This window comes from Rhinopithecus roxellana, chromosome 13 (genome assembly GCF_007565055.1).
Source record: "Rhinopithecus roxellana isolate Shanxi Qingling chromosome 13, ASM756505v1, whole genome shotgun sequence".
NCBI classification, from domain to species: domain Eukaryota; kingdom Metazoa; phylum Chordata; class Mammalia; order Primates; family Cercopithecidae; genus Rhinopithecus; species Rhinopithecus roxellana.
Genome location: NC_044561.1, coordinates 31,371,075 through 31,487,107, shown reverse-complemented (window position 1 = coordinate 31,487,107; position 116,033 = coordinate 31,371,075). Strand labels below are relative to the sequence as shown.

At 40.4% G+C, this 116,033-nt stretch overlaps 1 protein-coding gene and 2 pseudogenes across 4 annotated transcripts; 2 read left to right on the top strand and 1 right to left on the bottom strand.

Annotated features, from left to right (window-relative positions):
- The first annotated feature begins 6,546 nt into the window (after positions 1–6,546).
- LOC104663649 (MAP3K7 C-terminal-like protein) lies at positions 6,547–79,143 on the top strand. Of its 3 annotated transcripts, none has more exons than XM_010364927.2 (6): positions 6,547–6,666; positions 34,060–34,188; positions 36,567–36,675; positions 52,668–52,729; positions 63,465–63,580; positions 77,972–79,143. In XM_010364927.2, exons 3-6 carry the CDS (start codon positions 36,606–36,608, stop codon positions 78,150–78,152), a joined length of 429 nt encoding a protein of 142 aa, XP_010363229.1. In that variant the 5' UTR covers positions 6,547–6,666; positions 34,060–34,188; positions 36,567–36,605; the 3' UTR covers positions 78,153–79,143. The 3 variants fall into 3 exon arrangements, with proteins under 3 accessions (XP_010363229.1, XP_030771736.1, XP_030771737.1); XM_030915876.1 differs by lacking the exon at positions 6,547–6,666 and adding an exon at positions 33,908–33,932; XM_030915877.1 differs by lacking the exons at positions 6,547–6,666; positions 34,060–34,188; positions 36,567–36,675 and adding an exon at positions 49,133–49,276.
- A 4,460-nt stretch (positions 79,144–83,603) lies between these two features.
- Positions 83,604–83,796, bottom strand: LOC115893118 (annotated as a pseudogene).
- Positions 83,797–98,031: 14,235 nt separating this feature from the next.
- LOC104663647 lies at positions 98,032–98,533 on the top strand (annotated as a pseudogene). Its single transcript, XR_748161.2, has one exon. The product of XR_748161.2 is annotated as a 40S ribosomal protein S17 pseudogene (transcript).
- The last annotated feature ends 17,500 nt before the right edge of the window (positions 98,534–116,033 follow it).

The window sequence follows — 116,033 nt, the reverse complement described above, 5'->3', positions numbered from 1 at the left end:
CTATTTCTAAATCATAGCTCACATAGTAACTTGTGTAAATATCTATAGATAGGCTTCCCTGATTTTGGATGCACAATCCATTTTTCATATTGAATAATCTGTTAGAGTATCCCTACAACTATTATTTATCAGCTAATACTGAATTTTTTCCAAGAGCAATAATATTGTGAAAGACTAGAAATAACCCCTCCATAACTCATTTAATAAGGTAATTCTCTTTATGAAAAAGAAAGACCTAGGTTTAAGTTCCCTCTCTGCCACTTAGCAGGCAATAACCTTGGTCATATCAAGTAACTTGTATGAATCTCAGTTTCCTTACCACTAAGATGAGAATGATGATAATCACCCTCCTTCTAGGATTACTGTGGGGAACAAATGACCTATATGTGAAAGTGCTTTGTAAACTGTAAACTATTTAGAGGTTAGTTTATGTCACATTGTCATGTATCTGTGAATACTTAAGTGCATGTATGTTATCATTTTTGTATGTTTATATGTTATGCTTTAGGCTTGGGCCAATCTAGGTCATAGTTATTACTCTAGGGCAGTGGTTCTCAACTGGGAGCAATTTTGTCCCCCAGGGGATATTTGGCAATGGCTGGAGATATTTTGGGGTGTCACAACCAGGAATATGGTACAAGAATCTAGTAGCTAGAGGCCAGAGGCTTGTCTAAACATCCCACAATCCGCAGAACAGCTTCCAGCAACAACAATTATCTGGCCTCAAATGTCCATAGTGCTGAATTTGAGAAACCCTGCTACAGAGCAGTGGGTTCTCAAATGTTAGAATCTGTCAGAGTCACCCGGGGGGGAAGTATTGAAACACAGATGGCTGGCCCCATCCCGACATTTTCTGATTCAGAAAGTCTAGGGTGGGGCCCAAGAATTTGAAGTTTTAGGAAGTTCCCAGGTGATGTTAATGTTGCTGGTCGAGACATTGCCCTTTGAGAACCATTTCTGGAGACAAATCCTTCAATACGCATGGGTCGCTTTGATAGACTACTTTGCTTAGCCTACTGAGCAAAGTAGTATCTTATTAAATGGTGCAAAATTTATATCAACTTGTTGAGAAGTTTGACTCTAGGCCAAAATCCTTTGTGTGATCGATGGGTGATTTGAGATAATGACAAGGCTTTGACTGGCAAGCTCCATGGAAGGAAGAAGCTGCCCTTCCCATACCAGACTCGGTGCACAGCCAGTGCCTTACAGTTTCCTCTAGGGAGTTGCATTCAAGGATTCAAACGGGTATCTTTCTTTTCACACCTGTAATCCCAGCACTTTGGGAGGCTAAGGCGGGAGCATTGCTTGAGCCCAGGAGTTCAAGACCAGCCTGGGCAACGTGGCAAAACCCCATCTCTACCAAAAATACAAATACATGTACCTGCAGTCCCAGCTACTTGGGAGGCTGATGTGGGAGGATGGTTTGAGCTTGGGAGGCGGAAGTTGCAGTGAGCTGAGATTTCGCCACTGTACTCCAGCCTGGGTGATAGAGCCAGACCCTATCTCAAAAATGAAAGGAAAGGGAAGGGGAGGGGAAGGGAGCAGAGGAGAGGGGAGGAGAGGGGAAAGGAAGGTTAGGCTCATACATTAAATTAAAAAAAAAAATATTCAGTTCCACCACCCCTCCCTCACACTCCTGCACTGCATGTGTGCATGTCTGTATGCCTAGCCCAGGTGTCTCTATTCAGAGGCTGTCTGTTGGGGACCTTGGCTGAGGCACTTTCCTCCACTTTGACTCCGCACCTTTCTACTCCTAGCCCTTTCCCCTTTCCCGGCCTGTGGGCTATAAAGAGGCAGGAGCCTTTCATGTGGGGCCATGTGGGGCCGGGGCTCATTTTTCTTGTCTGTTTTCCATGTCATCTGATCCTCACCTAGAGCTGTTCCGTGGGGATAAGTGGAACGTGGGGGAGCTGGAGCCGTCCTCTTTTGCCTCTTGCCCACACTGTTGTAGTAGAGAATAAAGGTCTGATGGTTACTCTCAGTTTGGCTCATTGAATTAACTGACCACCTCAAAAGCTGGTATTAAGTATTTTCCTTCACCTGCAGTCTCCCAACCTATGTGCCGTGAATACAAATGGTATGGCACAAAAACATCTTGTTAAAATGTTTCTAATTCTATAGGTTCTGGGATGGGGCTTGAGATTCTGCATATCCAAAAAGCTCCTGGAGGGATATTGATTTTACTGGTCCAGGAACCACACTTTGAGTAGCAAGACTAAAGTGTCAAGGAATTAACGATTTCATTAAAAGAATTAGAATTAATATACAGAGAAACACAAAGCAATTAGGGCAATGCCACTTGATAGTATCAGCAGTTTCAAAGAGGAAAAATAAGGTGATTTTGAAACAGTGGTACTTAACCCTGGCTGCAACTGAGAAGTGTATTATTTATTTTTTGTATGAAAAATATTTTTAGAAGTAGGTGTTTATAGTGAGAAGTAGGCTGGATGAAGAGTTGAAAGTCACATTTTCAGCCTGGTAATTGGCCTTCTGAGCTGTGGGATCTTAGGAAATTTAGTGTCTACCAGCTTAGTTCTGCTAGGAAGTAGGGTTGAAAATGTATACTAGGCCGGGCGTGGTGGCTCACACCTGTAATCCCAGCACTTTGGGAGGCCGAGGCTGGCGGATCACAAGGTCAGGAGTTCAAGACCACCCTGGCCAATATGGTGAAACCCTGTCTCTACTAAAAATACAAAAATTAGCCTGGTATGGTGGCAGGCGCCTGTAGTCCTAGCTACCGGGAGGCTAAGGCAGGAGAATTGCTTGAACCAGGAAGTGGAGGTTGCAGTGAGCCAAGATCACACCACTGCACTCCAGCCTGGGCGACAGAGCAAGACTCTGTCTCAACAAAAAAAAAAAAAAAAAAAAGAAAAGAAAAAAAAAGAAAATGTATACTAAGTTTTGAAAATATATTAATGATATGCACAGAAAACACCATTCATGTATTCCTTAGGTGTGTCCTTTGGGCCAAGCACTATTCTAGGTGCTGGGGAATATATCAGTGAATAAGACAGATGCAGTTCCCTGATCTCACAAAGCTCAGAGTCTAGTGGTAAAGAGAAACATCAAAGAGGCATTAATAATAACTACAGTGAGGTTGATGATAGGAAAAGCACAAAGTGCACAAAGAGTTTATAGCAGGTGAATGACCTACATCTAAAAGTCAGGTAAGCCCTCCTTAAGACAGTGATGTTTCAGCTGAGATCTGAAGCCTGTGGCTCCAGGCAGAGGGATGATATATTCCAAGACCCAGGCATGAAAGAGCACAGTGACCAGAGAGTATTCAAGTACGGCTGAGCATGGAGACTGAAGGGGAGCATGGCTATGAGTTTGGAGAGGCACTATATTCAACAGGACACATTTGATTACAGATGCCAGAAGCCGACTCATAGAAGCTTATGTATAAAAGGGAAATTGTTGGTTTACTGAACTGGGAAGTCCATTGGGTGGAGCTGGCCTCAGGCAGAGAAATGAAATCATCTGATCGTCTCTTTGCTCTCTTCCTCTCTTCTACTTCCCTCCACGTGCGGCTCTTATTCTTCCCCATTTCAGGAGTGCTTCCTTCATATGGTTGGGAAATGACAGAGTGTGATTACAGATAGCTCAAGGTTTACAGCAACCCAGTTTAGCAACTGAAAAGAAAAAGGTCACCTTTCTTTCAGAATAGGTATAAAATCTCGGCTAAGAACTCTGATAGGAACTTGGAAGAACACCATGTTTAATTCCAGGCTAACGATTGTGGCTGGGGGATGAGAGGAATATTGTGATTGGCTGTCCCACCGAGGTCACAAGTAGGGATAAAGGATACTACCTTCGGGAGAAAGGAGTTGCAGTTATCAGGAAAAGAGGGACACATAATACTGGGCAGACAGAGCCCAAAAATATTCACTCAGAGTATCTAGTAGGAATTTGGAGGGAGTATGCATACTATGGTAAGCATGGTTTTTCCTAACTGCAGCATAGATGGTAAGTTTAGTTTTGAAGACACTGATGAAATATCTATAAACTATAGGGTAGCAGACAGATACTTAGAACTTATTCTCCAAAGGAAAATAAGAAGAGAGAGGAAGAAAAGAGAAAAGAGCTTTTATAAATTAAAAATATTACTATTGTTCATAAAACATAGGAGGTAGAACAAAATGAAAATTTATTTTAAATATTATTATTGTCACTGCAATTCCCCTTACATCAACCTTGATATGCCTTTTAAATATCTAAGGTGTAATGACTACTTCAGTTCCTAGGCTAACAGATAGTCAGATTTGCTACACAGTCTTCCTTATAAGATTTTTTTTTTTTTAATTCGTCATTTCTCCTATAGACATTATGGTCAAATAACACAATATGTAGTTATCATAGCAATTGATTTCACATAAACTAGGCCAAGGAATGAAAACATTCAAAGATATAATTTATATGATGTTTTTCATTGGTCAAAAATGGCTTACTGATTAATGTTATAATATTGGGATTAATAGAAGTAGAAAGAATGTTGATTTCTCCCCCCCACCCAGATTTTGGCTCAATTAACACAAACTGGTTGAACAGTTAAGGTTGGACAACATCATAAAAAATGTATGTGGGAGCAAACTGTACATTCTATAAACTGTTGTGTCTGTATCATTTGAAGGAATTATAGGGAAAAAAATCTAGGTTGTATATTACCTAGATTTGCACTGTCTAATATGATAGCTGTATGACTTTGAATTAATTATAATGAAATAAAATAAAAAATTTAGTTTCTTGGTCATACTAGCCATACTTCAAATGCCAAGAGGCACAGGAGGCTCATGTCTACCATATTAGACAACAACCATCTAGGACATTTCCATTATCACAAAAAGTTCTGTTGGAGAGCAGCAATCTACACAGCACCAATGAGTCAGTCCTCTTTCTTTGGAATGAAATAAAATTTTTAAGAGGGATTTTTCTCTCCGTGTGCTCCACAGTGAGCACAGTCAACTCTATCTTTAAGATACATCCCAAATCTCCTCACTTCTCTTTTTTTCTACTGTTACTCTCTGAGCCTGAGCCATTTTTATCTCCCATCTGGACTTCAGTAGTCTCCTGACTCACCTCTCTATTTCCATTCTTTCAATTTATATATGATCTCCATGGAGCAGCTAGAATGACTTTTTAAAAAACATATACTGGTTTTAAATTTCTTGAGAAAAAAAGGAATGTGAAAGAAGGACACAATATTTTTTGAATTTCTATTATTTGCGCCACTGTGCACCATTCTTTCAAAGAAGTGATCTTCTTTAATCCTTACAATAATAAAGGAAAAGGAAGGTATTATCATTCCTTTTTGCAAAGGTGGAAATTAAGACTCAGAGAGGGCAAATAACTAGCCTGTGTTCACCTAGCTAGTAAGTGGCAAGCCCTTTGAAAAAATGAATGGATGATTAAACAGCCAAGTCGTAAGCTTTCAACTAGTCTACCTCGCCAAACATTAAGCACTGAAGGAGATTTGTTACTGGGCTTCTTTCTTTTGAGGAAGAGAGAAATTCATTGTATCTTTCTCTACCTTATCTGCTCATTTATCTGGACTTTGCCTCCTCAGTTATGAGTATAGCAGTCCCCTCAGGGTGAAGCTGAAGGTCTCTATTCTTTTAATTCTGAAAAGTGCCAAAGTGGCAAGTAGAGTTTTGACCCCATATGGAAAGGGTGTCCTCCCAGCCAAGTTGGGCTTGCTATTCCACGATTTAGGGCAGTGGTTCACTCATTTTTAGATCTGAGGCACAGTTTAAAATACTAGCTTTCTTTCTTTCTTTCTTTCTTTCTTTCTTTCTTTCTTTCTTTCTTTCTTTCTTTCTTTTTTTTTTTTTTTTTTTTTTTTTGACAGGGCCTGCTCTTTCGCCCAGGCTGGAGTCAAGTGGTGTAATCACGGCTCATGGCAGCTTTGACTTTCTGGGCTCAGGCAATCCTCCTACCCCAGCTTCCCAAGTAGCTAGGACTACATGTGTGCACCACTGTACCCAGTTACCAGCTAATGTTTTTTTTTTTTTTTTTTTTGTAGAGATGGGATCTTGCCATGTTGCCCAAGCTGGTCTTGAACTTCTGGGTTCAAGCCATTTTCCCACCTTAGTTTCCCCAAGTGCTGAGATTACAGGCATGAGCCACTGCACCCAGCTAAAATACTAGTTTTTGAAAGCATTTAAAGGAGTTGAAAGATTCGAAAGAGCTCACACACAAAAAGCCAGTATAATAATAACAAATTATAATAAAATAAAACATCTCAATATATATGAGTACAGCCACGGTTATCATGGTTGTTATTACACCCTTTCCCTGCTTTGCTCCACATGTTGCATCTGCCTGGCCTCACTGTATTTAAGTCTCTGTACTGAGTTGTAGCTAAAGTATGTTGTATTCCTTTTACTATGTTTATTGCAGCTGGAAGGATCTCTGTGAAGATATTGCAACATAACAGTTGGTCAGAGTAGATTAGAAACCTCTTCTTCCTTTCCTCTTAAGAAACAGATCTCCATCTTCTGTGACAGACTAATTAAAAAAAAAAAAAAAAAGAAATGGATCTCCTTCTCCCACCTTTATCCTCTGAGTGGCACCCCCAGGATTAATAGGAAGCTGTCAGCATCAGCCACATATGCCCTGGAGAGTCACAAGCCTCACTGGTTTTCTGCGTGGCCGCATTTCTTCATCTCAGTTGAGTAAACTTCAAATCCTTGTTTCCCCACTCCACATTTTTTAGTATAAATATCATTTCAATTCGCTTCTTGGGCTGTGGATAAAGCAGAGGAGGGGTATGAAATTTTAGAAAAATAGAGATGAATACTTTGTTTCAGTCCCTAATTTTACTGATGAGGAAACTGACTACCAAGAGGTTGCAGTAACTTGCCCAAAGTCATACAGCTAGTTAAGAGTGTGGATTTCAGAGCTACACTGGATTTAAATTCCAGTGCTGTCATTTACTAGCTGTTTTGAATTTGGGAAAGTCATGTAAATATTCCGAGTCTCCGTTTTCTCTGTAAAATGAAGTTGATAATAGTTAGATCACAGAGTTGTTGGTTATTGCAATCGATTACGCCTTACCTGGAAGAATGTAGTAGTTATCTGTTACGGTGTTACAGACAGCCCCAACAGTAGGAGCTTACAACAGCAAAATTTTTTTTTTTTTTTTTTTTTTTTTTGAGACGGAGTCTCTTGCTCTTGTCCCCCATGGGGGAGTGCAGTGGCGCGATCTCGGCTCACTGCCAAGTTCCGCCTCCCGGGTTCACACCATTCCCGAGTAGCTGGGACTACACGCACCTGTTACCACGCCCGGCTACTTTTTTGTATTTTTAGTAGAGACAGGGTTTCACCGCGTAGCCAGGATAGTCTCGATCTCCTGACCTCGTGATCTGCCCGCCTCGGCCTCCCAAAGTGCTGGGATTACAGGTGTGAGCCACCGCACCCGGCCGCGAACATTTTTTATCTCACGATTTCTGTGGGTCAGGAATCTGGGTGTGGCTTAGCTGGATACCTCAGGCTCAGGATCTACTACAAAGCTGCATGATAGGTCATGCAAAATGACATTTACGTGGGTGTGAAAAGTAGGAGGTGGAATCATTGGGTACCATTTTCCAGGCTGCCTAGCACAGAGTATCTGCTCCATAATGATTGATTTGGGATTAGATGCTGGGTCGAGAAGTAATGTCACCAAAACAGATTATTGGATCAGTGTTCACCTCAAAGCTCTGTTCTCAGCCTGGTCTCATTTAACATTTTTGTTGTTTTTTGAGATGGAGTCTCGCGCTGTCCCCCAGGCTGGAGTGCAGTGGCGCGATCTCGGCTCACTGCAAGCTCCGCCTCCCGGGTTCCCGCCATTTTCCTGCCTCAGCCTCCCGAGTAGCTGGGACTACAGGCGCCGCCACCACGCCTGGCTAATTTTGTTTTTGTGTTTTTGGTAGAGACGGGGTTTCACCGTGTTAGCCAGGATGGTCTCAATATCCTGACCTCGTGATCCGCCCGCCTCGACCTCCCAAAGTGCTGGGATTACAGGCTTGAGCCACCGCGCCCGGCCACATTTAACATTTTTATCAGTGACTTAGATGATGATATAAAACGATAGTCTCTAATATTTCTTGATTATGTGTCAGTAAAAACTTCTAAGTGTTCACTTCAAATATATATATTTATTTACAAGTTAACACATATGCCAGTGTTAATCTATTAACTAATAGTGAGGATTACTTTCATTCCTGCTTTAGATCTAAAAAGTTACAAATGGAAGTTCCATTATTTTTTCATCTGAACCCCAAAGGATTCTTATATACTCTCTGGATGTGCAAAACCCACCAACAGAGAAAGTGACTGAGAGATGGAGAATGTGATGGATGTCACAGTCAGGATCTAAAGAAAGTACCAAGATTGGGGCTAAATCATGTAAACAATCAACATCCCAGGGGCATTGCTGGCATGTGAATCACATTGTGGGGATCCTTGCAGAGGTGCCCTCTCTGGGCAGAAGAAAGACAAACATTAGCTGGGCACAGTGGCTCAGGCCTGTAATCCCAGCACTTTGGGAGGCCGAGGCGGGTGGATCATGAGGTCAGGGGTTTGAGACCAGCCTGGCCAACATGGTGAAACCCCATCTCTACTAAAAATACAAAAATTAGCCAGGCATGGTGGCAAGCGCCAGTAATCCCAGCTACTCAGGAGGCTGAGGCAGGAGAATTGCTTGAACCTGGGAGGCAGAGGTTGCAGTGAGCCAAGATGGCACCACTGCATTCCAGCCTAGGCGACAGAGCGAGACTCCATCTCAAAAAAAAAAAAAAAAAAAAAAAAAAAAGAGAAAGATGAAGATTATCTCCTTCTTTTGGGAACAAAGTGTGGTGAGCTGAGTGCAGGTTGGATTTTTGTCACTTCTCATCTGTCCCTCTTCTTGTGCAGTGCACAAAAGGTACAACAATCCGTGGCAGATCTGTGGCTTCCCATTAACAAAGAGGCCGTTTTTTGGAATTTCAAGTCAGTTGACTTAACCAAGGCTCAGGAAACAGAAAAATTAAGTATATGGTGGAAACAAGCCTCAGAAATAAGGCTAAATCTCAGCTTTTTAAGACATAGATCACACATTTGGTCAAGACATCAAGATTGACTTGGTTCTCTCTCTCTCTCTTTTTTTTTTTTTAAGAGACAGGGTCTTGCTATGCTGCCCAGGCTGGTCTGGAACTCCTGAGCTCAAGAGATACTCCCTACTCGGCCTCTCAAAGTACTGGGATTACAGCTGTGAGCCACTGTGCCTGGCTGAAATTGAATTAATTCTATGACCTTCTTGTTTTCATCTTTTTAGCCCCAAAAGCAGGGAGACTAAGTTCCCTTTTTTAGAGTGTGGACTGGATAAATGACTCACTTCTAAAGAATAAGATATGACGGAATATGTATGAGTCAGTCATAAAATGCCTCATGGCTTGTTTCTTATTCTGTCTTGGATTATGTACTCTGGGGGAATCTGCCATGTGGTGAGGGCATTCAGGCAGCCCTATAGAGGGGTCCATGTAATGAGGAACTGAGGTCTCCTGCTAACAGCCATATAAGTGAGTCATCTTGGAAGCAGATCCTCCAGCCTTGGTCAAGCCTTCAGAGGACTGCTGCCCCCAGCTAACAGATCGATTGCAACTGCAGGACAGATGCTGAGCCAGAACCACCTAGCTAAGCTGCTCCCAGATTCTTGACCCATAGAAACTGTGAGAGGTAATAGGTATTTGTTATTTTAAGCCAGGGGTTGGCAAAGTACTGCTCCAAGGCCAAATCCAGTCTGCAGCCTGTTTTTGTAAATAATGTTTTATTGGAACAAAGCCATGTCTGTTGGTTTATATAGTGTCTATGGCTACTTTCCCATTACAACAGCACAGTTGAGTAATTGTGATAGCAGCTACGTGACCGACAAAGCTGACAATGTTTACCATTTGGCCGTATGTTACAGAAGGAAAGTTTGTGGCTGGGCATGGTGGCTCACGTCTATAATCCCAGCACTTTGGGAGGCTGAGGCAGGTGGATCACGGGAGCCCAGAAGTTCCAGACCAGCCTGGGCAACATGATAAGACCCATCTCTACAGAAAAAATTAAAAATTACGGTCAGATGCAGTGGCTCATGCCTGTAATCCCAGCACTTTGGGAGGCCGAAGCGGGCAGATCACTTGAGGTCAGGAGTTTGAGACCAGCCTGGCCAACGTGATGAAACCCGTAATCTCTACTAAAAGTACAAAAGAATTAGCCGGGCGTGGTGGCATGCTCCTGTAGTCCAAGCTACTTGGGAGGCTGGCAGGAGAGTTGCTTGAACCTGGGAGGCGGAGGTTACAGTGAGCCGGGATCATGCCACTGCACTGCAGCCTGGGTGACAGAGTGAGACTTTGTCTCAAAAAAAAAAAAAAAAAAAAAAAATTAGCCAGGCATGGTGGTATGCACCTGTAGTCCCAGCTACTCAGTGACGCTAAAGTGGGAGGATCACTTGAGCCCAGAAGGTTGAGGCTGCAGTGAGCCAAGCTGTGATTGTTCCACTGCACTCCAGCCGGGGTGACAGAGTGAGACCCTGTCTCAAAACTAAACTAAACTAAAATAAAAAGTTGGGCAATTCCTGTTTTAAGCTTTTGGAGCAATTTTTTTTTTTCTTGCACAGCAGTAGATATCTAATGTGGAGGAAGCTGACAATGGTTTAATTTGTGTTGAGAGCACCAAGTAACACAAACTCTTGCCATGATGTTGTTCACTTTTTTCCCCTTCTTAATACATATTTGTTTTGTTGTAGTTTGTGTGTTTTTTGTTTGGTTGGGTTTTTGCAAATCAGTATCAGCCCTTGTGTCCTATGAGGCTCCGCTGCTCAAAGGGTGGTCCTTGGTCCCAGCAGCATCAGCACCAGCACAGACAACCCTCTAAAAACAACAGACATTTTTTTTTTCTTGGGGTTTTTTCTGTTCTCATTTCAAAACTATTCTCTATTTCTCCTCTCAGCAAGAGCTGTGGTTTACATGTAAACTACTACTGTCTCTGCAGAAAAAAATCACTTTCCCAACCTTGAAATGAGTCGACTTCTCATCCCATAGTTCGTGGCCTGGGTTGGTGATGCCTGCAGTAGTCGTTTCATTTCCAGTTGCATGGTGGACAGAACAATAAGCAAATCCTCCACGTGGAGGCAAGCTTTGCTGTTTTCAATTCTGCGCTAACCAGCCTTACGCACATGCTGTGAATTTGAGAACCTCTTTTGCCGAAGCCGGGAAAGCTTGTCTGGATTAGAAAAGTCCTCCATAGAAACCTGACACTGTCCTGAGCTGGAGTATTTGGAATCACACACAGGAAAGGCTGGGTGTTTGTTGACCTGCCTGAACGGCAGAATGTGTGTGCGGTTGTCTCCAGTTACAGCATTCCAGGAAGCATCACCCCAAAAGTGCGCTTGCTATGAACCGCAGCATGTCCTTCGGCTAATCCTCATTAGCTGAGGTGGATTCTCTTTCTACATGTACCCTCTTTTCGAAATGGTATCCTTCCTGCAGTCTTTTCATGCCTTGGCCTAAGACTCTGGACACACAGGCCAGCCTTGTCCCCACCAGATCCATTCGATAGTTTTTCATGAATCACCAGCTCTCCTGGAGAAACTCAGGGTTCTAATTATTGAAGAACCATGTATAGGGAACTGGAGATAAGCCACGGGTAAGACTTTCCTAAGAAGGGAAAAAGGTGTCATTGGAAGCCCCCTAACATTCAAATGACAGGAACTATCTGATTTCCACCCAAGAATCCAGTTCTGAGTTAGTGGTGGGACCGAATCACTGATCACTGATCATTTTCTGGGCAATTCCTCCTTTTTTGCTTTCCGTCTACAATGACCCCATCACTGGAAGTGGAGCTTGCCCCGGGGGAATGCTATGTTGAAGGAAGACCTTGCTCTCTGATCTTTCTCAGTCTTCCTACAGGTGATTGTTCATTCTTTTCCTCCCCTTTCACATGCCATGCTGATGATTAACCTTCAACAGATCTGATTCTGCCCTGCCTTCATCCTGTTGGTCATTTCCCTGAGCCTCTCGAGCTCTGAACTGAAAACCGAGATGATAAGGATGAGGTCTTTGGCCTCGGGGAGGAGCTTTCTGCTTAGTTATCCAGTTATACCTATAAAGGAATAATCCTAGTACTGTGTGATTAATGATCTAAAGGACATTCAAGAGCTATGGCATCCTTGAGGAAGGAGTGTGTAATTATTTATCTAGAGAAGTGGGATGGGGGCAAGAGATTCTAGGCAGTAGGAAAAAACATACCAGATAGAGGCACAGGACCATGAAACCATATGGAGAAGAGCTTATAAGCAGTTCCTTCAGAGAAACGGTCTTTTCATAAATCTCATCCTAGAAGCTCTGTGTGGAAGGGCCAGTGGAGGAGGAGGGACAGTGACATTCAAGAGCATTTTAAATCTCCTCCCCACATTGCATGAGACTAAGGTGAGTCCTGTCTGGAGTTGCTGCTTGGATAGAAAAAAATGCATGTGGTCCTGTACTCTGACTGTTGGAAGAGGGCTACATAGAGGGAGACAGAAAAAAGTTCTACTCCTTACGAATTCTTTTTCTTAAAATATTGCTGAAGGTAGCTCTACAAAATTAAGCCCTGGCCAGGTCTTGCGTGATTCCTGGCCTTTTCTTCGCAAAATTGAGACCCCATGAACCTCCCTGTCTTCTCATCTGTAGGCTCACACTAATCCCCAGGCTCACACTAATCCCCAGGCTCTAAGATCAAGCCAGACTGGGGTATAAGTAACCTATAAGGAATTTCCACACAAATCAGGAAAAGACATCTTCTATGTGGTCCAGGGCATGGTAAGGATAAGGCTCCTTTGAGAGTACTAAGAAAACAGCATTTTTTTTTTTTTTTTTCTGAGACGGAGTGTTGCTCTATTGCCCAGGCTGGAGTGTAGCAGCATGATCTCAGCTCACCACAACCTCTGCCTCCCAGGTTCAAGCTATTCTGCCTCAGCCTCCGGAGTAGCTGGGACTACAGGGGTGCACCACTACACCCGGCTAATTTTGTATTTTTAGTAGAGACAGAATTTCACATGTTGGCCAGGCTGGTCTCGAACCCCTGACCTCAGGTGATCCGCCCAAAAAAGGCAGCACTTCTGAAGAAAGAGACACCTACTTCTTTAGGAAGATAGAATCCACTAATGGGGTTATGGCTTGGAGAGCATTGCTGAGCTGGGTTTTATCCCCATCCACTTCTCTCAGCCTGGGGCCCTTGCACTGATCACAATCTGTACAACCACGTGTGGCAGCTCGGGAACATGACCTCTGCGCAGAGAGTTTTAAGGATCAAACATGAGTTCAGTATTGCAAGGTTTAGAATTGAGTCACTGTTGCCACTAATCCCTCTCTGGCCTGATGTCCCAGCTCTGAGGAGTGGGCTTTATCTCTGCTTCCCAGACTAGCTTCTGCCTTGTTGTGGTTCTGAGCACAGAGCATCATGTGGCCAAGCTGTTGGAGCAGACCTCTGCCCTACTCTCCACCCCTGAGCTCCATCATGAAAACTTGTCTATTCTGCCAGTCCTTTAAGCACAGGATCTTGCCCTTTCTGATAGCTTTGTCCAATTCTGTCCAAGCTGCAATTCTGTCCAGTTCTTTTGTTGGGGAAGAAAGAAGGCAGGCCTATGTAGAGCTTTGGGACTGACTGCTAAGAGAAGAAAGATGGCTGGCATTCCAAGCCTGGGGTGTATTCAAGTCTGACTTAGGCCAGGCGCTGTGGCTCACGCCTGTAATCTCAGAACTTTGGGAGGCCGAGGCGGGTGGATCACGAGGTCTGGAGTTCATAGACCAACCTGGCCAAGATGGTGAATCCCCGTCTCTACTAAAAATACAAAAATTAGCCAGGCATGGTGGCGGACGCCTGTAATCCCAGCTACTCGGGAGGCTGAGGCAGAGAATTGCCTGAACCCAGGAGGCGAAGGTTGCAGTGAGCCAAGATTTTGCCACTGCATTCTAACCTGGGTGACAAAGCGAGACTCCATAAGAAAGAAAGAAAGAGAGAAAAAGAGAGAGAGAGAGACAGAGAGAGAGAGAGGGAGGGAGGGAGGGAGGGAAGGAAGGAAGGAAGAAGTCTGACTTATAAAGAAAATTGGTCTAAGATGGAGGATGAACTCTCAGGAACAGAAAGTAACAGTATAGAGACTGCTGGCAGCCCACCCAAGAGTGATTTCCCTTTTGTGTTCCTGTTTTGTTTCGGTAGGAAAAGTGGTGTAAGTGAATCATGATAATCCTATTTCTTTCTGCAGTGATTTAGGGTAGGCCTGTGCCCTAGTTATGGAGAAGTCTAATGAGAGCTTCTGGGAAAGATTTTCTTCCCTCACCACCCCCACCTGCCTTTGGAAGTTGTCATGTGGGGATGTGATATCTGGAGCTGCAGCAGCCATGTTGAGACCATGAGCAAATAAAGTTATTAAAAAAATAGGGACACTAAAACAAAATGTTGACTTTATTGAACTGCTACATTAATCAGTCCTGTCTCTGGACTTCTTGTTATGTGAGAGGATAAATGTCTATTGGTTAAACTATTGTTGTTGAGTATTCTATTAATGGTTAGTGAAAATAACTGATGTGGAAATTATTGTTTACTAGGCATTGTGCTGCAACTTCATGATATTCATGACAACTCTATGCAATATATATTCCTGTTATCTTTCTTTTTGTATATGAGTAAACTGAAGTTCAGAAATGTAAAGTATTTTGCCCAAAAACATTGCAAGGAACATACTTGTTTACATATATTTTGATAAATGGGATTAATTATTTTCTTGAGTTAATTTCTTAGGAGAGAAACTACGAGCTTAAAGAGTATGCATGTTGGGCCGGGCGCAGTGGCTCAAGCCTGTAATCCCAGCACTCTGGGAGGCCGAGACGGGTGGATCACGAGGTCAGGAGATCGAGACCATCCTGGCTAACACGGTGAAACCCCGTCTCTACTAAAAAATACAAAAAACTAGCTGGGCGAGGTGGGAGGTGCCTGTAGTCCCAGCTACTCAGGAGGCTGAGGCAGGAGAATGGCCTGAACCCAGGAGGCAGAGCTTGCAGTGAGCTGAGATCCGGCCACTGCACTCCAGCCTGGGCGACAGAGTGAGACTCCATCTCAAAAAAAAAAAAAAAAAAAAAAAAAGTATGCATGTTGTTATTGATTAAATGTCTGTCTCCCCCCAGAATTCATATGTTGAAGTTCTTACCCTAATTGTAATTGTATTTTGAGACAAGGTCTTTAGGACCTAATTAAATAAAGTTGTAAGGGTGGGGTCCTGATCAGATAGGATTAGTGTCCTTGTAAGAAGAGATACCAGATAGCCCCGTCTCCATGCGCACACAAAAAAGAGGTCATGTGAGGACATAGCAAGAAGGTGGCTGTCTGCAAGCTATGAAGAGAGCCCTCACCACGAATGGAATCAGCTAGCACCGTGATCTTGGACTTCCCAGCCTAGAACTGTGAGAAATAAATTCCTGTTTGTTTAAGCCCTCTAATCTATAGTATTTTCTTGTGGCAGCCTAAGCTGACTAAAAGGCTTTTGATACCTACTGCCAAATTGTCCTCCAGAAACATTATACCAGTGGCACTCCCACCAGTAGCATATAAAAAATACATATTTCCCTGTGCTTATACCAGTACTGAATGTAACCTTAGAGGAACTGAATTTAAATTGCAGTATACCTTACAGCATTGGATATGCTTGGACAAACCACTGCCCTCTCTGAGTCCCAGTATCCTCATTTGTCAAATTAGCATCATGATAATCCCTGTCTTGTTGGTGCCATCTCACAGCACTGTTGGGAGTTCCAATGAGATGAAGTATGAGAAGATGTTTTACAAACTGTAAAGGAAAACATAAGTATTGGTGGTGGTGTTATTCATCTCACTGCCTCAGTAGAATAAACTGGAGAATGTTTAGGAGGTCAAATGAAACAGTCAAAAATAATTTTGCAGTGTTCAGTCAACTCCAACGGTGTGAAAATTAGTCAAACTGAGAAATGCATGAATGCTTTGGTTACAGTCTCGAAGGTCAAGTTGAATCTGAATTCAATGTCAGCTGGACCCAAGTAATGTTCTGATTCTAGAAAAGTAGTGTTGCTTACATGGTTCTGGTCTGCACTGGGCAAGGGCATTTGGCAATGAGGAAGGAGTGTGCTTGGTTTAGAATAGCAGCTTCTGTGGTTCTTTTTAGAGGCATCATTTCTGCCCAAATCTGGGGTGCCTTTTCATTGATCTATATTTGGGAGTTAACTCAAATAAAAGGAGAGTTTTATTCTAATTAATTTAATTAAATTAATTTATTTATTTTTGAGAGAGTCTCATTCTGTCGCCCAGGCTGGAGTGCAGTGGTACAATCTCAGCTCTTTGCCACCTCTGCCTCCTGGGTTCAAGAGATTCTCATGTCTCAGCCTCCCAAGTAGCTGGGACTACAGGCGTGCGCCACCATGCCTAGCTAAATTTTGTATTATTAGTAGACAGGGTTTCACCATGTTGACTAGGCTGGTCTCAAACTCTTGGTCAAAACTGATCTTCCTGCCTTGGCCTCCCAAAGTGCTGGGATTACAGGTGTGTGCCACTGCACCAGACCTTATTTTGTTTTTACATTTGTTTGTTTATTTATTTATTTATTTATTTATTTTTGAGACAGGGTCTTGCTCTGCCATGCAGGCTGGAGGGCAGTGGTGCAGTCATGGCTCACTGCAACGTCGGCCTCCTGAACTCAATTGATCCTCCCACCTCAGCCTCTCAAGTAGCTGCGGCTACTATAGCAGCTGAGTCTACAGGTGTGAGCCACCACACCTTGCTAAGCTGTGTATTTTTTGTAGAGACAGGTTCTTGCTATGTTGCCCAGGCTGGTCTCAAACTTCTGGGATCAAAAGATCCACCTGCCTTGGCTTCCCAAAGTGTTGGGATTACAGGCATGAGCCACTGCACCCGGCTATGATTTTTAAAATTCAAAAGCAGAGTGTAGATGGGACCCTAAATGACAGCAAATACTACAAATAATAAACTCTCAGAGACTGTATGGTGTAGACCAGGCCCTGGATTAATGGGAATGTCTACATTCCATGCCCTTGAGCTCAAATATTCTAGTCAAAGTGAGTCACCCAAGGTTACTTTCGATAGGAGGTGGGTGTGGAAAGACTTGGACAAGAAAATCTAGGAGCCACAGGAGGCCAGATGCTTCTCTCTACAGGAGACTGGACCTGTGACACAGAGCCCTGAGGAAATCTTGACTGTTTTCTTTAGTATTTGATCCTCAGCTGATGCAAGCCATTTATTTATGTTTGCCCATTGGACAGCAGGGGGATTGGGCTGTTTTCACATCTATAAAAGGCAGTGCAGAGTGCTTCCTTTGATGGTCCCGCCTGTGCTGTGGCCTCACCATGCCGGGCTAACTTGGTCTTCCCCATGTAGGGCTCTGGATCCCACTCCTAAAAACTCTAATTTGAGGATCAGAATCTGAAATAGCCTGAAAGGTATCCTGTTTAACTTGTCATTTAAATAGCTAAGCCCCTGCCATGACCATTTAAAACCATCTCACCTTTCATTTAGCTAAGCAATTCTTTTTTCAAATTTGGCTTGTTTGTGTTTTTCTCTATTCACTGCAATTCTGCATCTATAAAAAGCACTGATGGAAGTAGGAAAGAGTGAAATCAACATGCTTTTTAGTAGAGGGGCTTCGTTGGAATTGCAGAAATATCAGGGAACTTAGCAATAAAGGCCTCCAGAGTTATCCCTGAGTGCAGGGGGCCAGAGTGGTCACAGCCATGGCCTGGATGTGAAACTTGACTTCCAAAATGACTAGCCTTTTGACCTTAGGCAGGTTATTTGACCTCCCTTTACCTCCGTTTCCCCATCTGTAAAACTGGGGTGGTAATAGTTCTTGCCTCATAGGTGGGACTGGTTACATAGCTTCCAGAGACTCTTGTTCGAATTTCAATGAAATGAAAATGCTAGGCCCCTTGTTCAGCTTTCAAGATGGCAGCAGCATAACATCATACCAAGTGTGGGACCCCTCTGAGTGTGGGCCCTGTGACACTTGCCAGGACGCTGGCCCTGCTCACAGGATCATTGTGAGAACTAAATTAATTATTGTATTTAAAGCCCTTAATGTACTGCCTGGCACCTATGCAATCTATGTAAACATTAATTAAATCTAAAAAATGACAGAGGAGTAATCTGGGAAGCAGAGAAATTGTTACTAGCTCAGAGTATAACACAGTGAATTGGTAGTAAAGGAAGCCTTGGATTCCATCTGTTCTGTGGCTTTCTGCGTAGTTTATTTACGTATACTCTAGTGGTTTCTTCAGTAAAGCTCTTTCATTCAATCGGCATTTTTGAATGCTTTTCTATATCCCATGTGCAACAGTAAACAGTGGCAATGGGTAGTTCATGAGTTTTGTTTTTATTTGTTATTTCTTTGTATTTCCAGTGCTGTAGCAGGCTAGAATAAATCTTAAGCTATACTAACTTTGTCACTGAACAAGCCATGAGATTCTTACCTTATTAAGTCACATGAATTTAGAAGAGTCAAGGAAATGACATCCGGGATCTTGGTATCAACACATGAAGAAAACTTGTAAGTACAAATATTTAAAAAATATAAATGTGAATACAAATGATGGATGAGCTTTTTTCGTGTAAAATCAGAGGATGATTTAGATGGTCTGAAAGAAGTCTTCTAGCTCTAACAGTAACAGAATCACATGAGCCTCAATTCTTTCCTACTGCCCATGTAGCCACAAATGGAAATATCTCGTTAAAATGACTACTTTTTTTGTTCCTAATGAGTCCTTAAAGAAAATTATTAAAAATATCTCAGGTCAATGGCAGATAAAATTTTCCTAAAGTCTTCCTTTAAGAAACCCAAAGAGAGTACAAACTTCTGTCTGTATTCTGATTCATCTTCATTTACTTTTTCTTGATAAACAGGGAATGTCATTCTTGTTCATTCTGTATTTCAGAATCTAAATTTGGAAAAAGAATACTAAAAGCATGCTAATTAGGCTCTTCAAAGAGTTCTTTAAAAATTTGAATATATAAATAATTTTATCATTCAGGGTGTGAATCAGCTATAGTTAGTCCAAAAAGCTTTTTAAAGCAATGTACTTTTTCATGTTCAGGAATGATTTCCTGATATATAAATAACTTCCATTTTCATGGTACTCAGGCCATAAAGGGCCCTGCAGAACACACTTGTCTAATTTGAATTGTTCAGATTAATTTGGCAACCTGTAAAATATCACTTTGATTCTAATTATTGTCATGCTTACCTTGAGTAAGGCTTTTTGTGGTTTAATAATGCATACTCTTATTTCAGACACAAAAGCATCTGTGAAATCTGTCTTAACTATCAATATATTTCTTCTATTTGACATAATTTAATTTAATTAATGTAAATTATAAGATCCTAAAATCTCAAAAGAAGATAATCTCCTGTCCTTCACTAGAATTTTCCTGTTCCAGGAAAATGTCATATTCTATTTGTGGACTCTTCTAGGAAATCTTCATTCCCATTTAGCTGGAGCGGTGATGGAAAGCTATTCCTTCTCTGATGGACTTAACAACGCTATTTCTGTGTCTCATTTGTGAGGCTGGGCAGCCATTCATTCGTGGTTAATACTGTAATTCTTAAAATGTATTTTTAAGAAGTGGATAGAAATATCTGATGCTCCATTTTAGTTTGAAAGCTATCACCACTGAAGAACACACAAAACTGTCAGCAAAATGCTGTTTGTACTGGACAACTCCTATGAATTGAAAGTAGCTAAGCTAAAAAAAGGAAAATTGACAGGTGTCTTATTAGGCCCCAGCGATTAGTCATTTTTGTGTCTGCACAAGTAATTGACACTCACTTCTAAACAAGGATTGTGCATTTGCATGCTTTCAGGAAGAAGTCCTGCTGGGTGATTTTAATCTACTATTTTAGGATGTGATGGCTTAATTTGAAAAATGTTTTTATGAACAAAACATGATCTCTTTCTTGTCACTTTTCTGAATGTCCTCAGGGTTCACAGTGTGATCAGGGACTGAATGGATTTTACTCGGGTACCAAATATCTGATGACTAAATGGGTTTGGCAGTAAAATTGAGGGTTGTGTTGGTAACTGCCTTCCACAGGGAGAGGAAGAGATTATCTTTATTCTGTTCTTTTCTTGACTACTGCTGTAAAATGTATTTTTGGTTGGTTACAAACCAGTTGAATCTTTATAGAATCAAAACCAGAGAAGAAATTCTGTGGATAATTATTTTTTTATTCAGGAGCTGGCTTCACCTACTAAAATTAAGGAATTTAGAATTATAGGAAACTTTAGAGAGTATTAATTTAATTTGATTTTTTAAATTAAAAAAACTTTTTTTGAGACGGAGTCTTGCACTGTCGCCCAGGCTGGAGTGCAGTGGCATGATCTCAGATCACTGCAACCTCCGCCTCCCGGGTTCACGCCATTCTCCTGCCTCAGCCTCCCAAGTAGCTGGGATTACAGGCCCCGCCACGACACCTGGCTAATTTTTTGTATTTTTAGTAGAGATGGGGTTTCACCGTGTTAGCCTGGATGGTCTCGATCTCCTAACCTTGGGATCTGCCCGCCTCTGCCTCCCAAAGTGCTTGGATTACAGGAGTGAGCCACCGCACCTGGCCACCTCACACAGCTTTTAAAATCCCCTTTATTATCTGTAGCCACTCAGCTGTGGCCTGAAGAATATATGTTTCCCCACCTCCCCCCAGCAAAACAATAGCCTGTGGTAAACTATGAGCATGTGTGTTCTTATTACATGCCTTTTGGGGGCAAGGATGCCTCAATTCACTTGGCCATACCTGTGGGTTTGGGATATTGATTCTTCACAAAAACAGATCTAAAGTTAAAAGGTTAACTTGGACCTGGTCTGGCAGTAGACAAAACTACAGATATTGCCAAAGTAAACCAGGATCTCTAAACTTTTCTTTTCTTTTTTTTTGAAATAGAGTCTCTCTGTGTTGCTCAGGCTGGAGTGCAGTGGTACGATCTTGGCTCACTGCAACATCTGCCTCTCGGGTTCAAGCGATTCTCCTGCCTCAACCCCCTGAGTAGCTGGGATTACAGGTGTGCACCCCCACACTTGGCTAATTTTTGTATTTTTAGTAGAGACAGCGTTTCACCAAGTGGACCAGGCTGGTCTTGAACTCCTCACCTCAGGTGATCTGCCTGCCTTGGCCTCCCAAAGTGTCTTAATTTTTCTTCATGTGTATTAACTTTTCTCTATGTTTCCCTGATTTTATGGGTTCCTTCTGTATTAGGCATTTGCATCCCAGGTTCAATTTAGTTCCAGAACTATTTATTGAGGCCCTGCTAAGGGCAAGGCACTGACCATGTGTCTTTGGTTGAATTGGGGGTGACAGTGGGGTGGGTAAACGGAAGCAACACAATGTGGTACTCAGTGCATTAGCAGGAGAATGATCAAAGGGTTTTGGGAGGACAGGGGTTGAAATGACTACACAGAGGAGGTGACAGGAGTGAGGGCCTTGATCTGTGAAGGCACAAAGTTGACAACAAGGCCATAGTATCTGAAAACACTGAGAGAAGTTCAGTGTGACCCCATTGTAGGGAGGGTGGGAGCATGAGATGGGTATGGAGGAAAGGAGGACAAATTATGAAGGGCTTTGGATGCCAAACTAAAGACGTGATTCTTTAGGCAAGAGTGAGCCAACAAATGGATCTTTAAACATTTTAATTTTTGTTTAAGTTTTGCATGCACATATGTTAAAGAGTCAAATAGTTCTGCAAGATTTATTACAAAAAACCCAAGAGGGCTCAGCCCTCCTTCTTCCCGTTTTCTCCATTCCAGAGGTAAACACTGTCTAGATGGTGCTGGTCTTTACCTCCCACTTCTATGATATGTGTTTGCATGACTATTTCTTGCTTTTTCTAGTCTCGGCCATTATCTACTGGCTTCTCCCCATGCAGGATGAGGATCTGGCTCTCTCCCTGCATCCCCACACCACCGCACACACAAACACCCTTTCTCTGCCACCTCCTTTCCACAGTGTAATTTTTGTTAGACCAACATTCAATATTGACAATATTAGGCTGCTGTAAATGTATTCACAGCTGAGGCAAATAGTCAACAGTGGTTATTTTCACTTTACAGTACAGTTTCAGCCCTGCCCCTGGAGAGCAGGCTAAATTTTTTGTTTGGTTGTTTGCTTGCCTTTTTATTCCACGTACTCATCACTAATTCAACCCTAAAGGTCTTTGGGCTTCTGCCAGTTGCCTAAATGTCTTCTCAATATGGCATCAATCAAGTAGTCTAACCATTTCCTATTCCTAATGGAGCCATTCCTGTAGCTTTCAGACCTGCTTCTGTGAGGTCTGGCATACAGGGTCACTGCGATTCCCTTTTATTGCCGTCCCGAAGGGCCATTTTACCCAGTGTGGTGTTGGGCCTTTGTGTTTCCTGTGTTCCAGGCTTTCTCTTTCCTTGTTTACACCAGTAGCTTTTTGAAAAACGTGCATGGGATATAAAAATTTTGTTGAAGACCTTAATCCTAAAACTTTTTTTTTTTTTTTTTTTTGAGATGGAAGTTTCACTCTTGTTGCCCAGGCTGGAGTGCAGTGACGTGATCTCGGCTCACTGCAACCTCCGCCTTCTGGGTTCAAGGGATTCTCCTGCCTCCGCCTTTTAAGTAGCTGGGATCACAGGCACCTGCCATCCCTGGCTAACTTTTTTTGTATTTTTAATAGAGATGGGGTTTCACCATGCTGGCCAGGCTGGTCTTGAACTTCTGACCTTAGGTCATCCACTGCCTCGGCCTCCCAGAGTGCTGGGATTACAGGCATAAGCCACCATGCCTGGACTTTACTCTTAAAACTTGATTGATAGTTTGGTCAGATATGGAACTTTAGGTTGGAAATACTTTTTCCTTTAGCATATTGAAGATTAGTTCCATTTCCTACTGGTTTCCAGCATTGTTATGGAGAAATATGAAAACATTTCTGGTAACTGATTTTTTTATGAGATCTTATGTTTTTCCTCCTTGGAAGCTTGATCTTTTGTTTCCAGTTTGGGGAATTTTCTCTTTTTTTTTTTGAGATGGAGTCTCCCAATCTATTGGTATCTTTGTGTCTTTGTTCATTTGTGTATTTGTATCTTTGTGTATTTGTATCTTTGGCACCAGTGAAAAGGTATCTCCTACAAAGGCAATTTGAGCCACATACCATAAACAGGATTTTGGTGTGTCAGTGAAGAGATTTAATTTTGGCAAACAAATTGGCTCTTATACCTTATGAGCTCTGGAACTTTGGGCAAATCATTGAAACTTTATAAGTCTCAGTTCCTGTATAAAGCAGGAATTACAGTAGCTATCTTAAAGGGGTGTTTTGTGCATTAAATTACAACATGGGTATGAAAAGGGATTAGCTGAGTATCTGGCACATAGTATTTGCCCCACATAATTCATTTCTCATCACCTTAAAATGAGAGTATTTCATGGGACTTTGACATATTCTACTCATGAATGTATTAGCATAGAATGTTTGAATCTTCTTTCTTTCTCTCTCTCTTTCTTTCTTTCTTTTTTTCTTCCTTCCTTCCTTTTCTTTTCTCTTCCTTCCTTTCTTCCCTCCCTCCTTCCCTTCTTTCCTTCTCTCTCTCTCTCTTTCTTTCTTTCTCTCTCTCTCTCTCTCCCTTCCCTCTCTCTCTCTTTCTCTCTTTTCCTTCCTTCCTTCCTTCCTTTTCTTTCTTTAATCAATTTGAGAAATAGGCTGGGCATGATGGCTCATGCCTGTAATCCCAGCACTTTGGGAGGCCAAGGTGAGTGGATTGCTTTAGCCCAGGAGCTCGAGACCAGCCTGGGCAACATGGTGAAACCCCATTTCTACAAAAAATACAAAAATTAGCTGGGCATGTTGACATACACCTGTAGTTCCGGCTACTTGGGAGTCTGAGGTGGGAGAATCACCTGAGCCTGGGAGGTTGAGGCATTAGTGAGCTGTGATTGTGCCACTGCACTTCAGCCTGGGCAACAGAGTCAGACCTTGTATCAAAAAATATATATATTTTATATTTTTATATTTATATATATGTATTTTTATATATATAATTTTTTGGGGGCAAATCATTGAAACTTTATAAGTCTCAGTTAGTTCCTGTGTAAAGTCAGTAGCTATCATATATATATGAGGAATAATGCCTTCCCTACCCAACTTCATTCATGAGCCCCTATTGCAGGCTTCACCTGTTCAAGTACTACCCATTATCTATGGTAAGGGAAATGGCACTCACGTTTGGGCAATGACTGTCCTACCTGGGAATTCTGAGGGAAAAGGTCTTCTCTTCATGGGTTTGTAAAGCTGGTAGGACATAAATGTAGGCAGCTGGTGGCCAACTCATGGAAAAACTCCATCTGAGAATGAAGCTAATGTAAAGAAAGCTGACCATGAAGTGGAGTAAGTTAGTTCCCTATCGCTATCAGTTGTGCCTTTGGGTAAATCAATGTCTAAAGAAAATAGGCCCCTGGATTTCCTAGTTTTGTGAACCAATAATTACCTGTTGGCATTCAAGCTAATGTTAAGTTGGTTCTTGACTCCTGCAAATAAAAGAATATAGGTTCATTCAGAGTTAAACTTCTTTTTTCTTTTCTCACATTCACATGGGAGGTTTGTTGGCATTTGGTCCTTTCTTGCAGTAGGAGGATTTCCAAGTAAAGACATAAACCGAAAAGGTAGTGAACCAGATCTTTAATGAGCCATGCAGTTCAGTATTTGGGATTTTTAGAAATACTTCAATGAGTTTCCTTTATAATTTCAGTAAATATATGACCTTAACACTGAAGCTTATTTAAGAAATGTCTGAAGCGTACTTAGGCTACATCTTGTAGGCCTTCTGATTTTAAGAGGCTTGTGTTCATGGGTAAATGTAGCTGTGGTTGGGGAAAAAAAGAGAGACCAACATTTACGAACACCAGGCACTCAGCACTTTCCTCACAATGTGTTCTTGCTGCATGAAGACCAAGGATGTCACAGACACCAGTCAAATTTGAGTTGCAAAGCAGGCCACAGAGGGAAAGTCCTACAAGGACTCAGTCATCAGCATGGGGAGGAGGAACTCAAACCAAATGTACACTACAGAATGTGTCCCATGTTCACGTTTGTGCACCTGTTTTGTTTCTGGAAAGTGCTCCCTCATGTTAAATTTATGTAGTTGAGTTGTAAAACAGGAAATTTTCCTTGACCCCTTAGCGGGACTTGTGAAAGGGGTGGCTTGTTTACTTAGCCCACAGCACTGAACCCCTCATGGGACAGGGAGCATGCAGGTAAGTGGGTACAGGGGCCAGGATGAGTGCTTCTGGGTGTCAGCAGGAGCAGAATTTTGTGCGGCCCTGTGGCAGCATCTGGGGGGGGTACCCATGACCCCTGGAGCCCTAGAGGGCATGTCTTACACTGCAGTCTTAGCTTTGCTGTGCACGGATGACTTAAGTGTTTAACAGCTCAATGTGACAGCCCTCTGTATCCTGAGCTCTCATTCAGTGTTCAGGAAGAATCAGGTTGTATGAACGAATTGAAGATGATAAATGTGGGTGATTTCCTTGCCATTGAAACTGGCTCTTAGTGGAATAGAGAGCTGGAAAGGGGATGGAGTGGGAAGGTGGTCTTCCCCCGGAGTTTGGCCATCCACTGCTGAACTCTTCTTCGAGGTCCCACCATCAAGCCGTCCCTCTTAAGTTAAGCTGCTTTTCACTGACATCCAGCTGCTTCTTCTTTTCTCTACCTCTCTGCCACTCTGCTGCCAGCGGAAGCTGGGGTTTTTCTGGGTACAGGATGGGGTACAGGGCAGGCCAGGGTGATTTTGGAAAAGGCAACATTCGAGTGGGAAAAGAGGAATGCATGTTCTTACTTTGGGCCATGGGTCCAGGCTTGAGGGTGGGACCCTCACTAGGGACTGCCCTCTTCTACCCAGTATTTTCCTGCCTCCTGTCCTTATCAATTGTATTTTAAATTGGTCACTTCATTTGAATTTAAATTATAAAATTGGTTTATAAGAGCTTTGTAGATTTGATTTTATAAGAGTTTTATAAAAAGATTATATATAGTTTTATGCTTATACTTAAGTAATGTTATTTTCAAAATGAAGTCAATACTGGAGAATATTTTATCTTTTTTTTTTTGTTCTTTTTTTTGAAATAGAGTTTTGCTCTTGTCGCCCAGGCTGGAGTCAATGGCGTGATCTTGACTCACTGCAACCTCTGCCTCCCAGGTACAAGCGATTCCCCTGCCTCAGCCTCTGGAGCAGCTGGGATTACAGGTGCCCACCACCATGCCTGGCTAGTTTTGTATATTTTTAATAGAGACGAGGTTTCACCATGTTGGCCAGGCTGGTCTCAAATTCCTGACCTCAGGTGATCCACCTGCCTTGGCCTCTCAAAGTCCTGGGATTACAGGTGTGAGCCACTGCACCCGACCAATCTTTTAAATAAATGTTATTCACTGTCTTTGAAGTAGTCATGCAAAAATAAAAATACAAAAAATTAGTCACATCTGAATCTGACCAAGTTTCTAGATACAATGGCTAATTTATGATGGACAAAGATAACAGAGAAGCATATTAAAAAACGATATGGAGGTGCAACTTTGGGAACTCTATAGTTTCTTTAACAAATAAATTTGCAAAAAAAGAGGGAGGAAGAGTAATTATAGATTTATAAATATAAAAACTTAGCAGTCCATCATGTGTCAAGACTTTGGATCTTGATTAAACATTTAACAATTAATGGAGAAAACAATTGAAAATGTTTGTGATAAAACTGGAGGTTTGAATGCTGTCTGATGATGGGTAACGTTGGGGAATTATTGTGGTGGTGGTGGTTGGTGTGATGGTGCTATTTGGTTGTGTTAAAGCAGAGAGTGCCCTTCCTTTTTGGGGTGCACACTGGGATATTTACAGATGATGAGAAATTTATGTTTTCCTTAGGATGACATTAAGAAGGTAAAGTAAATCTATCTATACTATAATAACAAGCTTTAAAATTTGGTACTGTTAGTCTTTCTAAGTTATATTCTTGGAAAAGATATAAATACTAAAATATAAGATAAATGTTATTTTCTCATACAGTCAAAAATATTAAAGGAAATTTATTCGTTCTCCAAGAGTCTGCTGTCTAGGTATTTATAGAAAAAGGAACACAAGCCAGGAGCAGTGGCTCACACCTATAATCCCAGCACTTTGGGAGGCTGAGGTGGGTGGATCATGAGGTCAGGAGTTCAAGACCCACCTGGCAAAGGTGGTGAAACCCCATCTCTACTAAAAAATACAAAACTTAGCCGGGTGTGGTGGCGGGCACCTGTAATCCCAGCTACTTAGGAGGCTGAGGCAGGAGAATCACTTGAACCTGGGAGGCGGAAGTTGCGGTGAGCCAATATTGCACCACTGCACTCTAGCCCGGGCAATAGAGCGAGACTCCGTCTCAAACAAACAAACAAACAAACAAACACATATGTCACATTTAATTAACTTTAAATGGTAAACTCAAATAGTATAAAACCATTTAAGTTTTTATGAATAAAATATTTAGATAAAAGATTAACCCATTAGATAAATAGATAGCTAAGTCAAGTTAAAAAGGCAAAACAGTGGCTACACACACATCACGTTATCCCCATCTGGGGAAACCCTGAGTTAGTCCATGCTTGCTTGCTGGCTATACAAATCAAGGGTCCAAAAACTCTGGGCATCAGGTAAAATCTGTCTCACAGCCTGTTGTGGTATGGCCCAGGAGCTAAGAATGGTTTTAATATTTTAAAATATTTGACAAATTTCGAAAGGAGAATAATCTTCGGCGACATTTGGAAATCATATGAAATTCTAATATCAGTGTCTGTAGTTTTACTGGAATACAGCTATGCACATTTATTTACTGTTTTTGTAAATAAAGTTTTATTGGAGTCATCCATCATTTGCATATTGTCTATGGCTAGTTTCAACTTAGAACAGCAGAGATGAGTAATTGTAACAGAAAGTGTATGACCTGAAAAACCTAAAATATTTATCTCCTGGCCCTCTCCAAAAACGTTTGTTAACCTTGATGAAAAAACTGAGTCCTGGAGGTATGAAGTGTCTGATCTAAACTTCCACAGCTTTTGAAGGCAGCATCACCATGCAAACCTAGGTCTTCTAAATCTAGGTACCCTTTGGGTGTGGTTTTTTCCCTATGTTTTTGCCCCTTGAAAAAATGATTTCTATTTACATAGTGCCTGTTTTATTTCTGGCATTGTTGCACATACTTGTATTACTCTTTTAATTGTCATAACAACCGGTAAGACAGGTACTATAATTATCCCCCATTTTATATGTGGGGAAGTTGTGGCATATAATTTATTAAGGAATTTAACCAAAGTCCTATATGAGTAAGAGACAGAGCTGGGTTGGAGACCCAGGTGGCCTGACTTAAATGTTGCACACTGCTCTGTCTCCTTCAGTAAGGGAACCACAAAGCTAGTGAAAGAGAAACCATTGAGTGGTTCAGTGGTTCTAACCCCTGTCATTCCTCTCTTGAGCTTTGGGGGCACAATGATACAGAGTTGATCATTCTGCTATCTTAAGCCTAAAGTGAACTTGGATTAGGAAAAGTGGCTCCCAGTTACCCTTAAAATCAAAGACTGTGACAGTATATGATCAGAAATCCTTACACTAGAAACATACAATTTTTATTTGTCAATTAAAATAAAAAGAAGTTCCCAGGGGAGGTGCTGTCTTGTTTTTGTCATTGAGCCTTGATCCTTGCTTTGTGGTTTTTCATTGCATTGCCCTACAAGAAGGTTTGAGAAGGAGTAACAACATTACTGCAAGTTAGCACTGCAAGAAGGCTTCTTTGGGAACCTGGGAAACCTCACCTGACATTTCGCTGGGGTCAGGAGCAGAGGAAGAGGTCCTCCAAAGAACAACGGCACAAGACTAGCTCACAATATGCAATAGGTCCCTGTGGCACTTTCTCACCGTGGCCTGCACATGCAGTCTCATGAACCAGTTGGAAGAGGTGTTTATTCACTGGTTTTTTTCCAAACAGATTTATCAGTGCTTTGTAGAAAAGCAGGGTTAATACATAATTTTGGGACTTTTGCTTTACTAACCGAGAAATCTGACAAAATTTTTCTATGGGGATGGAGTTGGGAAGAATGAATTAAAGAAAGTGGCAGCAAAAGAAGAGTTACTTTTCTCCCAGAAGAGTCTGCCCGTGCCATACGGCACTGTGCAGGGAGCTGCGCCTTGGCTGTCTGATGGACGTTCAATCAGGATAAGGCTGTCCACTGGATGGTTCAATCAGGATAAGGCTGTCCACTGGATGTTCAATCAGGATAAGGCTGTCCACTGGATGTTCAATCAGGATAAGGCTGTCCACTGGATGGTTCAATCAGGATAAGGCTGTCCACTGGATGTTCAATCAGGATAAGGCTGTCCACTGGATGTTCAATCAGGATAAGGCTGTCCACTGGATGTTCAATCAGGATAAGGCTGTCCACTGGATGTTCAATCAGAAGGGGTCGGCAAATTATAGTCTGCAGGCCAAATGCAGGCTGCTCTCTCTTTGTAAATAAAGTGTTTTTGGAACACAGCCATGTACATTTGTTTCCTATTTTTGTCAATAAAGTCAGAGCCCATCCGTTCCTATACATGTTGTCTATGGCTGCCTTTATGCTACAGAGGCAGAGATGAGTAGTTGTGACAGAGATCCTTAAGACCTCACAAGTGTAAAATATTTCTTTCTTTTTTTCTTTTTCTTTTTTTTTTGAGATGGAGTTTTGCTCTTGTTGCCCTGGCTGGAGTACAATGGTGCGGTCTCGGCTCACTCCAACCTCCACCTCCCGGGTTCAAGTGATTCTCCTGCCTCAGCCTCCGGAGTAGCTGGGATTACAGGTGCCTGCTACCATGCCTGGATAATTTTTGTATTTTTAGTAGAGATGGGGTCTTACCATGTTGGCCAGGCTGGTCTCAAATTCCTGACCTTAGGTGATCCCGCCTTGGCCTCCCAAAATGCTGGGGTTACAGATGTGAGCCACCACACCTGGCTCACAAGTGTAAAATATTTCTAATATGGCCCTTTAGAGAAAAATTTTGCTGACTTCTGGATATAATGGAAGACTGATTTGCCATCATGGAATATTTCTTTGTTGGAGACTACCGGATGCATATGTCACATAGCAATACAGAGCTGACTTTAAAATGTTGGGGAAAATGTCTTCTCAACTATTCTCTAAATGCTGTGAATAACCATTAAAGTTTCTTTTTTAAATTTCCAGAATGAGAGTCTACCCAGACTACTGAGTCACTATGGCAAAGCCTGGGAATGGGTATTTTTTAAAGGCACCTAGTAATCAGGTACTTTGGAGAAACACTAGCCTGGAACGTACCAAGCCTTCACAACATACATATTGAGTTGTACTGAGAAATCGGTATTATATAATTGTGACAATGGTCTATGGTAGGAGTGTATTATTGATCATAATTCAGAAGCAAGGCTAGAGCTCAGTATGTGAAAAACTCCTTGAATATTATTGAAAATAACTTTCCAAATAACTGTAAAAACACATTTGTTGCTGAAAAGAATAAAATAAAAATTATACATTATTGCCACCCCCAATAAACATACTGTTAATCTGTTTATCTATTGATGCAGAAACACATCCTTTCTGGATTGAATTTATATAATTCTATTAAATTCTTAAAATACCATGTAGTTATTTTGGGTTTCAGTTATGGGAAGGGATTTCACTTGGATTTCAGATTTGTTACTCTCTTGAAAGTGTTTGGATAAAGAGCCAAGAAACACATCGTTGCTCATATGGGAACAGAGGAGCTGGTAAATATTAATTGTGACTGTGAAAACCTTGAATTTATGTTATCAGATTCAGAAAGAGAACATTTAGACAATTTAGACATATTCTTTTTGTTCCTTTCTCATTGTTGTCAAATTATCTTTTAATGAAATCTTTGTCTTTGTAGCCCTTTACCAACTGGACATCTACCACACCTCTCTTAATGTCATTTTTAATGTCATGAGGATGTAGCTGTCAATGCTGCAGCTCACACAGTGGGCAATCCCAAGGTTCACTGTAATGATTCCAGAGAGTTCTGTGGATAAAGATCTGTGCTGTGTTGGTCAGGAGCTGTTGACAGTATCATAGAAGGCAATATTTCCATTGTGTTTAACATGTAACTGTCTCTTTCTATCTCTGTATGGTTCCTTGAGAGCCTGATGGTCAGTGCAGAAAAGGAAGGTGCTATTTCATCCTAGGTCTGTCCTTTCTGAACTGTCAGTTTCACTAGAATTCAGCCACTTCCAGTCACCGATTGCTTTGGCAATGTCAGTATCACCACAAGCTTTTCTGAAGGCAGACCCAGGGGGCCAATTTGAGAGACAGCACAGATGTGGTATCTGCTTTCCCATCAGCACACATAAGATGCAGAACTTTGATTTTCTTGGGGTGGAACTTGGGTGTCGTGATAAAGATGGCTAGTGTCAGATGAACCTGGATGCTGGACCACTGAAGAAAGTGATACTTTTGTCTCTTCCAAACAAAAGCTGAGAGTCGAACTTACTCTTAACCAAAAATTTCAATTAAAAATTTTTTTTTTTTTGAGACGGAGTCTCATTCTGTCGCCCAGGCTGGAGTGCAGTGGCGCAATCTCGGCTCACTGCAAGCTCCGCCTCCCCGGTTCATGCCGTTCTCTTGTCTCAGCCTCCCAAGTAACTGGGACTACAGGCACCCGCCACCATGCCCAACTAATTTTTTGTATTTTTAGTAGAGACTGGGTTTCACCATGTTAGCTAGGATGGTCTCGATCTCCTGACCTTGTGATCTGCCCGCCTCGGCCTCCCAAAGTGCTGGGATTACAGGCGTGAGCCACCACGCCCGGCCAATTAAATCTTTGATATAGAGTGCATCCTGGTGTAGTGGAAGCAGCTTGAACTAATAATTAGAAAATCTGGATCGTATCTGGGTTCTTAATTCTATTATGGTCATTCATCCTCAACCCTGTTATTTGAATTGTCTGCGCCTCAGTTTGCTCATCTGTCAAATTGGGATGGCAATACTGACCATGACTATTGTGTAGGATCTTCTGGAAGATTAAAATGAGATCGTGAATAAGAAATTCACTTTGATAAATTATAATGCATTAGTAAGTTTTATTATAACCATAAAATAATATTAAAGCAGTAATATTAATTCCTGAAAAGAATAGTCTTATATGTGAATGTTTTAATTGTCTGAGTCTATACAGCTGTATTGTTTATATATCATAACAAATTAGCCTTCCATTCATTAGATTAAGAAAACCTGCTGAGTCCTTTTACTTGTGTATTTAATACCTTTTGAGCAGTTTTAGATTTACAGAAAAAAACAGAGTGAAATGTATGGAATTCCCATGTATTTCCTCATCCCTCTAACCCCTAATTAACATCTTTGCTGCAATTAATGAACCAATATTGATACATTATTATTCACTATTAGTCCATAGTTTGCATTAGGGTTCACTCTGTGTTGTACATTCTATGGGTTTTGACAATTGTGTAATGATGTGTATCTACCATTACAGTCTCATACAGAATAGTTTCACTGCCCTAAAAATCCCCAAGCTCCACCTATTTATCCTTCCTTTTTCTCTTCCTGAATCCCTGGCAAACAATGATCTTTTTACAGTGTCCACAGTTTTGCCTTTTCTAGAATGTCATGTTGTTGGAATTATACAGCATGTAGCCTTTTAAGATTAGCTTCTTTCACTTAGTAATATGCACTTAAGATACTTCCATGTCTTTTTGTGGCTTGATAGTTTTTCTTTTTATCCCTGAATGATATTCCATTGTCAGGATATTCCAGGATTTATTTACCTGTTGAAGCAACTTGGTTGCTTCTAAGTTTTGGCAATTATGGATAAACCTGCTATAAACATCTGTATGCGGGTTTTGGGGAAATAACAAGAAGTGTGATTTGTGAGTCACGTGGTAAAAGTATGTTTGCTTTTGTAAGAAGCTGCCCAACTGTTCACTAAAGTGGGATGTAATCTTATGTTTTCATTCCCACCAGCATGGAATGAAAGTTCCTATTGCTCCACAGCCTCACCAACATTTGATGTTGTCAATATTTTGAATTTGGGTTATTCTAATAGGTGTATAGTGGTATTTCATTGTTGTCTTAGTTTGCAATTCCCTAATGACATATGATGTTGATCATCTTTTCATATGCTTACTTGCCATCTGTATATTTTCTGTAGTGAGATATCTTTCAGATCTTTTGCCCATTTTTTGATTGAGTTGTTTGTTTTTGTTGTTGAATTTTAAGAGTTCATTGTATATTTTGGATGCCAGTCCTTCGTCTGATATGTGTTTTGCAGATTTTCTTCCAGTCTGTGGCTGTCTTTGCCTTCTCCTAATATTTATTTTACTTATTTAACCTCAAAATCGCAATCCAATTATTTTTAAGTACCAATGACATCCAGGTTTACAGTTTTTAAAAAGGTTGACAAATCCTAATGCTCCATTCTTATTTACCATTGACTCCTTTTGTGGTTGGTTGCATTTGAAGAATGAATCAAGTCATCAAGCCCAACACGGGCTCAACCTCAAACCTCACATTCTTAACCAGGATCATCGCTGCTATCATCTGAGAGTCAGCTTGTGGCTTGTCCAAGTTGGCTGGGTCTGGCTGAGCTGATTGGAGCGGCCGACATTTTTGCTGACTGGAGTCATGCTATCTTTGCCAGTTTGCTGGAATAGACACAGACACTGATTGGGTCACGCTGAAGACATTCCTGTCTTGTGAAGCAAGTCTGTTTGTATTTTAAGTTTGCCAGGACTAATGAATTAAAACATTTGGACTCTCCACAACTTGCTGTTTATCAATGCCTCTGACAGGAGGAGGGTTTTCTTTTGCTCTTGCTTTTTCTAGAAACATGACAACATCCTGGCTGTTAGAGAGGCAAGGAAAGGAGAGAGGGGTTGTGGAGGGAAGCAGAAGGGAAGGGAAGGGAGGTCCCGTGGGACGCTGGGGTCTGGGGCAGAGCAGGTAGCAGCGTGCTGCCCTGACAGCTGTCTCCACTCCTCAGATTGTCAGTGGCTGCTATGCAGCAGGTGCAGCCCGGTCTCTCACTGAGTCTCTACTCCACAAAGGCAACGACTGGCCAAGGCAGTGGCTGGCTCTGGGTTACACAAGTGCAGACACTCAACTAAGTGAGGTAAGCCAACAGGTGTGAAAACTGAACTAAATGCTCGGATCACCAGCAACTTAACCAAAGCTCTGTTACAGCTTGTAGCCGAGAGAAGGAACCTGTGGTTCGTTTCCCTAGACGGTGTGATGAAAAGGCAAGTTGGTGTAGGGGCTCTTGTGGTCAATGTTGTGTGGAACTCAAAGTCTACTCAGTCTTGCCACCATCCTTTCACAGGTAGACAGGTGTTCTCCATTGAGCAGAGGGGAGGGACTCTAATTAGCTGTGTTTATTAATTCCATTTCCTGTAGCTGGAAACCATACCAGAGGACTATTTACAAAATCCTTGAGGTAAATTTCTACCTCTTGTGCTTGATTTCTTGGTGCGGGAAAGTGTTGGGAGATTTAGCCTAAAGAGGAGTGCAACTTTCCATCCTTAGATGTTATGCTAAAGTGATTCGGTGATTGTACGATGCATAACAGTAAAACTTTTCTTTTTAGCTAAAATGTTAAGGGAATTTTAATGGTTTCTTCTGCTGAATTTGAGATAATCCATGCCATTCCCTAAGTGGCTCACAAAATGCTTGATTCTAAGCAGATAAGACTGGACAGAAGAGTGGCAGAGTTAAGATAAAACAAATCCTGAATCAAATAACAGAAATTTTATATTACCCTTTTTTAAAATTAAATGTTTCATGGTACTATTTCTTTCTAACTTAGAATTACATGACATGGACAGTGGAGAGCTTTTAGGTGCATTGCTACTTGTAGTGCTAAATAAATGGGTCAAATTATGATTCTAACTAGATGATAAACAGTTGCTGGTTTTTCTCCAAAGCTATACTAGGGTTTTAATATAAGCCTGATCTTTTTTCATGTGCTGGGTAAGATGATTCCATATGTATGTATGTCTAAATATACATGTATATATATGTGCATTGGCTTTGGCTCTATAAATACTTTTAAAAACAAAATTCAGTGTTCTGGACACTATTTTTAGATAGAGGAAAGTTATGGGAAAAAGTTAGAAACCGTGCTGTGAGAAAATGTCCTGCTAAGCATTTCCCAGAATCTCTTTAAGGATGGCTAAAGAGATTATTTATACTTTGCCATTTTTAGAGATATTTCCCTTAAAATATCATTCAGGTTTTTTGGTTTACTGTCTACATGAGAAGGAAAGTAGAGGGTTTAGGGGAGGCAGGACTAAAAATAGAAAAGTTAAATATATGTTTTTAAATAACAGAGATATCATGTATTTATAACTATCTTTTCCTAGTTCCCTGTAGACATCAAATTATCAAATATCTTGGTTAAAATATATTTGGGCTAAATTCTCTGATTATAATCAGAAATATTCATGTGTTTTTGCCTATTCCATTTCATCTGCAGGATGTTTTTCTCCCTTCATTCTACCTTAGTTAATTAAATGATGATTTGATAGATGGAGTAGAATATCTATAGGATATTTTTGAGTCTTGTCTTTTGCTTTTATAGATTAAGATGTGCAACCTTAGAAATGTTTGATAGACTTACAGGTAATCAGATATTTAAAGCACATGATATTCATAATATAACAGATATTTTAAAGTGGCTTTTGGTATTCTTTATTTACTTATTTTTTTTTTAGACAAGTCTCACTCTGTTGCCCAGGCAGGAGTGCAGTGGTGTGATCTCGGTTAACTGCAACCTCTGCCTGCTGGGTTCAACCGATTTTCTTGCCTCAACCTCCCAAGTAGCTGGGATTACAGGTGTCTGCCACCACGCCCCACTAATTTTTATATTTTTAGTAGAGACGGGGTTTCCTCATGTTGGCCAAGTGGGTCTTGAACTCCTGACCTCAAGTGATCCTCCCGCCTCGGCCTCCCAAAGTGTTGGGATTACAGGCGTGAGACACCACACCCAGCGACTTTTGGTATTCTTTAAATGATTCCATGAAACTCATTCTTTACCACTCTCAGATTAATAATTCAGATTTAATTTGGGCTTTTGAACATGAAAAGCTAGTCTAATTTGAAGCCATCTGATACCTTATTAAGACTATATCTCTTTTTATCGTCCTCAGTTGAAAGTAAAATACTTTATATGACCTTAATGGGGCAGGATTGAACTGGTCAGTGTGAAAGGATTCTGAGAGAGTAAGTCAGGTAGAGATATTTCCAATATTTCATTCATTCTAGATGTATATTGCAAAAGCAATTTTTTCTTGAACCAAGAAAAAAAAAAGATTTAAATGGGGCAGGCAAATACTTGTGACGTAGAAAAAGGAAGCTCAAAACTAGGAATATCTTTAGAATAAGCAGATAATGCTTACTAAGCTTAATAACTTCACCTGTAATTTCCAAGGGCCTCTGAGTATTTAGGGGGATGATGCTGGATAAAGTGACAATGGCTCTCTCTTGCTGTCACAGCTGGAAGACCCAGGAGAAGGCGGAGGCTCAGGTGCCCACATGATCAGCACAGCCAGGGTACCTGCCGACAAGCCTGTACGCATCGCCTTTAGCCTCAATGACGCCTCAGGTATACTCTGCTCTGGAAGAAGCGTTATCTCCCTCATACCCCACCTTTCCAGCATCTTTTCCAATGCCACGCCTCTGTGGGAAATTTAAAGTTGCATGCTCATATGACCTGATGATGGGGAGTGTGATATTTCATCATGTGTTGTTAGATCGTGGCTTCCAGAAATGCCTCTAGGGATACATCTTGAATCCTTGGGTCATTTAAACTCATTTTTTTTTTTTCTCCTCCTTCCTCATTCTAGCTTTCTTTTAGAATAAAATTCATTGAGCTCTAACAATTTCTAACAATAGCAAAGTGTGTTATTGTTAAAACTGCATGAGGAAACATTTATTAGGAGCTGGCAGCTGGTTAGGTAATATGAAAATATCACTGTTCCGTTTCCAGCAACATTTGCTGAAGCCTAAGTTTGAAATGCTGGTTTCTCACTGGTGCTCCCACACTTCTGGCTAAATCAACAGACTTCAGCAGGAATGATGAATGGGACAGGTGAGGAGGAGCCTCTCTAAATAGTAAGGTCTGAGGTGAAACTGCCATACTTAGAGCCCTTCGTCATGGCTTCCCTCAGTGACCTCTTAACACACATATTGAATTGCACCACTTTTGAACAAAGGACCTCATGTGGCGGGAGGTCACAGTGCTGAGGAAAGGAAGGCTTGGTTCTCTTCCACTGGCGCCCACCATTGCTCTTAGCTTAATGTCATCTGTTAAAATCACATGCTTAAACAACATTACCATTTAAACTTTGGGTCTTTTGAGGACTCTCTCTCTCTCTGTGTTCCTATAACGCCCATGTAGGGATGATGCTTTAAAAAGTAATGATTGGCCAATCACGGTGGCTATCGACTGTAATCCCAACACTTTGGAAGGCCAAGGCAGGAGGATCCCTTGAGCCCAGGAATTTTGAGACCAGCCTGGGCAACACAGGGAGACCTCATCTCTATTTTAAAAAAGTAATAATTGAAAAGGGACATGATCACTCCAAAGTAATGCAAAGTAAGGAGCTCTGTGAAATCTGATGTCACACAACCATTGCAGGCTTGGGGTTACTATGCCAGGCGACACATTTAACCTGGAGTTTCCTAGACTGTTAGCCTCCAATGGAGATGTATTCCATAGTAGGAAGAGGTGAAGGCTTGACTCTTCATAATCTATTTTTCTAAACCTCTTCCCATGATCTGCCGTTATACTGTGTCCTCACTCAGGGTCACTCTGAAAGACAGTGGTAAGAAGAAATCCTCCCAACAGGCAAATCAATCCACCCCAACATAGAAATGACAACTGCCATTAACTATACTTCTCTGTCATAATAAGCATTCACCTATATTATCTCTGATCCTTAAAACAACCATGCGGCCTGGCACGGTGGCTCATGCCTATAATCCCAGCACTTTGGGAGGTCGAGGCGGGTGGATCACGAGGTCAGGAGATCGAGACCATCCTGGCTAACACGGTGAAACCCTGTCTCTACTAAAACTACAAAAAAAATTAGCTGGGCATGGTGGCTGGCACCTGTAGTCCCAGCTACTTGGGAAGCTGAGGCAGGAGAATGGTGTGAACCTGGGAGGTGGAGCTTGCAGTGAGCAGAGATTGTGCCACTGCACTCCAGCTTGGGTGACAGAGCAGGACTTCGTCTCAAAAAAAAAAAAAAAAAACTTGCAACATAGGCATTGGTATTAGTATTCCTTATGTACAGAGACAGAGATTGCCACCCAGAGACCACACTGTAAGTAATGGAGTTATGTTCTGAACTCAGGGCCCTAGGCTTGCAGTCTGAACTTTCTCTGTTTTTCCAAGCTGCTTCTCTAAAAGGAAAAATGAAAGTCCTTTCTGTTTTTATGTATTTCATAAATGCAAGATTTCAAGGAATAGTCAGCGCTTTTCGTGACATCTTGAGTGGCTAGTTCTCAAGACACACACATGCAAACCCAAAATCCAGAGGGAAAGAAAATGTATAATTTCCTTTCTTTTTCGGTCATGCTGCATGTGAGCAGAACGAGCCCTGTTACAATCAAAAGCCTCACAAAGAAAATTTCAGTATATAAAGCTTATTTATCTCAAGCAGTATTATTACATTATAATTTTGGACCAAATGTACTGTTCCCTTGTCAACATCGTAACAAAATTTAATTTATTTACAGAAAAGAGCCGTGGAGAGGTGAAATCTCCATCTTTGGTTTGCCTGAATAACCTCTATCTTGAAGTACAAGATGTACAACTTGCAATTAATTTGTCACCATTGTTTGAACTCTCTTGGTCTCTGACTAGGAGCTCGCAGATGTTTCTCATCCATCAATTTATATTGGTTTGTTCCAGTCTCTTTCTCTTTTCTTTCAAATGACTCCAGAATGCCCACTTTCAAAATTCATGGTTTTTAATAGGTAGCCTCCAAAAGGGATTATAATTTATTTTAAATAATTCCTACCCTCAAGCCCCACCAAAAGATGCTTATGAAAACTCCCCAAATTAAGTATTTTAATCTTATGGTCAGTGTGTCCCCATATCTCTAGAAAGGGCAACTACCTGGAGAACCTAGGGCAGGAGCTGAGGTTCAGTGTTTCTCAACCTTGCCTGATTAAAAGCACTCATTGAAAACACATGTTCTAAGGCCCCCACTCCTATATATTCTGATTCAGGAGACCCATTATTGTTGTAAGAAGGAAAAGAAACCACCCTCCTATGTTTTATGCATATCACAAATGCAAGATTTCAAAGAATAGTCAGGGCCCAGGACTCTGTATTTTTGCACATACATGCGGCTCTGAGTGCCCAAAAAGATGCTTTGCAGATATTTGGGACACTCCCTTTGAATTCTTGAATAAGGAACATGTGGAGTGTCACACAGGAAAACACTTGCCATCAAGCGAGCTGTGCATGCCTTTTGAATTCCAGTGCATGTGGCCTGCAGACCACACATTTAGGGGGAAACAAAGGAAAATCCCCTAGACTTTCATAGTAAATGAGGGCACTAGGTGGACTTTTTGGGAGTAATTCTATATTGTTGGATTTATTGTTGATGAATAAGCAGAGTCCATGAGAAAAGGAGACATCTTTGCTTGTGAATATTGACATGTTCATTTCTTTCTTTTCTTTCTTTCTTTTTTTTTTTTTTTTGTTTTTGAGAGAGAGTCTCTTTCTGTCGCCCAGGCTGGCGTGCAGTGGTGTGATATTGGCTCACTGTGACCTCCGCCTCCCTGAGATGATTCTCCTGCCTCAGCCTCCCAAGTAGCTGGGATTACACGCACCCGCCACCACACCTGCCTAATTTTTGTATTTTTAGTAGAGACGGGGTTTCACCACATTGGCCAGGCTGGTCTCGAACTCCTGACCTCAGTCGATCTGCCCACCTCAGCCTCCCAAAGTGCTGGGATTATAGGCATGAACCACTGCGCCCGGCCCGACATGTTGATTTCTGATCAGCCTAGTCTAGTGCTCATTTCATCTGGTCATTTCAGGACTATATATTCCTGAGATGATTTAGTGTAGAGGTTAAGGACATAGGCTTTACAGCCAGAGAGGCGTGATTTCTAGACCTACCTCCAACACTATTTGTATGATCATTCCACCTTGCTGAAATTCAGTTTCCTATAAGATGCGAATAGTAGTATTAATTCACAGGGTTGTAATAAGAAGCCAATGACACCTTATAGGTAAGGTATTTAGCAGAGTGCTTGATACAAATTAAGCATTCAACTTATCCCTGAAATTATAACTGACTGTGGAGTATCAAGGGAAATGTAAACCACTGAGCAGTTGTGTCTCACCTACATCTCACACTTCTACTTGACGTCAAAGTAGATTTTATAGCATTATTGACTGGCAGTTATTTGGGGACTAGTTATGCAGTTAGTAGATTGTTCATATCCTATTTTTCCTCTGGTCAACTAGCTGAATTTATTTGGTTTCAGTGTTTCCAGCACTCTGCCAAAGGTGAGTGGGATGTGCAAAAGAGAACAGCATGACCTCCCATGGGCTTTGTAAGGCAAAGATGTTTGGAGAAAAGTCTGTGTCACCCAGAGCAGTTAGTAACAGCTTCTTGGAAGAGGTGATAGTCAAACTGGGCTTGAGGGCAGGTGGAGTATAGAGGAGCAGTACAGGACAGATGCCATTCCTGGGTACTAGATACAAAAAAGGGGGCTACATATCTTGTAACCAGTTTTCTTTCTTTTCCCTCTAAACAGAAAGCAGGAGCAAAACTTAAGAGTCAGGAAGAACATGGTGTGTTCAAAAAAGACTAAAACTAGTCGTTTGGAGCAGAGGTCTGAACTGTGGAAGAGTAACATGTCTACCTGCCCTGCTTGAGCCGGGCATTGTTTTAGATACTTACATAGGGTACCTGTTTAGATAGCAATAGACTAGGGTTGCCAAGTCAATCTTCAAAGTTCAGCAAAAGGGTTTGGACTTGATCAAAAGCGATGAAATGTCAAAAGTCCTTAGAAAAGGGAATAATATGATGAAAATGGTAAAAGTTTGGTGGAATAGTCCGGAATGTGGAGAGATGGGAGAATAGAAGAGGCTTTTTATAATGGTACCAAGTGATGAGAGCCTGCATTAGATAAGGTAATGGGATGACTGAATTCAGAGTCCATTTTGAAAGAAGGGTTGAAAGGACTTGGTGACAGACTGGCCCTGGTAGATGAGGAGTTGGTCATTGTTCAGTGATAGCAGAATGAGCCATAAGACTTTGAATAGAACATGGACCTCCAGGGGTCCTTAAATAAAGGAAGCAAGGTTTTGGAGCACGAATATATATATATATGGCTAGTCAAGTATATATATATATATATATTATATATATATATATTATATATATATTATATATATATATATTATATATATATATTATATATATATATATTATATATATATATATTATATATATATATATATATTACTTTTTAAAGTAATACTTAGCTAATGGTAATTTCCAGAGGCAGTGATGCCTGGCTTTAATGAACTAATGATGTTAATGATAATCAATATTATTTCTAAACTGGGAAAACTTCAAAGGGTTAAAACTTCCTAAACTGGAAACTTCATGGAATTAATTTTCTTAATAGAAAAAAGTGCAGAAGAAAAATATGAATCCTACCTCTTGGGTTATTCAAGAGTCACTGGCCCTTCTCCAGGTAGAGGAAATTTAGAGTTGGACAGACATTAGGATTTCATGTTAATTATTTGAGACTTTTCTTCATCTTCAGCTAAGCTAAAATCTGTCATGCTCCTTGTAAATTTAGACCTTGACTTTGGAATTCTCTGTCTTTTGCACTTTTTAGAGCAGTTTTTTGTTTTATTTAGAAAGAGTCAAGAATACTACTATCAGCTCAAGCTGGTAGCTTTTAATATTTTGTTTTTAAAATTCTTTCTGGCCAGGCACGGTGGCTCATGCCTATAATCCCAACACTTTGGGAAGCTGAGCCAGGAGGATCACTTGAGGCCAGGCAAGACCTGCCTGGGCAACATAATGAGACCTATCTCTGTAAAAAAATAAAAAAATAAGCCGGGCGTGGTGGTGCATGTCTGCAGTCCCAACTACCGGGGCACTTGCTTGAGTCTGGGGGATTGAGGCTGCAATGAGCCATGATTACACCACTGCACTCCAGCCTGGGTGACAGAGCAAGACCCTATCTCAAAAACAATTCTTTCAAGCTATTAGAAATTTTTTATATCTGGATATGAATTAATTGTATGACATTTAGTGTTTTTTTTTTTTTTTTTTTTTTGAGACGGAGTCTCGCTCTGTCACCCAGGCTGGAGTGCAGCGGCCGGATCTCGGCTCACTGCAAGCTCCGCCTCCCGGGTTCACACCATTCTCCTGCCTCAGCCTCCTGAGTTGCTGGGACTACAGGCGCCTGCCACCACGCCTGGCTATTTTTTTTTTTTTTTTTTTTTTTTGGTACTTTTTAGTAGAGACAGGATTTCACCGTGTTAGCCAGGATGGTCTCGATCTCCTGACCTCGTGATCCACCTGTCTTGGCCTCCCAAAGTGCTGGGGTTACAGGCTTGAGCCACCACGCCTGGCCTTTTTTTTTTTTTTTTTTAAATCCAGAACCTATACCATTGGTATCTCTTTTAAATAATATAATTTTCTCCTCAAATATCAGGATGTTTTGTATGGTAGGGAGAATTACATGGAGTAGTTGCAATAGCTACCTTTGAATCTAATGCAACAAGTTGGGTGTTATGTGAAATCTTTTTGTGTACACTTCTGAAACTGGCTCTCAGCAAAATTGCGGTGCAGGTGAAGTGTCTTTTTATTTATCATTATTTTTTAAGGCTAGTCAAGTAAAGCACTGGGAGAAAAGAAGGAACAAAGACATCGGTAGCTGGTTGTGATTAATTAGTTGTAAACACCATTGTACTCGGACCAGCCACAAAGTGTCTTTTGTCGCTGTCCTCTTCCTTCAACCTTTTCCACCTTCAGTATTATTCTCCTTGTCCTCCTCAGGATCCGAAGGGTTTCTAGTAATCTCTTCTCTCCATACTTTTAATCATTGTTCTCTGGAATGACTCTAGAAAACCTCATCCACACTAAGCTATAAATGAATATTGAGTTTATCATTTTCTCCTCTCTCCTTTTTTTTTTGAGATGGAGTCTCACTCTGTCACCCAGGCTGGAGTGCAGTGGTGTGATCTTGGCTCACGGCAACCTTCACCTCCTGGGTTCAAGCCACTCTCCTGCCTCAGCCTCCTGAGTAGCTGGGATTACAGGCGCCTGCTACCACGCCCAGCTAATTTTTGTGTTTTTAATAGAGATGGGGTTTCCCCATGTTGACCAGTCTGGTCTCAAACTCCTGACCTCAGGTGACCGCCCGCCTTGGCCTTCCAAAGTGCTGGGCTTACAGGCGTGAGCCACCACGCCCAGGCCCCCTCTCTGGCCTTTTTTTTTTTTCATATTCACAGGGAACTCTGTAGGAGTCAAGGGGTAAAGTTCCCACTAGGATTTTGGACACCAGGAACCAGGAATTTGCAGGAAACGGCGGCTCAGACAGTCATTATGAGCTCTCTCGAATCACCTTGTGTCCCAACATGAGCTTACATTTAAAGCTGTCTCAGCATGCAGTGACAACATTCAGTCAAAAGTGCCTTAAGGGCAGGGTGGAAGGTGGGTGTCTCCTATATTTACATTTCCGATGGCGCGCAGAGTTGAGAACTATAGTAGAAACGTAATTATCAAACACTTATGAAATCAGTAATGCACTAGCTGTAACCATTTGGGGTTCATTATCCTGGTGTCTGATGAAAAGTCTGAGATACTATGGGATTTATTGGTTGGAATGTATTACTTAAAGTTGTGAAGAAAGGCCAGAAAGGAGGTGAGTGTTTATTGAATACTTAGGAGTAGTGCTTTCACTGGCATCTTCTCATCAATTTAATATTGGCTGCAACCCCACAGGAAGGTGCTATTCCACTCATTTTCACAGAAGTGGAAATAAATGTTTGCTAAGTGAGATGAAGTGACTTACTTCAAATCATGCAATTAATAAATAGAAGGAGGGTTCAAAGCCAGGTCCTCAGGACTGTTACTTCACTGCCCATTTAGGGGCAGAGTTCATGTTATGAGAGAAAGCTCAAAGCTTCCTGACAACAAATAGCCTCCCAAAGGCCATGGGGTTGATGGAGGAAGGTTACTTCTGGTATGTTGTGGTAGGAGAGAAGAAAAAAAGGAGTAAATTTTATTTGGTGGTGTGCTGAAGGATAAATATACTTCCAGTAGGCTCTTGTTTGTTTGCTTATTTATTTCTTTATTTAGGCACGGTCTTAATCTGTTGCCCAGGCTGGAGTGCAGTGGTGCAGTCTTGGCTCACTGCAGCCTCAACCTCCTGGTCTCAAACTATCCTCCCACTTCAGCCTCCCAAGTAGCTAGGACTACGGGCATGCACCACGATACCCAGTTTCTTGTTTATTTTTTGTCGAGACAGTATCTCCCTATGTTGCTCAGGCTAGGCTTGGACTCCTGAGTTCAAGCAATCCACTCATGTCCGCCTCCCAAAGTGCTGAGATTACAGGCATAAGCCACTGAACCTGGCCCCGATAAGCTCTTCTTGAGGCAGGTGCTTTTCAGACAGTGAGTATGTTATAACCTAAGCCAGTCAAAATATTCTAACAACAGGATAAATCAATGACATTCACAAAATGATAGCTACAATAATTGTGAATAGGTGTTTCCAAGAAACATAAAATTAGTCCTTGGCTGGGCGCGGTGGCTCACACTTGTAATCCCAGCACTTTGGGAGGCGGAGGTGGGGGGATCACGAGGTCAGGAGATGGAGACCATCCTGGCTAACATGGTGAAACCCCATCTCTACTAAAAATACAAAAAATTAGCTGGGCATGGTGGCAGGTGCCTGTAGTCCCAGCTACTTGGGAGGCTGAGGCAGGAGGATCGCTTGAACCCGGGAGGCAGAGGTTGCAGTGAGCCGAGATTGCATCACTGCACTCCAGCCTGGGTGACAGAGTGAGACTCTGTCTCAAAAAAAAAAAAAAAAAGAAATTGTCCTTAACTAAATCAAGTCTCTTTTTGCTAAGCAAAACCAGTTTACTGACGCATGGTCTTATTAGTCTGACAATTTTAGGTAGTGGTTAAGATACCATCATGTTTATTAACTTATAAAGAACTGAAAATCTGCTTTGCCATACCAAATCTCTACCTTTATCCATATCTGCGTTAATATTCACATTCATCTCTGTAGCTATACTTGTAATTTTATGGGTCCTGAAAATCCGATGTATATTAAAGAATTCACATCTCTAGCGTTTAATAAGCAGGAAGCAAAGTTTTAAAAAGCTTTTGATGTGTCTTAAAACTATGTGATACTCTAACAAGGACTTAGGTATCTAGAAATTAAATTTTTTGGATATATTAGGAATGTGCATTGGTTACCTTTTGTCACATAATTTATTCCTAAAAATAAAATACTAATTTATATTTAGATTTAAAATGACAGTACTCAAAGACCTTTCATGCATAAATTTTTTTTTTACAGTCTTTCATATGAAAAGTGTTTGTAAGTAAATTCTTTTTTTTTTGAGACAAGGTCTTACTCTGTCACTCAGGCTCCAGTGTAATAGCATGACCTCTGCTCACTGCATCCTTCACCTCCCATTCTCAAGCAATCGTCCTGCCTCAGCCTCTCAAGTAGCTGGGACTTCAGGTGTGTGCCACCATGCCTGGCTAATTGTTTTGTATTTTTTACAGAGATGGCGTTTTGCCGTGTTATCTAGGCTGGTCTCAAACTCCTGAACTGAAGCGATCCTCTCACCTCAGCCTCCTAAAGTGCTGGAATTACAGGCATGAGCCACTGTGCCTGGACAGGAGATCCTTAAATTCAGATTTAAATGAAGAGAGTAAATCCGCAAGACCTGAGGTTATAGCTGCATCAGGGAAATCTCCCTTAAGTGGCAGAGGGAGAACTCAGTAATTAGAGTCAGTGACCTTAACCCTGTGTGTTGCCTTTGTATTATTCAGATAATGAATAATAATTTATCATCTCCTGCCACTACTCACATATCTACACACACAGCTGCCCCGTCTCCACATTACCCCTTTGGTCAGGTTGATGGTGAAAAAGAATGAAAAGTGAACTTAGTTATATTAAGCATTCATTATTATTACTGGTTATTTTCTGGGTGCTGGGCTTTAGGATAGTGATTGACACACTCATTCCTTTATCAATAGCAAGTTTCAGAGACAGGTAATTGCCATTTTGCAGAGGAGGAAACTGAGTCTCAAGAAGATTATGCCAATTGTTTACAGTCACCAATTAAAAAGTGGCCAACCTGAGATTCAAGTTCAAGTCTGTGTCGTACTGAACATTGTACTGACCTGCTGTGTTCTTAGTCGTTAGGAACCTTCATAGGCAAACAGTTCCCAGGAAAGTTTCTGTATGAGCCTCAGCACTTAAGCCACTACCCAGATTCATCTGCCTTGTAAATGTCAGTTTGTCCCTGGTGACCTGCAGGACAATTTACTGGACACCAGCACTCAGAGGTCATACTGTAGGTAGAATTAACTTCATAATTTACAGGGCATGGTGCAAAATGAAAATGCAGGGTTCCTCATTCAAAAATTATTAAGAAATTCAAGACACTCTAGCAGAGTATTACATTAAGCGTGGGGCCCATCTGGAGGGAGGGCTCTGTGTGATCACATAGGTCCAATGCCCATGAAGCCAGCTGTAACTGCAGGAAATGTCAACAAATTCAGTGGATCCTGGGCAAGGCTGCCTCTTGTGTTCTGCTTGGGGAGTGCAGTGAGCTTGGGAATGTCCTTTGGGCATGGCTTTCCCTCTCCTGAGGTCTTCTCCATGTGGCAACCTAAACCTAAACACTTTTTTTTTTTTTTTTTTTTTTTTTGAGACGGAGTCTCGCTCTGTCGCCCAGGCTGGAGTGCGGTGGCCGGATCTCAGCTTACTGCAAGCTCCGCCTCCCGGGTTTACGCCATTCTCCTGCCTCAGCCTCCCAAGTAGCTGGGACTACAGGCGCCCGCCACCTCGCCCGGCTAGTTTTTTGTATTTTTTAGTAGAGACGGGGTTTCACTGTGTTAGCCAGGATGGTCTGGATCTCCTGACCTCGTGATCCGCCCGTCTCGGCCTCCCAAAGTGCTGGGATTACAGGCTTGAGCCATCGCGCCTGGCCCCTAAACACTTTTTAACAAGGATTTAGGGCTTCTCAACTTACACCCCAGTTATGTCTACGATGGTGAGCACAGTGGGAGGGAGAGATGATTGACTGCAAAACCCAGTGAAGATGTTGTTTAGAACAGTGTTCTCAAAACCCAGTCTGGCTTTGATGAAGTTTTCATCCCTCTGATATAAAGAAAGAAAGAAGGGTACGACAGTGAGGTGTTTGGGGTATGTGTTTATTTTCATCTGTAAAGCTAAATATAATGGCCACTCCTTTACTCTATGATTGCCGTTTGATTTTGGTGTTGAAATGTTCTCTCTGTCATAAAGGGATACTAATGATATTCAGTGGTCATTTTTGAATCATCTTCACTAGCCAAAGAAATAGTTGGATGCTCTTAAGACGTAATTCCCAATATTTTAGGGATTTTTTTTTTCGACATGGAGTCTAGCTCTGTTGCCCAGGCTGGAGTGCAGGGGCTTGATCTTGGCTCACTGCAACCTCCGGTTCTCACTGCAGCCTCCTGGGTTCAAGCGATTCTCCTGTCTCAGCCTCCCGAGTAGCTGGGACTACAGGCGTGCACCACCATGCCAGGCTGATTTTTGTATTTTTAGTGGAGATGGGCTTTTACCATGTTGGCCAGGCTGGTCTCGAACTCCTGACCTGAAGTGATCCTCCTGCCTGGGCCTCCCAAAGTGCTAGGATTGCAAGTATGAGTCACTGTGCCTGGCCAGAATATTTTAGGGAAAATTTTACTGGTTCATGAAATACAAGCTGAGAACCTACGGACTAGTAAGTGCAGAAGAGCGGAGTGGGATGGTGGAAAGAGCCCAGGGCTGGGGGACACCCCTTAATCTTAGATGGCCACGAATCATGGAGTCTTGAGTAACTTCTTTCCCTTTTTGGGGTCCTTGTCTTTAGCTCTACTCTGAGGGGGCTGGACCAGATGGTTGCCTAGTCCTTTCCAGTTTCAATATTCTCTGCTAACTGATTGCTAGCTCTCATTGCTAAATAACAGGGAGGATTTGGATTACAGACCCAATGTGTCCTATTTGTTCAAGTTATGGAGAAACACAGAGAAGACAATTGAAGGGAATCTACAAACAAAAGAATCCTGAAACCAACGCAACAGCTGCTCAATAGATGTTGAAAAGAGCCCATCGTCAAATGTACCATGGTACATCACAACGGTTGGGCGGTCAATAGGAAAGTTCTGTCTTAAGGACATTGGCTTCATCACATTGTATTTGCCAAACAGGCAGTGAACATCTGTTTACATAAAAAATTTTCCTCTTCTCTCCTTTATATTTCATCCTTTAAAAACTTTCTTAGGATACATTTTGCTTGGTCTAGTAAGTCTACAGTGCCATTTTGAAGAGGAAGCCTTCAAATTACTTCCTTAATGCATTAAAAATATGATAAAGTGATTTGCCCATTTTGCATAAGTCTCAGCCCCAGTCTTGCACAATAAATATTTGGTAAATAGATTTTAATAAAAATGTACTTGTGCTGTGATTTTGTCCCATTATAAACATATCTAGCAACTATTTTCTTTTGAAAAAAGCTAAATTTGCTAGAGGGTCTCTTGTACAGCTACTGTACAGTCTACTTTATGCTTCTGGAATTGTCAAAACAAACTTAACTGCTGTCAGGAACTCCGATCCAGTATCACTGTCAAAATGTTTTACAACGATTCGGCCAAATGTTTTTGGAACAGCTGTGCTACTAGTCAGCCTGAGTCATTTTCCTTCTTTCCTTTTGGCCCAATCCAGTGATTCATCATCCTGCTTTTAGAATATTTGCCTATTTTTAAAACCAGTCAAAGAAGGCAGCCACTGTTTAAAAGTAAACACACCACACATCAACTTGGGGCAGCTTTGTAAGCAGCTTCGTAAGCCCTGAAATTTCTGGCTGCTAGAGATGCCAGCTAAACCAGATGGCATCAAACAGTGAAATACAGGCCTGGCTTTCAGACTTGGTAGGCTTCGTACATCTGTCTTTGGTTTTCTTGTTTCCGCTGCTATTTCCTGCTTGGGTTAAGCCAGCTTGATCCATTCTTGAATAAAAGTCTTACTTTTTATTTTGCTCGACTCTCTAAAACATCCATTGTATGTTGATTTCTATGTTAATCAATTAGACTTTTATTTCAACTCAAGGAGTCCAATTTGAAGCTACTTTATTTATCTGTAAAATTATCAGTATGGTCGCTTATGTTTGACTCGACATGGTGTGACTATAAATAAGGATGTAGATTTCCACAGTGGGCCTCATTAATTCTGTTGATACCAGGTGTTTGCTATTTACATTACTGTAGTAAAGTAAATGGATACCTTTTTTTTTTTTTTTTTTTTTTTTTTTAATAATTAAGCAGGAAGGAGTGTGACTTTACAGGGGGCAAGGCGGATTAAGTCTCAGGAAGCCTTGAGGTTCATTCCTGGCTGTCTTCTAGAATTCTAGAATGTCTTAGCCGCTCTCATACTTTACAGAAGTGGTTTCTCCTTCCAACAAGTGCCTGCTTGTTTATGATTATTAGGGTTGGGAGGCACATTCCCATTTACCATTTGTTCCCATTTACCTTTCCCATTTACTTTTGCCATTTACCTTTGCCAAATCATTCTGGCCTTGTTCCCATTTACCTTTGCCAGATCATTCTGGCCTTGGACCCAGTGAGCTAAAATGATTGTGATGTCTAGGTTATTAAACTTGTACTGCAGTGAATGTAAATGCAGTTAAGACCAAAATCAGTTTCACAAAGCATAGGTTTTATAATGAAGCCTACCTCTAACGGGTCAGTGGTGGCAAGTGCATTATTTCTGTCTTTTGTCCAATTCTTTGCAAATGTTGGGGTGGATTTAACAAGGCACAGTAATGGGCAGAATTTGTCACTTCTAGTCTAAGTAGAGCATTCAAAGGGCCTGGGGACTGAATCTCAATTCCTCTGAAGACTGTCTTCTAACCTGCAGCAAGGGGCTTGGGAAATTTCTCAGTTTCTACTTGTTCTGTGAGCTAAAGTTAAGTGATATCACTGAATCTGAGGACAGCCATCGTCTAGCATAGGTGCAGATACAAAACAGATTCAAATGTGGTGATGCATTGTCATTATTTTAAACTACTTTTAAATGGAAGTATTGTTATACTACTCTTGACTAAAATATACCAGAGACTATTAAGTGATATGACCCTTGAGGGCTTTGGTCAAAGTGAATACTGTGCTTGTTTAAATTATCTTTCTGGTGATTATCTTCGATGCTTTCAATGCCTTAGATGCCAGAAATGCCTTGTGTACTACATTTTATTCTGGACTGTACTATCAGCGCATTGGGAGAGGATACTTGTTTCTATGTTGTGTGTGGCCCAGACCACTCCCTCTAGTTCAAAAAGAACATCAACCAGTTTTTAATCAAGAAATTTGGTGATGACTATGAAAACATAAAAACGATTATCTTTTCTTGCTTTATTATAATTTAAAATAGCTTTGGTTTTTAAATTATTTTTTCACCTTATATTTTGCATACATACCGTATATGTACTGTATATGTAGATGTATGTGTACTGTATATGTGTATGTATACTGTATATGTATATATGCATATGTACTATATATATGTCTATGTACTGTATATGTATGTGTACTATATGTATAAGTGTACTGTATATGTAGTATATACAATGTATCTGTACTGTATATGTATATGCACTGTATATGTATCTGCACTGTATATGTGTACTGTGTGTATGTACTGTATATGTATATGTACTGTACTGCACATATGTATGTGTACTGTATATGTACTGCATATATATATGTACTGTATCTGTATGTGTACTGTGTATATCTTACTGTATCTGTGCTGTATACATATGTGTACTGTATATGTATCTACTGTATCTCTATTATATATGTATGTGTATGTGTACTGCATGTGTATCTGTATTGTATATATATGTGTAGTGTATATGTATCTGTACTATACCTGTACTGTACATATATGTGTACTGTATATGTATCTGTACTGTATTATATATGTATGTAAACTGTATGTGTATATGTATGTGTACTGTGTATGTATGTATCTGTACTGTATCTGTATGTGTACTGTACATATCTAACTGTATGTGTACTGTATATATGTGTACTGTATATGTACCTGTACTCTATCTCTATTATATATGTGTGTGTATGTGTACTGTATCTGTATTGTATATGTATGTATACTGTATATGTATCTGTACTGTATCTCTATTATATATGTTTATGTGTACTGTATGTGTATCTGTATTGTATATGTGTACTGTATATGTATCTGTATTGTACCTGTACTGTATGTGTATGTGTACTCTGTATGTATCTGTACTATATCTCTATTATATATGCATGTGTATGTGTATCTGTATTGTATGTGTATGTGTACTGTATATGTATCTACTGTACCTGTACTGTATGTATATGTGTACTGTGTATATACTGGGGTAGGGATTGGAAATGAGTGGCCAATGAACCCTTAGAGCCAGAGAGTACCTGGAGATACCGGAAGTTCTGCTTTCTAGCACCAAGGCTGGGTCAGCACTATGTTCTTGAAGAGATTTGGGGGTGACTTGGATATTCTGACCTATATTTTGTTCAGGTTTCCTCAAATGCTTCTTAGAACTTCATCTTCCGATCCAGCAACAGCTGCCTATTGCCAACCAGTCAACGTAAGCACAAGTTAGGAGGTCTTTTGGGACTCTCTGGGCTCTGGCGCTCTCTAACAAAGCTGTGAATTCTGCCACAGGGTAGGAGTGCTGCCTGGTGTATTGGAAAGAAACGCCCCATTTGGGTTGCTGCCTGTTTCTCACTGTAACCCAGAACGAGTTCCTGGTTAACTGCCTGTTAGTGTGGTTTGTGGTAGGAGCAGACAGCAATACTGTCACAGCTTGCGGCACTTGGAGTCATTCAGAGCAGAACGATCCCCTCTACTTTTCACTAACATGTTCTCCTGTCCCATTAAAGTCCTTCTGGCCACCTCATTAGCACCTTATTAAAGCATTTTGTTTCATATCATATTTTTTGGTTTTGGCCAATGTAAGAGTATTGAAAGACAAGCAGTCCTTCTTAACTGGAGAGCTACCAGCCTGGACATTTGAGGATTCTGATATTTGCTTGCAAAATTTTGTTCGGGCCAACTAAGCTCTCCACACATCTGTGTGTACAGAAAACGAGCAAAATTGTCCTTTACATTCTGTCTGTCCCCAACTGAAGTGATGAAAATGACTGAAACAGTGTACACTGATGGTCTAACTATGGGGGAGTCCAAGGACAGTCCCAACAGGGCACCTCTCCTACAAGAAAGAGCTCCATAGTAAGGAATCATTTCATTTTCTTGTTTTAGATGATACACCCCCTGAAGACTCCATTCCTTTGGAATTTCCAGAATTAGACCAGCAGCTACAGGTAAGGATTTTCTAAAGTCTCTTTTCTTTCCTCCTTAGTGTCATAAAGTATAGCGAGCTGGGCAGAGAGTGGCCTGACTAGGGGAGACTGACTTGGACACAAAATGTGGGGCTTTGAAGTCATCAAGGATTGCATTTCTAGAGCTCCAAAGTCAGAATGAAGCCCTCATGGAATGCCCCGGTCTGGTTATCTGGCTATGGCACCAGGACATCAAGTGCTTATAGTGTACATTGCCTCCTATTTTTAAGGAGTTCTGGAGCCTAGGGAAAGGACGGGTCCCTGCTCTACTTTGGTATGGCTGTCTCTATGCCATTGCAGTTTTGGCTGTGTTTGGGGTTAGTGGTTTAGTGATAAACTCCGCAGAGAAAACTTACCATGTTTGCCAAGACTTTGGAATAACATTCCTTTCTCTGTTCCCTGCCCCTTCCCCAGTTCTCTGACAACTTTTAATGGAATATAATTATTTTAAGTTAAACCTTCTGAAAATTGACTTGTTGGACCCATGAAAAATTATTTTGTATATGTAGTTTCTGAGTGATCTGTCGAAAGATATTTTAATACACCAGAATTATTTGAAAGGAGCTCATTTATCATATTTTAATTTTCTTTAGATTATCCATGGTGATTCCAGGCAAAAATGGCTTTCAGAAGAGGTTCTGTCTAAAATACCTGGATACTGGCCTTGGGCCAGCCATTGACTTGAATACTTAACTTTGTAGTCACATTTAGACAAGCCCAGTAGGGGTCTTGAATCCTGTACACAGTCATTTCTTGGTCACCACTTTTTTCTCCTAAACATTGATTTTGAAAGCCTTTAGAAGGGATTTGTAACCTCCGGTTTCCAACAGGCCCTGACATACCCTATTATCTTATACACAGCAGCTTTTCCCATTTGTGGGTGTGCCTTGTGTCCTAAGGTCATTTGAGTTTGGGATTCTTATTCCTGGACAGCCCTCAACAGAGGTAGAAGAAGAACCAAGAATGAACCCTTCCACAAGCCAAGACAGTGTTCCCTTTTGTTTGCTTCTGTTCTTACCTCAGTACACAGGCACTGTGTTAAAAACCTGGGTCAGGTTTGAAAAGCTGGTGTTCTACTGCCAGGGTGGTCTCTAAAAATCAACTGAGGGCAACTCAGGTGTGACCTGGCCGCTTGGAGGAGTCCTCATTCTCACCTTTGTAGCAGTCCTGGGTATTGTCTCAGCTTTCCAACAGAAAGCTGCTCAACAGAGCAGTATAGGTATGTAGGTATTACTGAAAATAGTATAGGAGGTCGGAGGGTTACGCTGATCACCACACAGCTGTCAAAAGAGCTCTGTCATCCCTAAAATCGCCTCTCTAGCTATCGGCCATCATGTCTCCTTTTTTTCTGTTCTCCATGCGGGGTTCTCAACCCAGCTCTCCTGGCTTCTAATATCTAACTATAGTCTCTCCCTCCTCTGCCCCCACCAATATCTCTTCTTTTCAGCATGAGGAAGAACAATTCAGACCTCCCTCTGCCTTTCGTTTGAAACAGAGTCTCCCTCTGTCACCTAGGCTGGAGTACAGTGGGGTGATCTCGGCTCACTGCAAACTCCATCTCCTGGGTTCAAGCGATTCTCCCATCTCAGCCTCCCTAGTAGCTGGAATTACAGGCGTGTGCCACCACACCTGGCTAATTTTTGTATTTTTAGTAGAGACGGGATTTTGCCATGTTGACCAGACTGGTCTCAAACTCCTGACCTCAAGCAATCCACCTGCCTCAGCCTCCCAAAGTGCTGGGATTGCAGGCGTGCGCCACCACGCCTGGCCTGCATTTTCTTCTGATGTGCTCACATTGCAAATGATGGTTCTTGCTTAGGTTCTGTTCTCACACAGGGGCTGTCTATGTGCTGCTGGTGGTGTAATTGGGATTGCCATTGAAAGTAATGCCATTGGCCAGGTGCCGTGCGTCACGCCTGTAATCCCAGCACTTTGGGAGGCTGAGGCAGGCGGAAAAGACCAACCTGGTCAATATGGTGAAACCTCATCTCTACTAAAAATACAAAAATTAGGCAGGTGTGGTGGCACGTGCCTATAGTCACAGCTACTAGGGAGGCTGAGGCAGGAGAATCACTTGAAACTGGGAGGCAGAGGTTGCAGTGAGCTGAAGGTTGCTGTGAGCCAAGATTGTACCACTGCACTCCAGCCTGGGCAACAGAGCAAGACTCTGTCTCAAAAAAATAAAAAAGAAAGTAATGGCAAAAACTACAACTTCTTTTGCACCAACCTAATAGCTATTTTTTCCCCTAGTCACGTTTTTTCCTTTTTATTCTATGGTCACATCAAAGCTATTTTATTATCATGGAAATTAGGTGAAAATAAGGAATAAACATGTTTTGAAAATAAAACACTAAAAGCATATTCAGGTTCTTGTTCTCTCCTCAAATTATGGATCATTAATTCTACTTTTTTGTGTTGGAACAAAATTTTTTCCTTTGGGAACTTTAATGGTCTTCTCTGGCTCATGGATCATTCTCCACAAGACTCACAGTAGCCCTGGCAATTATCCAGATAATTTTTTCTGTTAAAGCATTGCCAGGTCCACTTGAATTTTATAGCTTTAATTCCACTTGACATATATTAGAAATTAAGTCTATTTAATTATTTTGCTCCAATGAAACTATTTCATCTTCATTGATCTTTAATGAATTAGGCAGTTGAGAGGGTAGTTTCTGGCTCAGGGTTTTGATTTTTTTCCCCTTAAAGTATGATAGTGCTTTATCTCTTTGTGAATGGAGAGAGCGTTACCAGCAATACAACTAAACACATTTCAGTAAGTGCTTGTTTGTTGAGTGAAGGATAGGAGTGAGTGTTACAAACATTTGCCAGTTGTCAAGGCATTTGGGTAGGGTTGCCTCTGTCTAGAGCTGTTGCCTGTTATCTTTATTCTGTATTCCAGGGCGTGAGTGACTAAGGAGCAAGACAGTGATGGTTGGGAGGAGAAATCTAACAGAAATTGACATCTGAAAGCAAATTTTTATTTCTATGCTTAGCATAAGCATATACATTTAAGCCTTCTGTAGCAGGAAGTCTCTGTATTGAAAGCAATGCAAATGCTTTATGTACAAAAGGAACAATCTATTACACGGAGCAGGCCACCTTTACAGTCAGTCTGGTGTGCTTTCATCACACAGTAATGGCTCTTGGAATTTTATCGACTATCATCATCCACTATGGAAGAGTAAAAGTTGGGTTACAAAGGCATATGAAGTGCTTTGTGGTTGCAGCTATTTGCTTAAGAATGAACTGAGTCTTCATTACCTCTATCAGAGATTTAACCATTTTCTTGGTGGAAAATAAATGATGCCAGGTATTGCCAGCCCCATTCTCTGCAGAACCTCGGATTTAAATCCCACCAGAGCACACTGAGTACCTACTAGGCAAGGGATGTTTCCCGACATACGATCTCATTTGATCCTTACAATAATTAGTAAGCTAACTGTTATGTCTCCGCTTTACAGATGAGAAACTTGAGGCCAAATTTTGGTCTAAATAAATTTACTATTCCCTTCTTTCCCTTACGCTTTTTAAGGAACATACAGGCTGCTTAAATTACTTTGATAGGTGGAAACTTTTTTGTTTGTTTGTTTGTATTTTGCAAGGTTGCCATAATGTTGTTATAGAATAACCTTGTAAAATCCGTTCTGACTTTCTGATATCCATTACACATGCTTTGGTAGTTTATAAAATGCTGCTATAAAATAGCTATTTGGTAGATACTCGATCACTAATTTGACCCCCAGGATTTTTCTGTTGTTTTGCCAAGAATGTGGACATGTTTGAGCATGTCATTCACAGTGCTTCTATTTTCACAGAAGCCAAAAAAAGCCTTGTGCAAGAATAGCAGTGACAAACATTTCTCTTGATGTCTCTATTAATGCAAAATATTGAGCAAGAGACCGCAGGAGAAGGTAGGTGTTAAAATGAACATCTCTTTATAATGTTCATTTGTGGGCCTTGGGCCTCCATCCAGGGGTAGGTTGAAGGTCAATTCTATTTGTGCAGATTCCTTTCTTGGGACTAGATTTCTAAATTTCCCATGGCCATCGGGGCAGTATTTGAGTAGAGCTAGTGTAGATGATATAGTCAGAAGAAAGGAGGCCCAATTCTATGTCCTTTTCTAAGAATGAATGAAAAATCGCTATTCTCTTTCGTTTTTATTTTTTGAGACAAAGTCTTGCTCTGTCACCCAGGCTGGAGTGCGTGCAGTGGCATGATCATGGCTCATTGCAGCCTTGACCTCCCTGAGCTCAGGTGATCCTCCCACCCCAGCCTCCTGAGTAGCTGGGACCACAGGTGCATGCCACCACACCTGGCTAATTTTTGTATTTTTTATAGAGATAGGGTTTTGCCATGTTGCCCAGATTGGTCTCAGACTCCTGGGCTCAAGGGATCTACCCACCTCAGGCTCCCAAAGTGCTGAGATTGCACATGTGAACCAACACACCTGGCCATTACTTTTCTTCAGGTCTCTCTCGGCTTCTTTCTGTTTGACCTGTCTCTCTCTGTTCTAAAAGACGGTGGAATCCTTTCATGGTCCCAGGGTTTGGGTCAAGACCAAGCCTGTCTTACTGCTTAAGCGTGTTATGTTTTTGGAACCATGATTTAACTTACACATGATCCAAAACTATGCTACAACGTGGTCTTAACTGCATTGGAATGAGAAATATGTTCTATTGTCAGGTAGAGGACATGATGACTAGTAGATTGTAATTAAAAACATCCTAATGAGAATGACAATGACCAAAGCATGGGCATTAGGATTGGGTTGGCCTGGATTTGGATCTCAGCTAAATTTGTGATTTCCGGCTTGTTATTTACTCTCTTGAAAACTCACTTCTCAACTGCAAAGTGGAGATAAAGATATCAATCTCACATTGTTGTGGGAATTAAATATGGTAATGAGTAGATCTAGCACAGACCTTGACAAAATAATTGCTCAATTAATGTCAATTTCATTCTCTGGTGAAATTATTTATTGAATGAAATACTTAAGAATAAGTAATTTATTTTTATTCATGTAAAATGAATTAAAAGCATCTCCTTGGGATTTTAAGTTAGGGATAGAAGTTCTGATACCCTCTTCTTTTCATTAAGCCAAGGTGCTTTGAAAACAATATGACTTTTTTTTAACCAAATTGAGCAATAGCTACAATCCCTCCTTAAAGTCCTCCTATCTAATCTGACAGTGACAGGTGTCTCTGTGGTACACACTGAACTGACAGAGTCTGATAAGTCCAGAAACTGATGTCACCTCCACAAATAAACAATTTCGTAGCTTCAGTTGTGTGCCATAATATCCTGTTATCCGAGCAGCCTCTCCGGAAACTTCTTTTAGGTTTTGCATCAATATATCGCTTGACTTCTGGGAAATGAAAATGATAGAAAATGAAGAAGTCTAGCCTTCCAGGATTCTGCTACACTGGTCTTTAACATCCATCTGGAAATGTGGTTAGGATGTATTCTCATAGAAAGCACCAGACATAGCTGACATTTTCTGTCATACACACATTGAAAAGTATCTTATACTGCAATTTTTCTTTGACTGCTGTGTCCACACAGAAAACATATATAGATACTTTGGAGCTTTTCAATAATGCTTTTAATTTTTGGTTTGTTTGTTTGTTTTGAGAAGCTCAGTTGTCATTTGGGTACGGCTTGTTCAAAAAGTTTGCTACTCTTGTGTTCTTTCTCCTTTTGATATTGTTTATGTCAACAGAAATGAGGTAAATATACTTTACTCCAATGTAACATGATATATAAGTTCTGTAGTATAATTGATAGTGCTTAACTTGTACTGTAATGTAGATACTATATAAATGTCAGTTCTTAAAATATTTAAAGTTCTAAGATAATAGAGTTCTTAAATATCGAAATCAGCATGGACTGTGTTTTTCCTCTCAGTTTTAACAAACGATGCTTGTTAATTGTAAGACATTACAATGTAATGTAAATTTAAATCAGACACCCCCATCTTTCCCCAAAGTAGGTAACCCTGAGAATCAAGGAATAAATACAAAGACTGTTCAGCGAGTGTAGAATGTTTAGCTTCCTAAATATATCTCCTGTGTGGGAAGCTGGGCTAGGAAAATTAAATTCTTACATTTTTGAAGAGGATGGGGCCAGTAGTATTCGCAGAAGCCAAGTAGAAAACGGAAACGCCTGAGCCGGCTTTGCTCCTAGCCGAGGGTGGCTTGGCTGCGTCCTTCCCCATGGGGCCTGTTCCAGGGAGTGGAATCCACTTCGGGAGAAGCTTGCTATGAACCGGCGGCTCAGGCAGAGAGCAGAATAGCACCTTGTGGCGCAAGCCGGCATTCTTGGAACGGGACCCTGCGGTTTCTCTCTTACTTCATCTTGTGAAATCGGTCCTGATAATTGGGGCGGATACCAGAGATAGTAGCAGCTCCTTCACACTGCACTGCCATGAAATAAGACCTTGCGAGTTCCATCCTCAGGCGGCAGCGGGAGGAGGCGGAGATGGAGGAAAAGGGGGTGAGGAGGAAGTATCTACTCCTGGGCTGTGACCTCACCCTAGCCCCAATCTGTGTCTTGGAAACATGTGTTTCAAAGTTGGCTTGAGGCACTGTTAGGAGAATGTCTTAATTTCACCTCCTTAGAACTGGCTGTGTTGTTTAGTAAACCAGATACGATGGCAGTGAGTGCATCTGAAAAGCCGCTGCTGTGACCACACAGAATTTGTGCTCTAGTACATCAGTAGTATCTTTTTCTTCAACTTGTCAACTGAACTATTTTTGGATTCCTTTTCTTTGAAGTGCAATATTTCATTCTTTAAGCAGGAAGGTGGGCTAAGTGTATCCAAAATGGGAGGATGTAGCATCATTATGAAGAAAATAACAAGGGAATTTTTTTCCTCCGGATCTGAAAAAAAATTAATTAACAACATTAAGAGTTTATTTATCGTACATCAGTTCCCAGCATGGGCTTATAGCTATGAAAATCTGACAAGAACAGTCAAAATCAAGCAATGAGAACTGAAATAGTGTCACTTTTATTCCAAGAAGTTAATAGATGTTTTTTCATCTAGTTACCCACAGGTATTCTTTTAAGTTATTTTTCAGTTTTTAATTTGAGCATGTGTTACATAAACCCATGTACAGTCAATTAATTCATGAGTGCCAGTGTTTTACATGTGATGTTACTTAAGCGTACTTGGTCCTCCATTTTTAAACTGAAAACCTGATTCTTGAATTCTAGGAATTGATTTCCTCAGGCAGAAGTTTATGTTTGATTAATACTGTTGGCCATATATTGTCTCTTATTTTGAGGGATTACCTCTCAAAAGGTAAGTTAAGAGGGGATTGCCCTCAGTCAGGACCTGATGATACAACACACATACACACATTATATCACAAAGCAATGAGAGTTACTCTGTCCCCCACAGAACAACACATCACATTATATTCTACAGTGCCACTTTTTATATTAGGTATAAAACCTGACTATCTTAATACGTGTATTCACTAGCCTGGTGGGACAAGAACCATATATATTTAAGCAAATTCTTTGGTCAGTTTCCTGGGCTGGAGTAAATGGCTAATGATATCAACTGCCTTCTAAGAATGGTGGATTCTGTTGACCCAAGAGCACTTTGATTTGCCAAACAATGGCAATAATATCCATTATTATTTGGCTGCTGGAATATCCAATATCCCAGCAGCAAAAAACATGTTTGGGGTTACCAGTGAATGGCTTGAGATTATAAAGGGGTGAGAAATTTGAAGTTCTCTAGGGAGAAATTTGGGAAAGTGAGAAGGATTGAGTACAAGTGGAGTCAGATTCTCCTAGGTAACCCTGGCAGCACTGCTTAGAAGATGATGGGCTAGAGACAGCAGAAAATTTTAATGAAATAGGTTTTTGCATTTTTTTTTTCTTAGTATGGGTAAAAATGCGTATGATAAAGTTTACCATCTTAACCATTTCTAAGTGTACAGTTTGGTAGTGTTGAGTATATTCACATTGTTGTGCAACCAATCTCCAGAACTTTTTCATCTTGCAAAATACAAAGTCTGCTCCCATTAAACAACAATCCCTTATTTCCCTCTTCCTCTAGCAACTAATGAAAGAATTTTACAATGTTTTGGTGGGTTATGCAATATAACCTTCCTCTTTGCTTAAAAAAGAGAAATCGATATTACTCTTTAATGTTTTCATACAAACTGGGAGCATTTGAAGTGTTGCTGAGTTATATGTCAAGTTGAAGGCTTAGTTTTCAGGATCCAGAGGCTGAAATGACCCCTGGAATCTTTGTACTCTCTGAAAACTGGATACAAAGTATTTTAGGCTTATTCTTTTTTGATGGTCCCTTCTTCATGATGGGAAGTCTTGAAAATATTATTATGTATAGATAGCATGATCGTGCTGCTGAAAGCACATGTGGGTATCTTGAAATATGTATCATTACATACCCTTAGTGGCATGATCACGCTGCCTGCAGATAATACCATCTTTGAATTTCCTACAATTAAGAGGTGCCAATAATAAAAAAAGAACAAATGACAACATTTCCCACTTAGTGAAAAGCATTACAGGTGGCAAGCTGGGGGTGAGGAAGGGAAGGCCTCTGTCTTCTTAAGAAAGTTGTTAAAGTACTTTTCAGTTTTCCTTTTAAATTATAGCAGCAAAAGACATACCTCCCTTTACATGGCTACTCTCTATGTTCTCTTAAAGCTGTGAATCCTTCATGCAGAGTTCTAGAACTTTTTGGCTGTCACATAGTTAACTGTACTGAATTCATGGTTCAGGTACCTACATGTACTGAGCTCTTGTTTCAACTGAGTATAGCCCCGTGTGGTGTTTGTAAGGACAGGATCTGATGTGTAGTCTTAGGACCTTCCAGGAGACAAATCCTTTAACAGGGCACAGATGATTTAACAGCTTGGCTATGGTGCCCAGAATAAATTGCTTTCATTCCCGTTACTGTTATACCTGGTAAGTTGCCAGTGTAACAGGTGAAAATTGATGAGTGGGTAGCGATTTCTGGGGCACAGACTGGAGGAGCCAGGAGTTCTGAATTCCTTTGGCAACAGCTTTATCTCATGGGGAGAGTTATACTGTAGTACTGCTGTGCATTATTTTTCAATTTAATCCCGTATAGAAAGGGATAATGGTTCCAACAGGCTGAGTTTATCCTGTGAATGTGTTCATGGGCAGTAGAGAAAGATGCTACCTAATATGATTACTATTAGATTTTCCATGAACTGGGATGTAACAGATGTTCCACGTGAAGGTAAATTTGATCAAAATCTATTTAGAATTTTATTTCCTTTAAACATCTCTACTCAGAATCCTCATGATAATAGGGAAGGTCATCTTATCTATCAATCAGACAGTAAAGTTTATTGAATTTCTATTATGTCATGGGAAGGATCACTAAATATGACACCCACAGAAATCTGTGTCCTTGAAGAATATAATGAGAGGAACAAATAGTAAAAACTTCATTAGTTCTCAATTTCCTTATATAAAATTAGTGACAATATGACCTTGTCAGATACTACATATACACACACACACACACACACACACACACACACACACACACACACACATACACACACCATTTTGAAGAAAGGATAAGATTGAAGACCCTATTTCACAATAAACTGATATTTCTCAGATTTTATATACATTTTTTTCTACATATAATTGAAAAGGGTTATTTAAAAAAACTCTTAACTAGTATTCCTAAAAGTAGTACTTTTTTTTTTCCTTTTGGGATGGAGTCTTACTCTGTCACCCAGGCTGGATGCAGTGGCATGATCTCGGCTTACTGCAACCTCCACCTCCTGGGTTCAAGCAATTCTCCTGCCTCAGTCTCCCAAGTAGCTGGGACTACAAGTGCATGCTGCCATGCCTGGCTAATTTTTGTATTTTTAGTAGAGATCAGTTTTCATCATGTTGGCCAGGCTGGTCTTGAACACTTGACCTCAAGCGATCCACCTGGCCTAAAAGTAGTACTTTTAATCACGCATTGCTAAACAAGAAATTAGAATAATAAACTTGGGGGAAACTCGTTCTTTAAAAATAATTCCTAGAAGTAGGGTTTTCACCATGTTGCAGTCAGAAAGGTTTGCCACGCTGGCCTTTGTTTCTTTCATGGATGGGAGAAAAAGAGAGACATGAATCTTACACGGATGGTTTTTTTTTTAGGGGGAGGGAGATCTGGCCTTTCTTACAGGTTTGTTAATCCTTGCAAGCATTATTTCTGGCTCAGCATCTTTCTTTAGGTCAGATGCATTTCTCAGAAGAGAGCTTTTCTTCTCTACTCTGCAAAATGAGATTATACCTCCTGACTACGGGAACAGAAAGCAAGGGGTAATTGAAAAGACAACTGAACTGTTTCCCCACCACTGCTCTTCTCTAAAGCAGAGTCTACGATTTCCAGGGAGACTTATTTTTACTCCATCACATGGCAGGTAACTGACATGTAATGGATTTCAGGGTTTTGGCTCAGGCCAGAGATGACCATGAATGACACTGGGAGACGAATGTGGGGACTATCTGTCCACCTCTCTAGTTTCTGTCGAATAGAAACAGCTGAACTCTGTTGAATGGTGACTAACAGTGCTGTTCTTATGTTAAAAAAAAAAAGAAAGAAAGAAAAAACCTTCCGTTAAAGAACATCAGCAGAGCAAAATGGTTGGTAATTTATCCTGATGCAAAGAAATGGACTAATTTCTTCTTCTTGTTTGTGAAGCCCCTGCCACCTTGTCATGACTCCGCGGAATCCATGGAGGTGTTCAAACAGCACTGCCAAATAGCAGAAGAATACCATGAGGTCAAAAAGGAAATCGCCCTGCTTGAGCAAAGAAAGTAAGTACCTACCCCCCACCCCCAACACTCTACATCTGAGTAGGTCCTGCCTACTGGGCAAGGACCAAGGGCAGTGGGCAGGGGACAGGCTGAGTGTGAGGATGAGAGGGAGGCAAGGGGGTTATAGCAATGATTCAAGTGGTGCTATTGGAGATTAAGTGCTTTACTTTATGGAGTAGCAAAAGGAATACCAGGAATGCTTCCTACTCAAAACTTAAATTTTTAAATAAGAAATTTTAGTTCAGGAAATTAAAAATGCCAAAATACCACCCCAAACCACACTATGTTTTCCATAAATGTGCCCAGAGGCCGCAGAACACTGTGGCTTGGTATAAATTTTAATTTCTGCTTAAATGATGGTGTTCCCACATCACGCGAAGAAGCCACTGGGACAGTTCTTCGAAATTACATAAATGTATTAGTTGACTGACTACATTTTATAGTCGGGTAAGTTTTTATCTTGATAGCTTTTATTACTCTTACAGTTCTGCTGTAGGGAATTATACAGTTCTATTAATTAAAGCACTCTGATTTTACTCACTCATAACTGTTTTTGAATCCTTCTTTTTAACTGCATTTGATTCCGCCAATGCCTACCCCAGTGAATCCCATTCTTTTATACTTGCAAAGCATCAGAGTAGACACCTTTCCTTCACAGTACTGGCTGGTTGGGATTTCCCATTTATTAATGAGATATTTTGATTACTAGGATCTTTTGATTAGATCTCCTTTTGATTACATCTCCTACTAGGTGGTAAGTGCCATAAAACACAGATAGTCAGGTGTTGTCACCATCAGATTCCTGGAGCCTGGTATGATATGTGGCACCTAGAGGATGAGTAAATTATTGTTGAATGTGTGAAACAGAACACAAACATATTGTGATTGTTTATTTCTTGTATATCATGTGTCACCCCAATAAAAGGAGGGGGAGAAGAAATAAATATGCTACCATGCTCAGCTAATTAAAAAATATTTTGTGGGGGCCGGGCACAGAGGTCCACGCCTGTAATCCCAGCACTTTGGGAGGCTGAGGCAGGTAGATCACTTGAGGTCAGGAATTCGAGACCAGCCTGGCCAACGTGGTGAAACACTGTCTCTACTAAAAATACAAAAATCAGCCAGGCATGGTGGTGGGCACCTGTAATCCCAGCTACTCGGGAAACTGAGGCAAGAGAATCACTTGAACCTGGGAGGCAGAGATTGCAGTGAGCTGAGATCACGTGCCAGTATACTTCAGCCTGGGCAACAGAGTGAGACTCTATCTCAAAAAAAAAAATTTTTTTTTAATAGATGGGATCTTGTTATCTTGCCCAGGCTTGTCTCAAACTTCTGGCCTCAAGCAATCCTCCCACCTTGGCCTCCCAAAGTGCTGGGATTACAGAGTCAATATCAGCAATAAAGTGCTGCTAAGTTGAATTGTTAAATTAGGAAATATGGTTATATTTTATATTTATAAATACATGAGCTTGGTTTTCCAAGGTTATTAATGATTATTATTTTCGTTAATGTAGATATGAAATTTCATAAAGGAATTGAAGATTATTAATAATGTGACCAGTATTGAAGTCAAAGGAAGAGTTATAAGATCAATAGCCTGTAAATAAATGTATCTTCTGGTGTGTGTATGTGAAGTGTGGTGGTATAATAAAAATACACACACACACACACACACACACACACACAAAATTTAATTTTTACAAGAAAGCAAATGAAATATACTCTGTGTTGAGAAGTTTGTGAAATCCTTAGAATTTTTGAGACTCCCAGAATGGTGATCAGACAGTATAGCATGATGGTGGACAGTATGGGTTTTGGATCCAGACTTCTGTAAGACCTCAGTTAGTACCTTACAAACCCTTCCTTCCTTCCTTGCTTTGCCATGCTTCAAACATAAAATCATATCTAAACTTTCGGCTACAGGGGATTAAAAGATGTTTATTAGGAGGTCACAAATAAAACTTTTCTCTCCTATGTCTGACTGTTTTCTTTTTGTTCTAAGAGTTTTGATAAAGTTGCTTGGAATACTCAGATTGCATGGTAACACATGGTTGGAGTCCTACAAAAAATTTCATGAAGGAATTGAAGATTATTAATCACATGACCTGTATTGAAGTCAAAGAAGACTATTTGTATGACAAATAGCCTGTAAACGTATCTTCTGGTGTGTGTGTGTGTGTATGTGTGTGTGAAGTGTGGTGGTATGATAGAAAAATCTCCAGTAACTATGTCTCTATTTGTAAACCCTTCAGACTGAAGGTACTGGAGGACTTTGTTATTTAAATTAAATTTATGTGTAGCTTTTTCTCTTTTTTTGGAAATGCAATACTCATCCCCTAAATTACATGTTCTGTAAGTTTTTTTATGTTTCATTAAAAAAAATATGGTAGGGACCAGACGTGGTGACTCACACCTGTAATCCCAGCACTTTGGGAGGCTGAGGCAGGTAGATCACCTGACGTCAGGAGTTCGAGACCAGCCTGGCCAACATGGCAAAACCCTGTCTCTACTAAAAATACAAAAATTAGCCCAGTGTGGTGGCAGGTGCATGTAATCCGAGCTACTCGGGAGGCTGAGGCAGGAGAATCACTTGAACCCAGGAGGTGGAGGTTACAGTGAGCTGAGATTGCGACATTGCATTCCAGCCTGGGCAATAAGAGCAAAACTCCATCTCAAAAAAAAAAAAAAAAAAAAAAAAAAAAAGATATGGTAGGATAATGACACGAGAGTGACTCCTATCTAATGTTTGAAACATATCCTTGCTGTTTGCATTGAAAGCAATGATAACTCTGGGTACCACTACAACAATATTAAAATGAAAACAGGGGCCAGGAACAGAGGCTCACACCCGTAATCCCAGCACTTTGGGAGGCAAGGCAGGCAGATCACCTGAGGTCAGGAGTTCGAGACCTGCCTGGCCAACATGGCAAAACCCCGTCTCTACTAAAAATACAAAAAAATTAGTTGAGAGTGGTAGATAGCACACGCCTGTAATCCCAGCCACTCAGGAAGCTGAGTCACGAGAATTGCTTGAACCCAGTCGGTGGAGGTTGCAGTGAGCCAAGATCATGCCACTGCATTCCAGCCTGGGTGACAGAGTGAGACTCTGTCTCAAAAAAATAAAAGTAAAAAATAAAAAAATGAAAAGTCAACTTCTAGAAATAACATGGCTAGCAGGCTAGTGGAGGTATTTTATACAACCTTCCAGACCACACACAAGTGGGCCAGACCCCCTCCTTAATTACTTATATGCCTGTGTGTGTTTCTGTAGAACTCATCTTGTTCCCTTCCCCAAATTATTTAGTTTCTCCCTAAATAATTGGCTAGATATAGGGCCAAGGCCAAATTCTTTCATTATATATATTTTTTCTTTTTCATAAAGTCTCTAGTTCCTTTTTTTTCATTCTCACTTCTACCGTTTGGGCTTGGGACTTATTACTTGAGATCTTGGTTGATGCAATATTGTAACTAGTTTCCCTGCCTAGGGTTTCTTGTTGCTAGAAAATGACAGGCAGTTCTGGGCATAGATTTCAAGACCTACCTCGGGATGCCTTGGAACCTCTGTAGAACTTCTAATCTCATCCCTCAACTTCAGCTACATTGGCCTCCTCACTTCTCCCGGGGCAGGAGGTGGGTGGGTCCTCCGGTCACTGAGCCCCTGTTCACACCAAGCTCTTGACCTAACCTAACAAGGCCCTTTCTTCCTTTTTTTTTTTTTTTTTTTTTGAGACAAAGGCTTGCCCTGTCACCCAGGCTGGAGTGCAGTGCTGCAATCATAGCTCACTGCAGCCTCAACCTCCTGAGCTCAAGCAACTCTCCTACCTCAGCCTCCTGAATAGCTGGGACCACAAGCGCATGCAAGCATGCCTAGTTAATTAAAAAAAATTTTTTAAAGAGATGGCGTCTTGCTATGTTGCCCAGGCTGGTCTCAAACTCCTGACCTACAGCAATCCTTCCACCTCAGCCACCCAAAGTGCTGGTATTACAGAGTCAATATCAACAATGAAGGACTGCTAGGAGGAAAGTTGCTCGAACCCGGGAGGTGAAGGTTGCAGTGAGCCTAGATCACACCATTGCACTCCAGCCCGGGCGACAGTGTGAGACTCCATCTCAAAAAAAAAAAAAAAAAGAAAAAGAAAAAGAACAGCTAGGATAAATTGTTAAATTGGGAAATATGGTAATATCTTATATTTATAAATACAAGAGCTTGGTTTTCCAAGGATTATTAATGATCGTTATTTTTGTTAAGACTTTACTGAAGTGGAAATTCATTTTCAAACAGATCTTTTCCTGAACAGTCTTTATTTTCAAGCAAGATATATTGGACCAAATGAATTTGACCCAAGTAATTAGGTCTCCATTTTTTGATGATTCTGTTGAGAATTTCTTTCCCATCATTTCATAAAGTATAGCTGATTGTGTTGCCTCTACCTTGGCTGGCATAAGCTAGATGCAAAGAGACGCTAACTAATGTATTTTAAGAGAGAGTTTTTCTTTATTGGAGTCATTCAGACACTGCTTAAGGTTTGAACTCCAAACTGAACTTCTCTCTCATCTCCAGAGGAGGTCTCCCTGGATCAAGTTTGAGAGAATTTGAAGAGGCGTGATGAGAAGAGTTGCTGAAACTGTTATTTTAAATCATATCTGTTGGATGGAGAAAGAGAGTCAAACATTTTCTGGGATTATAAACTCAGCATTGGCTGAATCCAATTTAAAGAATCACTTCTGGCTTATGACCAATGATGTACGAGAGGCTTGTTATATTTTTACTGATTTTTTTTCTTCTCAGTGTAAAAAAAGGTGGGAAAGACTTTCTTGAAAGCTTTGAAAAATTACCAAGAATTCTGATATCTTTAAAGAACTCCATCATTTTAATCTAATTATTTCGAGGCCTTTTGCATGTGAAGAGACATTTTAATATAATTGCATATACAGTAACATGGAATGTATAAAATGATTTTTTTCCGTAAATATTATAAGCATTTTTCTACAACATACATAGCTTTTTGTGTATGTAATATGAAACTCATTGAAGTGAGATATAGACATTTTATGGCTTTTGAAATCTATCACCAAATTTAGAAAAAAAAATTACAAATGAAATCTATTACCAAATTGTTTGACAGAAAATTTTTAAAGTATATTATTAAACCACAATCAACTGCAAAGTTTGCTTTGTTCCAGATAAAGCATTTTATCTTGTCCAGTAGAGAAACCACTTCTTTATTTATTTTTGGTATGAAATATTGTATTGGGTACTTTGGTGTTTAGAAGATTAACTTAAATGTCAGAAAAAGAGACAGACTCTCAGAAAAGTCAGATTGAAGAATGTTTTATTTATTCATTTTGTTTTTTTATTTCAATATGTTTTTGGGGCACAGGTGGTGATTGGTTACATGAGTAAGTTCTTTAGTGATGATTTCTGAGATTTTGGGGCACCTGTCACCTAATGTGTAGTCTTTTATTCCCTACCCCTCTCCCACCCTTTCTCGAGTCCCCAAAGTGTCTTGGCATCCTCATGTTATATATTTTTTATAAACTATTTTATTTTATTTTATTTTTCTGAGACAGAGTCTTGCTCAGTTGCCCAGGCTGGAGTGCAGTGGTGCCATCTTGGCTCACTGCAACCTCTGCCTCCCAGGTTCAAGCGATCCTCCCACCTCAACCCCCTGAATAGCTGGGATTACAGGTGTGTGTCCCAACTCTGGGCTAATTTTTATATTTTTAGTAGAGTCGGGGTTTCACCATGTTGGCCAGGCTGCTCTCAAACTCCTGGCCTAAAGTGATCAGCCTCCTAAAGTGCTGGGATTAGAGGCGTAGTAATTGTACTTAGTTATGGGGTCTAGTGTAATGTTTTCATACATTGTGTAATGATCAAACCAGTGTGATTAGCATATTCATCACCTCGAATATTTGTCATTTCTTTGTGATGAGAACATTCAAAATCCTCTCTTTTAGCTGTTTTGAAGTGTACATCATTGTTAACTACAGTCACCCTACTGTACAGGAGAACACCAGAAGTTATTCCTCCTGTTTAACTGTAACTATGTACCCATTGAATAACCCCATCCCATGCCCCTCTCCCTACCACCCTTCCCAGCCTCTGGTAATCACTATTCTACTCTCTACATCAATGAGATCAACTTTTTTAGATTCCACATAGAAGTGAGATCATGTGGTCTTTGTGCTTCTGTGCCTGGCTTATTTCATTTAACATAATGTCCTCCAGGTTCATCCATGTTGTTGCAAATGACAAGATTTCATTTTTTAAAATGGCTGAGTAGTATTCCATTGTATAGATGTATCACATTAAAAAATCTATTCTTCTACTGATGGACACTTGGACACTTAGGTTGATCCTATATCCTGGCTATTATAATTCGGTGGTTTTCAGTATATTCACAGAGTTATGCAACCATCACCAACTTTACAACATTTCCTTCACTGCAGAAATAAATCTGGCACCCTTTGGCAGTTACTCCCCATTGACCCTTGATTTCTGGACTTTGGCAACCAATAATCTACTTTCTGTCTCTATGGATTTGCTTATTCTGGACATTTCATACAAATGGAATAATATAATATGCAATCTTTTGTGATTGGCTTTTTTCACTTAGCATAATGTTTTTAAGGTTCACTCACATTGTATCATGCATCAGTACTTTATTCTTTTATTGCTGAATAATATTCCATTGTATGAATATACAATATTTTACTCTTTTATAGGCTAATGGACATTTAATGGATTGGTTTGCACTTCTTAGCTATTGTGAATAATGCTGCTATGAACATTTGTGTGCAATTTTTGAGGTAGACATATGTTTTCAATTCTCTTGAGTAGGTTCCTAGCAGTAGAATTGTTGGCTTATATGATAACTCAATGTGTAACCTTTTGAGAAACTGCCAGACTGTTTTCAAAGGGGTTGACATTTTATATTCTTGCCAGCAGTGTATCAAGGTTCCAATTTTTCCACATCTTTGCCAACACTTCCTGTGCCTTTTAGATTCTGGCCATCTCTAGTGGGTGTGAAACAATGTGTCACTGTGGTTTTGATTTACAGTTGTCTGATGGCTAATGATGTTGCCCAGGTTCTCCTGTGCTTCATTGGCCGTTTCTATGTCTCCTTGGAGAAATAACTCTAAAGATCTTTTGCCTGTTTTTTAATTTGGTTGTCTTTTTGTTTCTGAGGTGAAAAATGTTACGTAATTTTAGCGTGTTCAGGCAAAATATTAGAAAGGGGTTTTCATATGAGGCGATCAAAATCAATGTGTGACTTATATTCTCATGTCTTTTTAAAATGTATAAAATGATGATTAGGGGAGTAACATCTCCTCGAGGGGAACATATCAGGATGGGGCAAAAGGGTGCATATGTAATTTCCAAAGGCATAAACTAGAATTAGTGCAATTTTGATTTGTTTTTAGTCATGATATTTATCTGAGATTTCTAATAACAGGAGATTTTAACTTTTTTTTAATGTTTAACCAGAAGCATTTATTTCTTAAGGATATTCCCAAAGGCAGAAGCTTTTAAAGTGTGTTCTGAGGAGTCTCTCACAGATTCAGGACGGAGAGGGTGTCAGACAGGGGACTGTACCCAGATCAACCAGAGAAGGACCAATTTTATCTGTTTTATTTGCATCCCTTCAGGGTATGACTTTCTTTGAAAAAGGATTCCACAGGAAGGTAACACTGAAAACCAAACCTCACTTTTATATACCTAAGATATTTTTCTTAAATATTTACTCAGCCTCCAGAAATTACATTTTCGTTATCATAAATATAAGGTACATGGAGATATTTCTCCACGAGTGTTTGCAGGATATATAGTAATGTGGAGAAAAGTTCTATCTTCTCTTTCCTACGATGTCTGATATGAGTAAGATGCCTTCTGGGTAAGATATGAGATTTGAGTTCATTTTCCAGCTGTGGAGATGCGCTTCCCAAGACTGACTTGGCCAGCAAGAATAGAAGACGGTGGCTGGCTTGTAACAGACTTTCAATAAATACTTGCTGAGCCAATGAGTAGAAGAGCAAAGGACTGCCTCAGTTCTTTACTTTGTTTATGGAGACAGAGATGTAGCCAAAGGTATTCTTTCATTTTAGTATTTAGTTTTTTGTGAAATTTCAATATCCCAGATGCCATCAGGCTGTGAGATTACGCTTTCTGTTAATGCCCCAATCATAATGATTTGGTTATTTTACACCACATAATTACGTGCAGCCCAGTCATTTAATGGGTATTTCATTCCCAAGTATTTCTACACCTAATTGTCTGCCCGAAACTACATTAAACTTGTGCCTAGTGTTCCATTATTGGAACACTAAATGTGGGAGTCATTTATATCCTACTGCTCAAGGTCATTGCCAAGGTCTGATTTTTCAAATTCAAAAAATTGCAACCTCAGGCATTAAGTGGGATAAAAGGGACAGCATATTTACTCTTCTCAGTGAGAGCTCCTTTCAGTAGGTTTCCCTTGCTGAGGAAAGAGGCTCCAATCCAATCTCTGGGGAAGCAGAGTGAAGAAACCTTTTGCCATCCACTTTCTTCCTGTCCCAGGATGAATTCTTTTTAGGGTGATTGATAGTGGGAATCTCCATTTCCTTTAGAGCGGTGGTTCTTAACCGGGAAATTCTCCACACCTGCCCCATCCTACATTGGCAATACTTAGAGACATTTTTGGCTGGAATGACTGGGGGTGAGGGTGGGTTTGCTATTGACATCTAGTGAGTAGAGGCCAAGGTTACTGCTAGACTTCCTATAATGCCAATGTATACACAGTGCCCAACAACAAAGAATTGCCTGGCCCACAATGTCAGTTGTACCAAGGATGAGAAATCCTGCTTTGAAGCAAGTCTGACTTCCTCCTGCAAGGGTGCCGTATTGCCCTTTGCTTCCCAATAGATATTAGTACATTTGTTCATGCATTAAGCATTTGTATGGCTTCAACAACATAGTCTAGACTGAGCTTTGGAAATCTCAGTTCAATATCATTTATTATTCCTCCACCTGGATAAAATGAAGGTAGACTTTGGCATCCTTTCTGTCATCTAGAGGCATTGACTCCTTCTCTCCTGTGTATGAAGGCTTTTACTTGGACATAAATCTCTCAAGATCTACCAACAGTACAGTCTAAATCCCTATTTAAAAATAAAATTCTCCCTATGATAAAGATATTTTATTATATTATTGCCCCAAATTCTTTAGCTCACTGGGGCCAAACTGTCTAGAATTTTGCCTTTCCCAAATAAAAGTCCTTAGTTAACTTTGACAGTGCCAAGATCCCTAATAGTGGTCTCCTCAGCACAGAGAAATATTTCTCCCAGTGATGAATCCACATCTCAAACTCCTGCAACGTAAAGAATCTCCTTAATTTTGGAATTAATTTCCACAAAGTTTGAAAGTTTTCTTAACCAATTCACTTGGACTTTCTCTTCCCCTCTTTGTTTTAGTAACTAAAAACCTTTCCAGGCATGTGGCTTAGGATGGGGACAACAGATGAGCTATGGTGGACTCCAAAGTTATGACCTTTTAGGCTATTGAATGGCATCATGTGGAAAGCTATGTTACAGATTCGTGGCTGCAGAAATAAGGTCTCTCTAACTATTGTCTTCTACCACCATATTACATTACATTGAAGGAAACGATACAAATAGAACCAATAAATCAGAGGCAGAACCACATTCTAGCCTATAATAAATATTGATTTGTTCTTCAGATCATCTATTTATAAGATTGTTTTTGTAGCTTGATGTGCCAAGGTTTAATTATGAATTGCTAATGGATGAGCATAAATATGTCTATATAAATAGGTCCTGGACAGGAAGCAACAGACGTTTTGACAGTTTTCATTGGATGGCTGTATAATGGCTTATCAAATACATGAAACTAATTTAGAAACATATCCACTGAGTCTTCTGGGTTCCAATAAAGAAGAAATTATTATTGACTTTCTCCAATGCAAGAAGATCAGACTAGACAATTTAGACTATTCTTTCAAATTGTAAAAATCTATGATTTTGTGATTTATTGCCTCTGTCAGTCAAAATTAATGACAGGTAGCTTCAGGAGTTTTACATGAGGTTAGATATGGAGCCAGGGAAATAGCCATTGTTATCCCCATTAACACCACCTCCCAGACCGTGATTTGAAAGCAAAACTCTATTTCCACCTAATCGTTTATATGACACAAGCAGTTTGAAGGGAAAAATAGAACAGGAATAGATGATCTGTTTGATGGATAGGGGATTTAAAGCATGTCTCTCTCTCTCTCTTTTTTTTTTTCTTTCTTTTTTGAGATGAAGTCTCACTCTGTTGCCCAGGCAGGAGATGCAGTGAGTGATTGGCTCACTGCATCTCCACCTCCCAGGTTCCAGCGATTCTCCTGCCTCAGCCTCCCGAATAGCTGGAATTACAGGCACACACCACCATGCCTGGCTAATTTTTGTATTTCCAGTTGACACAGGGTTTCACCATGTTGGCCAGGCTGGTCTCGAACTCCTGACCTCAAGTGATCCGCCTGCCTCAGCCTCTCAAAGTGCTGGGATTACAGGTGTGAGCCTCTGAGGCTGGCCTCTTTTTTTCTTTTTTTTTTTTTTAATAGGTTTTACTCATTAATGTTTTAAAAATAATTACATGAGGAATTTTACTAATCAATATTTACTGACATTTACTACCGAAGCTATGCTTAGGAACACAAAACTAAACATTTAATCAGAAGATAGGCTTGATTTCTGGCTCTTTCTTATTAGCTGTGTGACTTTTTCCATTAAATGGAGCACTTTCAGTTTCTATTTCCTCATTTTTAACACATAAATTACTGTATCTCTGAGCTACCTTTTTCTTCAATTATTTATTCAGTAAGTATTTATTGCGAGCCTATTCTATTCTAAACAGTGTGGAAGATTCAAAAATCAGTAACAGCCCAAAGGAACTTTGTTTATATGCATATCAGTGATGTACATTATCTTCCAGTTTTCCCTGATTGGACACTTTCTACTGTCTGGTTTTGCTCAGTGGACACCGAAGTGGGTATCCAAGGCAGGCCACTGGGCGCAGGAAGAAAATACTAGAACTTTTATCCTTATTTACTCCTTGTCTTTTTTTCAGGATAACTGCATTTTGATAGTTTCAAACCTAGAGAAAAATTGCAAAAGTAGTATAAAGAACTCCCGGCTGGGCACAGTGGCTCACGCCTATAAACCCAGTACTTTGGGAGGCTGAGGCAGGCAGATCACCTGAGGTCAGGACCAGCCTAGCCAACATGGTGAAATCCCTATACTAAAAATACAAAAATGAACCAAGTGTAGTGGCACACACCTGCAGTCCCAGCTACTCGGGAGGCTGAGGCAGGAGAATCACTTGATCCCAGAAGGCAGAGGTTGCAGTGAGCCGAGATCACACCACTGCACTCCGGCCTGGGTGACAGAGCGAGACTCCATCTCAAAAAAAACAAAACAAAACAAAACAAAAAAGCACACTCCCATATATTCTTTACTGGATTCAACAGTTACTAAAACTTTCCCCAGTTGTGCCTTATTCTTCCTCACGACAGTACTGGGGTTTTCTTTCTTTCTCTCTCTCTGTCTCTCATATACACACACATACATATATACATATGTGTATGTATACATGTGTGCAAATACGTGTATGTATGCGTATGCATATATGTGTGTATATACATATGCATACATATGCACACCATCATGTTCCACATTGCCCTAAACACTTCAGTAAGTATATTCTAAAACAATAACATTCTCTCTTTTAACCATGGTATAATAATTAAAATCGAGAAATTTAGCACTGATACAGTATTATTATGTAATTCACAGTTCATATTCAAATTACATCAGTTTCCCAATAATGTTCTTCAAAACTATTTTTTTTTTTTCAGTTCAGAATAGCACATTGCCTGTGTTGTCATTTCTTTTTGGTTTCTTTAAATATGGAGGAGTTCTTAACATTTTTTAAGATACAGGTTAGCAATTTTGTAGAATTTCCCTGAATTTAATTTTGTCTGTATGATTAGATATAGATTGTACATTTTTGGCAGGAATACCACAGAAATGATGTGTGTTTCACAGTGCATGTGATGTCTATTATCTCATGACTAGCAGTGTCAACTTTGGTCATTTGGTGAAAGTGGCCTTCCATTTTTTGCCACTGATTTCACTTTTCAATTAAGTAATTTGTGGGATACGCTGAGGTTATGTAAATATTTTGTTCCTCATCAGACTTCTACCCCCTAGGTTTAGCATCCGGTCTTATCCTGTTATATATCCATATTTGGGTATGCTTTATAATGTATGTAATATATTGGCAGGTATATAATTTATGAATGAATATGCAGACATATGTAGAAGTAGTCTGGGTTTGTGTTCAATTTTTTTTAAAACTAATAGTATTGTATAATAAAACATGTTTGGAAACTGAATTGAATGAGATGGTCAGGCTGTTTTCTAGCTCTGGATTATTGAAACATTACAGGTTGTGTTTTGATGAGCAACCCCCACTGCCCCTTGTTCCCAGTGGCCACAGGCTTATTTCCAATATAAACTTGAATATTATTGCTTTTCAGGAATGTATGTATTTTCCTTTCTTCTTTTCATATTATGTTGTGTCATATCAGTATCTGATCAGTGAAGAAGGAAGAGGAGAGGCTTTTAGAAATGTGGCCAACTGTAGTGATGAAAGAATGTAAGGAAGATAGTATTTGCATGTATTTTATGCTAAGGCAATGTTATTACTACTTTAAAACAAGGGTTCAAAACCATTTCCTAGGAACACAACCGTAAAACCTCAGGAGCTTTGCAGGGTAGGGGAAGCCTAGGAGGAGAAGGCTTGGGGCTGAGACTGGTGGCAGTGTGTCCCAAGCTTTGGTCATTTGGGTACAACTTCTGTGAATGATCATGAAGTAACTTCCAGATACTTCCACATCTACATTATTATTGACTCCAACTTTTTTTGTGAGTCATCTTTACGTAGATCTTCTAATTAGCCTCCTTTTAGGGCACAAGATCTTTGAAATCATGGGTTAGATGTGTTGGTTTGTATTTAAAAATACACATTTATTTAATTTAATTCAAAAATCTAATAAAGCTTTCAGTACAACCTACAGTCATCTAACGTTAACACCAGCAGTGCAAAGCCTTCCCTTTGGAAAACCCATCTAGAAAACTCTGAATCTGAAGGACATTTACCAACTGTTTTTTGCCCTACAGAGGAGGAAGAAATATGAGGCAAAGGAGAATTCAGTTAGATTTTGTCTAGGTTAGGATTACCTGACCTCCATAAGGGAGACAGACCTGGTATCCTTTGGGTTGTCATGTTTATTAAATCTACACACGGACTGAAGATCTTTAACTCATTACTTTGCTTATTTATTTACTTTTTTGAGACAGGATCTCACTCTTTTGCCCAGGCTGGAGTATAGTGGCACAATTATAGCTCACTGCAGCCTCAACCTCCCAGGCTCAAGTGATCCTTCTGCTACAGCCTCCCAAGTAGCTGGAACTACAGTTGTCAGCCATCATACCCAGCTGATTTCCTAATTTTTTGTAGAGACGGTGTCTCGCTATGTTGCCAAGGATGGTCTCAAACTCTGTGACTCAAGCGATCCATTTGCCTAGGTCTCCCAAAGTGCTGGGATTACAGACATGAACCGCTGTGCCCAGCCTTTAGTTCCTTATTGTGTATATTTACATCAATGAATTATTTACAAATATTAACTAAGAACTGAGTTTCTTTAAAGTGTTATCATTACAGTTTTCCTACAGTACCTTCAGCCTGCTTCCTCAATTCTAGAGTCAGGCCAGCATCAAATGTGGACACATCGTTTTGTTAATTTGGGCTGCAATATATATGTAAGGATTAGGGAAAGACATAGGAGGTAATATCTACAAGGACAGAGTTGGGATTCTGTAGTTCAAAGAAGTCTATTGGAGATTTGTTCAACTCCGATATAGGAAACAAAGGAAGATAACAACGAATTTGGGGGACAAAGACTCAGCCAAGAGAAAACTATAGTTGTCCTCCCTACAAGACAATAGGCAGCATCTTAAATTATGAAAAATTATACACAGATTTTTTCTAAATTATTATTTTTACAATTTTTTTGCATTCTTAAAATGATCATGTTTTTGACTATTAACCTATAGGACTTTTGGTGTATAGTTAGTATTTTGGAAGTGTCTAGTAGAGATGCTAGAATAAATGGACATAAAACTTGCAAAGCTGGACAAATAAAAGTCACTGGAGGCAAGTAGAGATGGGAAACAATTCAGAAGAAAAGAATGAATCATTCTACTTCCGTCATGCTATTACTGAATAATTTAATTTGTTTGCGTTGAATTCTGTGCTTTTTCCTGCCCTGTACCCTGAATCTTCAGGAAGGAGCTCATTGCCAAGTTGGATCAGGCAGAAAAGGAGAAGGTGGATGCTGCTGAGCTGGTTCGGGAATTCGAGGCTCTGACGGAGGAGAATCGGACGTTGAGGTTGGCCCAGTCTCAATGTGTGGAACAACTGGAGAAACTTCGAATACAGTATCAGAAGAGGCAGGGCTCATCCTAACTTTAAATTTTTCAGTGTGAGCACATGAGGTGGATGACTGCCCTGTGCTGGCCAAAAGATTTTTATTTTAAACGAATAACGAGTCAGATCTATTGCTTCTCTGTATTACCCACATGGCAACTGTCTATGATGAATTTACTGCTTGCCAGCTTCTAGCTTGAGAGAAGGGATATTTTAAATGAGATCATTAATGTGAAACTATTACTAGTATATGTTTTTGGAGATCAGAATTATTTTCCAAAGATATATATATTTTTCTTTTTTAGGAAGATATGATCATGCCGTACAACAGGGTAGAAAAAGATAAAAATAGAATATTGACTGACCCACCTAAGAATCATGGGCTGAGCAGAGTTAAGCCATGCAACAAACCTGTAACACGTTCACTGTAGTTTCACATGTGTATTTTTTAAATTTCATGCCTTTAATATTTCAAATATGCTCAAATTTAAACTCTCAGAAACTTCTCTGCATGTATTTATATTCACCAGAGTATAAGCTTTTATACTCTGATTTTTATTCTTCAATGATTGATTGTACTAAGAATAAATGGTCACATATCCTAAAAGCTTGTTCATGAAATTATTAGCAGAAACTGTGTTTGTAACCAAAGCACATTTGCCAATGCTAACTAGCTGTTGTAATAATAAACAGATAAGGCTGCATTTGCTTCATGCCATGTGACCTTACAGTAAACATCTCTGCCTTTGCCTGTGTGTGTTCTGGGGGGAGGGGGGACATGGAAAAAGATTGTTTGGACATTATTTGGGTGAGTGCCCATGAAAACATCAGTGAACTTGTAACTATTGTTTTGGATTTAAGGAGATGTTTTAGATCAGTAACAGCTAATAGGAATATGCGAGTAAATTCAGAATTAAAACGATTTCTCCTTGTTCTACCTATCACCACATTTTCTCAAATTGAATTCTTTGTTTTATGTCCATTTCTATTCATGTAACTTCTTTTTCATTAAACATGGATCAAAACTGAACTGACAGTTTCTAGTTTGCTCCTTTCTTAACCTCCTTTGTGCTAGACGTTGGGATGACCTAGCCCTGGTCCAAAACTGGTTCTTAGCTGTATTTGCATATGCCAAAAAAAAGAAGCGAAGTTCCATTTCTTCCTTCCCTCCCTTCCTTCCTTCCTTCCTTCCTTCCTTCCTTCCTTCCTTCCTTCCTTCCTTCCTTCCTTCCTTCCTTCCTTCCCTCCTTCCTTCCTTTTCTTTCTTTTCTTTCTTTCTTTCATGGAGTCTCCCTCAGTCGCCCAGGCTGGAGTGCAGTGGCAAGATCTCAGCTCACTGCAACCTCTGCCTCCCAGGTTCAAGCGATTCTCCTGCCTCAGCCTCCCAATTAGCTGGGATTATGGGTGCCCGCCACCACGCCTGGCTAATTTTTGTATTTGTGGTAAAGATGGGGGTTTCACCATGTTGGCCAGGCTGGTCTCGAACTCCTGATCTTGGATGATCTGCCCACCTCGGCCTCCCAAAGTGCTGGGACTCCAGGCGTTAGCCACCGCACCTGGCCTAAAGTCCCATTTCTTAGAAAGACTGTGATTTCTCATATAAATAACTCAGAGCTTCAATACTGAATGTGATGCATTTGTATCTTGCAATATTTGCCCAAAAAACAGAAAAAAGGAATAATTCATTAAAACGACGACCTCAGATAAACCAATGGTTTTCAAACGGGGTGATTTTGCCCCCAGGGGACCTTTGACAGTGTCTGGAAATAGTTTTTGTTGCCACAGCTAGCATGAGGGGGTGCTACCGGTATCTAGAGGACCGAGGCCAGGATACTGCTAACCAGCCTGCCCAGAACAGCACCTGCAACAAAGAGTTGTCTGCCTCAATGTGACAATAGTGCTGAGATTGATGTGCTTTGGGATAGACAAGTCTTGGGACAGTTTGGTCAAATGTGAAGGGAGGCACGGTGCAGGGCCACAGGTTTTTTGCCACGTGGTGCAGAGCTGGGAGGCCCTTATGCATGTTGATCTTCAATTTCCTCATTTGTGAAATGAAGCTTTTTGATAGACCTCAAAGTTTTCAGGTTATGTGAGCCTATTCACCCTTACGCTGCTTTAACATTTGACCAAAGGTGGAAGTCTCCACTATTCTGGAAGAGCCTTCTGTTTCAGTGACCCGCCTCTTCTTTTTAGTATAACGCTAATAAACACCAGTATAAGGGAGGATTTGTTCACTAAGTTAATACAAATACAAAGTTAGCAGAATGGGAGGAAGATAGGTAAATTACTCATCTTTAACATAAGGTTAGTTTTTGAACACTGCTCGTCTGAAGACAGTTGCATATATTTACAGAATTCAAGCAGTCACAGTCCCTTCTAGAAAATGGGAAGCCGGGAAATATGGCTCCAAAATCTCTTTGCTTTACCAGAATGAAAATAGTTTAACAAAGTAAAAATATTTGAGCACAATTACTATTACATTAAGGAGTCACTGATAGTTTTCTTATCTTTGCTGGTGTTAGCGTGACTTTTTACTGTTTCCAAAAGATACATGTTTGTGACTCGAAAGCAAGCATTTCCCTAGGTGTATATATTTTAAGCAGATTTTTATTCATTAGAACATGAAAATATCTACTTTTGTAGCATGTCAGAGAAATCTTATGTCAGAAGGTGGAATTTCTTATGTTATCTGTCTTTTTTTTTCATTAATTTGACAAATTTCCACTAATCTTATTTACCACTGCATATTATCTATATAATGCAGACCATTTAAGAATTTTCTATCTTCAATTATATTTGCCATATTCTTGCTATTAGCAATAATGACGATATTATAGAGCATAAAAACGAGCACAGAAGTATTATGGTGTTAGTAGTAGTATAGTATTAGGATGAAGGTGCTTGCTTTAGAGATAGAATTAAGAGAAAATGTAACTCACATTATATTCTGTAATCGCTCTACTAAAGAATTTGCCATTTATGGGCCATTTATTTTGTGTCGACATGAAAAGAATGTGGCTACACGTAGCTAGAAAATTTATAACCTTTGGTATAGGCAGGACATGTTTCTCTATCTCATCCTGGTACCTGGGTTTGAGTGTATGATTAACTCCGTGCAAGTAAGGAACTAAATAAAAGAGATCTGGAACTGAAGTTCGACTCAACAAAAATTTATTGTACACTTAGCTAGTGCGGGGCAGAGCAACAGCAATAGAAGATGTAAAAATGACAAAGATAATGTGGTCCTAGCACATTTAGGGATGGATTGCACTAGACAGAGAATAGAGGCACAGGCAACTGATAGAAGGCTAATAGAAAAGCATGTGCAAGGCAAGTCTAAGAGCAGCAGCAATTGAAAGGGAGTAGCAGACTAAGAGGGATGGGAAAGACAGAATGGCAAGTAGACTCCGCAGGGCTTCGGATGGATTGCATGTGTGATTGAGGCAAGGAAGAGGAAGAGAAAGAATGACCCCCTTCTGTGCCAGACTATACTAGGTGCTTTGTATAGGCTGTATTATTTTAACCACCCGAGAGACAGCTGTGATTATTCCTTTTCTCCAAAACCAGAAACTAACATTGTATAATTTGTAGAAAGTTGTCAGAGTATTCAAGTGCAAAGTTTCATTCATTCATTAATTCACATAGTCAATATTTATTGAATGTCCACGCTCTGCCAGGCATCCTGGAAGATACCAGGGACACAAAAGTGAACACTAGAAACAAGGGTTCTATTGGGTTCTCAAGGAACCCTTAGTCTAGTAAGCGAGGTAGCTATTTATCTAAATACCCAAATGGGGTAGTTTTAAAACATATCAAAAAATTCCCATAAGAGGTAGAACCTCGTTTCTCTCCCCTTTAATGTGAGTTGGACTTAAAGACATGTTTTTGACAAATAGAGTCAAGCAGCAGTGACAACATGTGACTTCTGAGTCCAGGTCATGAAAGACATTGGAGCTTCCTTCCCACCTGCTCTCTCTTGGATCACTTGCCCTGGGGTGAGCCCGCTGCCACGGAGAAGCCCACAGGGTAAGGAACTGACACCTTTGGCCAACAACCACATAAGTGAACTTGGAAGCAGATCTGCCAGCCCCAGGCAAGACTTCCAATGTGCAGTCTGGCTGACATCTTGAGTGCAGCCTCATGAAAGTCTCTGAGTCAGAACCACCCAGCTAAACTGCCCCTGGTTCCCGATTCTCAGGAACTTTGAGGCAATAATACTGGTTTTAAGCTGCTAAGTTTGGGGTGATTTGTTTTGCAGCAATAGATAATGAAGACAACCACATAAATGAGATAAGTGACAAAATGTAGTTGATGAATGCACCTTAAAAACAGAATCTTGCCGGGTGCGGTGGCTCACGTCTGTAATCCCAGCACTTTGGGAGGCTGAGGCAGGTGGATCACCTGAGGTCAGGAGTTCAAGACCAGCCTGGCCAACATGGTGAAACCCTGTCTCTACTAAATATACAAACATTAGCCGGGCGTGGTGGTGGGCCTGTAATCCCAGCTACTTGGGAGGCTGAGGCAGGAGAATCGGTTGAACCCGGGAGGCAGAGGTTGCAGTGAGCCGAGATCACGCCATTGCACTCCAGCCTGGGCAAAAAGAGTGAAACTTCATCTCAAACAAACAAACAAACAAACACGGAATCTTACTGAGATAAGGGAGTCTGGGATGGCTTCTTAATGTAGTGTCTACTGAGCTAAGATCTAATGGATGAGTAAGAACTAAAGAGGCAAAGAAGACAGGTGGAGGAAGACAACGTAGACAGAGTGAAAACACGTGCAAAGGCCCTGGGGCATGCTCAAAGACCTGAAGGAAGGTGAGATTGGCTGAGCATGAAGTGGTTGGGAGAATATAGTATAAGGTACAGTTGTAGAATAGGGCAAGAACTTGAAGATCACATTAAGAATGTTGGCCTAAAAGCAAAGAGAAGCCATTGGAGAATTTTAAGCATATTACAGGGGTAACATGTTTTTTGCTAGGATAGCATGTTTTCAGAGTTTTCTGGCTGGGCACAGTGGCTCACACGTGTAATCCCAGCACTTCATGAGGCCGAGGTGCATGGATCACCTGAGGTCAGGAGTTTGAGACCAGCCTGGCCAATATGGTGAAACCTCATCTCTACTAAAAAAAAAAAAAAATGTAGCTGGGCATGGTGGTGTGCCTGTAATCCCAGCTACTTGGGAGACTGAGATGGGAGAACCACTTGAACCCAGGAGGTGGAGGTTGCAGTGAGTCGAGATCACGCCACTGCACTTCAGCCTGGGCATGACAGAGTAAGACTCAGTCTCAAAAGCGGGGGAAAAGAAAAAGGGGTTTTCTAAGTTACCTAACTTAAGTTGATTAGAGTGCTATCTAGGCTTATTCATACTATACATATTTAGGTAGACGGATAGTAGAAAGATGATAGGGTTGTTTAGATGGGGTTGTTACACACATTTTACTTGCGATGTCCTCAATGGTTGTTATTATTTTGTATTACAAGAAGGGAACCCCCTCAGACTGCATCCTCTCTCTCTTACTTTCCCAGAGGAAGAGCAAAACAGTTCTCAATGGCACATGGAGTTGCAGTGAGGCAGCACCCAGAGCCAGAGTCACCGCCGCCTGTGGTTTCTGGTGCTCCACATGTTCAGGGAAACTTCTCTAGCAGTGGGCTATAGAAATGGTCCCTGCAAGCATTGTCTTTGTAAGGTCATTTTAATGACTATTTTTCTCCTCAGGAAATAGGTAAGCCCTCAGCAGTATCAAATAGCTTGGCAGAATAAAAGGCAGATTGAGTCGGCCTCCGCTGTGACCATTAACATATTTAATTTGGTGACACCAAATAATCCTGCCTTTTATGAAAATGTCTACAATCCATCTTGTTTTTTACTGCTTTAGAGTTGACAGACTCCATATGGGAACAGAATACTCTTAAACAGAACTCTTAAAACCGTATTTTTCACCTCTCTGTTTTATTTATTTATTTATCTATCTATTTATTGAGACAGGGTCTTGCTCTGTCACCTAGGCTGGAGTGCAGTCGTGTGATCCCGGTTCTCTACAGCCTTGACCTCCTGGGCTCTAGCTATCCTCCCAAGTAGCTCAGATTGCAGGAATGCACCACCAGGCCCAGTTATTTTACAACTGGCCCAGGCTGGTCTTGAACTCCTGGGCTCAAGCAATCGTCCTGCCTTATCCTTCCAAAGTGCTGAAATTATAGGCATGAGCCACCACACCTGGCCTATCATTATTTTTTTTTATTTTTTATTTTTTTAATTTGAGACAGAGTCTCCCTCTGTCGTGAAGGCTGGAGAGCAATGGCACATTCTTGGCTCACTGCAACCTCCCCCTCCCGGGTTCAAGTAATTCTCCTGCCTCAGCTCCCGAGTAGCTGGGATTACAGACACACACCACCATGCCCGGTTAGTCTGTTGTATTTTTAGTAGAGACGGGGTTTCTCCATGTTGGTCAGTCTGGTCTTGAACTCCCCACCTCTGGTGATCCGCCCACCTCGGCCTCCCAAAGTGCTGGGATTACAGGTGTGAGCCACCGCGCCCAGTGCCTCTTATTTTTAAAGAATGAGAATAATCAGAGCTGGGAATGCAGCTCGCATCAAACATGAACACAGAAAAGGAAATGTACAAAGTGAGAGATGAAATCACTCACAAAGCAGATAGCATGAACTTCTAGATTCCTTGAATACCCTTCCAGTTCTAATCTCCTATGTTTTAATTCACTGGGAATATATTCCTTAATTTCTCATAATTACAAACAAATCCTCCTTAGAAGAAAAATTCATGCTTACGAGAGTATTCAGTTCCAGTGTTAAAATCGTATCTTTTCAGTTTTCTCTGAAACTTGGGAAATGTCTCTGTTCAGTCCTTTGTGTGTACTTCTCAGGCAGTGCTGAAGACAGAGAGATAAAAGGGATGGTGCTGACACGTAGATGACTGGGGCTGTGACAGGGACCATAAGCTGATGATCTGAGTCACACAAACTGGAAAACAAAGTTTTTCCCTAAGGAGATGGACTTTGAAAAACTTCTTATTGGCTGCTTTTGGATTAAGGCGTTTAGGACCAGCATTATGAGCAGAAGGACTCTGTGTATGAAGGAGAAACCAAGTTTTTCTACAGCCAAAGAGGAGGAATTCGCTTTTGCAAAACGTTTTACTGTTTTATCTGTCACTGAACATGTCTGGGCAGTGACTGTTCTCTCAGGTCTGAGTCCTGAAAAGTGAAAGGGAAAGAGATTGCAGGACAAGGTGAAATGATACACGAAACAACGTTTCCTTCAGCTTCTTATTTGCCTGCACATTTCTCATAAACGGAGTAAATGCTGAACAAGCTGACTTTCTCCCATCATTCCTGTAAATAAGGATATGACTCACAGACCTTGCAATCTCTAAAATGCCATAGATACTACAGTGATTTGATTATTTAAAAATAGCTGGGGAAAAAAACAGCAAGAAATTGGTCCTGGGTAAGTTAGGATGGATTCTTTTTTGTTTGTTTTTGTGTATCATTTAAATGGTTATTGTATCTCACCCTAAGTATTCTGACAACATCTAATTTGCCAAACAAATCTTAGGGATTTGTGAGTGCTGGAAACTAACAATATGAACGTTCTGGTCATATCTCAGATCCCAGGCAAAGAAACCCAAAAAACGAGAAACAGAAGACAACAAGACACAAGGCTCACCATGGAGTCACTGTGATCTGCGGGCAAATATGGATTTGGTTATATGATCTCCTTTTCTGTAAAGTAGAGAGAGGTAAGTGTCGACAGCACTTCAGTATGCTGACTCCCACCTCCAAATAACACAAGTGCTGGTAATAACAATAATTTATATTAAGCCTACTGAATGGCTTTTGTTGATCTTTAAGTAGCCGACCTAGAAATGGGAAATGAACGACCTCTTTATTATTAATCAAGTGTTAAAACTCCCCAAGTAGAACCATTTGTCAAACCTAGGTGTGAGTTTGAGATTCAGGATTAAGGTTCAAGTAGGGAATCTCCATTTACCCTGCATCTCAGTCTTACGCTGTATTAGTCAGGGTCTTGGGAGGAAAGTGGAGCACCCTTAAGAAGGGATGATAAAAAGAGAATGTAATGAAGGGATTATTATAAAGTTAGAGGAAGAGTTAAGGGAAATAAGAAGGGTTGATGAGGTCCGTGGGGTGAGTACTTCAGGAAGTCTTCCCTAGGCTTTCAAGAGCAAGCAAAGGACCACTGACATCCTCACAAACTTGTATTTTGCTGAGGGAGCTGGGCCACAGCTGACCTAGGGCTTAGCAGAAAATTTCTCTCTCCTTCTATCCTTCCATCCTCTCCTGGTGGCTCCCACTGGCCAAGCCCAACTACAAACCAGAGAACAAGGGAGCTTGGTTGCTGGGGTCCATACAACCAGTCTTTCAGAGTATAGAGCAGAGTGAAAGGGTGGAGAACGGATCTGCAGGGGAACATGGATAGTGTTGGACACAGACCACGGACAAACGAAAGAGATGGAAATGCTTCAGAAAAGAAAGCAGGATGGCCAGGTCGATGACTTTTTTTTTTTTGGAGATGGAGTCTTGCTTTGTCACCCAGGTTGGAATGCACTGGCACAGTGTTGGCTCACTGCAACCTCCTGGGTCCAAGCAATTCTCCTGCCTTAGCCTCCCTAGTAGCTGGGATTACAGGCGTGCACCATCACGCCCAGATAATTTTTTGTATTTTTTTTCTAGTAGAGATGGGGTTTCACCATGTTGGCCAGGCTGGTCTTGAACTCCTGACCTCAGATGATCCACCCACCTCGGCCTCCCAAAGTGTTGGGATTACAGGTGTGAACCACTGCACCTGGCCAGGCCTGTGATGTTAATAATGGGATCTTGTCTAGTGGTAAAGCCCCATTAAATGTCTGGAAATCTGAATCAGAAGGACTAGCAACTGTTTGTCCCTAGGAATGGATCAAAGGTAGGTCCTATGGATATGGCTTGTCTGTCCCCACCAAAACTCATGTTGACATTCGATCACGAATATGGTGGTGTTGAGAGGCGGGGCTTAGTGGGAGGTGTTTGGGCCAGGGGCATGGCCTTATGAATAATGCAGTTTTCTAGGTAGTGGGTTCTTGCTCTCATGAGACTGCATTAGTTCTTGTGGGAATGGATTAGTTCCCTAAAGTGTGAATTATTATAAAGCAAGGTTCCTGTTCTTGTTTGATCCTCTCTCTTCTCACTTGTCTTCTTCCCCTTTGACCTTCTCTGCCCTGCAATGTTACGACACAGAAGAACACCCTCACCAGAAGCCATGTCCATACTTTTGAACTTCCCACCCTGTAGAACCGTGGACTAAATACACTTCTTTCCTTTGTAAATTACCCAGTCTCATGTATTCTCTCATAGCAGGACAAAATGGACTAAGACAGTAGGGTTGCCAGGGAAAAGACAGGCACCCAGTTAAAACTGAATTTCAGAAGTTAGACAAACTTTTTTTTTTAGTATAAGTATATCCCACGCAATATTTGGGATATAAAGAACAACAATTCTTTAAGTATATCCCAAATATTGCACAGGATATACTTATGCTTAAAAGAGTTGTTGTTCATTTGAAATTCAATTTTAACTGGGCAACCCATATTTTTATAGATACAGTAATTCCTTCTCACTGAAGATATTAGAATTAGAATTTGAATATGGTATAGCATTTCTGAAATCTTGTTCTTTCAACACCAATGTTTGAAGTGTTAAGTATTTCCAAACAAACAAACAAACAAAGATAAACACTGTTTCATAGTCAAAGAAGTTTAAAAAACACTGGATTAAAAGAAAGTTAAATAGTTCTCACAGCTTTAGGATTTCTCCTGGGACTTAATGCTAACATGCATTGTGACAACAATAATAGTGTTTTTCCTTGCTTTATTTAAAAACCATCACAACAAAGAAACAGCCCAATATTCTGTTTCACTGTGACCATAAGTTTCCATTGAAATGCAGTTTAAATTTTAAAAAGTCATTTTGGTGTCAATCATGTTAAAGTGAAATTTTACTATTACTTCATAATCTTGCTTTAAGACTAAATTTATATTTATAAAGATGTTTTAAAGCTCTCTATAAATGTTTGTGAAGTAATAGCATTGTATTTAATAAGCTATTACATTGTTCACTTGATACTCGTTTTGCTTAGCTTAATATGAAGAATCAATTAAAACCAAATTATCATCTAAGCAGGGACAATCCTAGATTATTCGGAGAGAAAAATGAGGATAAAAACATTAGCTCTGTCTGCTTCTCAAGGTTATTTTTGGCAAGAAATGAAGTAATGTTGTGAAAGACTGTGCAAATATTACCGTGAGGATACAAATTACCCTCCCTGTAGAGTTGATGGGCTTTTCACAATTTTCTCCCTTTCTGGTCATAGGTATTTTATCTAATTTATTGTGCAGTCTGTAATTCCACCCTGTTGTGTGCAGTGGGAGTGAAAGGGAGTTACATGAGTTAGGATTAGAATTACTTGTGAAGGACAAAAACCTGCCAAATAATGGTGGCTTAAACAATGTAGAAGTTTCCTTTTCTCTCATGCAAAAGACTGGGATGTGTAGTCCTGGGCTGAAATAGAGGCTCTTCTCCATAAAATCTCCAGAGCCTCAAACTTCTTTGCCATGATTGAGCAATGTTCCTTAATCTCATGGTCCAAGATGGCGGCATATATGTTCCAGGCAACCAGAGGAGGAAGGAACAAAGAAGGGGCTGAAGCAGTGGGATGGTTGTCTGTCTTGGAAGCTGGCACAAGATACTTACAGTTACATGCTTGAAATGGTTAATTTTATGTATTGACTTGACTGGGCCACAGGATGCCCAGATATTTGGTCAACCAGTATTCTGCATGTGTCTGTGAGAGTATTTTTAGATGCAAATAACAATTGAATTGGCAGACTGAGAAAAGCATATTTTATATCCTAATGTGGGTGGGCCTCATTCAATCTACTGAAGACCTGAAGAGAACAAAAGGTTGACAAGTAAGAGAGTAAGAGAGAACTTTTCCTGCCTGACTGCCTTGACCCCGTGACATGGACTCTTTCTTGCCTTCAGTCTCAAACTAAAATATTGGTCTCCTCCTGGATCTTGAGCCTGCCAGCCTTTGGATTGGAACTACACCATGGCTCTTCTGGGTCTCCTGCTTGCTGGCTGCAGATTTTGGTACTTGTCAGCCTTCATAATCTCATGAGTCAATTCCTTATTACATATTGATATCTATCTATCTATCTATCTATCTATCTATCTATCTATCTATCATCTATCTGTATCAGTCAGTCATCAGTCACCTCTCTATCTCTTGGTTCTGTTTCTCTGGACAACACTGAGTAACACAATCCTATTGTCTGGAACTTAGTATGGAAGAAAGAGAGTGAGTATACGGGGTGAAATGTATGGGAGTGGAGCTAAAAGACTTTGCTGCAGGAGTGGAGTTCAAGTCATTCAGGGCAGTTGTGAGTCAGCAATAATGTTGGTGCAGTATTTTATTTCAGGAGCTGTTCAAGAGTATTGTCATTTTAGCAGTTTAGGTCTTCCATTTATCAAATTGAGTATAGTGCCTTCCTCTGTCCTATCAGATGAAAGTTTCTGAAAGATACTAATCATTTCCAAATTCCTTCATTTTTACTATCTATCCAGATTATTTTAAATACAATATCTCTATAAATAGCACTTTGTCCATTGAAATATGTTTGCGTTTATATGATTGTGTGTGTGTATGTGTGCGCGCACGTGCGCAAAACATGGAAATAGGATATTTGGTCTACCTTAATCCCTGGAGTAATGGTGATTACATTTGTACAGCAAGTAATAAACTCCCAAATTGTTGGCATTTCCTTTTTCTTATACTAGACAGAGTCAAGGGTGAAGGATGATAAATAAAAGTTTTGACAATAGTGCCAAATTACCTTCCTCAGTTCCTAGATCGGGGATTTTCAATCTAGGGGCGATGTCACTATAATTTAAGAGGTCTAGTCCTTGATTTCAGAAGCAGCTATCCAAGCTCTTATAAGAACTGACGATAGGAACTTGCCTGTCTTCTCAAGTTCTGTAAAAGAACCACTTATCCAAAGCTCTTGATGGTTATTGCTCAGCCATCTCTTGCCAGCTGTTCTTTCCATGTGCAGGGAGAGCATGGGAGTATGGAGCCTCAGTCTGGTTTGCTATTGTTAGGACATCAAAGTAATCATTAGGTAGAAAGTTGAATAAACATTTACTTTTGACTTTTAATTGGTTACTTTTTCCAAAAGTTTTACTTAGCAGCAAGACCAACTTCATAATTTGTGGGCCCCAGTGCAATGTGAAAATTTGGGGTCCCTTGTTTCAAAAAATATTAAGAATCTCAAGATAGTGACAGAGCTTTAAGGCCAATTCAGGGTCCTCCTGAGTGCAGGACTCTGTGTAACTGCACAGGTAGCAGAGCTAGGATGCAGATGCTGTTCAACATCATACATTTAGTACTTTGATGTCCCTGAATTCCTAACAAAACTATTACCTCCTCCCCTCCCCACCCAAGTCCCCAACTCTTCTGTTTTTTTCCAAAACTTTACTTATGTATAACACTATGAAACATGACAGGGTCTGATGAGAATTAATTGGCTTTAACCTAAGTTTTTTTCATTTTTATTTCTGAATATCAGCACTCACAGCCCCTTTCCCTATTTTCTGACTTAACCTAATACAACCTCATATCATACAAAGCTTCATAGTCCTGTATATGCATGTGGTGAATATTTGTGTGGCTATTTGCAGCCAATGGATTAGTATCAATAAATTGAGAGTATTCTTCAAAGATCCTAAGATTGAATATGAAAAAATGACCTGTAAGAATTAAGTCATTCACACGTAGCACAGATGAACTAATTACCAAGGGAGATGGCATATATCTGGATCGTAAAAGATTTATAAGGCAAATTAAAGGCATGTATTCGAATCAAAGTACTTTCTGATTGCTTTATTTCCTGCATTACTCTATTATCAGTGTCAGGGTTCTCCAGAGAAACAAAATCAATAGGATGTGTATAAATTTCCTACATGGAATATGGTTTGGTTATGTAGGAAATACAGAAGGATGAGTGAGTAGAATTACATGTGAGGAACTGGCTCCCATGATTATGAAAGTGGGAAAGTTCAAAGATCTGGAGGTGAGTCAGCAAGCCTGGCTAGAGACCCACGCTGGCAGGCTCAAGACGGAGGAGGAGCTGATGTCCCAATTTGAAGGTAGCCAGGCAGCCAGAATTCTCTCTTACTTAGGGAACAGTAGTCTTTTTGTTTTATTCAGGCCTTCGAATGATTGGATGAGGTCCGCCCACACTGGAAAGGGCAATCTGTTTTATTTGGTCTGCCTGTTGAAATGCCAATCTCACTCAACAATACCCCCCCAAGAAACACCCACAATGTTTGACCAAATACCTGGGGACCCCATGGCCCAGTCAAGTTGACACATGAAATTAAGGTATCACAGATCTCCTGTTGTCACAACTCTGCATAGCACTTAAAATTTCTGGTTTCATACTTGATACAGAAAATTAGCTACTGTTCATCATTTGTTTAATTCTACACCTGGCCATAACTTAAGATTAATTAGAACAAAGTTTGATTAGAACGAAATATTTAATTAGATGTAAATTCTTGCATTAGGTGGTTGCTTCATGCTAGGTACAGGTTAGGACTGCAAAGATGACTACAAATGGCTGATTACTACAAAGGACATTATAGTAATTTTATTTTTATTTTTATTATTTTTTTGAAATGGAGTTTTGCTCGTTGCCACGGCTGGAGTGCAATGGCACGATCTTGGCTCACTGCAACCTCCGCCTCCCGGTTCAAGTGAGTTTCCTGCCTCAGCTTCCCTAGTAGCTGGGATTACAGGCACTCATCACCATGCCCAGCTATTATTTTGTACTTTTAGCAGAGACAGGGTTTCACCATATTGGTCAGGCTGGTCTTGAACTCCTGACCTCAGGTGATCCACCCGCCTCAGCCCACCAAAGTGTTGGGATTACAGGTGCGAGCCACTGAACCTGGCAGGACATTGGTTTAGAAGCAGCTTTTTAAAGTGGATTTCATCTGAGAGTTGCTTCCTATACTTTCAGTCCTTCTTGTCAGAGATGTGATTTATTTTCTCTTGTGATTGCACTTTTAAAGTTGGAAGCCTATGAATGCCATCAGCACTACTATGTGGAATATGGTTTGGTCATGTAGGAAATGCAGAAGACTGAGTGAGTGGAATTACACAAAAGTGGATCAGAAAGCAGCAATGGTCATAGACATCAGCCTCAGTGAGGCAACAGGAGTTGGAAGGAGTAAACTGAGGAAAAAATCAGAAGAATACTGGATGGAGCAGACAGAGTGAGACTGAATAGGACAAGGGTGAGGTGGGCCGAGACAGCTGGTCACATTCAGCTCTAAATTCTTGAAGAAGTAGTTTAGACTACACCAAGGATGGGAGATAAAAACCAGCCTAGAGCTTAGAGAAGTTAGATGTGGCAAGGGAAATAAGAACTGTCATTGCTGAATTCCTTGAGAAAAAAGTGTGAAGAAGAGGCTTGTGGTCTCAAAGACATTGCATGCATGAGTCAGAACAAGCTTGAGCTAAAAGAAAGATTTGATTAATGAATCAAATATTAATCCCACATTTTCTATTTCAAGTGTTTTTTTTCCAACTATTCTGTGTGGAATGTCTTCGCTCTCTTTCATGACCTTATTATTATTAACTCCTGTTAACTCTCAGGTCTCAGTCTTGCTGTTACTTCCTCCCCAGAAGTCTCCTTTAACCCCTAAAGACTGGGCTTGATGCCTTTCCCCTGTGTTCTCATGTCACCCTACTCTAGAACTTATGTCACTGATTTAAATTGCTTTCTGGTCAGGCGCGGTGGCTGACACCTGTAATCCCAGCACTTTAGGAGGCAGACGCAGGCGGGTCACGAGGTCAGGAGTTCGAGACCAGCCTGACCAACATGGTGAAACCCCGTCTCTACTTAAAATACAAAAATTAGCCAGGCATGATGGTGGGGGCCTGTGGTTCCAGCTACTTGGGAGGCTGAGGCAGGAGAATTGCTCGAACCCAGGAGGCGGAGGTTGCAGCCAGCCAAGATCGCGCCATTGCACTCCAGCCTGGGTGACAGAGTGAGGCTCCATAAAACGAAATTGCTTTCTGACATGTCTGTTTTCCTGAATGAGTTGGGAGCTCCTTCATGACAATAGCTGTTTCTTGTTTAAAGTCATATCCCCAGAAACTACAAGCTTAGTAGATATTTGCTACGTGAAAGAGAGAATAAAAGAATGAATGAGGACTTGATTCCTGTACTCCCAACAGCATTTAAGACACTGTGCTGAGTATTGGGTAAGGGGCCATCAAGAAGGGTGAGGTAGAGGTTGTGGTGAAACCAAAAAATTGAACACTGTTCCTGGCTTCAGAGAATGTGTAGTCTAGTAACAATTGTGAATAACGGTGTAATACAAGACATGTGACATAACAGAGTACTACAACACAAGACAAGAGAATAGGATTGCCATATTTAGCAAATAAAAATACAGGATGCCCAGTTAAATTTGAATTTCAGGTAGGCAACAAATAGTATGTATATATCTCATGGACTATTTGGGAGATACTAATACTAAAAAATATTCATTACTTATTAAAATTCAAATTTGATTGGCTATCCTGTATTTTATCAACCCTAAATGAGAAGAACTGGGGCCGTAAGAGATTGCTTTTGTTTTTGTTTTTTCATTTTTTCAGGGATTGAGTGGAGGTATTAGAGAAAGGTAAATGGTTTGGGAAATGTTTTCTGGAAAAGATAGGAACTGAGTTGAGTTGCAAAGATCACAAGACAAAATGTGAGGAGGTGCAGTTCTGGTAGAAGAAACCTCAAATGAAAAGGTGAGACTGTGGCAGGATCAGAGACTGGCTGATGTCTGGTTTGGCCAGAGTGTGAAAGGGTGGTGAGAAACCCAACTAGAGGGTTGGGCAGGGCTTGGTGACTCCTTATGTTCCAAAGCCTCAGTCTCCTGGGCACCCTGCCCCCTTCGCCTTGGCCACACTTTGTGAACAAGCAGAACTAGATCTTTCTGCCTGGGCCAATGTTTTATCCTTACCTAGTTAATTAGGCTTGAACATTAGTCTCTCTCTGGAAATAGTGAAGAAGAAACACCAGGAGCATTTTGCAAGGGTCATACATTGCTCAATGTTTGCGTTTTTTAAAAAAACACTGGTGTCAAAACAGCATGTCTAGCAAAGTTGAGGGAAAAGTGAAAACTAATGATGACTTATCAAAACAAGATGTGATGGTGTGGGAAATGTTATTAACTTCTACGGCATTTGTAATTTTCGTCTTTCTCTTCTGTTATAACATATGTTTAGCACTATATAGTAAATATGGAATAAAACAGATATAAATAGCTTATTTGTAATCTAAGAAGAGGGGGAAATGTTTATATAATAAAGTTGGGCACCTACTGTGTTCCAGGTGGCAACATATGTTATTTCTCTTAATCTTCACAACAATACTATAATACTATGGTATACACTCTGATGATTTTAATGTGCATCTTGCTGAATTTCACAATGTTTATTTGCTCATCTATGATCACTCGACTAGCAATTGATTATTTTGAAATTCAAATCTGGTTTGACTTCAACATCTATTTTGTTTCAATTTACCACACCTATAGATAGGTACTCACAGATAAACAATAATTATGATGCAGTTATGGCAGATTCACTGTGGGAACAGACAGGAGGGAGCATCTAATTCTGTCTTGTGGACATCAAGGGTGGCTTTGGAAGGAGCTGATACTTGAGTGGTGATTGATGAAAATGATCTCATTTTCTAATAAGGTTAATAACAGGCAATGCATGAAACATATTCACAAGTAAGAGAAATATTAATAGTTTGTAAAACACACGTATTTCATCCTAATAAGCTCTCATTAGGTTTCTGTAACCTTTTATTAAATGTTCCACACTAATCACATTGATAACAAACAGAAATTCTTTTTTTTTTTTTTTTTTTTTTGGAGACGGAGTTTTGCCCTTGTTGCCCAGGCTGGAGTGCAATGGCACCATCTTGGCTCCCGGCAACCTCTGCCTCCTGGGTTCAAGCGATTCTCCTGCCTCAGCCTCCTGAGTAGCTGGGATTATAGGTATGCACCACCACGCCCGGCTAATTTTGTATTTTTAGTAGAGACGGGGTTTCTCCATGTTGGTCAGGCTTGTCTCGAACTCCCGACCTCAGATGATCCACTCACCTCGGCCTCCCAAAGTGCTGGGATTATAGGCGTGAGCCACCGCGCCCAGCCAACAAACACAAATTCTTATACTTGCTACCACAAACATCATTAGTCATATTTATTAAATGGTGATTATTTATTAAATTAAATTAAATAATTAAATCTTCATTAAATCATTAAAACCTTCAGCCACTTACATGATTATAGTTTGGTGCTGTTTTTGCCAAAACACTACACATTCTACATAGAAATACGTCTAAAACTTTTTTTATAATTCTATAAACTACACGAATGGTTATACAGTTGAGTTGACTAAATTCCTCCCGCATAATTATTTCAATTACATAAAATATTACTTACATAACTGGAATGGTATTATAGCTATAAAATACTAAAGTCTGTAATTACATAAAATTACATTCAGTAAAAAGAAAGGCCTAAAATTTTAGCAACATACTCTCTAGAGAAAAGCTGAACAGTTGTGTTCCTATAATTTTTAAAATACAATTGTAAAAATAAAAACTAAAAACAAAATTTTTCAAAATTTTGCTGTCTCAAAAGACATTAGTCAAATTTTAATAAAAACATTGGTTTGTTTTGCATACACTCCGATGAGGTGAACTAATATTATCCTCTTTTAAACCAAATTTTGTTCGCAAATCTTCTCTCCAAGAAGCCCCCTAAACAGATCTCACTTTCCTTTTGGTAATGCTTACTTACGAATTGTTAGCAACTTACTTATATTGTTACAGGTAGTTAGATAGGCATGAGTGGGGCAGGAGAGGGCTCTTCCCCCACCCACTAGGAATGTCCGGGGATGGTTTGACAATTATCACACTGACTCTCTAGCAATGATAATTCAGCAGCCAGTGCCAGGGAGAGACAAGCTCCTGATGATCCACAGCTGTTAACATTAAAGTGTTAATTGAATGTAGATGCCAGGGAAAGCAGCTTCCTGGGCATGTACACAAAGAGACAAGTTGGCGGAGTATGACCTTCCGGAGCACTCCACCGGAAAAAAGGGAAGGCAGGATCAGAAGGGCCTAGGTACAACTTCCTGAACTCTCTGTGCGCTCAATTCCCAGAAGTAAGGAGGGCACTGCGCATGCGGGAAGCCCACCCTAAGGGAAGAACTACGGGAACGGGAACGTGGCAAGCCTGTAAAGCCCTAGGATCAAGGTTAAAGCTCTCTTTTTGACCTTCAGGCACCCTCTTGGGTTTTTTACAAGTGAATTTTCTTTTCTGTTTTAAAGAGTTTTAAATAAACTTCCACTCCTGTGCTGAAACTTGCCTTGGTCTTTTTTTCTGCTTTATGCTCCTCAGTCGAATTCGTTCTTCTGAGGACGCAAGAATTGAAGTTGCTGCAGAAGCCTATGGATTCACCACTAGTAAATCGGAGTAACCGCTGGGAACAATAGGTTGCCTTAGAAGCTTGGCAGGTTGTTTTTGTTTTTTTGTTTTTGATACGAGGTCTCACTTTGTCGCCCAGGCTGGAATGCAGTGGTGCAATCTCGGCTCTCTGCAACCTCTGCCTCCCGGGCTCAAGTGATCCTCCCACCTCAGCCTCCCGAGTACCTGGGACTGCAGGCATGCACCACCACACCCGGCTAATTTTTATTTTTATTTTGTATTTTTGGTAGAGTTGAGGTTTCACCATGTTCCCAGCTGGTCTTTAACTCTTGAGGTGAGGTAATCCGCCCACCTCAGCCTCCCAAAGTGCTGAGATTACAGACGTGAGCCATCGTGCCTAGGCTTGCAAGTCGTTTTTTGCTCAACAGAAAAAGCTATTCAAAAATGTCCAGGACTCTGTTATTTACTCAGCAAGCTTACAAAGCCATCTTTGATTGACTGATTCTTTGACAATGACTATATGGATGACACAGGAAGGATGCAATTCTGGCCTTGCAGAGAAAACTTGCAAGGAAAGGAACATGTTTGAATTTCAGATGTGTTTCTCAATGAATCACGTAAGTTCGCTGTTTATATTCATTAAAGAATACATTTTAAATGAGGATAAAATTACAACTTTCATGCAATGTAAAATAAACATGTGTCAAAGATTTTATTTAACACAGGAATTAATACGGTGATAAATAGATGTTGCAAGGAGTTCAAAAGAGAACCACACATTTATGGTCAAATAAGGAATGTGAAATGCATTTACAAACAAATGCAAAACTGGCAAAACTGGTCAATATCCACACAAACCCAATTTGCATTTTCATGGACAGAGATTATTTGCATTCCGATCAATTTTCTCCAATGTAACTTCTGTGTCTAAAGAGTTGTGAAATAGACCAGTCAGAGGCAAAGGCACAGATAACCCAGATGGATGAGCGAGACAAAGTCTTTCACCCTTTTTCTCTACATGTTGTTTCTTTATCAGGGTGATTTTGGTGAATCTGGCACCTTTTTAATGATTAATAAATCAAGATCCAGAAATTATTGAATAAAATTAAGTACTGGGGGCTGTAGGGGGAAAACATTTCTCTCTACTCTGCATATCTTTTAGCTGGGGCAGATTCCTGCAACAAAAGACTGATTAACGAGGGAAAAACAGATGTTTCATAACATGTATATCTTCTGTATACCTGGGAGAAACTTAGAGAAATGAGCAAATCTCAAAGACATGGCTTGGAATTCAGGCTTAAATTCTATCTTCCACTGAAACAAAGACAGAAGGGTGAGGGGGCTCTTTTACCAAGGACCCGCCAACATGGGCCGCGTTCTCACCAAAACCGTGAAGAAGGCGGCCCGGGTCATCATAGAGAAGTACTACACGCGCCTGGGCAACGACTTCCACACGAACAAGCGCGTGTGCGAGGAGATCGCCATTATCCCCAGCAAGAACCTCCGCAACAAGATAGCAGGCTATGTCACCCATCTGATGAAGCGGATTCAGAGAGGCCCTGTAAGAGGTATCTCCATCAAGCTGCAGGAGGAGGAGAGAGAAAGGAGAGACAATTACGTTCCTGAGGTCTCAGCCCTGGATCAGGAGATAATTGAAGTAGATCCTGACACTAAGGAAATGCTGAAGCTTTTGGACTTCGGCAGTCTGTCCAACCTGCAGGTGACGCGGCCTACAGTTGGGATGAATTTCAAAACGCCTCGGGGACCTGTTTGAATTTTTTCTGCAGTGCTGTATTATTTTCAATAAATCTGGGACAACAGCCAGAAAAAAAAAAAAAAAAAAGGGTGAGGGGAAGGCCAGTTATGGTGAGACGCCCAGGAGAACACAGTAAGCAAAGGTAAAGTTTGTTATGCAGATCTAAATTGGTGCCTTCTCCACTGAGTCTCTGATGATTTATTCATCCTTCTCATCCCAGTACGGAGAGGAAGACACTTACAAATGGAGATTTCCTTTACAGATATAAATTTTTCTTACATAAGGGTAACTTTTACTCTGTTTTCAGAGCTTCTCCTGTGTCTGCAGTTTCTCAAAATCATCAGCTCAAAATAATCTTTATGCCAAACAGGCATATTTTTATCTCCTACAGGTCAAAGATTCAAGAGTTTGGGAATGAAATTCATTTTGGATAATAACGTAAAAATCAAGGTTTCTTTTGAGGCATGGCATTAACTAATTACAATTTGACACAAAAACAGAACCATCATTCTATTTTCTGTACATGGTCCATGAAATACAATATAAGCATTTGGAATGATTTGGGTAAATTATCCAACTACCAGCAATCTCCTTATAACTCACAGATCCCCCTCTATAATAATCACAATGATAATAACAGCAATCATAATAAAAACTGTGACACCTGAGTCTTTTTTATCCCTTAACAGATGCCAGACACTGTGCTAGGGGTTTTAACTATAATTTCTTAAATTTAATTTTCATAATACCACACACAGTGGATATAATTATGCTGATTTGTGAAATAGCAGTTCATGCCTTTCTTCCTCTCAGCCCCTCTTTTCAATAAGGAAAAAAAATTAAGCAAATTTCACTGCATGATCTCAATTATAGTATTTCAAAAGCATGGTTCAGGGAACTAAACAGCTGTCCTTCTTTGGCTATAGTTTCCTCAATAACTTGACTTCTTTCCCCTCTGTTTGAAAAGTTATATATAGCTTTATGTAATCACTGATGTTTAATTTCTGTGAAATGCTTTAAAAAACTCACAAGGTATAAAACTCTCATTTATTCCCCTTTTATAAGTGGAAAGACTTGAAGAGGACTTGAGTCCTTTGCTTTTACAGAGTTAGAGTCTAGAACTGTTGATTTCTAGCCGTTCAGAGAGAAAACATCTGAAAGAGTCATGCAATGAAATCACAAAGTAAACATTGTTTGGGGAACTAAGATAGTATCTAGACTACCCACACTGAAAAGCTAATTTATGTCTACACTTACTTTCTTCTTTGCACTCCTCTCTCTTCTTCTTCTTTGTCTTTGTTCTCTTTATCCACTTCATATGCTGCAAGAGTCATTTAGTACCTGACTACACAAAAAGAAATGTGCTGAATTTGACTTTCTTTTTTGCATACACTAGGGAACTAATTTTAGTGTATGTTGCATTATTTTATAAATGACCTTTTTTGACTGTCCTATAGTTAGAGTTCTAAACTCTCGCTATCTTGCTGTGTGTTTTTATTTCCCTGCTTTGCATTGTGGCAAAAAGAAAGCAAAAAGCCATCACTACACTAGGGGCACCCCCTAAATAAAGACGGCTTTTCCCAGGTCTGACTGTGACTTTCCCCCACCCCACTAATGGAAGAGGTTAGAAAAAGGAAGTAGCATGAGTCATTGCTATTGCCACACCCTCAGGAAAACCCCTGCTCCATCTTCCTCTTGTGCTACGATGACTCTTTCTAGCCAAGGTCCTGGGTCACAGGAGCAAAGTTTTCAAAACGTACTCACCGGTTTCTGGAGGAATGCAGCGTTGATTTGATTGACAACAACAAGAACAGAAACAAGGTTAGATACCAAAAAATAAAAAATAAAAAATTATTTGACTGAAAAACAGAAGAATGGGTCTGATCCAAAATTCATTTACGAGCTGGTTGTTTGAAAGTGAAACCGTTTCCATTTTTTACGTATACATCCTCGATGATTGTTAGGACTGCTAGACTATCCACTCAAGCATATCCTACACCCAAATGGCTGAGGTGTGTGTAATACTGTTTCTGTGGGGAAGGTTCAGCTGACTTTCCCGTTTGGTTACCAAGGACATGTTTTCCCATCCTTCACCAGGGTTCTAACAGCTGGTGGGGTGATGTTCCTTTAGCCATTTGGCTGGGCAATGAGAATAGGACTTCTGGAGACAAAAATACTTGCTGCAGAGATAAGTCTGGGAAGGAAGAGGGGAAAACCCTGATTTCTGTTGTGGACGAGAGAAGGTGATTTTGATATGGGCAGAAGACAGGGAAATACTGGGTAGAAGAGGGTGGTTCCCCGGCAAAGTCCCCACCCTCAAGCCTGGAGACCCGTGGCCCTAAGTGGGAACAGGCATTGCATGCCCCAAAAGTTGCCTTTTGGTTCACTGTGCCCCCCTATCCTGTACCCATATAAACCCTGAACCCCAGGCTCCAGAAGCAGATGAGCAGATGAGGAGACAAGCAGACAAACGGCACAGCAGAGAAAGACAGAAGAGAAGGAACATCTGAACGCCAAGAGAACATCAGCCGGGGGTGGTTAGAGGGGAGTTCGGCTGCTGGACGGCCAAAGTCCAGGAAAGATCATCTTCCCAGTCCATCCCCCTCCCAGCTCCCCATCCATCCTGCTGAGAGCCATCTCCATCACTCAATAAAACCCCACATTCATCCTTCAAGCCCATGTGTCACCTGATTCTTCTGGGGATGCTGAGCAAGAGCTCGGATACAGAAAGCTGCCATACTGGTCCTCTGCCCTTGCAGAAAGGGGCCGCAGGGACGCACCCCTAGATACTACCAGGGGGCTGGAGCCCAAATTACTCGCCCCGGCTCCTACACCTGTCAGTCTGTGTGTTTCCCCTCCCATCAGGGTTTTGAGCAGTGGTGTTGACTGAACAGGCAAGCCACATCTCTGTTGCATGTCCTGCAAGGGGGATCAGGAAACTTTCCCGTTTCAATTTGCAGCAACTGCCTGGGTCATTTCTATCACCAGGGATGGGAAAACAAAGGAGAGGCAGGGGAAAATGTGGGGGCAGTGGGAAGTGATGGTCTTGGTGAGGAACAGAATGAAAAGTCATACCTCCTAGGAGAGTGAGGACTGGTTGCTGTCCTCACTTGTGGGTGTCAAGTGGTGTCGCATTGTGAGTTTTATTTGTATTTCCCTAATGACTAATGATGAGCATTTTTTAATGTACTCATTGGTCATTTGGACATATTTGAAGAAATGTCTATCAAATTCTTTATTTCTTAATTGGGTTGTCTTTTTATTGTTGATCTCTAAGAGTTCTTCATATATTCTGCATTGTGTGTTCAGTCTTTTATTACATATATGATTTGCAAATATATTTTTCCCATTCTTGGGTTGTCTTTTTGTTTTATTGATTATGTCCTTAGAAATGGGGTTTTTAGGCCAGGCGCGGTGGCTCATACCTGTAATCTCAGCACTTTGGGAGGCCGAGGCGGGTGGATCATGAGGTCAGGAGATCGAGACCATCCTGACAAACATGGTGAAACCCCGTCTCTACTAAAAATACAAAAAAATTAGCAGGGCGTGGTGGTGGGCGCCTGTAGTCCCAGCTACTCAGGATGCTGAGGCAGGAGAATGGCATGAACCTGGGAGGGCAGAGCTTGCAGTGAGCAGACATTATGCCACTGCACTCCAGCCTGGGCAACAAAGCAAGACTCTGTCTCAAAAAACAAAAACAAACAAACAAACAAAAGAAATGGGGTTTTAAATTTCTATGAAATCCAATTTATCTACTTTTTCTTTTGTTGTTTATACATTTGATGTTATATCTGTGTATTAGTCTCTTTTCATACCACTGATAAAGATATACCCATGACTGGGCATGGTAGCTTGCACCTGTAATCCCAGCACTTTGGGAGGCCAAGGGTGTATGAATCATTTGAGGTCAGGAGTTCAAGACCAGCCTGACCTAGGTGGTGAAACCCCATCTCTAGTAAAAATACACACAAACACGCAAAATTAGCTGGGCATTGTGGCGCATGCCTGTAATCCCAGTTACTTGGGAGGCTGAGCCAGGAGAATAGCTTGAACCCAGGAGGTGGAGGTTGTAGTGAGCTGAGATTGCACCACTGCATTCCAGCCTGGGCAACAGAGCTAGACTCCATCTCAAAAAACAAAAACAAAAGCAAAAACAAAACAAAACAAAAAAGACATAACTGAGACCTGGCAATTTACAAAAGAAAGAGGTTTATTGGACTCAAAAGTTCCATGTGGCTAGGGAGGCCTTACGATTATTGCAGAAGGTGAAAGTCACATCTCACATGGTGGCAGACAAGAGAAGAGTGAGAGCCAAGCAAAAGGGGTTTCCAAGCAAAAGGGGTTTCCCCTTATAGAACCATCAGCTCTCATGAGATTTATTCACTACTGTGAGAACAGTATGGGGGAAACTACCCCCATGATTCAGTTGTCTCCCACTGGGTCCCTCCCACAACACAGCGGAATTATGGGAGCTGCAATTCAAGATGAGATTTGGCTGGCAACACAGCCAAACAGTATCAGTCTGTAAACCAAAAATAAAATTCTAAGCCCTTCAACCATCTGAACGAACCCCTCCTCTTGGCCAAGGGCATTCCAAAGTTAACCTGAAAAACTAGTTCAGGCCATGATGGGAAGGGAGAGTCAGAAGTGCCTCTTTATATCCTCTTCCCTTTTGGAATTCAGGAAAAGCCTTCCAGCATTAACATCAACACAGACCTTAAGTCTTATAAGAAACATTTACAATCTATTCTCTCTGAAGCCTCCTACCTGGAGGTTTCATCTGCAAGATAAAACTTTGGTCTCCACAACCCCTTGTCTTAACCCAGACCTTCCATTCTATTGATTTCAGGTCTTTAGATAATAACTCTTTCAACCAATTGCCAATCAGAAAATCTTTAAAATCTACCTGTGAGCTGGAAGCCCCACTTCAAGTTGTCCTGCCTTTCTAGATGGAAACAATGTACATCTTACATGTATTGGTTGATGTATTACGTCTCCCTAAAATGTATAAAAGCAAGCTGTACTCGACCACCTTGAGCACATGCCATCAGGACCTCCTGAAGCTGTGTCATGGGTGCATCCTTAACCTTGGCAAAATCAACTTTCTAAATTGATTGAGACCTATCTCAGGTACCTTTGGATTCACAAATCTAAGAAACCATTGCCTAACCCAATGTCATGAAGATTTATGCTTTCTGCTAAGACTTTTTTATTGAGACAGAGTCTCACTCTGTCACCCAGGCTGGAATGCAGTGGCACCATGTAGGCTCACTGGAACTTCCATCTCCTGAGTTCAAGCAATTCCCCTGCCTCAGCCTATTGAGTAGTTGGGATTACAGGTGCCCACCACCACGCCTGGCTAGTTTTTATATTTTTAGTAAAGAAGGGGTTTCACCATGTTGGCCAGGCTGGTCTCGAACTCCTGACCTTAGGTGATCCACTCGCCTTGGCTTCCCAAAGTGTTGGGATTACAGGCGTGAGCCACCGCTCCCAGCCTCTTCTAAGACTTTTATAGTTTTACCTGTTATATTTAGGTCTATGGCTGACTTTTATAGTTTTACCCCTTATGTTTAGGTCTATGAATTTTTGCATATGGTGTGAAGTAGGGCTTCAACTTTATTCTTTTGCATATGGATATTTAGTTGTCCCAGCACCATTTGTTGAAAAGACTACTGTTTCTTCATTAAATTTTCTTGACATCTTTCTGAAAAATAATTTGACCTATAAATGTAAGAGTTTATTTCTGAATCCAATTCTATTCTGTTGATCTATATGTCTATACTTATGCCAGTACTACATTATCTTAATCACTGCAGTTTTGTAATAAGTTTTGAAACTGATAAGCCTAAGTCCTACAATTCAAGGTTGTTTTGGTTATTGTGGTTCCTTTGAGTTTTCATACAAATTTTAGGATTGGCTTGTCAATTTCTGAAAATATATAGCTGAGATTTTGAAAAGGACTGAGTTGAATATGTGGATTAATTTGTGAAATATTGCCACCTTAACACAAGTAAGTCTTCTCATCCATGAACATGAGGTATCTTCCCATTGATTTAGATCTTCTTTAATTTCTTTCAATTATCTTTTATAGATTTTCACTGTACAAGTCTTTTACTTTAAAAAAATTATGAGGTTTTCTTTTATACTTTTGCAAACAAAATTTTTATTGTATTTTTTATTGTTTATTGCTACTTTATAGAAATAAAATTCATTTCCATATATGGATCTTGTGTTCTGCAAACTTATTATGCTTGTTTATTAGAATCTCATAGTTTTTTGGTAGATTTTCCTTAGGATTTTATATACACAAGATTACATCATCTGCAAATAGAAATAATTTTACCTCTTCCTTTGTAATCTGTCAAGTCTGTGTTCTTTTTTATGTGCAGCCACTGAAGTGTCTGCCTGATCTGATTAGCAGTCAGCTAATTATTAGACAGAGATTTTCTTAAATGCTTTGAAATACTAAGTTTCCCAGTCTTTGCTGATGGGATATATGTGTGCTTACCTTTTCTTTCTTTCTGCTTAGCTGCTCTGGCTAGACCTTCAATATGATGTTGACTAGAAGTGGTGAGAGCAGACATCCTTATCTTGCTGCTGAACTTTCTTTCACCATTAAACATGATGTTAGCTAGAGGTTTTTCATAGATGCCCTTTATTGGGTTGAGAAACTTCTCTTCTATGCTTAGTTTGCTGTGGGGATGGGGGTGGATTTCATCAATTGCTTTAAGAAAATCTATTGAGATGATTATGTGGGGTTATCTTTAATTCTACTAATACGGTATATTATATTGATAGAGTTCTTATATTGAGCCAATCCTGCATTCCTGGGATAATCTTACTTAGTCATGGTGTATAATCCATTTTATATGTTGTTCATGATGGCCTGCTACACTTTTGGTGAGGATTTTTGCATCTATATTCATAAGATTTATTAGTCTGTGGTTTTTTCTCTTTTCATATCTATATCTGATTATGGTATTATGGTGATATGGCCTCCATAGAATTAATTGGGAAATGCTCCTTTCTCTTCCACTTTTTCAGAAAAGTCTGTGAGTGATCCTCATTCTTTCTAAATTATTCAGTGGAATTCATCATTGAAATCACTTGAGCCTGGACTTTTTGTGATAAGTTTTTGGATTACTAATTCAATCTCTTTACTTAGTATAGGTCCATTTGGATATTCAGTTGCTTTTTGAGTCAGTTTTGGTAGTTTGTTTCTTTCCAGGAATTTGGCTACCTCATCTGGGTTATTTAATTTGTTAACACACAATTGTTTATAGTATTTTCTTATAATCCTTGTATTTCTTTAAACATCCTAATGTTGTTCTTTATAATTTCTGATTTTAGTAATTGGAGTGATTTGTATTTCTTATATGGCATGTCTGCTAGTGATGAATTATTTTAGTTTTTGTTTATCTGGGAATATCTTATTTTTCCTTCATTTTTGAAAGACACTTTTGCTTAATATAGAATTCTTGACTGACAATCTTTTTCTTTCAGCACTTTGAATATATTAACTCCTATTTCCTTCTGATCTCAATGGTTTCTGATGAAAAGCCAACAGTTAATCTTACTAAGAATCCTTTGTATGTGGTAAGCCATTTCTCTCTTGCTTTCAAGATTCTTGCTTTGTCTTTGTCTTTTTACAGTCAGATTGCAATGTAACTGACTGTGGATCTCTTTGAGTTTATCCTATGAATTTATTTAGATTCTTGACTGTGTATATGTTTGACCAAATTTGGAAAAATTTTGGCTATTATTTTTTCAAATAATATTTCTGTCTTTTTTATCAATCTTTTCTCCTCTCAGACTGCCATATGTTGGTATACTTGATAGTGTCCCACAGGTTTCTGAAGCTTGTTATTTTTTTTTAAATCTTTTTTCTTTCTGGTCCTGGATAATCACAATTGGTCTATCTTCAAGTTCACTGATTCTTTCTTCTATGAGTTCAAATTTGTTGTTAATCCCATCTAGTGAATTTTAATTTCAGTTATACTTTTCAACTTCAGAATTTCTATTCTCTTAAAACAATAATTTATATCTTTTTATAGATAGTTTTGTTTGATGAGACATTGTTCTCACACTTAGCTTTAATTCTTTAGATGTGATTTCCTTTAGTTCATTGGATGATTAAAAGTCATTGTTTATTGAGTACTCATGGACATACATATGGCAATAATAGACACTGGGGACTACTAGAAGAGGAAGGGAGGGAGGGGGACAAGGGTTAAAAAAACAACTATTGGGTACTGTACTCACTACCTGGGTTACAGGATCGTTCATACCCCAAACCTCAGTGTCACACAGTATACCCATGCAACAAACTTGCATGTGTACCCATTGAGTCTAAAATAAAACATCAAATTATAAAACAAAAAGCAAAATAAAAATCTTTGTTTGCTAAATCCAAAGTCTGGACTTTGTCAAGGAGAATTTTTACTGCTTGTTTTCTGTTGCCTGGGACATTCTGTGTGTGTGGGGGGGGGGGAGGGGTAGGGGGGTTGGTGTGTGTGTGTGTGTCTGTTTTTGTTAAAAACTGGATATTTTAAATAATATGTCTACTTGGGAAATCAGATGCTCTCTTCTCCCCAAAGTTTGTTGTTATTGTTGCTGTTTTTTCTTACTTTTATTATTTTTTATTCATTTGTTTAGTGACTTTCCTGCACTAATTCTGTAAAGTCTATATTCTTCTTTCATATGCAGCCATTGAAGTCTCTGCCTGGTTAGATTGGTAGTCAGCTAATGATTAGACAGAGATTTCCTTATATTCCTTGAACCAATAAGTTTTGCAGTTTTGGGTGATGGGATATACGTGTGGGTTGGGGTATATCTTTAATATTCCTACAGGCAGTTTACAACTTTGCCTTAAGCTTTCTTCCTGTTTGTGTGGAATCTTAAGGTAAGACAGAGGTGAGGAATTAGGATCTTCTCAGGTCTTTCCTGTGCAGGTACACAGCCCTGCACATGTGAGTGACCTTCTGTATTTGCAGGAATATGTGTTTGCTTTCCAAAGTCGTTTATAGACATCTTAATTTCTTGGTTGTTGTGTTTTGGTCAGTTTCTTGTTAGCTCCAACCAGTAACATTGTCTCAGGCAGCTGCAATGTGAAATAATTGGCACCTTTTTTTTTTTTTTTTTTTAAACAAATGCCCTAGGGATAGGGCTGTTGGCACAGAGCAAATTCTGGGTTAGGTCAAACATAGAAAAGCCCCAAGAATGGATATTTTCAGTGAATTGCCACACAGGTCAAGTCTTAACAATTATGAGATTTGGGGGAAGTTTTATATCCATAGCCATTTGACCCTCTCCAGTGGCTGCCAGCCTGCTGGTTTTCATAGCTACCATAGTTGCGAGGCTGTTGGTTTTCAAAGTTACCATGGCATTGGGGTGGGGGAGTGGGATTAGGTCAAGTTAAAATGCCACAAAACAGCTCACTGGTCTAACCAAGATTCAGCCATTTTTCCTGACTAAACTCTCCTTGACATTTTGCAATCTTTTAGTTAACTTTCAGAATTCTGAAAAAGTTAATTTTGACAATTTGTGCCACTGATTTCATTGCTTTTATGGATGAGCAGATTTTTGATGGTCCTTATTCTACCATTCAAGAAGTACTCCCTTTTTTAGGATATTAAAAGATAAGTTTTTTAAAAAACATAAACCATGATACAAAAGTTATAAAAATAGTAAATGAACACACGCCAAAGACTTTAACTCTTTATTTATTGTGAGGAATATTAAGATACTATACATTCAAAAGAGAATTAAATACACATACACACAGAGGGAACTGAGAATGCTGAAATCATTTTACAGGCATATTGGGTTAATACCTACAGCCCAATAATCAATTGTATTTCACAGGGCCCAATTCACTTTCATTTCTTCAGGCAAGCATCATTTGTGTTATTATCAGTTTCTGACAATATAGAGAGTAATGAAGTAGCTGAAAGAGAGTAAAAGGCAAAGATACACTAGAAGGATAGACAGACAGAGTCCTGGTAATCTTTTTGACCACAGTAAAGTTTTCATAGTTTTTCCTGATAAGGGAATGGAGAGAAGAGTGTAGGGAGAAGCAGTATAACATTTCGAGATCCTGGACACGTGACTGAAACAGTGGAAAAGGACAGAGAAGAGTGCAGGGGTGTTCAAGGTAGCTGTTGCAGGCCTTGCCTTCCGTGATAAATTCTTCTCTATGCCCTGCTTCCTCATCTGTAAGGTAAAGATATGGAACAGCTGATTGCTAAGGCTCATCCCGTTCCAGCTGTATTCAATTGTGGCCCTCAGACCTGCAGCATCAGTATCACCTGAGACTTGTTAGAAATGCAGCTCTTTAGGCAAAGATATGGAACAGCTGATTGCTAAGGCACATCCCGTTCCAGCTGTATTCAATTGTGGCCCTCAGACCTGCAGCATCAGTATCACCTGAGACTTGTTAGAAATGCAGATCTTTAGGCCCCATCCCATTTTTACTGAATTAGAAATTCCAGGGTAGATCCCAGCAAGCTCTCTAGGTGATTTTGATGCAGTAGAATTTTGAGAACCATTGCATACCAATTTTCTATGAGATGGAACTTTGATATTGATATGATATGGTTCACCTGTGTTCCCACTCAACTCTCACCTTGAATTGTAATAACCCCTGCCAGGTCCCAGGTGGAGATAGTTGAATCATAGGGCCGGTTTCCCCGCTACTGTACTTGGGGTAGTGAATAAGTCTCACGAGATCTGACGGTTTTATAAATGAGAGTTCTCCTGCACAAGCTCTCTTGCCTGTCGCCGTGTAAGATGTGACTTTGCTCCTCACTGGCCTTCCACCATGATTGTGAGACCTCCCTAGCCACGTGGAACTGTGAGTCAATTAAACCTCTTTCCTTTATAAATTGCCCAGTGTCGTGCACCTCTTTATTACCAGCGTGGGAATAGACTAATACAGATATCGAGGAAACTCATTAGCTATCATGACAGCATATTTAGAATTTTCTCATAAACTTTGAAAGCATCAATTATTTCTGTGTGTAAAAGGAGAAAGTCAGTTTGGTTAAAATTCTTATTTTTTATATTAAAAAAGGAGTTCGGCCGGGCGCAGTGGCTCACGCCTGTAATCCCAGCACTTTGGGAGGCCGAGGAGGGTGGATCAGGAGATCGAGACCATCCTGGCTAACACGGTGAAACCCCGTGTCTATTAAAAATACAAAAAATCAGCCGGGCGTGTTGGCGGGGGCCTATAGTCCCAGCTACTCAGGAGGCTGAGGCAGGAGAATGGCGGGAACCCAGGAGGCGGAGCTTGCAGTGAGCCGAGATCGCGCCACTGCTCTCCAGCCTGGGCGACAGAGCGAGATTCCGTCTCAAAAAAAAGGAGTTCATTTCTGCTTACTCAGAATTCATTATAGAGAGTAGCTTGTCATTGCTCTATGTCCATTTGTTGTAGGCAAAACCTCAATTCACAATTTATTTTAACATAACCAGTCCAAAGAAAGGTCAGAGAGGTATTTTTTGTAGCTTTGAGTTTTATATATTTCACATAGTTAGAAACTTTTCTCCTAGTCATCATAGTGGGGAAAGGCGAGGTCAGACTTCCGAAATCCTGTGCTGGAAAGTTTTTGGTCTTTCTCTTCACTCACAAAGGCAGTCATTACAGGACACTATGGGTTGTGCTTGGAAAACTTCTGTATAAACCTCAGTCTTGGGTTGGTCACTTCTCTGCTTGCTTATGATGAGCTATTCCGTTTGTTTGGTGCACAGTAGACTGGCCCTATTTGTCAAGATCATTTTCTTACGGTTTACAGCTATGGTGCACCCTTTAAAATGATGGTTTTCAATATCCTAATTGTATTATATGTCCTTTGTACATTCTCAGCATGATGCTTTTTCCAGCGTTTTCTACAGTAGCTGTTCTTTGCTCAACCCCATCTAATCAACTGGTGAAAAGGTGATCACTGTTTCTAACTGGATGCCCTGGACAACTTTGAAAACTCTTAGCAGTGACTTATATTTAAGCATAGGTCACTGATTACATTGGTCAAAGTAGTATCTATGAAGTTAAGAACAATAAGACTTCAGAACTAGTAGTCAAAACCTCACTGTTCACAATGCAGGGAAGTTTCTCCAGCAGGAGTTAATAGGTTTACTACAAAGAAAGCGTTATGTCTGTGGTCAAATCTCTCAAAGACTTCTGATGTACATTCCTATCAAACACTCTGAGAGTCTTATAGTAAAGAAACATCTAACTGTGTTTAACTCACACTTTCAAACTTATTTGAGCCTGAAACATTTTTATCACTGGCATATCTAATCACATCCAGTTTGGGAAAGGCAAGTGTAGAACATTTGAGATGATCTTTAGAACTTGTTAAAAGGAGGATTTCTTAAAAATCCAGGAATGTGGTGTGATGCTGAGTCCTCAAAGCCTCCCTGTGTTTCCATAACATAGATAAAATAAGATTGGACATTTCACAGAATCCTGTTTTACTCACCTAGTGATCGAAAGAGGTAAATTATGTGAGGGACCGTCCTATGCAACAAAGGAGCAACACAAATGTGAGTTATTCAGTGATTATGGTAACCAAGTTGACTGCAGCTTTGTTACTCAAAATGTGGCCCATGAAAGCAGAGCATTGCAATCACCTGAGTGCCTGTTAGAAATGCAGTCTCAGGCCCTAATCCAGACTCTTTTTATCTAAAGCTGCATTGTAGCAAAATGTGATTCCTATGCAGGTTCAAGTCTGAAAAGCACTGATTGCAGCCTTTTGCATTCTTCCTCTTCTTGACATATCTTAAGCTCATTTCTTCTACCTCCTTTCTCTTGCTGCCTACTGGAATTCTTTGCAATACTTCTCTTCCTGGAAATTCGTAATCTTTACCATTCACTTCCATTGAAATTTTGTTCCTCTTTTCCTTCTCTGAATTCTAACATTATATGTGGTTTATTTTATGCCAATATTATTCCTGGACCTCAGAAATTTATCAGAAGACCACAGTAAACTTTAGAAAAATTTAAAAATTCCATAAGTTGTTCAACACTGTTGTTTTCATCTCTTTCCTGCTGTAACAAAATGGATAATTTATAGAGAAAAGTTTATTTAGATCATGGTTCTGGAGGTTAGGAAGTCCAAATGGCACTGGCATCTGGCAAGTGGCATCCCATGGTGGAAGGGTGGAAGGTGGGATTGCCCATGAGATAGAGACAGAAATAGGGGCCGAACTTAGGCTTTTATCAGAAGCCCACTCTTGTGATAATTGACTCACTTCCAATATACTGGCATTAATCCATTCATGACGGCAGAGCCCTTATATTTTCTTTATAGTGTTAACTTCTTAAATAAAGGCTCTATCTTCCAATACCCTTGCAATGGCAATTAAATTTCAACATGAATTTTTGTGGGGACATTCAAAACATAGGAACTGTCAATTAGTTTTCCAAAGTCAGTCTCTCTAGGTCTTTCTTTAGTTATAGGAAGGGAACAGGGTATGGGGCTGGGTGTGTTAATCCTTTCCATTTAATAAAGTTGCTAAGAGTTAAAAATCTAAGTTCTGCCCATACAAAAAATAACATTGATTATCACAATAGTTTAATTTCGGATGAGATTGGGCATGTGCAGATTGGTGTGGCTGTAGACACAATAGTTTCAGATGTCAGACTGTCAGAACCATACAGTGATAGCCAAAATAAACACCAAAAACCCCATGTACAGATTTCTCTAGCAAAGACTCTTCCTTAACGGCACCACTGCTCCAGGATGGGGTTGAGGTGTTGCTGGGGTTTGGTAGCCACCTTGCTTGTAAAGACACTGTACCTGCTTCTTCCAGTCTCCCTAGGATAAAGTTTTAAGAATATCATGAGAAATTTTAGGCTACATATAGATTTTTCCACTGTAGGTAGATGAAATCACGTATTCTGGTTAGACATTACATAAAACTTCTGAGATTTGAACATGCTTTCTTTAGACAAATGAATGTAATTTTTGATGATCTAATATTCTGCATGTTTCTGGAGGAAGCAGTTAAAGACAAATTTAAATTCTGACAAAGATTTATTCAACTTGTTCTTTGGTGGGAAAGGGGAGCTGAATGATAAAATTTCAATGATTCAAACCTCATAATTTTCCTTGTTCCAAGTAAATAACGAGTTTCTAGATAACAGAATTCAGAAAAAGTTCCTGTAAGTTTTCCCTTCTTTAATACTGTCACAAATATCTATGCATGGCCAGTAAAAAATGTAGCCTTAATACATTAAAAGATGAATCATGTAAAAGGGAAGTGAAAATGACAAATATGGGGAAAAATGTGATACAAAGAAGTGCATTATGTGTTTAGTCGAGAAACCATGAAAACTTATGTGAAAAAACTAAGTGCATGAGATCACTAACTCAACATTTTAAATCCCTCAGTGCTGAATTTTCATGGTTTGCAAGCAATCTGAAGGGCATTCAGGCTTCTAGGAAGAAGTTTTGCAACTTTGAATTTTTGCCTGTCTCTTGGCCTTAATACAGCAATTTAAAAATAAAGTATCGGCCGGGCGCGGTGGCTCAAGCCTGTAATCCCAGCACTTTGGGAGGCCGAGACGGGCGGATCACAAGGTCAGGAGATCGAGACCATCCTGGTGAACACGGTGAAACCCCGTCTCTACTAAAAAAATACAAAAAACTAGCCAGGCGAGGTGGCAGGAGCCTGTAGTCCCAGCTACTCGGGAGGCTGAGGCAGGAGAATGGCGTAAACCCGGGAGGCGGAGCTTGCAGTGAGCTGAGATCTGGCCACTGCACTCCAGCCCAGGGGACAGAGCAAGACTCCGTCTCCAAAAAAAAAATAAAAAAATAAAAAATAAAGTATCAAGGGAACTCAGCCTGCCTCTAAATTGAGGAATAATATTCTGCCTTTACAAGCCTGTGACATCACATATCTTCTTACTTTACAAAAGCTCAAATTCACTGAGCATTAAGATGTTAAGAACCTAGTCATGCACAGAAAACATGAGTTGTTTTTCTAATTTTCCAAAGTGATTGGCTCTGAAACTCCAGAACAGCATTGTCCAAAACAACTTTCTATAATAGGCTGGACACAGTGGCTCATGCTTGTAATCCCAGCACTTTGGGAGGCCAAGATGGTTGGATCACCTGAGGTCAGGAGTTCGAGACCAGCCTGGCCAACATGGGGAAACCCCGTCTCTACTAAAAGTACAAAAATTAACTGGGGTTGGTGGTGTATCCCTGTAGTTCTAACTATTTGGGAGGCTGAGGCAGGAGAATCACTTGAACTCGGGAGGCAGAGGTTGCAGTGAGCCAAGATTATGAAACTGCACTCCAGCCTGGGTAATAGAGTGAGACTCTGTCTCAAAAAAAAGAAAAAAAAAAAAAAACCTTTTCTGTAATGATGAACATTTTCTATGTATACGCTGTCCAATGTGGTGGTCACTACCAAGTGAATGTTTATTTTTTTAAACTTTAATTAATTAAAATTTAAGTTTAAATAACTACATGTGGCCAGTGGCTACACGGTTGGATAATGCAACCTTAGGAATATTTTCTTTATGGTGTTAACATAAAATTTAAAGCATTATTTCTGTCTTAATACTATTTTCTACTTTATGTATATAGAAAAAACCCTTTAATAACGTAGATGAGAACAAATTTTTAGTGCCATTCCTTAGAGATTATTTTCTTGGAAATAATGATGTAAGTGGTCCATTAGAGGATGTTATGAGTCATAGAAATGCTTGATATAAAGTCCAAAATATCCTCACACATGTGGTCTGTGAGGCAAGTTTCTATACAGAAAAAAGATGGAGGAAATTATGAGCACAGGGAAGGAGGTGAAATCATTGCTTGTGCCATACATCTAGATCTTCTCTTTTCTTCTATTGTGATTTATGTTCTTTCTAAATGACTTTACTGAGCCCTTTGATTTATTTTGTGATAAATAAAAAGATGAAATATTTTATCCTTTTCTGATGTGTAAAATCTGAGATTAGTCTAAATAAGGAGACCCATTTTTTTGAGGCACAAGCTGCCTACCTGTCATCATACCACTGGCCAAGCCTTTAGATAATGAACTAGTACATGTGATAGCCTCCACAATGCTCCCTTTGAGCTCTTTATTTTTTAAATGTCTTGCTAATGGAGTTTCTTAAAACTATTTTTTCTTGGAGTATTTCCTTCAGGATTGGTTTATACACCACACAGGAAACCAGTTTCATGACTTGATAATTGTGCTTTGGTTATATAACCAATTTTTTGAATGGGCTGGACTTAAGAGGCCAAGTAGAAGTCAGTCTTGTTCTTTCAAACCCCCTTTTGGATTTCTCTTTCATGTCTATAGATAAATTCATCTTAAAGATCCCATTTTCAGATATTAAACAGTCCAGCCCGTGGGAAAAAACATTCACCTGTAAAATAATGAAGTTGGATCTTTACCTAACATCTTATATAAAAATTAACTCAAGGTGGATCAAAGATCCATATGTAAAACCTAAAATTATGTAAATCTTAGAAAAAACAGAGGGCAAAAGCTTCACAACATTGGATTTGAAAATGATCTTTTGGTGGCTATTATACCTAAGGCAAAGGCCGTAAAAGAAGAAATAAACAAATTGGGCTTCATGAAAAAATTTTAAAATTGGACATCAAAGAAAATACCAACTGGCTAAAAAGACACCCCACGGAATGGAAGAAAACATTTACACTCATAGAAGGGATTGATTAGTATCCAGAATATATAGAGAACTCCTAAAACTCAACAACAAATGACCTGATTCAAATGGGCAAAGAACTTGAATAGGCATTTCTTCAAAGAAGATATATAAATGGCCAATAAGCCTGTGAAAAGATGTTCAACATTACCAGTCACTAGAGAGATATCAAATCAAAACTAAAAGGAGATATCACTTGAGTAAGTAAGCTATGTGATCAGATGACTGCTTATGAGCTTTGCTTAGTGACCTCACCTGATGAAGAGTCTCCTATAGCCTCTCCTTTAGGGGTTGCTTTGCCCTGTCAGGCAGATGCCTTCTATATGGTCCTTTCAAGTCTTCCCAACATAGTTACCTTCCATAGTCTCCATTTAACCCCTAGAACACTCAGCACCTGGCCTCAGACAAAGTCTGAGAGTGTAGACAGCTTCTCTTCACTTTGCTTAGAAGGGAGCTTTAGCCAGCCTCTGGTTAGACTTTGTCAGGTGAGAATCAGGCACCTGTCCTGTGTCCCTGTAAGTCCAGGAAACTCTAGTTCCTCTCAGGGCCCATGCTGTTGCTGAGGCCCAGAACCTGCTCCAATTTAGCTGCCACCAGCTGGCTAGGTGTGGGGGATGATGGGAAGGGTGTGGAAGTGCTAAGCTGTCTTATTCCCTTCCTGCCAGACACCCCAATCTCTATAAGCAGTTATTCTCAAGACTCTCATTTGGCATGCACTATGGACTGAACGCGTGTCCCCCGCCCCGCCTAAATTCATATGCTGAAACTGTAATCCCTAAGATGATGGTATTAGAAGGTGGAGACTTTGGGAGGTAATTAGGTGGAGCCCTCATGATGGGACTGGTGCCCTTTTAAGAGACATGAGAGAGCTTGTTTCCCCTCTCTCCACCATGTGAGGACATAAGA

Coding starts and splice junctions, on each gene's coding strand:
- LOC104663649 (XM_010364927.2), top strand. CDS start 36,606: ATGATCAGCACAGCCAGGGTACCTGCCGACAAGCCTGTACGCATCGCC. Junction 36,676..52,667: donor TAGCCTCAATGACGCCTCAG/GTATACTCTGCT, acceptor TTCTTGTTTTAG/ATGATACACCCCCTGAAGAC. Junction 52,730..63,464: donor AATTAGACCAGCAGCTACAG/GTAAGGATTTTC, acceptor TTGTTTGTGAAG/CCCCTGCCACCTTGTCATGA.